This window comes from Squalius cephalus (assembly GCF_949319135.1).
Source record: "Squalius cephalus genome assembly, chromosome: 18".
NCBI classification, from domain to species: Eukaryota; Metazoa; Chordata; class Actinopteri; order Cypriniformes; family Leuciscidae; genus Squalius; species Squalius cephalus.
In genome coordinates this window covers 21,960,440-22,061,487 of record NC_137139.1, presented here as the reverse complement: position 1 = coordinate 22,061,487, position 101,048 = coordinate 21,960,440, and the positions used below count along the sequence as shown (strand labels likewise).

At 37.2% G+C, this 101,048-nt stretch overlaps 6 protein-coding genes across 10 annotated transcripts in view; 1 reads left to right on the top strand and 5 right to left on the bottom strand.

Moving 5' to 3' along the window:
• Positions 1-5,259, bottom strand: part of ccn5 (cellular communication network factor 5) — a 5,919-nt gene extending 660 nt beyond the window's left edge. The window contains exons 1-4 of the mRNA XM_079848403.1: positions 4,967-5,259; positions 3,853-4,069; positions 2,597-2,845; positions 1-129 (exon numbers count right to left, since the gene is read on the bottom strand). The exon at positions 1-129 is cut by the window's left edge and continues 92 nt beyond it. Of these exons, the coding sequence (XP_079704529.1) occupies positions 1-129; positions 2,597-2,845; positions 3,853-4,069; positions 4,967-5,035 (664 nt within the window). The 5' untranslated portion in view covers positions 5,036-5,259. The remainder of the gene's footprint in view (positions 130-2,596; positions 2,846-3,852; positions 4,070-4,966) is intronic.
• Positions 5,260-13,943: 8,684 nt separating this feature from the next.
• Positions 13,944-33,059, top strand: ada (adenosine deaminase). Its single transcript, XM_079849093.1, has 11 exons — positions 13,944-14,360; positions 18,220-18,281; positions 18,891-19,016; positions 23,761-23,904; positions 24,038-24,153; positions 25,315-25,436; positions 26,036-26,107; positions 26,467-26,568; positions 30,820-30,887; positions 31,824-31,953; positions 32,052-33,059. Exons 1-11 carry the CDS (start codon positions 14,319-14,321, stop codon positions 32,154-32,156), a joined length of 1,089 nt encoding a protein of 362 aa, XP_079705219.1. The 5' UTR covers positions 13,944-14,318; the 3' UTR covers positions 32,157-33,059.
• A 288-nt stretch (positions 33,060-33,347) lies between these two features.
• On the bottom strand, positions 33,348-54,486 carry pkig (protein kinase (cAMP-dependent, catalytic) inhibitor gamma). 3 transcript variants are annotated; one of them, XM_079849096.1, is made up of 4 exons: positions 54,041-54,486; positions 48,660-48,939; positions 35,370-35,548; positions 33,348-34,140 (listed from the first exon to the last, which is right to left on the bottom strand). In XM_079849096.1, the coding sequence occupies exons 3-4, from the start codon at positions 35,518-35,520 to the stop codon at positions 34,058-34,060; spliced, it is 234 nt and encodes a 77-aa protein (XP_079705222.1). In that variant the 5' UTR covers positions 35,521-35,548; positions 48,660-48,939; positions 54,041-54,486; the 3' UTR covers positions 33,348-34,057. The 3 variants fall into 3 exon arrangements, with proteins under 3 accessions (XP_079705222.1, XP_079705223.1, XP_079705221.1); XM_079849097.1 differs by lacking the exon at positions 48,660-48,939; XM_079849095.1 differs by lacking the exons at positions 48,660-48,939; positions 54,041-54,486 and adding an exon at positions 53,227-53,294.
• A 356-nt stretch (positions 54,487-54,842) lies between these two features.
• ttpal (tocopherol (alpha) transfer protein-like) lies at positions 54,843-60,015 on the bottom strand. The gene is made up of 5 exons (XM_079848959.1): positions 59,780-60,015; positions 58,570-59,014; positions 56,443-56,636; positions 56,251-56,361; positions 54,843-56,161 (listed from the first exon to the last, which is right to left on the bottom strand). Exons 1-5 carry the CDS (start codon positions 59,831-59,833, stop codon positions 55,883-55,885), a joined length of 1,083 nt encoding a protein of 360 aa, XP_079705085.1. The 5' UTR covers positions 59,834-60,015; the 3' UTR covers positions 54,843-55,882.
• A 476-nt stretch (positions 60,016-60,491) lies between these two features.
• On the bottom strand, positions 60,492-81,604 carry hnf4a (hepatocyte nuclear factor 4, alpha). 3 transcript variants are annotated; one of them, XM_079848402.1, is made up of 10 exons: positions 81,565-81,604; positions 65,544-65,718; positions 65,345-65,439; positions 64,741-64,847; positions 63,928-64,083; positions 63,401-63,488; positions 63,162-63,314; positions 62,827-63,063; positions 62,401-62,523; positions 60,492-62,045 (listed from the first exon to the last, which is right to left on the bottom strand). In XM_079848402.1, the coding sequence occupies exons 2-10, from the start codon at positions 65,690-65,692 to the stop codon at positions 61,903-61,905; spliced, it is 1,251 nt and encodes a 416-aa protein (XP_079704528.1). In that variant the 5' UTR covers positions 65,693-65,718; positions 81,565-81,604; the 3' UTR covers positions 60,492-61,902. The 3 variants fall into 3 exon arrangements, with proteins under 3 accessions (XP_079704528.1, XP_079704527.1, XP_079704526.1); XM_079848401.1 differs by lacking the exon at positions 81,565-81,604 and adding an exon at positions 75,122-75,313; XM_079848400.1 differs by lacking the exon at positions 81,565-81,604 and adding an exon at positions 67,235-67,456.
• An 868-nt stretch (positions 81,605-82,472) lies between these two features.
• r3hdml (R3H domain containing-like) lies at positions 82,473-86,115 on the bottom strand. Its single transcript, XM_079849536.1, has 6 exons — positions 85,907-86,115; positions 84,711-85,012; positions 83,976-84,094; positions 83,735-83,837; positions 83,507-83,622; positions 82,473-83,387 (listed from the first exon to the last, which is right to left on the bottom strand). Exons 2-6 carry the CDS (start codon positions 84,978-84,980, stop codon positions 83,246-83,248), a joined length of 750 nt encoding a protein of 249 aa, XP_079705662.1. The 5' UTR covers positions 84,981-85,012; positions 85,907-86,115; the 3' UTR covers positions 82,473-83,245.
• Positions 86,116-101,048: the final 14,933 nt, after the last annotated feature.

The window sequence follows — 101,048 nt, the reverse complement described above, 5'->3', positions numbered from 1 at the left end:
CCCGTGTGGATATTCCAGACCCGCAGGTGTGCGAACAAGCACTCCACTCTGAGCTCTGGTCTATGCAGTTTGAGCCAGGTCTGGTTTGGTATCCAGGGTCTGCAGGCAATGTCTGGTCACTTCTGGAAGCTGCCATCCGAAAAACAATTCAATTAAACTTCAGCTCTTACACTTCTTTTAATATGAAATGGGCAACCTTGTACAGTAATTGCCACATGTTGATTATTTCAGACACAGTGAACTAATGACTACATACTTTAGGACCGAATCACTTTTACAAAATGCCATATTTTTTTATATAATTAAAGAAACCTGGCTAATGATGAAAAAGGTTACATAATTGTATCATCAGGAATCTATTGCAATCGTAAGAAGTGCGTGCAATGTACAAGGCCCTATGCCATTGCAGAATACTATGTTTTATGGGTACTCTTTTACCCATAAATATAATGAGGCCTGGTTAGAAAAATTAGAAAAATCACATGGGGTGTAGATATTCTTAATCATGAAAATACATAACGCCGTTTAAATTACAGCTTCACAGTAAATAACAGAATCAAATAATGGAAACGTCATAAAATACGAGACAAATTCAAATTCTGCTGTTAAGCAGCTCTAAAAAAGATAGTACTGTCATTATTAAAAGGTTATCTCACCCAAAAAGGAAATTTCTGTCATTAATTACTCACTGTCATATCGTTCCAAACCTGTAAGGCCTTTGTTCATCTTCGGGAACACAAATGAAGATATTTTTGATGAAATCCGAGAGCTTTCTGACCCCCACACCCCCCACCCACCCATAGACTGCAACGTTATTACCAAGGCTTTCAAGGCCCAGAAAGGTAGCAAAGATATCGTTAAAATAGTCCATGTGACTGCAGTGGTTCAAACTTAATGTTATGAAGCGATGAGAATACTTTTTGTGCGCAAAAAATTAAATAAAAATAACGACTATTCAACAATTTCTTCTCTTCGTGTGAGTCTCCCAAGCTCTTCACAAATACTGAGCCGGCGTTCTGACGCAGAGCCCAGAAGTGCTGCACTGTGTTTACAACGTGAACAGCATCAAAGACTGACACGGAAGAGAAGAAATTGTTGAATAAAGTTGTTATTTTAGTTTTTTTGCGCACAAAAAGTATTCCCGTTGCCTCATAACATTAAGGTTGAACTACTGTATTTCAACTATGTCTTCACTATCTTTCTGGACCTTGAAAGTGGTTATGATGTTGAATGGGAACATGTTGCACAGAAAGCTCTCGGATTTAATAAAAAATATCTTCATTTGTGTTCCGAAGATGAACGAAGGTCTTACGGGTTTGGTACAAGAGAGTACTGCATTTTTGGGTGAACTAACCCTTTAATCTTAAATCAGTTTAGTGTTGATTCAGTTCAGTTCAATAACTGTAAAGTTCGTCAATTATGAAAAAAAAATCAATTCAGCTACAGTATATGCAGCTCTACAGAAGGCAATAGTGTTGTTATTCAGCTCAAGTTAGTTCAATGTTGATTAAATGTAGTTCAATAACAGTGTTGATGTTACAAATTTAATCAATTATTAAATGAATTCAATTCAGCTGTATAGCAGCTTTGCAGAATACAATAGTGTTATCATCCATCTCAATTCATTTCAAGTTTTGTTATTGTTAACATAAACATAGACATTGTATTAAAGTAATAAGAATATAATGAGTCTACTAGCTGATTAGCTCATACCGCAATCACATGCTCCGTTTTTGATCATGCACCAAACCAGACTAAATACAAGTTTGCTACAAAAAAGCCAAAATAGCTATTTAGCAATTTGTGAACATTATCCAATAACCCATGGAGCCTAAGTGACGTCAGTGGAAAAAAGTCATTTCAGAGGAATTTTACTGAAGCATTATGAAGACAAACTTTTTTTAAATAACACGCACAAATAAATAGTTCACAATAAGACATGTAATGTGCATTTAGAAAGTATTCATTTTGATATAATGTTGAATTCAAATATTCATTCTTATCTCATTAAACCTTAGAGCAGTATGGTAATCAACCCTTTCCATCTGACAATCATTGTTATAATCTGAGAATCTCAAAGAAGGAATACCTCCATCCCTAAGAGATTATAATCAACCATTTATTGGCACTGTTTTATACACATGGATCTGTAAACATCTTCTTTCTAAACACTCAGAACAAAATGTACCATTCCAGTCGATGTAACTTGGGTGACATTGCTTTTGAACACCCTCCTGACCAGTGTTCTACACTCTGTCTGGCTTTCTGGAGTTTAATTGTTGCGTTACAGAGACATGAGTCCTGTTATGAATCATGGAAAGTTGGCTTCAGGAAGAAGCCAGTATTTGTGCTTTTGGGTTCCATCTTGGCAAGACATTTTCAATTAAATGGTCAAAATCCCACAATGAAAACCTCAGTCTGGAATGTAATTGAGAGTGTTCTTAGATAGGGTTTTGAATAAGAAACATGTAAAAAGATTTATGCAAAATCCCCCAAAACAGGAAACAGTTTTCATTCCAGCTCATGAAATATAATTACATGAACAACAACAGCCTTTGATTTGTTTGCTGGACACAAAAAAATGTGAATAAAGTACCTATGTGAGCGTCCTGAAGCACTGTGTTGTCCATATTTTCACACACCCACTCTTTACAGCATTTTCCTGGTTGCTGAACCCTTCGAGGATGAGGGCAGTCTGGGGTGGGCAGGAGAACATCCTCACTGCACCGGGGCACACAGGTCACCCCTCCGCCCAAACAACGACACTGAAGAGCACAAGATGGCTGAAATACCTGGCCTTCCTGGTAAGAGACACCATTATGCTCACAGCCCAGCTCCTTCTGACCTAAAAACAAAGGTCCAAAAGATTACACTGATGACACTAGATGCAATGCCTAAAACTGGATAGGTCGGCCCTCTTTCACAATGATACTGGGATTACGAAGGTCTAAATGTTTTGGTGTTCTCATAAAGATTGTATAGGCTGTATAGCTATATAGGCTACTCTGATTCCTAGATACAGGCCTTACTTATTATAAATTCAGTACAACCCTATCATAATTCAGAATATAATGTAATAATCAAATGATAAATCAAATGTACTCATCTCATAGGATGAATCAAATGCTCAAACCAAAATTACAAATGATGAATCAAATGGCGTCCCAAATGATGATCAAAAGTTCAAACCGACGTTGATAATGATATTTAAAGGGATATTTCACCGCTGGAAAGATGAATGTGTATTTAAATTGGGTCATTTATATAGTAGAAATGTGAAATTATTTTAGAAGTTGGTACCTTCTAGACTGAGAAAGGCCAGAAAATGTATTTTTGGCTCATGTGGAAGAAAGACAACAACTCCCAGAATGCACTTGCTTCGCTGCCCTATGAGGCCACTCCCAAGCCACGCCTACTGGTTACAGAGGACAGTATCGGAAGAAATGATACAACTAGGCTACTAGCTGACTCGAAACTGAAAGGATGCTGTTTTATTGTGAGATCCCCTATCCCCCTATGGGCGGGTTGAAAACATGCAGAACTAGCTCCTACTACTGGCTGTAGTCTATAGCCTCTGGCCAAAAAAGCCCAATGACGCAAAATGACGATTTTTGTCATCGGTGGGTTTTTTCCTGACACACAATACAGAAATCTCTCATCTCAGGGGAACATGAGGGAGGGAAGCATGGTCATTCGAAAATACTACCGGGTTTCTACTGATACAAAGCTTAATGCTAATCGGTGAAGTATCTTTTTTAATAAGTTTCAACCAAGAGCTATGGGTGGACAGTGTAAAACAGAGTTGAGAGATTTGAGACAGAGCATTTGGTTGTTGAAGTAGTTTGCACTCACTGACACACTCTCCTGGGTCACCAGGGAAGCTGGCACTGTAGTCACATTGTAGCCCTCTCTGACTGTCACATTGAAACACCTCACTACAGGCTTCGCCCTGCTGCCGTGCGCACATCTGGCAGCACTGGCACCCATCGAGAATAAGAGGAACTCCTTCTGGGCAGACTGGCACAGAGCCTTGGCACTGACAAGGGCCACCACATTGCTGACAGCACACCTAAGGCAGAATACAGGAACAAGTGTTATGTAACGCATGCAACAAAGCATCAGAGTCATTGTTTCTGCCTTAAATTATTGCATTTTTAAATTAATATATTTTTAGCTAACTGTGTGATTTGTTATGATGTACATTTCTGAAAATGACCTCTGATAACAGATCACTCTAAATTGTAATGTGGACTCATTCTGTAAAGCTGCTTTGAAATGATGTGTATTGTGAAAAGCGCTATACAAATACATGTGAATTGAATTAAATTGAATCAGAGTCTGGGTAATTTAAAGATTTCTGATAGTTCACCAGATATTCCGTACAATCTGTGCAATAATACTATGTCAATGCATGCAGTTTCAATAATCAAACATTACTTTAATATAATGTATTTCTTTCAAGTTTCTCATTATATATATTTGACTATATTTGTCATGAATGAGTCTAACAATAGCACAGATTGTTTTTCAAAAAACATGCATTCATAATATGCATAGGGAGAAGCAAAAGGAAAAAATATCTCCCCTATTGTGAATCACTTACGGTAAGTATTTCCAGGCTCTAAATGCATAAAAACATGCTTTCAATTATGATCTAGTGCTAGAGCCAAAAAACAAACTTGAGACTATGAAAATCTTTCAATTTTATAGAACATTCATTCTTTAATTAAGAATTAATGCTACAGTGCATTCACTTTAAATTGGAAAACCCCTGTTTAATAATGTATGAGTTCTCAAAGACAAATCTTCCAACAAAAACTCTAACAATGCCAATTCACAATAGTATAACAGGATAAAATATCAAGCTGTTCCACATAGACTTGAACAGACAGAAACATGTTTCCACAGGCAAAACACATGCATGCATGCAGACATGTTTACTGGGAATGTGTGATTCCATTCTCACCTGTGAACCCAGGTAAAACAGCAGTGCCCATGCCATCATGGTGTTTCTGTCTCTCTGTAGCTTGTCCATTATGCTCTTCGATGTGTTGCACCACAATAAGATTTTCTACTTGTGTTACTGTTTGCTCACTGCCTGGCTCTGTGCACATGCACTTTTATAAAGTCCTCGCTCTGATGTCATAGCCGGACTGCAGGGTAAACAGTGGCTGGACCTGGATCAGAAATGTTTCAAATTCCACATCTCCGTTGCCCATTTCCACAACCAGGAATTATTTTCTCCCTCTGCTCGTCTGCTCTGGCGTGCAGAGGTGAAGCATGGACATTTGGAAGAGAAGACAGCACATTAGGCTTTCTCTTAACCACGTCCAAGTTTTCTGTTTACTTTTAGAGTCTAACAGCTTTTGTTTATTGAATTACATCAAATGTATTTGAATAAAAAAAAGGTTTGATAAGAAATTGGGAGCATGGTATTGCACAAAGGTTAAATAAAAAGGTTTATATTGCATACATTTTAGACACAATTGCTCGCCAACAGAAATAATTCAAAGCAGAACTCAATCAGTCATTGTGCTCCTGAATGAGTCAGTGGTTCTGAATGAACAGGTTGAGTAAACGATTCAATGACTCACTCATAGACAATGTACGCACTGCAAAGTTTCAGTATCAGGAGTGACAACCGCATTTAAATAAGGGACTGAATCCCCTAAATTATCGATCTGTGTGTGTTCGGAACACGACTCTCTCCTGAAAATGCGACACCATTGTACACCATTGTAACCACTGTGTCTCACTTAAGGTATTTTTGACTAAAGGAATATTACAGCGACTTATTAGTATTGCAATGTCTTCTTATCATAAGCATTTTTTGGGGTTTGTTATTTGGGCTTGGCTCATAATGCGATCAAGTTATGGAGTTGGTCAAATTGGAGAGGTCGCAATGTTTTGGTCTTTTTTAAATATAACTCAGTTGGATTTATTTCAGTTTTTGTTCTTGTTCACTGCAATATATGGCAACACAAATGAATTACTGTACTGTGTAGGCTCCAGAACAGGATTAAGCACTAAAAAGTGAAGTGACAACTGAATTTAGCTGCAGTGTGTAAGCTACGTGGCAATAAAGCTCTGAACTTTTTTTTTCACCTACTGGCGTAAATATGTAACTTGCAGAAAAAGTCATTGAAAATCCCCCAACACACTGACAATCTGTCTGGAAAGAGAGGCAAAAGACCCAGTGAACAGTATTTTTGGAACACTGCACGGTCATCAAATTTGAGGACCGGAACTAATTGTGGTTTAAATTTAAATTTGAAATTTAAAAAAAGAATTTGCACAGAATTAAACTGTGGGAGGCACTGAAAAAGATTTTTTAGCTTCTCAAAAAGACATTACATTTTTCACGTCGAGTGCTCAGACAAAACAATCTTGAAATGCAAGATGACCCACTGGGAACGACGGTTTAAAAATAGACCTAGACGGGAAATTCACTTTTACTAATACCACAGCTCTTGATAATTCAGCTGGAACACATGTGGCCTGCCAGATACAGCAAAAGTGGAGTGGATATTAGTTCTGTCTAAAAATTCTGTCCAGCCACTCTTATATTTATTTTGACATCCTTTCCAAAAATCACAAATGTTTGGAATAGCACCGTAAGTGGTCGTTTTGGGTACGAGGCATTCTTTACGCAAAACACAGTTATTCAGAAAGAAAAATATTGTGCAACTCTATCATGCATGCAAAGCTTTTTGATTGGTTTAAGAGTGGAGGAAAAACAAATCTAAATATTATTATCATATAAATGTTATTACAATAAACATTCACTAAAGTCCACTGGAAATATGTAAGTTGTCAGAAATGTCTAAATTTGTTCTGGAAGGATGATCTACAAAAATATTGTTTAAATGTTTGGAGATTAACTGGGCAAGACAAGCAGATGTGGGACAAAAACACCCTCTTTCATGTTTAAAATTCAGTCAGTTGTGACTAGTCCAATAATGTCTCAGGGAAAAGTTTTCACTTAAAGTGAAATCCATGCATTGAACTGTTTTCTACTCTAGCTGAGTGGCGGGGGAACTGACTTAAGTTAACCGAAATACTGGAAAGGCAGGCTCTGATTCATACTAAACCAGCTGTGGGCAGGAGTGATTTCACTTACAGCAGAGTAAAAACCAGAATACTAAATGACAGAGAGCAGTACAGTCATATGGCAGTTCTATTATGAATGTACATCCGCCATAGCAGGAAACCTCTCTCAGTGTGGTGTGATTGGCTTTTATTAAAGAAATATGCTGTGGTCTGTAAACCTCATTATGCTTTTGGTATTGGGAATAGGTAATCTTTGTGTTTACTCCATTCATCCCAATTCTTGTGCGCTGCACATGTGATCTTCAGGGCTATGGCTTAGGACCTTTCCAATTTCCAGATGTTACCACACACTCTGTAATAAAGAAGAATTACTTGATGAATCAACATGCTTGACCAGACAAAATGAACATAATTCTAACATTTCTTAGGATTCGCCAGACAATTCCTTATTGATTTAATGTTAAAAAGCCTATGATTTGCCTTTGAGGTTTGAAGAATTTGGCCTCAACTGTAACACAGTTAATCAGCTGGAGTCATAGTTAAAAATTTGGGAACTGGAAACGTTTTTTTTTTTTCTTCTTTATATCCCTTCATGACAGTTATTACATTTCAGTTCATATGAATCTTGGATCTCTAACCTGACAGTGAGACCAAAAATGTTTGCAAACAAAATACATTTCTGAATAGCAAAATAGGCTATATGTTCTAAGAACATTTTTTCAAAATTACATTTTGAAAGAAGTTTCAATTTTGCAAACATTATGGGAGTTTTTAATGTTCTCTGAACACTCCGAATGATACATTTAAAAAACATTAGACGACGGTCCAACATTAGCCTAAAGACCATATAACACTGATCGAACGTTCTATTAACGTTACTGGAAGAAAGTTTGCTCATAACTTTGAAAGAACCTTAGATCGTTAGCCAAAATTCTGAGAACGTTCCCTGATAGCCTACAGCCGTCATTGGTGAGGGGTCGCAAATATTTATAGCCTATTATTTGAAGATAATTTATAATTTACACCCATATTATCTTCACAATCAGAAGTATGATCTAAAATAAATACTTTACAATAATCTGCTTAGCCCCTACGAACGCTGCAACAATATTACAGTCAAATGAAATGGCGCCAATTGCGTTAGTAGCCATAAACAAGGAACGAGTCGCGGTGAGAGCCGTGCAAAAAATGATTAATGTCTCAGATCGGCTTATATCATTTTTATATTCTCTTGGTTGACGTCATTGTTGATTTGTTCACCATCAAAATCGCCGCATGCAAAGTAAAACATTAAAGCTTCCAGGTTCCTTTCTTGTCCCTTTCATTTGAACAGACCTTTTACACATTAATCGCAGCTGCAGCCCAGATGTGAAGCGATGTAGACAATTACCCTCTACAAGGAAGAACTTGAATCTGACTAACTGTTTTTGAGGAGAGGAAATGATACCTACGTTCCAAGCATTCTAACTAGATGTGTGAACCGCGAGAGTCGTAACAGGAAAGCCTCTGGTTTCTGATAAGAGCACTGTCCTAAACAAGGGTCAGGTAATGACGTTTGAGAGGAAGCAAACCTGACAGTCAGAGGAAAGATGTCAGACAACACACACACACATGCAGTAACAGCTTTATGGGAAGAGCCCAGTAACCGTCTGGAAGGGAATATTAAAATATTTCAACTGAATCTGTGAAATCTATCACTGTAAGCTTCGAGTCACATTGGAATTTACAGTAGAAAGAGATGCAGCATTCTGCAGAACATATAGGATATTTAAAAAAAAAAAAAAAAAAATTCTCTCTCAATATAATGAGTATCTAGTGTTGTTTTGGACCCCATTGACTTTCATTGTTTGAAAAAAATGAGTTGAAATAATCTACAAAAACTCAATTTGACATTCTTAAATAAAGGTTCTTTATTGGTATTTATAGTTTTATGGGGAAATTGTAACATCCATTGCTCAAAAAGTTCTTTATAATGGAAAAGGGTAATTTAGATTATTAAAATGTTCTTGAAATGTTTCTTTTAAGAAATGCACAGGGAAATGTTATTTGGAGAAACAAAAATGGTTCTTAGGCATTGTTGAGGAACAATGCCTAACAATGCCATCATTCAAGTTCTACACATTGCATATTCCTTGAATGTGAGTTGATACTGCATTTTAACCATATCCAAGTAAATTACACAAATTTCCCCCCAAAATTAGTTTGGAAAATATGAAAAAGTGTCCATGATCATGATCTGTGCTGCTAATGACTATCATGTTACCATTGCAGCTCATAAAAATGTACTTGTCATTATTTTGTTGTTTTATCAAATTTATGAACCATATAATATTCTGAAACAATACTAGATCAGAATCACTCAGTTGACAAGGTTACTGGAAACTGAAATCAAATATTTAAAATATCCTCTTGGTCTTAATAAGACTAAAATAGCAACAACCCTGTCCCATTACAGGAGTTCATGCCTTAAAATAAACGAGAACAAATAAATACAGGACAAGGGATAGAGTCACTGCAGCAGCTACTTCCTAACATGTGGCCAGCAGAGTCAATATTTTTAACGGATATTCTGCTCTTTAGCTAGCAGAGAAGATCTCCAAGACCTCCAACCCACTGAAAGCTTCTTTCACTTTCTAACAGAAGACAAAATGACTAATATTGAAAGAGGATATGTATAAGAAATGCTAAGGAAATGCTTGATCAAACAATACGTTAACCACATTTGGTTAGCATATGAATCATATTCGATGACAGTTTAGAGTGATAGCATAGGGGTGAATTCAGAAGACGTCACAGAGTCATGAACATCAAACAGTGGTGCTTTTTCCGTCAGACAAGGGGGCATGTAAGGAGCCACAAATGAAAGAAAACAGACGTAAATAAATGGAAAAAGGAACAAAGAATGTTTTTACATCTGCTCAAAAGCTTTACATCTCTAACATGTCTTAATAGCATAGAGCACACTGAGGGATTTATAGAAAGCGTGGTGCTACCACATTCTCAAGCACCGTTCCAGCAGACTGATGTATGACACATTTAATGGGATGTTTTTGCTGGTTGGGAAACCAGGCCCATGTGGCTTCATGTAGGGTTAGATTAGGCCAAGTTAAACAAGGGTTGTTGTTTAGGAACTACTCCGTGTTAAAATGTAATGCTTTAGGCATCTAGTAACTGCTATGTTGCATAACATGGCAATGTCTCTTATTTATCTTAAGTTTTTTGTACATGGTTTATGATGTACTCAATTTAAGGAAAACATGTGGCAAGAAAATTCTCAGCAGTGCGTTCAAATATGCCGTGTCATGAATAAAAGATTCTCAGTTTGATGAGAGATGAAATTACCATATGCTAAACATGATATACACTTGATGTGTCAGTTTTAGGCCCTTACCTTCTTGACTAATCATTCATATCTGATTTTAGGGTAGATTTAGGCATAGCACACTACCAGAGTGTGTGGTTCATCTCCACTTAAAGGGATAGTTGACCCCCAAAAAATAAAATTCTGTCATTATTTACTCGCCCTTAAGTTGTTCCAAACCTGTGAATTTCTTTGTTCTGCTGATATCAAAATATCTTCCTTTGTGTTCAGCAGAACAAAGAAATTCATACAGGTTTGGGACAACTTGAGGGTGAGAAAATGATGATAGAATTCCCTTTAACAAAGAAATAAATGCACCTCTTCACCTATGATGTTTTCCTGACATCTAGTGGCCAACTACTGTAAGCCATGCAGTTTACATGTCTTAACAGTAGTGTATTTTCAGCCCCTGCTGGTAAATAAATAATCTTTAACAACAAATTAAAATAATAGAAAATAATTAATAAATTAAATCCTGGTTCTGAATCCAAAATATCTCAAATAGTTTGTCTGTTTGAAGTATTGTGGGATACACTGACTGACTTGAGTGATTCAGTGCTGGTAGCCTATCCACACGAGGGGGCCCTTGTTTAACTTTTGGGTCGACTGTGAATTTTAGTGAACTCTTTACAGTTTTTTCTGAATGCTTAAACCCTAACCGTGATTCTTATATCACAATTTCTAAAACTATTAATACTTATAGCAAAACCACTCACTGAGTTTGCAAAACTAAAAGCACAAACACTGCTTTGCACTCAGTTTTTGTAACACACTTTGCAAAACTGTAGGTACAATCCACTGCACAGCACTCTTTTTGCGGAACTGTAAACACAACTCACTGCTTTACACTCAATTTCCAAATGATCAACACACTCCTAGCAAAACTATGCTATTATTTACACTATTCTGCCAACTGTCTGGCACACTGTCACATGTGAAAACTGTTTTAGATAATTAGCTCACTTTGCACTCAGCCTAAGCACTATAAATAAGCCACAGGTAAGCTGTCCGTGTGGAGTACAATTGAGGGAGCAGGAAGAGTGAGAAGAGTAAGAATTAGAGGAGGCCGAGGAAGAGGACGTGGAGGTGAAGAAGTAGGAAGAGGACGTGGAGGTGAAGAAGCGAAAGGGAGAGGACGACAAGGACAAGGAGGTGAAATTAGAGGAAGAGGACAAGGAGGAGCAAGAGGAGGATGAGGAGGGGGAAGAGGAAGGGTAAGAAGAGGAAGAAATAGAATTACTGATGACATCAGACAATAGTGGACCATGTAATCAACCATGGAATGACCCTGAGAGAAGCTGGACAACGGGTTCAGCCTAACTTCATAAGGACATTTCGAAATGAGAATCGGTTAGTACAGTCACTTTGCATTAAGTTTTGTAGCAACAACAATACCATACATGTAAAAATACTGAAATTGTTACTTTATAGAATTGCTAGACGTCCAGATGCTGGGGGCAGAGGAAGAATGTTCACTGCAGAACAAGAGACCCATATAGTCAATATGGTGATTGCAAATAATTCCATAAGGCTACGAGAAATACAGCAGCGCATAATTGAGGATGACACCACCTTCCAAAATGTGAGCATTTCTGTATTATGTCGTGCACAGAGTCCCTTTTGAAAGAAACAGTGAACGTGTAAAACAACTGCGATATGACTATGTGCAGGTAAGCTATAGTATCATTGGTACTGAATCTGCTGTGCATGGGCCTGTGTGCTGCATTTGTTTTGTCTTGTCCAGAGAGTGATGGAGCTAGAGGCAGATGCCATGGGTCATGAGCTGCTTTTTGTGGATGAGGCAGGTTTTAACCTCACTAAAACAAGGAGACGTGGCAGGAACATTATTGGACACCGTGCCATAATCAGTGTCCCAGGACAACGTGGTGGTAACATAACTATGTGTGCAGCTAGAAGTCAAAATGGTGTTGTTCACCATCATGCAACCCTAGGCCCATTATAACACTGCACACATTATTACATTCCTGGACACCTTACATGACATGCTCACTAATGTTCAGAGACCAGAGCAGACCAGATACGTCATCATATGGGACAATGTTAGTTTCCATAGGGCTGCTTTGGTCCGCAACTGGTTTACAGATCACCCACTCTTCACTGTACTCAACCTCCCCCCATACTCTCCATTCTTGAATCCAATTGAAGAGTTCTTCTCTGCCTGGCGTTGGAAGGTCTATGACCCTTTTACAGGCAATGGAGGAGGCATGTGGGGATACTGACCAGGCATCATGTCAGGCCTGGATACGGCATTCCAGAAGATATTTTCCCCGGTGCCTTGGACTAGAGGACATTGCATGTGATGTAGACGAAATTTTGTGGCCGGACCCAGAGAGACAGAAAGTCTCTCTCTTTTTTTTTTTTCTCAGTGAAATTACTATTTTGTCTTTTGACACTTGTGTTTGTTTTGATGTGTGTAAATAAACAACAATACTTGAAGTTTGGATCCCTTTATGTTTACAGAACTATGACAAAAGTATGACCTCAAACTGACATAGCCTACCTTGTGCACAGAGAAAGCAAAAGCCAAATGTGTTTGTTTTTTTTATTCATACCATCAGTGTGTAGGTGGCGCATTGTGTGCTTATTAATGTGATGGCTTGTGTTAACTGTTTGATACGAAAATACCATTTTTACGAAGGTTTGAAGAGTTAAGCAAGGTTTATTAGCTTTTGCAAGAGAACTACAATGTTTTGCTGATTTGGTGAAAGGTTTTCTTATTTGTGTGTAGAGTTTTGCAAAAAATAGCCAATAGTTACAAAAAATGTGCTTAAGCCATCAGAAAAAACTGTAAATAGGCCTGATACGTTCAAAAAAAAAAAAAAAAATATATATATATATATATATTATGATAGGGCTGGGCAACAGTTTGTTAGACTTAGTTCGTTGCATTTTAGTTTATTTCGAGACCTTTTCCGAATATTTGTCACTAAACTGCCATACAATCGAGTCTCAACAAATTTCACCTTTATTTGTAACAATACTGTTCTTGTTTTTACTTTTCAGTCCACCTGTCAAGGTTGACTCCAAATGTAGGCTATTCAGCTCATATGTTTTTAGGAAATTGCTAATCGGACATGCCCGAAAGAGATGTTTCTGCTCGGTGACCGCTCGATTCAGTCCGATTCGTGACCGAATTTGTGAACCGGTTCAACAGATTAATCGGAGAGATCGAATAACGGTTCGATCTTGAACACAACTGGGTAGGCCTGTTATAGTAGCCTACCTATCATTTTTTTATGGATTCTGGATTGGTAGGCTATTCTTTAGTAGGCTATTTAAATTCATACATTAAGAACGGATGCTGGGTTAAACAAGCTATTCGCCTAACTTCCTATTCTAGTCAGCCTTTATGCAACAGTAGACTAGTTAAGTTGTGAAAATGACTCTTTCTTATGTCACATAACTTAACTCGGATGTGTAAAGATGCCTACTGACATAAAATATAATTAAGCAAACCGTTAGTTTGGTAAACCTTTACCAAAACCACATCAAAGCGCAACGCGACGCAAATAGAACGCTTCCGACGCTTGCTTCAGCATTCTAGTGTGTCGCGTCGCGTCTATATCAGATGTGCCATTACTGTGTTTCTTAAAAGCTTCTAATAGGATTTCGGTTTAATCTCTTCGCAAGGCTTCGGGTGCGCTTGTCAGTTTGGGTTGGTCGGTTATTGTTGTAACCAGTTGAGCGTGTTTAGTTGGGTTATTGTACGATAATGTAGAGGCGGGTTCGTTGCTTTCATTATCTGTTCATAATAAGGCGTGTTCTTTGTCCGCGCGTGTATAATAGTAACGTGCATGGGCAAGCTGAACTTCATTGCTTGAGCTGACAGGTTCCGGTGTGTGTGTTCAAGTTATATCACGACAAACTTACTCTTCGAGTCAAGACAATGGCTGAAAAGAATGGGAAACCAGCATTTGACAAACCTAAGGTTAGTGTCATTACTGTTGTTGTTCTTAATATAGTCTTTATGCATTTAGGGTGAAATGCTGTTTTAAAAAAAATGTGTGTCCCATAAAGCCATAATCACCACACATTAAAATGCCAACATTTATGTCCTGATACCCTAACAACACCTAAAGTCATATTAAATCTGATGCTTAATAATAATAGGCTAATAAAAATGTAGAGACTTAATGGTAAAGGTATTTTAAGTGTTAAAATATAATTTATTTTAAGTAAAAAAGGAGAAAAAACATCATTATTCACACAAATAGTTAGAGATATATTTTTAAGAATAGGAGATAGTGATGCAAGTTGGTGCAGCAATATTCTAACAGTGATGTGTGTTAAGCACATAATGCATTGGCCACATACAGTAACACAGCAGTGATGAAGGAGAGAATGCTCCAGGATAATGTTCACACTTCTCGGCCTTCCAGGGAGTTCTGCCCTTTGGAGTTATTGCACTGACTCAGCAAGCAGAAGTCAGCCTGGAGAACTGATACCAAAAGCTTGCCGATAAGCAAATAATCTATGGAAGTGTCAATAACGTATGTGTAAGAGCTGACTGATAAGTTCTCTGTACTGTTCTTGTATTACAGTGACAATGTACAGGTGGATGACTGACAGCTGCATTACTGAAAGTAGAATTCAAGCCTATTCTTATGCAAATACTTTTTTGTGATTGTGCGCTATCCATTAAATCATTTTGAATGCATTGCACATATCTTAAAATTTATTTGAGAATTGCATGGTGTGAGAATCTGCCCTGTAATGCACAGCATTCTTTTGGGATGCCTCAGTGTAAACACATACTCAAAAGGTGTTAATTAGTTGTTTAATTTACATTCAAGAGGGCAATTAGATTGTAATTTGTAAAAGATCTAACAAAGAGCTGCAATCATTGTAGGTCTTAAATAAATGACCATTCCTTGGCTAAATCTCACCTTTCATAATACTCGCATTATGAGAAATTCAACAGATTAAGTGGCACTTGACAGGCAGTAATTTCCATAATTTATCAACCAAGAGTGTGTACATGATTATACAGTGAAACACTGAAAGGTCACACACCTCGATTGTTTTAATTGCCAACGAACAATAAGTGCTTTATCCAGTCTGAGTGACATATTAGCAACATTGTAAGAACAACATTGAATTACTCATCTATACACAAGAACGCCTTAACAACAAGACAGTATTTTGATAACATGTCTTACTTTTGATATTTGAGCACAGCAACATGGCTCGCAAAATAACTGTGGTAGAGCATGTGAGAAACTATATACATTATATTGTAGAATGCTTTGCAGCAGAAATGCACACTTTTGGGAGCTTTTATATTCAGCAAATTGTTTATTTTATGAATTAAACTGAATGCAGCCTAGTGAGGTTTTGAATAAATTATTGACTCTCTGTGGTCCCATTGGGCCTCGTGCTCTGTTAACCTGATCCGAGTAACTGAGCTGAAGACCAATGAAGTGAAAGCACTAGAGGTGACATCATCCTTGCTTAGTTCTGCCAAAGGCACACAGTGTCTTGCAGAAAATGATTTTAATAAACCTGAAAACGAATCACATTATCCTGGAATGTTTTGATTTAATATTGTTCGAGGGTGCAGTTCATCTTTTCTAACATTATAGACTCTAAAGCTTCACTTTAGGCTGAGCAGTTGACACTGTACTTTTGTACTGAAAAAGAATGTAAAGAATAGTTTTATTTCTTTGTATCAAGGCCAGTTTGCTTTGAGATTGTGTAGATTTATCAGGCATCTCAAGTAACAAAGCATGTGTTTTTCCGTCTTTGAGCTGCGCTGAAGGTGTTGATATCATTTCATGTAAAATGCAAATGCTACATGCAGTTGCACACCACCTTTTCCTCCTGGAGTGGGGGAAGGGTCTTAATACTCTGCTGCTTTCCTCTGTCTGGCTGGTCCCTGGAGATCACACTGCATAATCAGTGTTGATGTCTTTCAATATCTGGTTCCTATCATGCTCATGAGGGTCTGTTCTGTTTGAAAGTGGCCTCATCTTTTGTATATTATTGCATTGAGAAAATATGATCCACTTAACAGCCATTACTTAGGTTTTTTTGTAGAGCAGTTTGGTTAAAGATGTGGCGCAGCTGTTTGCATGTGCACAATGATCCTATCACCCCTCGTTACTTTTTAAAGGCACACTATGCAGTTTCCGTTTTTCTCAAACAGCGACCCCTAGAGTCACTGTGGAGTACTTGTATTTAACGTTATTGTCGTAAATACCACTCACGCAGAGCCATCTCTGCACTCTTCCGACCACGCTTTCTTCGTTTTCTTTGTCGACTCTGCCATGATTCCCGTCTGAAATGCGTGCTAGTGTCTTCCATAGAGGCTGCTTCATATGTTGTTGATGGATGTGACGTCGTGCCGCAAAGCAAGTCGTGATTCTCGCGAGATTTGTCGGGGCACCACCTCTCAAACTTGCATTGCTGGTTTTGCCAGCGGCAGTTGTGTTACTTTGTGTTACTTTTTATGGAAAGTTATGTTTTACGTTACTTTTGCATTACTTCTTCTCACCAGGGCTGGGCTCAGACACAAAAGTTCTATCTTTTGCAAATGTAAAGGCCCTTTCACACCAAAACTGTAATAAATAAGCCTCAGGCTGAAGGAATTGCAAATTCACGCCTGTACAGTAGAGGGCGGAGCTCAAACAAACCTTTCAGTTGTGCTGCCATTCTGGATCGCAGAAGAATAAGACGCATGAGAAGAAAGTTTAACACTCTTACTTTAGCAATTAAAAAAAAGGAAAGAAACACAAATGTGATGTTTATTTAAAGTAATTTTTGCTTATCGGTATGGTGAAATTCATCATTGAATGTCAGCAGCAAAGACATTGGTTAATAAAGTGAGATTAAATACATAAAGTATATTTGTGTTATTATGTTTCTGGAGTAAGTATATAGGCTATAATCTGTGTATTAAAAAATGGTGGGTGCTGGTGTTTCGCGTGCGTTCGGTCAATCAGCGTATACTAATGTTACTGGTAGTTCCGCCTATAGTGCTGGTTTAGACCCTACTCTGTAGTAGGAACTAAATTAGTTCCTCCAAAAGGAGTTCCTAGAACTAAAATCATTCCTAGTTCCTGCATGCCAAAAAAACTGATACTTCTGCCAATAGTTCTAGGAACTATGAAAATGTTCCTCCGGTGCGAAAGCCCCTAGTGTTTCTGATTAGTTCTCACATGTTCCTTGTCTTGTTAATCATCTAGGCCTATATATTTAAGCCCTTTGTTTTCATCTGTTCTTGTGTAAACATTTCTAGATTGTTCTGTGTGTTTATTAAAGGGATCATTAGAAGTCATAGTGTCTCGTGACACCATGAGAGCAGTTGATGCCACGTGGAGGGTTTTTCAATAGACAAGACTTTGTTTTTTTCTTTATGGTTTGCCTCTATTCTCCTTGCTGTTTATTTCACAGCTGCTGGTGAGTGGGGTCACAGTTTAATTTGTTCATCTGTCAGGACATCTCCCCCATGCTCTCAGTACATCTCAGCAGATTGGAGCCATTACATTCACTTCTCCCACAGCCGTCCCTGGCATCCCCAGCCTTTCCACTGAACTCATTTCACCCAGTCGTGCATTCCGCATTCTAGATGTGCTTCACGAGGAGCATTTCACAGCTGCGTGAGAAGGAAACTCCGCTAACTATTTGAATACGACATGCTGAAAGCTGAGCTCGGTTTTGACAATCGTGCTTCTGCTCTGTGGTATTAACAAGTGTCTCTATAATTCACTGTGACATGTTGTTCAGTGGTGTGAAAAAAGTCAATTGAAATACAGATGTATTTTATTGCTGCTCCTTTATCTTTGCAGGTTGAGCTACACGTGCATCTTGATGGTGCTATTCGAATTAAGACCATTATAGATGTAGCAAAGTAAGTGACATGCATTCCTATTACATACTGTGATAAATACACTAAGAACCATTCATATGTCAAGCCTTCTGGAGCCAAAAGGAAGAATTCCACATTTAAGTCAAATCTCTCAAATCAAATATGAACTACTTACAATGATTGTCTAGACTTATTTTTGAAGCCTGTCAGCCCATGGTCACTGTGAACTAAGAAGTTGTGACCTGCTTTAGTGTGTTTTTAGCCAAGAATGAAAGATTTGTGAATGCCAACAGGGTTTTTCCTTGGTCAGAATGATCTAGCAAACGAACACTGTCATCCACACACAGTACAAAGTACCCTATACCCATGTGAACTGCAAGCCCAGTACTGACAATAAATGCAAAGAAACAGCTTGGGATACTAACTTATCCTATTTATTCATGAAATAAAAAATATTCTGGATCGAGTGGTTTTCAAGTGGGAAAAAACCCTGACCTGGGCTATGGGATAAGCTTCAAATGAATTTTTATAATTATCTAAAAGCACCATATGTTCTTGGGTAAATGGATATTATGATACAGTAATTCTGTGGTCTTTCCATTAAAACTTTCAAAGCCCTAACTAGTGCCCTCTGTTGTAACTGTGTCTCAGGCGGCGGGGAATCACTCTACCTGTGAGCGGTGAGGATGAAATGAGAGACCTGTGCAAAGTTCACGAGCCGGTCAAAAAATTTGAAGAATTCCTTGATAAGTTCAAACACTACATGCCTGTCATTGCGTAAGTAGTTGTGTTGAGAAAATATCTGCTGATTTCAAATAATTTGTGTTGTGGATTTGCTTAAAGATCTTGCTTGTAATGGGATTTCATAGTATATTACATTACTCTCTTTAGATCAGTAAAAAATGTGGTTCCTCATGCATCAAATGATTCAAGGGTACCATATACTGTTGAGCCCCTTAGCTTAGGGAAGTCAATAATGAATTCCATGGATGTTAACTCAATTTTTCACACATATCTGAAGCATCGCTCAAGTAGTTAATAAGTGAGTGAGTGAGCCTGGTAGTGGATACACCCTCAAGGCCATAGTATCATTTCTGAGGTCCAACGTACATCTTTACATGCAGCTCATGTCACAGCTTCACCACGTGTCGCTATAGCAACAGACATATAACCTCGGCATAGGCTTTTCTGTTGTCCTTGCACACAATCCTCTCAACAAGAGTCAGATAATGTGACATTTTCTACTTGTTTCCACTCAGATTCATGAACATGAGAGATAAATGCTTTGACATGAAGACATGAAAAGCAGAGCCACCAGCAGTTTTGTAGGCCGGCAGCTGACAAGCTTCATTGAAAAGGAACCTCTAGTCCTTGGAAGCTTTAAAAGGGCCTTGTTTACAGCATGTGCGTCCCCCACAACACCACAGGGAACTCACTGGCTGTTTTTGGCTCCCACTAGACTCTTAATTGTCCTGTGCTTTAAACAGGCTCAATGCATGTCATGTGGTGTAAACCGGAAACATGCTTTGTTGCTCCAATCAAATGGCACTTTTATTTAGTACTTTCGAGCGTAATGTGACTAAGAGAAGGAAAAAACATCCGTGCCAGTGAGCTGATTAAAATAAGTATCATAGCGTTAGTGTTACTGAGTTGTAAAATTATTATGGCCTTTGCTATCTTGCAGTTGTGGGTGTTCTTAGAACATGTGGACATTGGAACATGGTTATGCAATTAAGAAACAATATTCAGTCAATTCAGCCATTTCTAACAGAATGTCTCTTTAAAGCATGTGTTATATTTGTCCATTGATAAAGAAGGAAAATCAATCAAATTACACATATTCACAACACTGAGTTCATAAGCAAAATAACCAGAGCTGTCATGTGTGTTTTTCCAATGATTTCATTACCTTTATAGTTATTCAATTAGCAGATGCTTTTATCAGAAGCAACTTACAAATGAGAAAACAGACAACATAAGCGATTCTAAGGCTGTGTGTTCACCAAAGCGTTTTTAGCCAGCTGAAAACGATACGCGCTCTGCCTATGGCCGCTTGAGAGCGTTTTTTTCAGTTGAGACACTTTGCTTGTTATGATACGGAACAGTGGCAGCTGATGCTAAACATATTTGGGGGTGGGGGGTGGGGGGCAAACAAACTGAATTATTAATGCAGGACTGGATGTAGTGATGATAATGTATCATTAGTCTACTGCTTAGCTAAAAATGGAAAAGTCACCATTTAAAGCATGCCATAAGGTAGGGTTGGGCAATAGCCAATTGCCAAAGAAATCTGAATTTTTGGGCTAAATGGCGATGTATGGTATAATCTCATTATTTACATTTTTTTCTATTTGAATTAAAAAAAATCTGTAGGCTATTTTATAAAACATTGTTTTATTTCATATCCTGATCAATATTGTGCTACAAAACAATGTTCATATTGAAGGCTATGAAAGCAAACACAGTGAATGTAACCTTGCTGTCTATCTACCTTGCAGTCTATCCAAAAAAGGGGTCAAATCACATTACATTCTAACATTGCGACATTACAATCTATAAACAAAATAATGCTTTTTAAAGAACTAGTTAAATTTACTAAACTTAAAATGAAAATAAATAAAAACAAAACTTATATCATAAAAATACATTCCTTTAGCATATTTACCAACAACAACAAATATTCAACAACAAATATTTTAGCAAAATATATTTATAATTTAGTGTATATTTTAGTCAGAATTATTGCGTTCCTATTCTATTGTGCATGCACGCGGCGGCGCTCGTTCATGGAAGTTTAGCTTTCAGAAGGCTCGTCCACTCATGACAGCAAAATGGAAAGATTTGCTTGACTTTCTAACATTTACAGATGGAGAATATGTCCGTGGAATGTAAGTTATGCACTGAGGAAATTACTGGATGTCACTTCAGCTTAAAGATTATTAATAGAGGTATATTTGTTTCCACCAATCGCTGCACAAGATAAGGATACGTCTGATGACGAAAGCACGTTAGTGCGAGCCCTCCCGAAACCCATAGAGAATGCATTGCAGTGCCTGCAGTTAACCACAAAAGTGTTACTTATATCTAATTTCACACATATTTTGTGTCTGTGTTGAATCTATATTAAAATGTCGATACAATGTAACATATTTTCTCTGGCTCTTGTTTTAAATTATTTTGTTCCGTTATTATGCTTGTTGTTGTCATCTGTTGACGTTGTACAAGCAGAATGTGGCGGTTGGTCGGTGCGGTATTAGTCCCGCCCCTCCTCCACTGTGATTGGACGGTTGGGTAAAAAGTGACAGTGATGAGCGCTGCGTTTTACCCAAAGTTGAACATTCTTCAACTCTCGGCAACCAGTAAAAAACGGCGGGCGATCAGCACTTCAGCGTAAAAAAAAACACACGCTCATGGCGTTTAAAAAACGCGGCGCTACCATTGAAAACAATTGAAAAAATATGGCAGCCGCGTGAAAAAACGCTTTGGTGGACACACGGCCTAAGGAGAAAGTAACATGAGAAATGTCACAATACAACATTTCTCAGAAAATATATACACACACACACACACAGGGCTTGACAAACGTTTTTGCTCACCAGCCACTGTGGCTAGTTGTTTTCCAAAGTTACTAGCCACTCAGCATTTTCACTGGCCACAATTTTGACATCGATACCATGGGGAAAAACTGCCATATACACTCACCTAAAGGATTATTAGGAACACCTGTTCAATTTCTCATTAATGCAATTATCTAATCAACCAATCACATGGCAGTTGCTTCAATGCATTTAGGGTTGTGGTCCTGGTCAAGACAATCTCCTGAACTCCAAACTGAATGTCAGAATGGGAAAGAAAGGTGATTTAAGCAATTTTGAGCGTGGCATGGTTGTTGGTGCCAGACGGGCCGGTCTGAGTATTTCACAATCTGCTCAGTTACTGGGATTTTCACGCACAACCATTTCTAGGGTTTACAAAGAATGGTGTGAAAAGGGAAAAACATCCAGTATGCGGCAGTCCTGTGGGCGAAAATGCCTTGTTGATGCTAGAGGTCAGAGGAGAATGGGCCAACTGATTCAAGCTGATAGAAGAGCAACTTTGACTGAAATAACCACTCGTTACAACCGAGGTATGCAGCAAAGCATTTGTGAAGCCACAACACGCACAACCTTGAGGCGGATGGGCTACAACAGCAGAAGACCCCACCGGGTACCACTCATCTCCACTACAAATAGGAAAAAGAGGCTACAATTTGCACGAGCTCACCAAAATTGGACAGTATGGATCCATCATGCCTTGTTACCACTGTGCAGGCTGCTGGTGGTGGTGTAATGGTGTGGGGGATGTTTTCTTGGCACACTTTAGGCCCCTTAGTGCCAATTGGGCATCGTTTAAATGCCACGGCCTACCTGAGCATTGTTTCTGACCATGTCCATCCCTTTATGACCACCATGTACCCATCCTCTGATGGCTACTTCCAGCAGGATAATGCACCATGTCACAAAGCTCGAATCATTTCAAATTGGTTTCTTGAACATGACAATGAGTTCACTGTACTAAAATGGCCCCCACAGTCACCAGATCTCAACCCAATAGAGCATCTTTGGGATGTGGTGGAACAGGAGCTTCGTGCCCTGGATGTGCATCCCACAAATCTCCATCAACTGCAAGATGCTATATTTCTAAAGATATAGATTATAGATATAGATATAGATATATTTTCTAAAGCTTTCAGCACCTTGTTGAATCAATGCCACGTAGAATTAAGGCAGTTCTGAAGGCGAAAGGGGGTCAAACACAGTATTAGTATGGTGTTCCTAATAATCCTTTAGGTGAGTGTAGATATCTTTAATATTATCTCATAATTTGGCAGCAGGTATATTAGGCTGCTGTCACTTTAAGCCCTGACACATGGGTTACACATGCGTTTTCTTTCTCAACTGTTTACTTCAAATTAAAACATAATATGTTTTAATCCATATATCTATTCTGCAGGAAATGAGTATTAAAAGCGTTTACGATTTTTCAGTGTTAATATATATCAGAAAATCGTTATTTTTGACAACACTACATTGCAGTTATGCCGGGGACACACTTAACGACTAGCTGAAACATTCTAATACTGAACTGAACACACTTACAGACTGTTTCCAACTACTGTAGCAGATTTTAAACCAACTGTGAACAGCGACTAAACGCAACTGTCTCTGACTCTGACTGAAATAAAGTTTGTTATTTCAGATGCCTTATTAAAAACACAACAACTGAAAAATGTATATATTATAAATAGAATTCAACCCGCCAAAGTGGCTAGTTACACACCACTGCTGAACTCCACCCCCATTTGGCGGGTGTTAATGTCAAGCCCTGGATATACATATATGCCAATTTGTTCGTTCAGCAATTTCTAACATCCTTGACATTCCTCAGAGGTATGGAGTGACTCTGTAGTCACAAGGCCCATTTGGGTAGTGGGTTTGTTTGTTTGTCTTGATGTGTTATCTGTTGCATGTTCCATCTGCAGTGGGGACCGAGAGGCCATCAAGAGAATAGCGTATGAGTTTGTAGAGACAAAGGCCAACGAGGGAGTGATTTATGTTGAAGCCAGATACAGCCCTCATCTACTGGCCAACAAGGGAGTGGATCCTATACAATGGGACCAAAAACCGTACGTGTACCAAATCTGCCGTTTTATTGCGTGCATTGTTTATTATCCTTATATGTTACAATAATCATGTTGGTTTGCATTTTCTCTTGCACAATAACACTGTTCTTGGCTTTGCTCTCTCTCTTCCTCCCAGAGGAGACATCACTCCAGATGATGTGGTGGACCTGGTGAACCAGGGATTTAAGGAGGGAGAGAAGGCCTTCAAAACTAAAGTCAGGTCCATTCTGTGCTGCATGCGTCATATGCCAAGTAATGCACTCTCACCTCTCACCTCTCCCCCTCAACCACCCCCACCCAGTGTGCTGTGTGTTTGAGAGGATACGCCTTACTGTAATCCTTCATTTAAAGCCCATTAATCCACAGCCGGATTGGCTCAGATTTTTTGTTCCCATCTTAAATTCAGATAAGATGGGCTGTTTGGAAATGCTGTTGTGAATTTGGAAGCCTTGGTGATTCATGTGCAATGTGTTTTGTAAATACATACACTATTCAAGTAACCCTTGAAACAACAGATTTGTCATGTACACTACCTTTCAAATGTTTGGGGTTGGTATGATCTTTACATTTTTTTATTTGAAAGAAGTATTTTTTGCTCACCAAGGCTGCATCTATTTGATCAAAACTAAAAACAGTAATATTGTGAAACATTTTTTATAATGTAAAATAACTGTGTTCTATTTAAATATATTTTAAAATGTAATTTCCCCGTGATGGCAAAGCTGAATTGTCAGTAGCCTTTACTCTAGTCTTCGGTGCCACATAATCCTTTAGAAATCATTCACACCAAGGACTATAACGATAACGATAAAGACATATTAAAAAAATCTTTCTAAAAAAAAAAAAGACAAAAGAATAGTAGAGTCCACACCACAACAATAACGAGAACAGCACAGAGAAACATAATCACAGAAATAATGATCCAGACATAGACTCTTTAAATCTTAAAGGGATAGTTCACCCAAAAATGAGAATTACCCCATGATTTACTCACCCTCAAGCCATCCTAGGTGTATATGACATTCTTCTTTCAGACGAATACAATCAGAGTTATATTAAAAAATGTCCTGGCTCTTCCAAGCTTTATAATGGCAGTGAATGGCCGTTTCTGTTTTGAAGTCCATCAAAGTGCATCTATCCATCATAAAAGTGCTCCGGTGGGTTAATAAAGGCCTTCTGAAGCGATTTGTCTTACACAAACTCATCGCTTCGCTTCAGAAGGCCTTTATTAACCCCCCAGAGCATTATCCCTTTAAGATTTAAATAGACATATACTTAAGAGTCAAAACAGAAATGACCATTCACTGCCATTAAAAAACATGCCAGGACATGGTAGTCAGGTAGCCAGGTAGTACCGGTATGTATGCACCCAAATCAATGACCTTTATAATCTATTGCTTATTGTCATTGTAGATTGGTCCATGGAAGTGGTCGAGCTTTGTAAGAAGTACTGTAAAGATGGAGTTGTGGCAATAGACCTAGCAGGAGATGAATCCCTAAGTTGTGAGAACACAGGACACAGGAGAGCATTTGAGGTAAGAACATATGCATACTTCATATAAGCTGCATTTGCAAACGGTTTCCAGCATGGAAAAACATAAAAATGTCACTGCTGCATTTTTCTCAGTAGATAATCTAGAGACAAACTCATCTTTATTACGCCTGTTAAAAAAAAAAATTGCCTGCACAGGATTCAATGAATTTGAAAGAACATAGATGATAATTGTATGTCTTAACAAATAGTTTTTCCTTGACTTCCCTGAAAAAATAATAAAAAAATAATACTTTTGGATATTTGAAGGACTAACATCATAGTAAAACTTTTTGATTAGTTGATGTATTTAAAACTTAAAGAGATTTAATTGTACTATGTTGATTTGGAACGTATTATCCATAATTTAGATAACAGACAGAGACATCTGTTTATACCATTAGCATGCTAAGAGCTGCAGCTGAGATGTTCAGGAAACAAAACACGCTTTTTTTGTCTAACTGAAGATTACAATCACGTGTTTGAAAGCCATATCTTTCACATCACATGCTACAGATACTGCAGTGCTATGTTTGGATACTACATCTGCAGAAAAGCAGGCAGTGTTCTAGCTGTGAGTTTACGGAGTTTTGTTTTTGGCAGGAAGCAGTCAGAAGCGAGGTGCACAGAACAGTGCATGCGGGAGAAGTGGGCCCTGCCAGTGTGGTGAAGGAGGTACATGTTTCCTCTTTTGCTCAGCATTTACATCGAATTCAGCAAGAACACGCTAACCACACAAAATGTGCTTTGCACGGCAACAGTGCTTGTCCATCTGCATTCTGTTGTGCAGATGGACAATTGTGTAACAATGCGGAGTCTGTTCTTAACTATCAGCTTTAGAGTGATTCTGAGGAAATTCTGTCTGTGAAGTACATTTCCTTCCTGAGTACTAAATCATATGGCAGACATTTTAGAAAATGCCACAACTGCTCAGCTCATTTTTCAAAATGTCACACCACAAAAAAAAAAAAAAACACGCCCTTGTATCTGAATATTTTTGCCAACCCTTCCCATAATGCATGTTCCCTTTGCAGGCTGTGGAAGTTCTGAAAGCAGAACGCATTGGACATGGATACAACACGCCTAAAGATCCAGCGCTGTACCAACAACTGCTCCAACAAAACATGCATTTTGAGGTAAGAGTAGATGGCAGCTTTCTGACAGTTGCAGAAATCACTGAGATACACACCCACATAAATGTACATCATTAGTCTGATAAAAATGCCATTAATGTGCATGACTTTACAATGTGTCATATAGATCTGCATGTTGCACTGGACTCCAGTCTTGGTCAAAGTGCTCATATACAATGGCCCAATGAGAAAGTAGCATTTGCAAACAATGACGATAAAGCTTTTCTCAGAACTAATTTCACTATAAAAAAAATGATACTTTTATTCAGCAAATATACATTAAATTGATCAAAAGTGACAGTATGTCATCACAAAAGATTTCTATTTTAAATAAATGCTGTACTTTTGAACATTCGATTTACCAAATTGAGCACCAAATCAGAACATTAGACTGATTTCTGAAGGATCATGTGACACTGAAGACTGGAGTAATGATGCTGAAAATTCAGCTTTACCATCACAGGAATACATTACATTTTAAAATACTAAACTATAATTTAAAAAATATAGTATTTTACAATATTATTGTTTTACTGTATTTTTTTATCAAATAAATGCAGTCTTGTTGAGCATAGTAGACTAATTTTTTAAAAATCTTACAGAATAAATGTAAACTTTTAAACAATAGTGTGAATAGAAATCCATTGCTAAATCATCCAGTGCAACAATACAAGGATAGACATCAAACTGCTGTTTTAATTCTTCCAAATAAATAATATAAAATTGCATTAATTATTCTTGAACTGACCAAAGTATTTAAACGGAAAAGATTACATTAAAAACATAAATTTTTAACAATAGTTGTTGAATACATATACATATATATATATATACACATACATACATATATACACACATATATTCATATACAGTCATGCTCAGAATTAATCATACCCCTGGTAAATATGATCAAAAATGGCTGTAAAAAATAAATCTGCACCTTTCATTTAAGTAAAAGAATTGAAAGTGGGGGGGAAATCACATTATAAAATAAATGTTTTTCTCCAAAACACGTTGGCCACAATTATTCATACCCTTTTATTAAATACCTTTTTGCAATCTCCTTATGCCAAGATAACAGCTCTGAGTCTTCTCCTATAATGCCTGATGAGTTTGGAGAACACCTGACAAGAGATCAGAGACCATTCCTCCTGACAGAATCTCTCCAGATCCTTCAGATTCCCAGATCCATGTTGGTGCTTCTTCTCTTCAGTTCACCCCACTCATCAGGTCAGGGGACTGAGACGGTCATGGCAGAAGCTTCATTTTGTGCTCCCTAACACATTTTTGTGTTGATTTTGATGTTTGTTTTGGAACGTTGTCCTGATGGAAGATCCAACCATGGCCCATTATAAGATTTCTAGCAGAAGGCGTCAGGTTTTGATTTTTTATCTGTTGATATTTGATAGAATCCACGATGCCATGTATCTGAACAAGAAGTCCAGGACCTCCAGCAGAAAAATAGGCCCACAACATTAAAGATCCAATAGTATATTAAATTGTACACATGGGGTACTTTTTATCCTTGTGTTCACCAAACCCATCTAGCGTGTTTGCTGCCAAAAAGCTCTTTTTTTAGTCTCATCTGACCACAGAACCCTGTGCCGTTTGAAGATCCAGTCGTGTCTGACAATTAAATTTGCTGGAGTTTGTTCTTGGATGAGCGAGGAGCATTTTTCTTGAAAACCTCCCAAACAACATGTGGGGATGTAGGGGTTGTTTGATTTTTTTTTAATAGGCTTTCTGACCCCAAGACTCAACTAATCTCTGCAATTCTCCATCTGTGGTCCTTGGAGAGTCTTTGGCCACTCAAACTTTCATCCTCACTGTCCATTAAGACAATATAGACACACATCCTCTTCCTGGCAGATTCGTAACATCTTTAGTTGATTATAACTTCTTAATTATTGCCCTTATGGTGGAAATGGGGATTTTCAATTCTTTAGCTATTTTCTTACAGTCACTCTCTATTTTGTGAAGCTCAACAATCTTTTGCTGCGCATCAGAACTATATTCTGTGGTTTTACTCATTGTGATTGATGATTCAGGGAATTTGGCCTTTGTGTTTCCTCATATTTAAACTCCTGTGAAACAAGAAGTCATAGCTGGACAATTTCATGTTCCTAGTCACCCTGGTGTGCTAAAAAAAGGTAAATATTAATGTGAATATACTTCAGAGATATTTTATTCATAAAAAATTCTAGGGGTATGAATAATTGTGGCCAGCGTGTTTTGGAGAAAAACATTTATTTCATAATGTGATTTCCCCCCCACTTTCAATTATTTTACTTCAATGAAAGGTTACATTTTTACCAGTTTTTTTAATGAAAGATCAAAAGGATAAACGATGCAGATTTATTTTTTTACAGCCATTTTTTATCATATTTACCAGGGGTATGATTAATTCTGAGCATGACTGTGTGTGTATATGTGTATATGTGTAATATATATATATATATATATATATATATATATATATATATATATATATATATACATTTGAAGTGGATCAAAACCTTTCATCAGTACATAAATTTTTAACAATACCCATTCTTGTTTGATGAACAACTTTGATGAACTTTTTCTATACACTTCAAATGTTAACTACTGTATATATACACATACATACAAACACACACACTTGCTAGTATATTGCACATTTTGATGTTTGTTATCTTTGAAAATATTTGACACAGATAACCAGATATTATTGCATTGGTTATGGCCACTTACCCTGATATCTTCGTTATGTAACATCTCGTTGTGTAATTAGCTGTGTGCTCCATGGCCTGAATCGGGTGTGTCAGATTAGTGAGACATTAAAGTTGCATGATGGGGCTCTGGACAGAAACTGAGAAACACCAAGTGGAATATTTCCTGAAATGTAAACCCATACCGCCCTCTAGTGGACAATTTAGTTAACATCTGTGTTTATACATGTGTCAGTGTACTAATATTTACATTTTTGCTACCAGAATATTTATGCAGGGTTCTCAAGTTTTATCAAAATCTTGGAGTGAGATCACATGCGGTTGGGGGAGGAGCCCTAATGGAGCCCCGCCCCCACCTGGCCCCGCCCCCCAATTTTACCCATTGTTCATAATTAACCAGCACAAACTGAAATTATAACAACTGGTAAATCTGATAAATGACAGAGCAATTAATCACATCAAATATACTCTTTAATGTTATATTTCAAAAATTAAGTTACAAAAAATTTACAAATTGCTCCAAACAGTTTGGAAAAACAAATATTTTTGCATTTTGAATGTGTCTAGTCGAAATGGTATAATGATTTATTGTGTGGTGGGACATTGAGAACAAATGACATATTAGAGTATTATTAAGGTATGTGTGTGTGTTTGTGTGTGTGTGTGTGTACACAAGAGTACACACTCCATCTTATGAAATGTGTTTTGTGTTGCAAGTGTTTGAAAAATACAAATGCAATGGCAATCAATGATTAATGTAACGTTATGTTTTGACAGGATATAAAATATTACCCAGAGCACTCTGCTTTAATACGTATGTAGCCTTAATGTAACTAGAAATACTATTAATACAGTATAATATATAATATAATTTAAAATAAAATAAATACATTTAAATGTATTTAAAATAAAATGAAGAAATACATCTTCATTCCTTCCCATACCCACTAACATTTCCCTTAGTTTCAGGTAACGTAAGCTAGCCAAACTGAGCCAAAGCTTCTGGCCTGGTTGCAAAGTAGTTGTAGAGTTTTTGACTGCATCAATAGTAATGTATACGATGGGCTATATATTAAATGTTCTAGCCTTAAAATGTTAGACGAGCTTTCTTACAACTTACTTTCTCCATCATCACGACGTGTGTTCGCGCGATGTTGTTGGTTACCTAGTAACGAACGTACGGTGGCCGAGAATGTTCCGTCAAGTTCCGTGTGTTCGCGCATCTGTGTTGCCTATTAACGAACGCAATCTGGCCGAGATACGTGCTGGCGGCAGGAAACTTCACTTTGTGTGCCCGCGCCTCGTATACAACGTTATATATAAAGCTTGTAGGACAACTCGGTTGGCATTGCCTTTTCAGCGTGAGAAATACACGGTGTGGCGTGTGAGCGTGTGAACTGGTTGAATTGCGTGTGTCTCACGGCCAATGCGTGAGACTTGAGAACCCTGATTTATGAGATGTTTAAAGGAGGTTAACGACATGCACACAATGTTCAACGTCACTGTGATCTTGATGGCGTTTATGTGTGTGTTCTTGTTTTAGACGTGCCCTGTCTCTAGCAGACTGACTGGAGCCTGTGACCCAGACTTCACTAAACATCCTCTCATCAAGTGAGAATAGGTTTAATTTACTTAATTTTTTTTTTTTAATGCATGTTCCTGGTCTTATTGTGAATTATTTATTGGTGCATGTTATTCCACTTTTCCATCAGTCAGGCCATTTGATGATGTCAACAAATAGCTATTTTAAAACAGTTTTAGCAAACTCCCATTAGGTCTGACTTCATTTCTGTTGCGTATAACGTCCTTTTTTTTTATCTAACCCATTCCCGAAAGATAAAATAAAATAGACCTACCGCTGTGCACTTTTAACACTTGACTACTGTGTTTCACTCAGAAATATGGCACATTTCAGAAGTAAATTGGGCAATTCATGTTAGAGCTTTTCACACTGTGCTTAACCACAGGTAATCTTCGTTCTAAACCCCGCTTTTAACCCCGTGTAAAGGAACGTTTCACACTTGTAATTTAGGGTGTGTTCACACTTGGCAGCTTTGCTTCGATTGGACAGAGCGCGCTGGAAAGATGAGTCTCACTCTCAGTCCACTTCCAAATGAACTCTGGTGCGGTTCGACTGAAATATGAACGCAACACGGACTAAAGAAATCTAAGCGAACCAAAAACAGGATGTGATGTCATAAGATATGACACTAAAAAGGACAGAATGCATAAGCATACCTGACATTTGTCCTTTCAAACGCTGAAAAATGTCTGTGACTGTCCAAAGCCAGTGGATACAAGCAACATGATTGGCTGTCTGTAGCTAAGCAACTCGCCGTAACATTCCAAAATTCATCCACTCCATTCTAAATTACAAGTGTGAAACATTCCTTATGGGGTTAAAAGCAGGGTTTAGAACGACGATAACCCGGGTTCAGCGCAGTGCGAAACGCCCTAAAGTAACCTAGGATTCTGTTTACCCGGGGTTTAGAATGACCCAGGGTTAACTATTTGGAAGTGTGAAAGGAATGCCCTGTTGTGTTTCAGATTCAAGAAGGACAAAGTCAACTACTCCTTAAACACAGATGATCCTACCATCTTTGACTCCACCTTGAACTCAGACTACCAGGTGGTGCAGGAATACATGGGCTTCACTGAAGAAGAATTCAAGAGACTGGTGAGATACAATTAGCCAAAAACACTCTAATGGAGTCCAAGATACAAATATCATGGAGAAAATGATTTTAATTATCCTGTCTGCTTCCCTTCCCACAGAATATAAATGCAGCTACGTCCTGCTTCCTTCCTGCAAATGAGAAAAATGAGCTTCTTAATCAACTCTATAAGGCCTATGGCATGGTGCAAAGCACCGGCTTTTGAGCGCAGCACTGTTGTAAACAAGTATGTCGCGAACAGAGCCTTTCAGGGTATTTGCCTTTTCACAAGTGAATGTGGGTCCTGATTCCTTGAAACCTGGAGAACTCATACATATTTCTCAATTTAATATTCAGGCTACACAAAAATAATAAAGACCATAAATACAACCCTCCATCAAAGATTTAACTTAAGACGTGCCATTCATCAAAAATGTTACATGTGTCTGTATATTTCATTAACCACTGTAAGCATACTGGTTGACCAAATGATTTTCATCTACATGGACATTTTTTCCTCAGGTTTTGTAATATCTGTAGCCTAAACATTAAATATTAGTCTTATTTCATATTTACTTAGTATAAACCACTATACTTTATGCTATTCTCAGTACAAGCACAGAATATTACCATAATGTAAAGAAGAAAAAAAACCATATGTTAAACATGTTAAGCTGTACAATGTATGAAAGTTTTTTTTTTTTTACAGTGGTAACAATGTATAAATCCAAAACATTAAACCAGAATATGATCTTATGTATGGTGCTTATCTTATGTATATTGTATAGTCTATGCATTATACAAACCTGTGGGTAAAATAATTAAATGACTATTAATATTATAGTTATTATTAGATGTGACTGGGTCTGATGATGAAATGCTGTGCAAAACCTTTTTAAATTTTGTCGTTGCTTTGTTCTAACACCAGAGGGCATTTACCAAAAGACGATTCATATAACTCAGGTTTGGAGTTTATCAGCTTAGTGAAAAATATTTGTGTCAGGTTTTACATTTTCTGTTGTATAATATGAACTGCATAGGCAAACAAGGACTATATGAATACTGTGGGAAGGAAGGGACTGAGAGCTTTCACTGTATAAACTATCAATACAAATAATTTTGCATTTTAATGCTTGTGTGATTCTTGACTTTGGTATGACAAAAATGTTGTAATGTTGTCATTAAGAGGGTCCTTAATTGGTCAATCGGGGCTTTCCGGCATCCCAAATGAATTGCCCCTTATTTTAGCCTACTATTTTTCTTTATTATTTTTGAAAAGTATAAGTATAATTTCAACTAAAATTTATGTCCAGATATTTATTTATTTGCTTAGAATAATGATAATCCATTACATATATCATAACTTTCCTACACAGTGACAATGTTTACTGTGAATTAAGACACTGAAAAAGCGAAATAATGTCATTCCTGTTTATTTTGAGGTACTTCCATTTATAGTCACTATATAAATGCAATGTGTTTCAACAAGTGTTTCTTGAGAGTTTGACAAAAACCACAAAACAGTGCCAGGAGCAGAAAGCAGTAAACTTAAGATACTACATAAATATTGTTAATTATGTTACATTTGTGTTACAGTATGTAATGAAGTATAGAAACAAATCTCTTCAGACCTCAGGCAATATTTGAGAATTCTGTTCAATAATCAGACCTCCTTCAACTGTAGTGGTCATTGTTTTAAAAAAAGAGAATTAAAATTGAGCCATCCATGTCAGGCAGTAACAAAAAGGCTACATTTGGTACTTTATAGTATACAGTAGCTCAACAAGAGATTGAACTATTTAGTTTAAGTTTAGGTTGGAAAAATATCAAAAAGCCTGTGCTTCTGTTCAACCTCTGTAAGAAAAACAACAACTTTCCCTCACTCAGCGCTGTGAATGAATACAGTCCTTAACAGATTCGTCCCATTTAGTGGTGTTTGCAAAGGCAGTGTCTTCTCCATCTGTCTCTTAGGCACTCAACAGCATGCAACGGGTGGACGTCCACCTTAATGGCAGTCTATGAGAGGAACTCTTCACTGTTGCCTGATGAGCAAAGATGAGGAGAACTTTGATGAGAAAAGGAGAGAACTCCTCAGCTTTTCTCTCTCCTCCGGGTCATTCTTGATATTTATGACGGTCCCTCTTTCCCCTGATTGTCCTGGCTCCCGGAGGCCTCTGCATCAGGGGCTGGAGATCCAGAAGCATCTACCTCTACAAGACACACATATGACAAAACGTACTGCCACAACATTACATGTGCACATCCCCAGCTACACATTCTTGACAGGGTCCTCATGGTCATGGGAAAGACTCAGGTTATTTCAGAGATAAAATGGTGCCAAGAATGTGAACTAAGGAAACTGGGTCAAATAGAGACAGATGCGGCTCTTATTTCAGTAGGAAAGAGTTGAAAAGTTCCCATGCGAATAGGAAACGGTCAAGGAAGCGGTTATTGTTGAGAGGGCAGATAATAAATCTTTGTCAATGGTGACAGCCTCCATTCAACCTCACCAAACCTATTTGTGTTTAATCTGGGCACCGTGACCTCACAGAGTCGTGTCCTGGATAAACTAAGGGACATTTCGAAAGAAAAGGCCAGTGAAAGACTTTGGTTCACATCCTTTTTTGTAAACTACACTTGTAATGTGTTCATGTATCACAGTCTTATCGAAAGTCATTACAGGGGCCATACGGATGCAGTGTTGCATAATAAACATGACCGAATAGACCACTGGCAGTCAAGAGACATTATCAGTTCTTTTATCACATGAGCAGCACTAGTTGTGCAGAATTACTAATACGAATTACTGTCAGAATATATTTTTTTAGTTATTCGTCTAGTTTTTCAGAGTGCGAACCATCTACAGTCTCTTCTACATTTCATTGGTTTTCACGCACCTGGACTTACAACTAGCCTTCATCTGAGCGCAACAATATTTCCTTGTCTTCAGAATATATTTTTTTTAAAGTACCGTGTTAAAAGTTTTAAGTATGGTTTAGCTTTCATAGCATCATAACCACTTTATAGTTTTCACTTATTTTCTTGTTTTCATAACATGACACATTTCAGTATAAAACTGTATACATGATCGAATAGACACAATAAAGAGGACCAATGACAACTCTTCATGCAAATAAATGCAAGACAGATGATAAGATTTCATTCTAACAAAAAAAAGTTTGAAATTGAGAATTGTGGAAAAGAAAAAGAAGAGGAAGGAGGATACAGAGTTGTTGGAGGAGGAAGAGGAAGAGGAGGAGAAGATGACGACGACGGCGACAAGGGAAAAGAGGGAGGAAAGGGAAGGAAAAAGAGGATGGAAAAGAAGGAAGAGACTAAGAAGATGATTGTGAAAAAGTAAGGAGGAGGAGAACTCTAAAGGAGAAGGAGAAATGCCAATACTGGCAAGATGAACTGTAAAGCTCTGTGTGTGACGTACCTGCAGCTTTCAGGTCCATCTGAGCCATGTCTTTGGTTAGTTCACTGGTCCCCACCACTGCTGTCTCTCCTTTAATGTCTGGCACTGCGTTCCTGCGACCTGTACGATCACAGTTTATGAACTCTGAATATGACGCCTCAACGTCCATCATCTGCTCACAAACTGCCCTCTCATTACACCTAAAAGAAACAAAAGACAGACAAAAATGTACAACATTTACGGTCCAGAAAGAGAGAAATCAACCAACAGTTTGACTAAAAAAACTCTTTTGAAGAACTCCATTTAATGAGCTTTGAAAAGAAATCCTGACAGAGAAAAGCTGTGAATCTCTCAGTTCAGTAATGCCCATGACAGAACACTCCATCTGATGAATTGGAGTAATTATTACTTCAGGGGCTCTATTTCAACGCTAAAGTTAATAGATTCAGCCACTGAACTCATTTCACGGCCTAATTATATAAGAGAGCTAAAAGCATTCATCCAACCCTGGACGCATTCGTCATTCTTTTCATGCTTGTTTACACTCCGGGTTTCTTGCGAGTATCAGTGCAAGCTTGCAAATGGAGCCTTATTGGCACGCAAACAAGAGATAAAACCCAAAGCGATCGATTAGACACTTTTTGGAGCTCATCAAAAAGCTTTCAGAAGGAGAGTCATGGGTGGGCATTATGCTGAGAGAGGAATCCTCCCGGAGAATGCATCCAAAAACACATTAGCTACTCAGTCAACATGAAATAAAAAAAAAACTACCACATTTACTTTTAACCAATGCTGCTGATAACATCTCAAAAGTAACACTCAAGGTGCTACTCAAAAATAGTCTTTCATCAAATCACATCAATTCATTTCATCTCTGAAATGTCTTTCCTTTTTTGGCTGAGATCGCCAACCACTTCGCCAACTTTTCAAGACCCAATCAATTCATGATGGATAAAATCAATTTCCGTCCTTGATTTTCATCTTATCGCATATCCTGTTTCACTCAAAGATGAGTCACATTGGGCTACAAATACTACTGTTGACTTTATGCAATTTATGACTCTAAATGCCACTCTGAATTTGTACAGCTGGTCAGTCTGAAGAGATGGGACAACAGAAGAAGGAATATTCCAGAGGAATGTGAGAGGGCGAGGGAAAGACAACAAATACAAATAAATGCGATGCTGTGTGTTGGAAGCAGAGGGGGAGGTGTGACGTGTGAGGGAGCAACAGGCAGAGAAAATTACAGGGTATAAATCTTTGTGCTGGTCTTCACTGCTCATCCCTCCTTCCCTTGAACCATCTCTCTCCATCCCTGTATTTCTCTTCATCCTTCAACCCTCCTCTTTTTTCTTTCTTTTTATAGTTCTCTCTTCCTTTCTATTATTCTCAAATGCTCCAGTAGTGCTGAGCAAATCAGGGGTGTAGGAACAGTCTGAAAAGTGGGAGGGACTTTAACTTGAAAAGTAATGATTATATCCCAAAATATGGGGAGCTGAACAGAGATTTCTGCAAAGAGCAAAGGATGCCCATGTCGGAATGTGTTGCAACAGAACAGAAGTTAACTTCTGGACACCAATTTTGTGGAACAAAGGGGTCAAAGTTCTGCTGGTTCAGTTCAGTCAGCCCCTGCAAGATGTTGTAACCACACTATCTATTGATGGTCATTTAAAGTAGCCATGTATTTAGCATAAACTCTACTACCCTAAGGAACTCAGAAATGTTCAAGGAAGCTCCACATGGTTATGGTTTACATAATTTAGCATCACAATGAAGAGGATCTGCAGTGTTTTCCTGAACTGTTTGCCACCATATCACAGTCTGTGCACATTCAACACTGGCCAATGTGTGTTTTAGGAGGCTGAGTCATCTCACATAACGTCTGCCAGCACCAGCATGTCAGTTACCTGATACTCCCAACCTCATTTTCGGCCAGGACCTTGAGAAGTGTGAGCCAATTTCACTTTCATGCAAACTTTGCTGGCGTGTTCTCCAAATATCAACCTGTTTATGCAGCATCTATAATTACAAGCACTCACATGTCCTAGGTAGGCTAATGCAGGCAGATTTTTATTGGTGTGACCCAAGTCAGCAAAGGTCAGGCTGGGGTCACAGCAGAAGAAGAAGAATTTGGAACAGTGGCCTGCAGAGAGCCCGACTCCCCAGACAAACTAAAGTAAGTGTCACACGAAGTGCATGAGGCTTTTAAAGAAAATCTTCCCCAACAAAACACAAGCTGTGCTCTATTGAAAAGTGCACATAATAATGTATTTGCACAAAAAGTTGATGTAACACCCCAAGCTGATGTCTGACAACAGTGTAAAATTGCTGTGCTACTGGGACACCAAAATGAATTGCAAAAGTAGGCCTATAGGAAAAAAAGTATCAAGGTTTCCACAAAAATATGAAGCAACGTAACAGTTTTCAACATTGATAAGAAATGTTTTTAAGCACTAAATCTGCATTTCTGAAGGATCATGTGACACTGAAGACTGAAAAAATATAGGAAAGTTACTTTAAATCGTAATAATTTATTACAAGAATTACAGTTTTTACAGTGTTTTGTGTTTTTTTTAAAAAAAAGTGCGTTTGAATGGTGTATAGATATGAATTTTTTCATTTAGTTATAATTATTTTTCATAGTATGGTTAGAATCTAGCCTATCTGATACCAAGTGCCCAATATATAGTATTCCAGCCTGGAAATCCTTATGTAAAAGTTTCTATATTTAGTGAGTTTATCTGGCAACAGGGGGCTGTTGCTTTGCTTGTCTCACATGTACAGTGTTCAGTTACTTTCCATTTACTCTCCCAAATTTCATTACAATAAAGTGACACTACGGCTCACTAAAGGTAATTTGATATATTTTCCCTTGCATGTGACCCAGCTTACTGAACCAAATCTTTCATTTGCAGATGGACAAGAGGGAGGAAACGGGAGTCAACTGCGGCTAGGCAGCGTCAGAGGACAAACGATGCAGGTGTGTGCACAAATCCCTGAATATCACAAAAACACCTCACATACCAGAGGGAAAACGGTTCAGCTCACCCTTAGCCTGCAGTTCTTGTGGGATCAAGAATGACAGGCTTACAAAACACCAACTTGAGCACTGACATGTTTATCATTTACATGAGTTCTGCGTCGCCAGCAGGCCTAAACAAATGACAAATTCATGTTTAACCTTTATTTAAATTAAATAAAACATCATCATCATCATCATCATCATCATCATCAACAACAACAACAGAAAAGCAGTGAAAGAGAGTCACGCTTTCACTCTCACTAGATGTTTGGATATGTCCAGTGTCTAAAACAGTCTGCACAGCCCACTGGGTACATAAACTCATTGCTCATTTCCATATTTGGACAAATCATGAGATATTAGGATCATGAGAATGAAATCCAGCCACTCAGTCTGCCAACTATATCTTCACTCAAAATCAGAGTCAATCACTGGTCGACTGACATTAGGAGCACATTTTTCATACTTCCATGCACAACTATTATTATAAGTCCAATTATAACAGAAATAATTTACATATACAAGTCTTAAAGGTACAGTAAAAAACACAGCCTGTGTAATTATAAAGCTCAGAGGGAGAGGAAAAGTATCAAATAATACTTGAAAGAGTAACAAATGTGAACTTCAGTGAATGTACATTTCACCACTGACAGCAATTCACTAAAGTTCACTGGTCTTTCAGAAATGATGTCACTTTCCTCAGTTAATGAAGCCTGCGTCACACCGCTGAGTTCCTAGAAACTCCATAAATGGCCCTTTGGCAAAATTATCTGTCTTAATTATCAACATTACGGCTGTGATGGAAAGACGTTCTAGACCACAAATAGCACAATTCACAAACCTCAGGAGGGAACGACACTTCCATGAAAAGCAAAGTGTTCAGACAGAGACTCAGGAATGCACTCTCAAAGGGAAATAAAATGACTCTGAGGTTAATATCATTACACCGGACCACAAGCAAATACATTTTATGGACAAATATGTCCATCTCCCATATTCATGTGGCTTTCAAGTGTAGAAACCAACAGGAATACTTAGCGAGTCTGCAGTGCTCTCTAGTCCATCAAACCGGTCACAGGGTGTGTCAATATATGCCTAAGCAATTACATGGATGGTTTAAATACTTTTTGCTCATAACTGCTTGAGTTCGTCCATCAGTCCCTGGCTTGAAAGTGCATGCGGCCACTCTCAGCAGACTGTTGACTTTATTCAGTCAATAAAGAGCCTCTTCCGTGTAGGCCGGAACTGGACAAGGAAGATGGGACCCTTGAGACAAGAAACTTACTCCTCAAAAGGCAGGAGATGAACCGTAAATGCAAGAGACTTCGCATTTACACTGCAGGTCTTAATGCCCAATTCCAATTTGTTAACTATATCCGATTTTTTTGACGACCAGCTTCTTTTAAAAGTGACCCATATCTGATATCTGCATTTACACTATACACTTAGCAAAACAGCCCAAGGTAGAGGTACTGATCTGGAAAAGCTTAGGCCGGAAAGGAAGTAAAAACAACGCGATTTGCAATGAAAGCAGACAAAATGATAATACAAGCTTTTGCTTTTCGCACCATCTTTAAAGTTCAGCAAACATTGGTCTCCTAAGGCGAAAAAAAAAAAGAAGAGAAATGTCCTTGTTGCAGCCTGAGCGAATGTAGCAATGATCGCTGCTGTAATCACTGCGGTTGGTACATCATTCGCCGACGTACGACTTTAATTGACGGGAATATTCGATCTGTCTGCTTACATGGCAGATGCAAAAGCACGCATCCGTTTCATTCATTCGATTTATTTCCACTTATGAACGAGGCCTAAACCGATCTGAGAATATCGGAATTCATGTACTTTTTTCCTTCTTACACATTCGTGGGTCATATCTGATCTGTGCCACATGGGAGGGAATATATAATAATAACATTTTTTTTTTGGAATTGGGTCACTTGAACAATGTAATGTAAATGTGACCTTCAATCAAGTTCACTCTAGACACTTGATCTCTACCCAGATCACCTCTGGACTGAAAGGCCGCAAACTAATCTCATTAACCCTGCTGTAACATGAGCACTGTCAATCACGGATGGAAAAGTTTCTTTGTTCTTGGTGTCACTGTAATGCTCGAATCATATAACGGCAGTACAGCAGTGGGAGCCCATTATTGGAGCCATGAATACAGTGTGAATCAGCACACCTGCAAATCAAATAGGTTTCATTTCTAGTCCTACATCCTTGCTGCTGTCAACCTAATGAATGGGGGATATTCTGAACAGTAACAGGAGCTCTTACTGATATTATCAACAAAGGCCAGAGCACCCAGCGGAGGATACAAGTCTACTGCTACAATTCTACATGGGACCTCTGTACCTCAGAGTAATAGCCTAAACGTCATATCTGGTGGTGGCAGTAGTATGCCCTTACAAACAGTGAATTTAATTAATTAAATTAACATTTCCTGAGGGAATAAACCTGCATTTTAAAAAAATACAGCTGAATCTGCCAATAACTTCCAACTTCAACTTTATTTATGTCCCCCAGGGGGCAATTAGTTTTACAGCAAGGCATACAGACAGACAACCATTAAAAAAGACAATACAATGACCGTGAGTAAACTCCTGACCCTACTAACCACCTCCATTGCCAAAGTTTAGAAGGGAAATGGCTGTGGGAATAAATTAGTATCTATTGCTCTTAACTAGAGGAAATCTAAATCGCAAAGCTGGAGGGTAGGGTTCTCAAACTCAGAGTAAAGGGGATGGGCATTAACTGACAGATTTAGCTTTCCGTACCACCTGTCTATCGTACAGGTCAGTAAAACAGACAAATCACAATCACATTTTTTGGTTATGGATGAACAAACAAATGAAATGAACAAATGACTCAACACATTTTCATTGTGATTAAGAGTGTTGAACCCTACATTTTGATTTTGGATGAACAAATTAATGAACGAATGAATAGTCTTCGTGTCCGTACCTTTTGGCTCGAGTAGGGTTTAATAATGATAAATTAAGTAAGTTTGTCAAATAACAGTTCAGACGCTTTTGACATGTTGCACTCATTCTCTCCTTATGTGGTGATCCTTTGGATCACCAATGAACCAAATCACCAAAAACCAATGAACAAATAAAAGCACAAAATAAATAAATAATTGACTGAATAAACCAATGATTGAACAAAGTAAAAAAATTTACAAAATAATAAAGCAACAAATTAATAGATGAACTATAGTATAATATATTACTGAATGAACAAATAAACAAACGAAAGCACAAATAAATGAACAAACAATTAAAGAAATAAACAACTGAACAAACCAATTATCAAACAAAGTGATTTAGCCTAAGTTTCAAAAGCCATTTTTTTGTACCCGGTTCAAATCACAAACCACCAGAAGACACACTCAATCTGTGATAGAAATATGGCAACCAGACTGACATATTGCTGCAAGCATTTGTTGGAGTACCGTATTATGGAAAAAAATGCCCAAGTAGAAACACCCAAATGGGACAAGCTTATACATAGAAATGACAACCTTCTTGTCTTATTTCCATTAGACAGACACTCTGCTGACTACAAGAATTTCAGCCCTTTTACAAAGGAATTTAAGATGGAGTCTGCTCTGCTGATAATATGTTTAAAGCTCCCGTTTTGGGCAAGAGAATGTTTATATAATATCTTCCAAGGAATAAAGTGAGCTTGATAAATGTCCCATATTCTGTCTTTATCAGGGAAGAGTTTCTGGACACCACAGAGCTGCATCTAATCAAGTTGAATAGACTCCAGCCTGTCTAAAGAAGCAAGCACATTTAGCTGCTCTTGAGATAAGTGCACCAGCTCCAGCACTCCCCTTTTTATGATGAGCCACAGCTCAACTGAACGAACACACACTTTGTGTTCACATGACGTAAGTGACTGCTCAGTCCAAGAAGGGGAAAAACACACCCTATAGCCACCATTGCACAGTCATTTTTTTTTTTTTTTTTGGCATTGGTTTCAAAAACAATAATAAAAAAAACTCACAATTCAAAGTTCGTTTGCTGTCGTCCTATGTATCCTTCCTCCTTTTGAAGGGCCTTGCTTTGTGTGTCCAAAACTATTTTTCTCAAGCAACATCAAAATTTCCATGCTGGTATTACTCAGGACCAGGAACGGTCACCTTCTTCCACCGACCAAGCATTTTGTGCTATAATCATGACTTTTTAAATGCCATCTTTACGGTCCCCAAGCACTTCAGCTGCACTTTCACAGCCTCTTATCAGCATACTGTAATATTTCCCGGCACATGTTCAGCATCTCCAGGAAAAGGTTATGAGAACACCGCAAGAGAACTTTGCTGGTGCATTACACATTCTCACTGCACCTAAAATGTAAGGGATCTTTGATCACATTTTACAAAAAAAGTTAATTACATTCAAATTGTCAAACAACTCTAAGCAAAATAATGCTTATGAATGACGCAAACAAACAGCAAAAATAAAAAGTAAAATAGCATATCATTTTAGCTTAAAAATATAAATATAAAAATATTGTCTGCCAAATATTCAGACTTATTCTCTCAAATAAGATAAACTCATGAAAATGACACACTATAATTGTAATACAATTAGGAAAAATGTCATGTATCGTTTCAGTTTAGCCAAAGTCCCTTTAAGACAAGTCATTTCACTCGGCGGACATCTTTGAAACTCCTCTCGAGCATACAAGTGCAGTTCCTATCTCTTTGAATGGGGAAACATCAAATTCTCAAACTGTTCGCCAAGCTTACGATTAAATTTCATATTTGAAATCACCAATGAAATCTGACAACAACTGTCTCATAAATTGTGTTTCTAAACGCTCGAATCGTAACAATTCATTTTTTATTTTTCAAGCTGTACCAAGCTAATGCGTCTCAGAACACTGAGTGTTTCTATAGAAACTGGAGCGTCTAACGGCAGCAGCTGGGACACAATTACTTTACCCATCGGCGATTGGCTTTTTTCTTTAGAAGGTGGGACTTATTCCGCCATATTGCGCATTGCACTTTATCCCATTAGTAATACGAGCGCACCGTCTTCTGTATATAAATTCTTTGGTTTAGCATGTCACACCACAGGACAATTTATTTTGACTTTTATAACAAGTTATTTATAACAATTCAGAAAACACAACGACAATTTAGAAAACAAAATAATTCAGAAAAAACAAAACGACAATTCAGAAAACACGACGACAATTCATACAAAACGGAAAAGGTGGGTATATTTTGAGAATGACATACTTATCACTGATTGGACGAGACACCTGTCAATCAAGAAATTTGTGATCAACTTTGTTTTGCTAAATGTGAAAATGGAACACATTAAACGTTACTTTGAAAAAGGACATTCATATGCCGTGATTGTGGACATGTGGACAGTTTCGGCAACCGGACATTGTGGTTAGTACTTCTGCAGAAACACAAGTTGCATGTTAAACGTTTTTTTAAACGTTTTAAAACCGAGATTTTTTTCCACATGAAATGCAGAAATTTGGAAGAACGCCATATAATCCACAGTAAGGACAATACATATTCACACGTTCAAAAACGTATCGATTTTCTACCCTCGGTACTTCCAGTATCGCTTGATTCCGGTTCTGGCTTGATTGACAGGTGTCTTGTCCATTCAGCGATAAGTATGTCATTCTCAAAATATACCTACCTTTTCCGGTTTGTATGAATTGTCGTTGTGTTTTCTGAATTGCCATTTTGTTTTTTCTGAATTATTTTGTTTTCCGAATTATTTTGTTTTCTAAATTGTTATTTTGTTTTCTAAATTATCGTTGTGTTTTCTGAATTGTTATTTTGTTTTCTGAATTGTTATTTTGATTTTAGACTTGCCATTGTGTTCATAATTTGTTGTTTTGTTTTTGGATTTGTTATTTTGTTTTTGTAATTGTGATTTGTTTTGCACGTCTCGGCCACCGTACATAACAGTTTGAATCGCATATGCAAATGTAAACATTTAACTTATTAAAGTTGAAAATATCTCTATTTTGTGGTGGCATCACACCGCATGACTCAACTAAACATGAACATGAAAGTAGTTCCACATTAAAATCATAAAACTGAAAAACAGCAGGAGGTAAACTCCCCTTTCCCAACTCACAACACTTCAAAATGTCTAATTTACTTCCTGTTGGGGTCTTGATTAGCAACATTTTCAAGGATCCACAAGAGACTGATCATTTTGAAATGGATTTTGAGAAGTCGATCCTCAAGACTCAAACTAGTGACTAATATATTTTTAGGACAATATGTAGGCTACATTTTGTTCCCATTTTTGAGTACACCCAATGAGATAATGACCTAAATATTTAAACTTAATTTACACATTATTGATTTTGATAAATTTCTGGGAATGTTCATTTAAAAAAAACTTTTTTTAAACCGTTCTTTGCTGTCTAGCAAAATCAAAATGTAAGAGAAAAAAAAATGTATACACCATGGAAAGTACCTATTTAATGCAAATATAATAGATATATGGGTCTTCCTTAAATTCTGTTTGCATATATCAGATGTCTAAATTCCTATAAGTGCCTATTTAATGCCAAACGCTGACAGATTGCATGTAAAACAAGATAGCTCTTAAATGTGTTATGGGCATATTGGCCATGGAGGTGGCATGAATACTGTGGAGAGAGAAAGAAAAGAGGCTGCCAGGCCTGCAGTCACAGTCATACTTGTGGATGAGACGGTGTTGTCACCCACACGTGACTCACTCTCATTCGTCTTCCTCTAATGCCTCAGGACCGCCGCCACTCCATCCATGAGGATTTTATAGAGGATCAAGACAAGAATTGCAAAGCTAATGCAGAAAGTTAGCGGTCAGGAAGTTTTTCCTCATGTCATCGAGACCCTTTCAGCTCCCTGGGGTGCTGAGCGAAGGGCTGCTACTTTACAAGCGAGAGATTTTCAAAGCCACTAAGAAGCAATTAACTGAAGATTTGGAAGCGATAGCCGTATCGAGATTAAAGCCATTTTCCTCGCACTGATGTCGGGAGGCTTTTAGCTCACAAGGCCCTTTAACAGAGCGAGTATTTGGTGTTTTTTCATAAAACAAAGTGTTAGCATTTAAAAAGGCTCAGGGAGATGAAGGTGTGAAACCATCGCCTCTTTACTAATGCAGGAGTTGATGGGCTTCATTTCCCTGTGTGGCCTATCAGCCCTTTTGATATCAGAGCAAATATTAAATCATAATGAGGATACTGCAGAGAGGCCGAGTCAAATGTTACAGCAGTTTGAGACAGCTGAACTTTAGAGCCGACACACAAAGACACAAATCCTTCTTTAATAATTGCACAGCACCCACATCCAACACGGTCACAACATTATTTGCCTAGCACAGGTGGACGCCTGGATGTATTTGCCTCATTATTTGAAAGAAACACACCAACCACGGCAGCTGACGCAGGCTTCATGAAGATAAAGGATAAAAAAGCTTGTGGCGTTTGTCTTCCTACCTACTTCATATTCAATTAATGTCTATAACAAGCAGGAATAAAAAGTAACAACTCAAACCCATCTGACAATGCAGGTTAAAAAGTCGATAGTCATTTTCCATAATGAAACCACAGTAGAAGAGTTACTTAAAAGTTCTGAGGGCAGAAAGGAAAAGGTCTCAATTAAGCAATGATTTTCCTGTCTGCTAAAGGGTTTCCTTTTAGACCACTTTAAAGGAAGTAAAACTCATGTGTCAATGAAAGATGGCATATGTTTTCCACCGTTATGATGATATGCACACGCACATGATGCAGTTTGCGGCCAGCCGTCAGTCAATCTCCCAGCCAGAAAATGAGCAGTGAGAAAATGGTTTGTTAAGAGAGAGAGTTCAATCTCCTTCTGACCCAAACAGTATCAGATGACTGAATCAATCCGCTGTTTGTTTGGAGGCATAACGACCACTTATTGTTTTTATGCGGCTTTCCCTATGAATCACACATCAGACTATGACAACAGTGACTGAAGGGAGGAATCTTTGCTGAGTCATGAACAGGTGTGGTTCTGTTCAGATGAAAACAGTGGGAGTTTATTTGACTGGAAATGTTGGAGAAGGATTACAATCTTAAATTGTTTCCCAAGAATTCTTTCATTATTTACTCATGTTCATGTCATTTCAATCTCTTTCTTCCATGGAACACAAACGGAGGAGAACTTTACTTTATTGAACTTTAGGGAATGTCAGGCTCCACAAATTGTGTGTGTGTGTGTGTGTGTGTGTGTGGAGGGGGGGGGGGGGGGGGCATCATAAAATTGAATCATGTGCTATATTTAATTCTATATTTAAATCTAATTCAATAGCTTTGTGCAATGAAAATACTGAAATTTAAGTGATTTATTTACTAATAATCAAGAGATTTTTGAAGTCAGTGATGCAAAACATTGGTTTTCATGCATCTCCTGACGAATCGTGATTTGAATATACACGCATTTTCAGATTGCAAAAATAAGATTTACTGTAAGTGTTACAACGGAGTTAGTGTTACTGCGCTACTGTTATGGGAAAGTAGAAAAAAACCTGTACAAGAGTAATGACTGTGAAATGGTCATTTGATGATTGGAGGTTTACAACACATATGCACATGAAAACTCTTTTCCTACAAACAGTCAAAAGGTCATACGCCTTCTGAAAATAATCACGCTGTTTTGAAAATGAATGGTTTGCACACAAATTACAGTACCTATCCAAACCAAATGCCACACACTGAAATATGCTCACCACCATCTGCACCCTGCTATTACAAAGAGCAGCATAGGGACAAACTATAAAGAAACAACAAATCATCATATTTAACAATAACAAAGTTGTGGAAAAGAACAATTCACACAAAAATAATGTTCTGTCATTATTTACTCATCCACATGTCATTTCAAACCCATATGACATTATTTTTTACAATAAAATTCTCATAATAATTAAGACAAAATTAAAGAATTTTCACATAGGTTTTCCATATACTGACCAGGGGCTTGTCAAACTCAAAAACCTATAAAAGCACCATAAAAAGTCTTCTGAAGCCAATGGATGCCTAGTTTGAGGAACAGACTGAAATATAAGTCACTGAAAATCTTCACTTCCACTGTAGCTCTGAATAAAAATAAATAGTTTGAAGGCGAGTTTGACGTCATGACGGTCACATTTAATTTGCAAGTTGCAGAAGTGGTTCTTAAGATTATCAGTATGAATTTTTATTGTAGTGAAAATATTCTATGACACACATAATATATACATATAATTGGGAAAAACTAATTCTGGAGTGGAATGACATGAGGGCGAATAAATAATGACAGAACGTTCATTTTTGGCTGAAATTTCCCTCTAAAGGGCAGGATATTGTCTCTTTGACAGGACCTCTGTACACACATCCAGTTCTGCTCTTGCATTAAACAACACATGGCCTTATAACAGGAAGCAGGTGGGACGTCTGTCCTTGTCGTTTATGTCCTTCTCCTGCACCCGAGGTCTTACCGCGAGAGAGAGAGCGTGGAGGATACACAGAACCAGAAACACTGAGCATCTGGTGTGCAGACAGACAAGAACAGAATACAGACATATTTATTAAGCTTAATGGGAAGGTTGACCCAAAAATGAAAATTCTGTCCTGGACCCAATTGACTTTAATAGCACGGACAAAAATGCTTCTTTTTGGAACAACATCAGAAGTAAATTATAACAGAATATTCATTTTTGGGTGAGCTGTTCCTTTAATATCCATCTATACAACTCTGCACAGTTATTGAATGAGAACTATACGCATAACTTAACAGTTCTTGAATCCAGAGGTATTCGCCGAATGGTCAACCTCAGGTTTGTGTAGATTTTGTCCTCATTGGCAGCCCAAACAACATAAATGGACCCAGAAAACACCCTTTAAACTAGGTACCGGTAAATTGCAAAACTGTATTTGCAGGCCCAACAAAACAAAATAGTAGCAGATAAACTTAAACGAGTATGCACAAGAAACACTGAACATCCTTTTGTTAAAACATCTCTAGCAGAAATGCATATTATTCTATGATACTTTTATGACATGCAAGGGACATCTTCCAGTCAGTGCTCACAGCCTCCAAACCCAGACAGCAATTAAAAAGAAACGTCCTGACCTGGACAAGCAAACGAAGCTGAACAGCTGTTAAATCTTAAAGACCACCTGTCACTGTACGTTTCCTCTTTTTGCTGCCCTGTCTTTAACCCCTTCTCACTTCCAATTACAAATACTTCAAGCTAACAACCGTTATCCAAACTTAGTCACAGCACACAGCTTCAATTACTTACCAAACGCACTCTGAACGCTAATGACATGGTGCTACAAAGCTCTCCAAGGACCTGAATAAAGGCAGTTTTATTTTAGTCCACACGAGAAACAGAAAGCGGTGTCCTCTGATCCTAGGGTTTATGAGGGAGCCTCCTCTCATTCTCTCTCTTTCTGTCTGCCTGTCTTTCTCCTTCCCGTCTCTCTCACTCTCTCTCCGCAGCGAACGGATCCCACACAGCTGCAGCACGCCTCTCTCCCACAGATCAGGGAGGATGTGGGCGTAAAGTGATTTGATTTGCTCTGAGTTGTGAAGAGAGGAAGACAAGCAAAACATATCCTGAGAGATGCTTTCAAATGTTGAATGACAGCTTGAATGAACGGCTTTGGCCATAGCCCACATAAGTGCATTAAAAGCACACTGACCATGCATACTTGCACATGAACATTCAGATTAATTTCGTAATTCGATTATATTTCAATGATGTAAGCGTGTTAACACTTTAACCTGATTACCATAACCTGATTAATATAGACGATATTCCTTCCTATGCAGTTTGAGCCAAGTGAAATGCAAATTCCCATACTTAATACATAAATAAACACAGACATACAATTAATTGTCTTATTATTATTAGGCTATTATTATCAGTGTCACGGTACCAAAATTTGAGTAGTCACTACCAATAAAATCACTAGTAAAATTCTACGGTTCTCAATACCAGAGCAAAAACTGTTGAATTAAGTACTTGGTCATCCATTGGTTTTCAGTGACAATAATCACAGTTTCTGATTCAATCGTGCATTCAAATACAGTTGTTAATCCAGAAACTTTGCAGTGTACTTAGCAGCATGAAAAACTAAACTTCAGATTGTGAATGGGGAATAAACAGAAAGCAAGAGAAGAGCCTCCCTTTATAATCACTAAGGCTGTCAATCTCTAAAGCACAAACTCACTGAATTCTGTACTCTCACAAAAACTCTTGTTATAATAATAAAAAAAGCTGTCTTAATGTAAATTAGAGATTCATTGTACAATTAGGTTTACACACTTTTTTGGTTATAATGAAAGGATTCGCAAGAATGCAGCTCGCGTTGAACAAAAAAAAAAAAAAAAAACCTTACGCGTTTTCAGCTGTGTTAAGCCCATTCTGACTAACAACTCTGATAAGCCATTGCATTTAGGCATTCAACACAGATGTGATTGGCTACAATGCCTGACGCTTCTAAAAAAAAAACAGTGGGCTGCAAAAAAACCAAAAAAAAAACAGTGTAAATAGAAACCTTTGCCGCTCAGAGAGCGCTCAAACAAACACAAACGAGAGCATTGGAAAAATGCAGAAATGCTGGTAGTCAACTTTTTTTTTTTAGTAGGCTACCGAAAGTACCGCTTGACAACCCTAATTATTATTAGGTGCATATTATTAATCAGAATCATTTACAGGCTGTGCACAGAATGTGCATGTCCAAATAAAAGCATTATGATTGTTATAAAACACACTGAAGAAGATATTTTAGGAGATTATTTTATACAAACATTAAAAAAAATAATTAAAAAAACAGATGGGCAATAGCTTTATAAGGGTCTCTTGACCTACATTTTGCAATTCAATGTGCTCTTGTGTGCTGCTGTCAAGGACATGAATAAAAATTGAGTTAATTAAATTATTTCAATTTATTTTTACTAATCTGCACAGTAAAAGGCCAGAGCAAGCAGCATAAACAGTGAGAAAAGAATACGCATGCTATTTATTCAGATTATGCTGATTACATGTATTCAGGGAACAGCTGTGAGGCATCTGTGACAAACTGTTTTTTTTTTTTTTTTTTTTCATGATAAAAGATAACCTAGGATATAGACCATGGTTATTATTGTTATCTAAAACTAAATCTATTAAAAACAGCAAAGCTGAAATATCAGATAAAAGATTAAAAATGTTACTTTGGCAAATAACTAAAATAAAGCATTACAATTATGGTAAATAAACTCAAACTGAAATAAAATAAATTAATTTTAATTTAATTAATTATTTAAAAAATTTATTAAAAAAAAATGAGTGCTGTCACTAACGATTATTTTGGTAATCAAGTAAGCGGTCGATTATTTTGACGATTAATCGGTTAATCAGATTTTTATGTAATAAAAATAAGTGAACAATAGCCTTTAAAATTACTTAAAATACATACAATGAGACAATAATAATAAATTGTATAAATTGTAAATAATAAATTATACAGTTTTATTGAACAACACTTAAAATACATAATGTAATATATAAAATATACATAATAAACGTACATTATGTATTTAGCAAATACCTGCAGAGGGTGCCAAAGGCCTGGTGATTGTTGTTGTTACACTGAACCTGTTATAGCAGATCAAATCCTAATTTAATAGCGGCCAAACAACATTTTATTCAAAGGTCCACTTAATCTTTAATATTTGGCCACTTTTTTTACGATAAAAATGCTACAGCGAGGGTTTAATTTTATTTTGAAATCGCAATGAACAACAATTTGCATATTTAGAAACATATTGATGTATTTTTCTGTACAAACTGATAAAACCTTTAGTATATAAATACTAAATTATTTCATGTGATGTATCAAGAGCACTGTGGATGAACAGTGAAAAAAACAAAGTTTCAAATGAGAAAGCGTCAACCCTGATTCATTCAGCGACAGCTGTGTCAATTCCTGAAATACATATATTAAGTTGTATAAATTCATTGTGTTGATTCTATAAGTTTCATGTGCAATTAAAATTATAATCGGAACGGCTCTCCCAGCAGGCTATAATTGAGCGGAGAATTGCCTCCCAGCAATAATGTTATAATATCAACAGCCTTGTTGATGAGGCCTTCAAGACATTGTAGTACTACAATTCAATCAAAGCACTTGTGCACACCAAATTATTTCAGGGTAACAAATAGGATTGCCAAGCTTAAAAGTTTACATCGGTTTCAATTCAAAGCTACTCTGAGTATATACTACTATAGCCTCTGCTTTGAGCGGAGTAGTTTATATATTTAAATTCATGCATCAACAAAATGCGAGACAGTTAAGTAGCCAATTCACTAGGCCAACTAGAAAAACATTTATAAAAATAGAGAGGAAAACAAATTGAAACAAACACAACCACAAAAGCCATCAACGGATACCGTGGCATGATAACGGCTCTCAAGTACTGATGCGAAACTCTTGCCATAGCCTGACCTGGACGTGTCATGTAAATTAACTTTTCACTTAAAGCAAAGAGCCAGAGAGCACTTACCAAACCGATTGCTGCCAGCAGAGGATAATGCTTCTGTTACATCACAATGATAAATGATAATAGTCACAACACATCTTTGAGTACCACTACCTGCCATTTCATCAGCCTACTCTGGCTGAAGAAGCCAAGTGGATGATGACTTGCTCGAATAACATCTTTTGACTCAGAGGTCCAAAAAAGCAGTTGCTATAGTGAAGTTGTTGGGCCATAGATAGAAAGTAGGACAACCAAGCTCATGAGAGCAAAAGACACCAACGATTTCTTGGTTGTATAGGACAAACTGACAGTTGAAGTTAAATATCATAAAGTTCATTACAGCACCAATCAATCTGTTCAATAGAGCATAAAGTCCATTGCAGCATCAAATATTAACATTCACACTACAGAATTAGTTTCAGACGAATTGTCCGCCGGATACATTTACACAGCTCACATGACTATGAAAAATTAAAAGGCTGATGACAATGAACTGACTGTTCCACTTCAGATTGTTCATTCATTGTTGATGTGCGATTCATCAAAACTCCTCAGTGAATCAAGTCCAAGATGTCTTTGAGTTCAAGGGACCCTCCGCCTGTTCTGGCAAGGGATCTCATGAATGTACTGACCTAAACAACTGATTCCTCACAAGTGAAAGAGCTAAAAACTGACCATCTTGCATAATAAATACACAGATCAAAGTAAACAGGTAATCCGCATGCACACACATACACTAAAAGAGATTACATTTGATTTGTATAATGTCTTTGGCACATCTTCACGAGTGTGCTGCCAGAGCACTCCATCATAATAAAAATGTCCATATATGATTGAACCACTGAAATGGCATGGCTGATCTCTTTGTTGTTACTACATTACTGCTGAACTGCCAAAGTGCTCTTAAAGGGATAGCTCGCCCAAAAATTTGGATTTTCAGTTTCAAACCATTCAGAAGACTTTTGTTCATCTTCAAAACAAAAGATATTTTTAATATTCCCTCAATACTTTTGCACACAAGCACAATTTGTATAGACACTGTAAAAGAAATCCATATGAATCAAGCGGTTTAATCCTTCTGAAAAGGCATGAATGCTTTATATAAAGGCTATTATTCTCATGTAAACAGTGATCAATGCACATAAATATACATCAAATATGGTAAAAGGAAGCTCAAACACACTTGCTTGATGCACATGGAAATTTTCGTTGGTTGGACTTTCAATGTACAGATAAAATAATGAGAGAATAATAAAAATAGCTTCATTTGAGTTCTGAAGATGAACGAAAGTCTCTCTCGAAACAATAAGAGTTGAACAGAGTGTTTAGATCCAACTTACCTCAACACACCTGGCTGGAAGTTTCTAGTATGCCTAGTGAGACCTTGATTAGCTGGTTCAGGTGTGTTTAACTGGGGTTAGAGCTAAACTTTGCATGACAGTGGTGGCCCTCCAGGAGCAGGATAGCACACCCCTGGCCTGAACTAACCTTTAATATATATGCATGTGTTCCTCATATGAGTCATGATAATACTTCCTCTTCTTGCAAGTATTATAGTATATAACGGCTTTTGCTAAAAAAAATGCAACTGGTTTTGCATAAGGAGTTACAAATATAAATTCTGTCATCACTCACTAATCTTCCTGTTGTCAGACAGACTGCCTTTCATTATGTGGAAAAGTCACTGGAAGAGTGAGGTTGTCAATCCTTCCATTCCTCCTTTCGTAAATTTTAATTTTAAGGTGAACTGTCCCTTTAAGATCACTGAATATATATTGGCAAATTTTGTCAAGAACACTTGAGAAACGCTACTGGAAAACAATGGCCAAGTAAAGAAAAAAAGAACCCAGACAATTTTATAAAACCAATATCAACTATACATTTGGACGAAGGAGCTTTTCAATTTCTTTTAAATATTTTGTCGACTTATGAATGTTAGATTTAAGCAAGATAAGTCCTTACATTACGACTCCTCCATACTTGAAAGTCTATAGGCTGCAAATAGGCGTCACAAATGACAGCAAAACGGCAATTTAACCACAATTTTTATGCATATGTTTAGCATAATCCATCAAGAAAGTAATGCGTCAATGCGTTTTGTTACATTTGCAACGCCTGTTGTTTCACTACAGAAACTATGTCGGCTGCACTAACCTTGATCCGCTTCACTTTCTTCCACTTGGTACTACGACATTCACTCTTTGTCGGGATTCCCCTTCATTTCCAAACGCTCATCCCTCATTCCACACAGATTCGATGGATTTCTATTGATCTATTCCGCGATTCCAAGTCAAATCCAACGCTCCTCTGACAGTCTATTGAACACAATGAGGAGCAAGAGGGATAGGGCTTTAAACAGCTGTTTCCAAAATGGAGTGGATCCCACAGCCAATCACACTCCGTGTGCTCTCTTACCAACAGCACTTCTCTTGTTCACGACTTCACGCGGAACTGCTTGCTTGATCAAATTGTGCGCTGAAGAGTGACTTTCAATAATTTGCATTTTGAAAATGTTTGGAGAGATTTATGAAAAGGAGCAAGTTTCCAAGCTTGGAGCAGGTGACTACGAGTGTTGAATACCCTTACAAAATTACCATGGTAACCACAGTTTCCGCCAAAATACCATACCACAGTGATTGTTCTATTACAATCTGTGGCAACGTATAGCCACCACTGTCAGCAAAATAAACAAATTAAGCTAATGTCTTCTGAAAGCTATACTTTTAAGAAGATGTTATCGTAGGGTGTTTTTACTGTAATAACTCTAATTATGTTTTTATAGTATTACTGGGCATCTGAAGACAAATGTATTCTATTCGCCAGCTATTGGGGGAAAAGGGAAGTGTGCCTGTGGAAAAAGTTTCTGTCAAATGGTGTATGGCTCCATCTTCTGTCAAACTCCATGCTACACACCACTTCGCCAGTCAACCGAAAATAACAGAATGAACTCTTAACTCCGAAAATTATCATGTTTATTGGCTGTTTCCACAAACATAAATAATAAAGTGTTTAGATAATAAGATATGGCTACAATACTGGCATCAAACATAAGGTTTGAAACTTAGGCATTAATGTGCTCAGTAAGACAAAAAAATAAATTACATTTTCTATTCAGATATCCATACAAGGTACACAACATTAAAGATTAATGTCCATTTAAACTATTTTGGCAAATAACAATATACAACCATACATTGTGAATTTTATATTGGCCACTCAACTTTAAAAATGTTATGTAGTCAGGATGTAAAGAAGTATACTAAGCAACCTCACATCAGCTTAATATATTGTAAACATACAACTAACTGATGTCTTACTAATAAAGCTTATCATGTAACTTATATAGACAAAGGTATTTTGTACAGAAAGTCAATTCAGTAAATTCAGTGATGCACACTTGCGAAAAGTAAAAGAAACAAATTTAGAGCAGTTCAATCCACAAATCAAAAAGAAACATGATAATTATTTTATTCTCTGTAGTATAGGATAAAATAATTCTCTGTACAGAGGTTTTTAAATTTAAAATTGTTTTTGCATTGTATTTCATTGACATGGGCGATTATCTCCAATGTACTAAATAATCTAAATAAATATAAATAATATTCCCTTCACCGTAAATTAAGGCAAGCATTATTTGAGATGTAATATAAAATTTGAGATGTACTGTAACATGAAATGATATAGTGCTGAAAACAACTATTTTAGACATTTCCGTACTCACTGTATAACTGAAAACATATACAGAGACTGATTATATATTAAAACCTAGGGCTCCTTCTCAAAAGGATATTGTTTGGATGTTTGAATCATGTTTTTAAAATGCAGGGTTACCAGGTTAAGCCAAAGCAATGAGTCTATATCCAGCATCTAAGTGGCTGTCTGTACCAGATCTTTTAAACGGTCAGACTGATGCGGTGACCTCATCACACTGTGAATACATAGTTGGTCATAGCTAAACAAATGTTTCAAAAGAACCAGTTGCACATTGCCAGGAGGTCAGTAACAATAATAAAGCTGGGAACGCAGATGTCTGAAGGTGTCCTCTCCATGTGCGCCAGCTTGCTCTCCCTCAAACAGCATGGAGTCTGGCAGAATGACTCCCTCCAGAGGATCCGGCTGACAGAACTCCACCACAAACTCTTCCTCAGCCTCCAGCAGCATTCTGGACCAGGCAGACATGTCAAGTCTTCCAGCTACTCCTCCATATTCCTGAGGCAGCACAGATTGAGGAATGACTCGATGGAGAGAGGCCAAGTCTGAGCCATGCAGGACATACTGTTGGAGAAAGAGAGGCCCTTGTTTCTAGTATTATTATGCTAGACATGTATGTGTGTAAATACCAGGATAAGTAGCTAGTTACTTACCCTCTCTGCCATTTTCTCTTTCAGAAATGGCTTAATTATCGCAAAAATACCCTTGAAGATGCGTGGCTCATTTATAATGTTTACAGCCTTTATTCTGATTGGGAAGCCATCCTGAAACACAAAAGCAGCCGATCAGTGCTCATGCCGAAATCAATGACTTCATCGTAATTAATCACTTTTGCAATGTCTTACTTGAAGGATACCAACAACTTTCTTTGCCAAAAGTGGACCTGGATTAGAGGCTTGAGAGAGGCCAACTCCCCCATAATCCACCAGGATAACAATACCATTCACTTGGGTTTCCTCAGGCTGAATCAGCTTCTCTAATGTCAAATAAATAGCTCGAATGTTGTCCACAAATGGGTAATCATTAGGCTTCCATTTACCTAGGAAAGTGAAAGACAAAAAATTTGTTTTTTTTTGCTAACAGCTACATATTTATCAAAGTCAGCATTAAAGGAAAATTGTAATAGCCTTTTCCTCTCTATTGTAACAAATATACTAGACAAACGGCTTCTCGAACAAGAAAAAAAGTAGGGAAGGACTTTATATTGTTCTTCTGATTGGATCAATGAATTGTTGTGATCTAGCACTGGTGCACAAATCAGAGAGGGAATGAGAGAAAAGACAAAAATTAAACATCCCTTAACATTTAAAATAAAACATATCAGTTACAGTATTAATGCAAGGTGTGCACAAAATTAAAGCTTAATGTCCATCTAAACTATTTTAGCAAATGACAAAATATTTAAAAACAGATTGTGAATTTTGTATCGGCCACACAACTTATGTACTCAAGACAAAGTATAATAAACATTGCAATATTCTATAAAAATAAAAATTGTCTTATATATTGTCTATATTGTTAAAACTACAGCATTGACTTTTTACATACATTTTGTGTTTAGCAAAGTTTGCTGCCTCAGTTGTTGTGGTGTTGATTCACAATGTTTCTAGATTATTGAGCAGAGTGATCAGAGGCATTTTAAACTGCAAAAAGCTTCTTTGGCCAAAAAGAAACCCAAATTTCACAGTTTTTTTGGCCCTGGCACAAAATGACCAGCTAACATCATTTCACTAATCATATCATCAGCACATGGGAAAGTGTGAATGAGTACAATTCAGTGTCATTCTGATTGGATTTAAGAACAGACTGATGCGCAGCCATCATCACTTTGCATCAAAATGGCCTCACATGCAAGGAAATTGCTGCAAAGAATATTGCACCTGAAAGAACCATTTACCGGATCAAGAACTTCAAGGAGAGAGGTTCAACTGCACTGAAGGCGGCTTCAGGACGTCCCAGAGTGTCCCAACAAGCGCCAGGACTGTCTCTTACTGAGGAATCAGCTACGGAATCATGTTACCATTAGTATTGAGCTGCTCAGTATTGGCAGCAGGTGGTGTGAGTGAATCTGCAAACACAGTGAGGCGAAGACTTTTGGACAACAGCCTGGTGTCATGAAGGGCAGCAAAGAAGCCACTTCTCTTCATGAAAAAGATCAAGGACAGACTGAAATTCTACAGGAAGTATAAGGAATGGACAGAAGAAGACTGGTGCAAAGTTATCCTCTCTGATGAAGCCCCCTTCTGACTATTTGGGACATCTGGAAAATCGATTGTCCGGAGAAGAAAAGGTGAACGCTACCATGAGTTCTGTGTTGTGCCAACAGCGAAGCATCCTGAGACCATCCATGAGTGGGGTATCTTTTCAAACAAGGGAGAGGGCTTTCTCAAAATTCTGCCCCAAAACACAGCCATGAATACAGAATGGTATAAAAACTTACTGCAAGAGCAACTTCTCCCTGCGATCCAGGAGCAATTTGATGATGATCTGTGCATTTTCCAGCATGATGGAGCACCATGTCATAAGGCAAGAGTAATAATGAAGTGACTTGAAGATCATTGCATTGAAATGTTGGATCCGTGGCCAGGCAACTCCCTGGACCTTAATCCCATAGAGAACCTGTGGTCAATCCTCAAAAGGCAAGTGGACAAGCAGAAGTCCACAAATTGGATCAACTCCGAGCACTAATAAGGCGAGAATGGATCGCCATCAGTTAGGATTTGGATCAGAAGCTGATATCCAGCATGCCCGAGCAAATTGCAGAGATTATGAAGAAGGGTCAACACTGTAAATATTGACTCTTTGCATAAACTTTAAAACTTATGAAATACTTATAATTGTTTTCCAGTATACCACCGAAACATGTGAAAAAAGAATCAACAAACAAATACTGAAGCAGCAAACACACAATTTGTCACATAATACTTTTGGCCATGGCTGTATACGCAGAAGCCTTCATCAGTTATTATTACCTGGCCGTAAACACAGTATGTAGCGTCCATGAGGGTCTGGTCTGGGAAGGACAGTGAGAAAACCCAGATCTAGGACGTGCTTGACGGTAGAGGGCTTCAGGTCCTGAAACACCTCAGGCCAGGCTTTCCGGTTGGCATGATAATTCATGAGAAGCTGAAGGGCCCGGTCATAATCAAACTTTCTGGCCCTGAGGAAGCGCAGCAGAAATGCATCGTCTAACCGTGTCCTCAGATTAGGGTGGTCTTTTAGTATCATATCTCGCAATGCCTGGACATCCCGGAGCCTCCATTCAGGCTTCTCCTGGAGCTCTTCCCGAGCCTTGGCCACCAGCTCAGGAGTAAGGGTGCAGGCGTAGATGGGTGGAGGAGGAGCTGGGAAGCCTACACCTGCCACTGTTTCCCTTGGAGGGCCAAGATCAATGTGACCATTTTGGTCTGCCATGGACTATTAAATATGGACACATGTAAATGACAGACATAGAGCAGATTATGGATAATTTTTCATTTAGAAAATACAATCAAGCACTATATATGGGTCATTCTTTAGAAGTAGAGCGAATTCAGGTTTGTATGAGGCGGACGTTTATCTTATCCTTCACCAAATGTATTCTATATTTGTATTGCATTGTATTTGAAACTTATAAATTTACTGTGGGTACGCTGGAATATTTTTTATGCATTTTCACAATTTTAGCTAAATTTAAACAATGTTGCAAAATTGGACAATACCAAAACAATAGAAAATGTACAATATTTTTTTAACCTGCATTAGATGTAAAGCTATTTAAGAATTATTTTCTATTCCCTATTATATTTCAATATAATATAATATATACATCTAGTGTAAATATCAATCTTTCTTTTTTGGGGTGACTATTAAAAAAAGTAATCATGGTATTATTTCCAATACATAGCAAGTCCTTTTATGAGAAACAGCTGTAGTTGGATTTATATGCTTAAACATAACTGTACTATCATATGCACAAGAAAAATACATTAATAATAATAACTGATGTCAGACCCATAGCTAAACACAATGAGATTCTTTCTAACGCTCATGAAGCACTGCAATTAAATATATGAAAGCCAGGAATAACACTTTAAAATTCTGAAAGGGGAAATTTGACGTGATAGTTTCATGTTTTTAAGCGTTGAAAATGTGATGCTCTTCACAAACAGAACAGTAATCAAAACAGTGAACATTACCAACCTGCCAAATAAATCCGCATTCAGTTCCGTGTAGAGGAAGAAGCCGTTCTACCATTGGTCACGCTCTATCATGTGATGCACGACGCCCTTTCCCCATTAAAGCCGAAGTGTGTCATTTATTCGATGTAAAACATTTAGATATCTCAGCTTAATATGCAGATTATAGGTAAGAAATCAGCAGTCTGAGTCAACCTAACATGTAAACAATGTGACTCTATCGCTATCAAAGCATTGCTCGGTTTGTTCTTGTTTGAGGATCCAGACATCGCTACACCGGCTCACCCAATGGCGTGAGATTGGGGGCGGGACTATGGACTTTTTTTGGTCAATGACAGCAGACAGAGCGAGTTTTTCGGCGTTCGGGCCCGTTTTTCAAACCCAATACAGAAGGGGATTTTTTGCACAAAGCTAAAATGACAACAATTCACACTTTCCTAGTTAGGTGGCATAATTGCAATTATGACTTGCTCTTTGTTATAAAACATCTACTATTTAGTTTTATCTTTCATATACAGTAGGCTACATTTTGTTACAATCTGTCACATTTTAGTAGGTGTTTGAAACAGTTACGAAAGATTTTTGAATTATATCTTAAACACTACTTGATACCAGGTTTATTGAATTATAGATGTGATTAACGTGGTTCATTCAGTAATTGGCATCTATCTTTCCCTGCAGAGATTTCTTAAGAGAAATTATCAGTAAAGGCGTCTGCTTTATGAATTGTTTTATTGTCTTTTATCAGTGTTGAGCAGCACACACCCCCAGCACTAAAAATCCTTGACCATGCTCTGCCACGTACACTCACTTTTATCATCTTGTTTTGAAGCAGGTTTTACAGCTGGAGATGATTATGAGCCTTAAAAGTTCCTCTGGAAATCTTTTGCTATTAAATATGGTTTGTCATTTGGAAAGAGATGGGCATGCATGATCACAATTCAACTGCCTGCTGAAAAAAAAAAACTTAAACCAGTCTACTGATTTTGCTGGTCAACCAGCTGGTCTATAAATCCAGGCAAGCAAACCATTTTAGAATGGTTTAAGTTGTTTTTTCCAGAAGGCTATGTCTTGCAAATGAAAAAGCTTATTGAAATGTTTTTTCAGACCACCCTCTGAAATTATGGTATGCTGTTTATCCATGTACGTTATTATAGCAGCTTCTGTAACCTAAAGATAAGAGCAAAAATGAACAGCAGCACACTTTTATGTAAAAATATAGCCTTGACATTTATTATCTGTTCACATTAAAAGTTTGTAATTACCCTTCTCACTGAAGGCAGTAATTGTAAATTGGTAGTAAATGACCAATTTTTAAAACAACAAATGAGTGTGACATTTTCTCCTGAAATGTACTGTATGCATACAGTACATACACATCACTAACTAGTCACAGTTAAGGGGTTGTTCAGGAGACAAAAATGTTTTTGTTTTTTTAAATCCTAAAATCATGACTTAGAATAGACTAAATCCATTTATGAAAAAAAGGAAATCATTATATTTACAATTTAAGTATGGCACATACAGAAAAATATGAAATGCACATACTCTTAGCATACATAAAATAATTACCAGCATTTTGGTAAATAACAATATTTCCAAGGCACAATATGTTATGTATTCTATCAGGCTACTGTAAAAGTACTATAAGAGCCAGTCATTTGTAGCAAGATGTTAAAATACTGTACAATAAAACAAACTCTGATCACATTTAGGCCTGCTGTAACATTTATGGAACTCAAACTCATTGAAAGGAGAAGAAAACTTGCATAGCCTTTGTATTATATGGTCCTTTCTGACTTTTCGAATGCTGTTGTGACCCCTTGGGTTGTATAAATATGCACCACTAGTTTGTTTTAAACATACATACAGCAAACAGATGAGATGGGATTAACACATACATTTAAAGTGTGATTGTTGCACACCGTCAAACTCAATTATTTTGGGAAAATCTGAAATATTTCAGTGTCTTTACTAAAAACCTTAAATTTAACAGTTTGTCAATATAAATCAGTTTTACTGTGTCCAAATGTTTAAGAGAATGAATTGTCACGCTTAGCACAGCCTACTAAAAGTACCATGTTTTTTTTGTTTTTTTTAAAAAAAAGCTTTGTTTCTCTAGAGCACTCAGATGGCCTCTTGTTTAGTGATGGTAGATTGAGGGATAGAGCTTGGCTGCTTGGGAACTGTGGCTATAACCCCAGGTGCCATTTTGTAGAGATCAGAACCTGAGGCTGTGGGGGGAGATGGGATTGGAGTTTCCGGAGTGGCTGTTTGGAAAAAGAGCAAGAGGATACATTAGCTCAGGGGTCCGCATGGGGGTATTATGGAACCTTAAATAGACATAATTTGCACAGCATGATAACATGTGAAAAAAAGAAACCACTGGTTGACACGAAATAAGCACGCTTATGAAATTTCTGAAGGCATTAGGGTTGGAAAGAATTACAGTAGCCTTCTTTGACAAAATAAGCCAGATTAGTTTCTACGATTCTGGCAGGGATTACTCCAACAAGCCTGTTTGTCCATACCTGATTCTCACATTTTAAGGACCTGTATTCTCTGTTAGATCTTTATTCATAACAAATGTTCATTAATTCACTTCAAGAAGATACAGTTACTTACACATCTGGCCATTGTGAATCGAAGTGGCCATGTTGGTGGTAACTATGACATTGCTACTGAGGTGCTCCTGCACCAGATGTGGGTGTAAAGAGTGATGGGAATGAGGAGCTTCATTAGCTGAACCTGACAGGAAAAGAGGGTCATTAAATCTCGGATCATTTTCAAGTCTGAATCAAAGAACTTGTTTTTTCAGTCAAAAGGATCTACATGTTAAAAATCCAGTATGTATATGCTGCCTTTTTTATCTCAGTTTTCAAGATTATAACAAGCTGTTCTTGTTGTTCCCAGATGTTTCATGATGCATCCCAGATATTGCAAAGTTAAAGGTCATTTACAGAACAAAAGTGCAGTGCCACAGTTGTCTGATAACCATGAATTTTCACTTCTACAACTACTTCTTTCTTTTCATTAACAGAAATCAGTTACCTCCTAGAAGCATCTCTTGTAGCAGGTTGTCTATCTTCGCCATCCCAAACAATTTAACAAACTGGATTTGCTCGATCATTTGCCAGGTGATACTCTGTAGCGTCGGCAACAGGAGAAGCAGCTCGCCGAACCGTCCCCGTGAGTCATACTGACGATCATTGATGTAGTCCTCCAAACTAACTTGAACTTGATATCGCATACGTTTGATCTTGCTTGGGTCGCTTAAACCTTTGGCATCTACATGATTAGAGAGAGACCATCACATTAGATGTGTTTGAAAACTCACTTGACAATCTGTTGTGCTTTGTCTCTTTTTAGGACAATTTGTTGTATACCTGGATCAAAAAATACAATGGCCTTCAAGCAGGCATATTCATTGTCATCGATCTGGAGATCTTGGAAGGGAAGGACTAATTCGTCAAGGATCCTTATAGCCACACGGCTCACCTCCAATTCGGGGCAGTTTCGAGGAACTATATAATCGTTACCTGCGAGAAACAAGGAAAATAGTGAGGTAAAATTCTGCTCTCCAGAAGACTGTCATATCCACAATGTGTTTTGATTTTTTACTTACCTAATAGTAAAATATCCTTATACAGCATGGAGCGTTTGGCAGCTCCTAGTAAGAGATGCTCACCAGCGTGAGCTCGCAGTAAAGCCACCTGAGACAAATGAACATGCATTTGTTTGGTTAGAGTCCTTTTTATGATCATAATAACATTATTTTCACTTGAGATTTAACGCATCTGGGGGCAAAATAAGGTCTTCGTGACCATAAATACATGTGTGTTTTCACGTGCGTGTTTGTGTGAGAAGATGCAGTTTGAGACGGTCTCACCCACAGCTAAAACACTGATCATTTACCATGCCTCAGTGCTCAGCATGTTAATGATTCTAAATGTCTCAAGAAGAGATGTAACTTTCAAACCAGCTCATCATATTCTAACCTGAGCCATCTGAATACATTAACCACCAACAATAAAGATCTCTGAACTTTTTTTCCAACTAAGTTAGAAAAATTTGAATCAATTCACACCATTATCCATGAAATATATATTGTGGGAGCATATTTTTTAGCTAAATAAGAGGTGTCTATCCTACCTGATCATCCAGGGGGAGGTCACAGAATGCAGGGATGTATTTGGCCCATTCCACCAGCACCAGCAGCTGCTGTTTCATTGACTCGCACACATCAGTTATAGTGGCTACCTTCTTCGTTCTGATGTCACCGTTCATGATAGGACCTGGTGATGAGATCTACATAATAGTTTTTAATTATTAATTTATACAATTATTATTTATTATTGTTTATTAAATACAATACTACATATAGTAATCATTTATATGTATAATTATGTTTTAAATATAAATCCCATTATAAATACAAAATATATAATAGCAACACCCAGTTGAACTGCAGAAATATTGACTGTTTCTGAACAGGTTTCCTAAACAATCCCCTGGTCTACTATTGGTCAGATAGTCCCCAAACTTATACCATTGGTTGAGCCAGTGTTGCTATGCTGTTCTGATTGGGATGCTCAAACAAACAAAGCAATGTTGTGCCCCACAGTCAGTGTTGCCAAATGCGTGGTTTTCCCACGAAATTGGGCCACTTTTACACTGTTGCTGCTGGTTGTTTTTTTAGTCTGCAGGTTCTCAAATTTTACCCTTTGGAATGTGATTTTTACCCGCCAGAATTCAATTTTTATCAGGGTTTTGGCCGTGATTCTGGGGGGGGTTTAGCATAGCAATTGGCCTGATTTACACTTTTCAGAAGAATCAACCTGCAGATGTCTCATTCCTAGTCTCTGCATATTAAACTGGGTTAAGAGAACATATTTTACACAATTAACCTTTAATATTTCTCAACATTTGCTAATAGAGTATTTCAATTTGAATTACACTACGTACCTGTCTAGAAAGGACATCGGCCTGAATGAGTGCGTTTATGGAGGGTAAGCTGCTGTCTTCATAGCTGGATCTTCTGGTGCTAATCCTGTCTCTTTCATTCTGCACAGCTGAAAGGAACACTTTCAATCAGCAAATTAAAGTTGCATTCATTAAAAAAAAAAAAAAAACACAGAGAAGGTTTATTTTTCCAATATGGATGTTATACAGACAAAAACAGCTCTTGGTAAACCACTGAAACATACTCTTTGGTTATCAGTTGCAGTGAATGCCACCCAGTTCCGACAACCAATCGAGATAGCAGAGATGAGGGATATTAGCTGACTTTGTGAGAGGGGGGAGTCCTCAAGGTTGCGCTTTTTTATCAGTGTGCGGTTATGATGGCTCTAAACTGTTTGTTCAGCATAAACCAGACATAGACCTCAGTGCATTTTTGAGTGAACATTAACAAAATGTCTCTCGCTAACTCTCTCCCTGCTGTTGCAACATCTCCCATTTGCGCCACCTCATTCCCTAACCTTCCAAACAGGGCAGGCGCGTTTAATCTCTGTTTTTTAATTTCTTTGGTAGCATTATGTGAATGTAATCTCACAGCATGAGCAAGTACCTTCCTTCTTCATCCCAGCTCGAAAACATTTCTTTAGTCTGCAGTACCGGCACTGATTTCTCTTGTCTTTGTCCACTATGCACTGTCTGTTGAACCTGTACAGAAGCATAAAAAGTCATTTGACACATTGGATGGAAACTTGCAGAATTCTGCAAATTATATATGCAAAATTTAGCCAAGGAGGTTGTTTTTTTCTAACCTGCAGGAGTACATGTGGTTTTTGCGTACACTGCGTCTGAAAAAACCCTTGCATCCGTCACAGCTGGAGGCTCCGTAGTGCTTTCCTGTGGCCCGGTCCCCACAGATGGCACATAGGGTGCCCACCCCTAAGTGGTTGGCAGCATTCATGCTGGCACTCTCAGCTGGTGAGGAGTCTGAAATCATGGGGGATATTGAATTTAGTGTCACAAGTATGCTTTTTTTTTTTCAAATCATGCAACAAAAACAGTGTGAGAAAGCAGAGCTGCTGAAAACCCCAGACTCAAAATAAATAAAATATATTGAATATATATTTTCTCTGAATGGGGCTTAAATATCTGGGTTACAGATTGAACCAGTCAGACTCCTGATTCCAGACCAATCAAAGTTAAAGTAAATAGGGAAAAGGTCATGGGGTGAAAAGCACTCCCAAAAAGACATTTTTACAGTTAAACCAACTGGCAGTGAATCATCATCAAGAACATGTGCTGGAAAGGACTGTTTGCTAAGTAATCCAGAAGTGATTAGAACTAAACCTGTACAAAAGCTACAACAAGATCATGTTATATTATATAAACTCTAATTAGTGTTCTTGATGACCTGCTAAACAAATTCAACAGAAAATGTCAATTGAACAGAAATTCTAGAAAACATTTTATATAATGTATGAATAATTTTATATATATATATATATGTTCCCCTCTCTCTTCTCCGCATTTCTTCTTGTCTCATTTACACTATCCTATAAAAGGCCAAAAATATAGCTTAAAAATTGATTATGAAGAAAATGATTGATGTAAAAGATGTGTGAGTTGTTAAGTGTTCATTTTTAGGTTAGAGGTAATCAGAGATAATTACATTAAAACCCCAGCAGTGATCAAAGGCAAAATGTGGTTAAATGACTCATCAGTGTGAGTGATTATGTGATGATTATCTAAATGGAAAACAATTTGAGAACTGCTTAAAAATAAATGGGATTAAAAATGTTACAATTAAAAAAGTATAATGTGTGATGAAAAAATGGCTATGTTTCATTATTTTAAAAAACATTTTAATAATTATTCAAATAATTTGATATACTCTATTGAATAAATAACCTCAACAATAAATGCCAATGTAACAGTCAAAAAATATATACATACTCAATGTAAACATTTTATAAATTAGACTCTTATACTTCATTAAAACTTTAGATATAACTTTACCATAGATATTAGATTACTTTGTCAGGTCATGTTGACAGTGGTTGAATATCAATTTGTTGCACAAAACCTAGACATGGGAGACTTCGCTGCAAAACATTTACATGACACCCCCTTTGCTCAGTAATCATTCATCCTGGTGTCAAACTTCTTCTTGAAATACTATCCAAACAAGTCATTTTATCCCAAGCCAACTGTATGAGAACAAGCAAGAGGAGATGAATGAACCTCTTCTCCTTATAGACTACCATGTCTGCAGGACAGAGCATGTTGTGCTTCTTATCTTCTCCTGAAAAATGCATTTCGAATGGGCTTTTATATCAGTATTGGGTGTTCTGTGCAAAAGGTTACGAACTTACCAATTGGCACTTAACTATAACCCTGTCAACCCTGTTAAACATCTGCCTCCCACGCTTGACCATATACTATAAAGTAGTCTAAGTCACTAAAGGTCTCAAAGTTCACTGCAGGGTCTGAGCAGATGACTCACCTGTGCTCATCGCAAGCACTTGCATGTTCTCAAACTCCAGGGTGGTGTAGGCTGGATCCAAGGCCTCGCTATAGTCTGCCATCTCCATGTCTACTAGTGGTTTGGACAAACGCATTCTCAACTACCTGATGCTGGGGGAAAGACTTGTCCTCTCTACAGCATTTGGACACCCCCTCATAGGCCAAGCCCCTCCTCTCGGAGGGGTAGACACCTCTGAGTGACAGGGGCCATGTCCTCAAGGGCAAAGATGAGGCTTGCTGTGATTGACAGTCCGGGCCTCCTCCCAGAGCACGGCCCCGCTCTGTAGTGGGATGGCCCTTGTGTTAATGATTGAAGTGCTAAATCAGAGTTGTTGTTTTTTTTCAGAGACGGAGACAAACAGGGGTTTTTACTGTCTTTTCAGTTGTCTCAAATTAATTACTAGACCAAATAGCCAGTCTCAGCACTTTACACTCTCAGAAAAAAAGGTACGAAAGCTGTCACTGTGGCGGTACCTTTTCAAAAGGTACACCTTTGTACCTAAAGAGTGCATATAAGTCCCTCAAAGGTACATATTGGTACCAAAAGTGTAAATATTAGTACCTAAATGGTACATATTAGAACCCTTTTGAAGGGTACTGTCCCAGTGACAGCTTTTGTACCTTTTTTTTCTGAGAGTGTACTTTCTATAGTTCTTGACACATTTTAGACAGTACGGAAAGATCACTCACATCACATTCAACTCAAATGTATAAGATTGAGAGTAATGGTCCACATTTCAACGAGCAAATTACGTGTTTGCTAAATCTCTGTTAATTCTAGCACAATAAACAACAGCTATAACTCGCACCGAGTAAAAATTGTGGCCTTTATGTAAAAGAGCTCATTGTTCTGTTGAACATTCTAAATGTGCACGTGATGCACAACTCAGTTCCAGTTGCATCAAACTATGCAAACTAGCATTTGGTATTGTGAAAAATAACTTGGTCAATTTGCAGTAAAACACTGGCACCAAATGCCAGAAGAAATGGTTAAACAAAAATGTGGTGACATTAATGTTGAATGCATTACTGTTTCATGCATTTTGGTGCAATAAACTCATCCACAATAATTGTATTATCACTTATAATCACTTTTTATTATTATTAATATACCTACTAAATGTTAAAATATCTAGTTAATAGTTAGATAATAAATATATTTTTATTTATTCATGTATTTATTTTGACTGTAAATTATATGGCAATTCATGTTTATTACCTTCAAGATTTTTATGGAACATTTTACAGTACAATTGCATGTATTGTCCTATTTAATATCAAATAATTTTTGAGGGTACACTCTCAGAAAAAAAAGGTACAAAAGCTGTCACTGTGGCGGTACCTTTTCAAAAGAGTGCATATAAGTCCCTCAAAGGTACATATTGGTACCAAACGTGTACATATTAGAACCTAAATGGTACATATTAGAACCCTTTTGAAGGGTACTGTCCCAGTGACAGCTTTTGTACCTTTTTTTCTGAGAGTGTATGTGGTAAGGTAACTCACAGTTAACCAATAAACAGGTTTATTGTACCATTTTACATTTACATTATATATATATATATATATATATATATTTATTTATTTTTTTAAGGTTTGGTGACACAAGATATCGTCTCCACACATTGTCATTCTAGACGTAAACTAGGCATTATTCTGCAAAGATTCTGACACAACAGTGTCCAAATCACCATGAGATAAGGAAAAAACTGAGGTGATCATCTATGTTGCAGTCTATGTTGTCCTAACCCTTCTTAGAGAGGATAAAACTATTTGTTACTCAAACAGGAAAGTTTGATGTTACAGTTGCGCAAAAGCAACTTCAAGTACATAAGTATCAGGGCCAATGCAAACAGAGGCAAGTGTAGTGTAGAAAGCTACATGACAAGCCATGGGTCATCGTCCTTCAGTTCAGACCAGTCTCATGTCCACCTGCCTGGAGAACAGCTAGCTAACATACTGTCAGAGTTAACTTTTTTTTCACTCTATTGGAAAACAGGAGTTCTGGTTTTAAGAATAGATAAAAGTTTTATGAGGTTTATTCTTAAAAACAAAAAAAATGCCAATGAGGTAAAAAAAAAAAATACTAATAATTCTATATATTTTTTTGGTGTAAATGAAAGCAAGTTTGTTTAAGATTCGTCATTACTAGTGTGGCACAGTAGCGTTTTGTGTTTTTTTTTTATATTTAAATTAAATTACTCCACTGCATGAAATTTAATGAGAATGTGGGGTTATGTGTTTTATGCTGAGCTTGCTAAAACAGCCCTGACATTGTTTATTATCAGAAAATAGCACATCCCACCTGACCCACTAAATACGCTGAGCTGGTTTTAAACAGGCTGGAAAACACCTAAACTTACAACTAGTTTGAATATATTTCAGGGACATTAGCCACTTGCATATTCATAAAGAATATAAAATAATTACATATAAATTCATAAGAAGAAATGTATGTTAGCAAATTTGACAAGGCCGTGCAGTGGTTGCTTGCTTTGATGCTTTACCTAAAGCTCTGACATGATGTTAAGCTTACATCTCAAAATAAATGTAACAAATTTGAACAAGAACTGCATGTTTTTAGCCTACAGATCAGAAATACTAGTCTTCCTTATTTCTGTATACAAGATGACTTCACTTCTCAGGCAATTAACCTGAGTAATGACAATCAGTGTACAGGAATGACTCACAATGAACAAATCTTATCTGAGTCACCATTAAATTCCTTATCACAGCGTACATCTCCGTGTTTCTGTTAACTAAGGCATGGCCTCTATAAAGAATAATCTGTAAAGTTATGGCCCTTTCTCACATGCACCTCAATGATCAGAGCAGGAAGGTGTAGATAACTACATTAGATCATTACCTCACATGGGCAAAAGCCTCTTGGTGAACAAACCAAAAGTTTTACATCTGCAGAATGTGCTGATGTGGATTAAGGTTGGTTTATGTATTCATTAACTGGCATTTGTGTGTCACTCAAGACTTTTATTAACGTGGCAGGCCACAGGTGTAAATTACGTATTCAATTTGAAAAAAAGGACATTTCGAATTTTGAGTAAATATGTATAGATAAATTATCTGTTGTATTATTTATTAACTGACAGACTGTTAGTTGTAAAACAGTTTAGACAACTTTTTACTCAACTATGCTAGTTATACACTTTCCCTAATACAATTGTATGAATTTAATCATTGTTAATAATTGCATTCAACATTTTTTATAATTTTGTTAATGATTAATTTTGCTGTCACGCGGACAGTGTTTTTATTCAATTACACCTCTAATGCTTTTGAATTGTTTTTAATTCAAAACCTTAAAGGGACAACTCACCCAAAAAATGAAAATTCTGTCATTCACTCACCCTCAAGTTGTTTCAAACCTGTATGAATTTCTTTCTTCTGCTGAACACAAAAGAAGATATTTTGAAGAATGTCGGTAACCAAACAGTTGATGGACACCATTGACTTCCAGAGTATGGGGATGGATTCTCTGGAAGTCAACGGGGCCCATCAACTGTTTGGTTACCGACATTCTTCAAAATATCTTCTTTTGTGTTCAGCAGAAGAAAGAAATTCTTACAGGTTTGGAACAACTTGAGGATGAGTAAATGATGACAGAATTTAAATTTTTTGGTGAACTATTCCTTTAAGTGTCTGTTCCTTACTGTATCAATGATGACACAGAAACCAAACCCTCAGACCACACTAGTACAACAAATTCAAAGCAACTCCCTCAAACTGAAAACATCCCTCATCAAACGGTCAGAATTTTCCTCCATTATCTGATCAATGTTGGAAGGCAGACGTTTGCATGCGCACTGCAGCGTGGTGCAATCGTACTTTGAGTCTCATCACAGAAGACAATATGACATGGCACATGTCCTGCCCTGATCGTCTACTCTGTGTGATATGAGGCAGCAATGTCATGTCCAATAATCAGTCACCCATACCGCCTGCCTGGGGCTAAAAGTCAGAGGGTTGATGTAACTCCTCTGCCTATTTTCCCCTTTGAAACTTCAAACTCCAGTTTGTGAACAAAGTCCTGTCTATCTCCACAATAAGGATCTCCGACCACTGACCAAACTCCATTTGCAACCACTGCCTATTTGTACTTTCTCTCCAATGACTCTTTTTCATTTCACCTGTCTGACCAAATGGGAATAACAAGTAGCACTACAAAGGTGGATATGCAATTCATATCTTGTGGGAACCGGTGGCCTAGATGGAATAACATCCTCTTGGAGTACTCGGGAACGTGTTTTACATGGGAATATGAATGACTTTCTTTTGATTTTGAACATTTGAGGCTTTGTGCCATTTATAAGAATGGGAGAAGACGGCAGCAATATGCTTACTAAAGCACAGTTGAGGCCAGTAGAAAAGCCTCTGTGGATTGACTGTGGTAGATGGCACAGATATGTGAGTATGGTGACATAGTGAACACATAGCAGATTGTCAACAGATTGGTTGGTTACCTGCGAACCACACAGCTCATGCCCTTTTGGGGCAAAATATTTACTTTTACTGAATGCTAATGCTATCTGAAACATGGCATTTAATGCTGCAGTGTTAATATCAACTAATGCAAGACTTCTGAAATGTATCTATCTATACTGAGCACGAAGGGGCCGTTACGATAAGCGTGGATAATGCCCCTCCCCTCGGTCTAAACTTTTTTTTTTTTACTTTCATCAGGCTGTTGGGCTTTTTAAAGGCCTGTCAAAATGTAAATCAATGGTCAGATGCTAAATATTACAAGCATTTCATTCATTCTGTTTTTTCTTTGATGGTTCATATTCGACTTTGATTGTATATTTCAGTCAGCAGATTCAAAAAAACTCATTTTGAGAATAAAGCAAGAACAGAAGAAAGAATTCAAAGTATTTGCTAATCAAACTGTTGTCAGCATCAAGAAATGGATAAACATGTCATGCGACCTATTGCTCTGACAAAGAGTAAGTTCAAGCAGTTAAGTTTTTAATACATAACCAGGTGCAAATGAAGAGGATTTACAAGCAAAATCTGTAATTCCTGCCAAGTAGTAATTCACAATGTTGTTAGAGACTTTATGATGGCCAGTTAATTTTTTTCCTGGGTTTCAACCCAAAAACCATACAAGCAAAGGACAGATTTTTATTCTAAAACAACACTTTCTTTCTTGTGCCAACTTTTTTCCTTTCCCACGTTGTTTGCATTTTTAAATGTAGAATTTCTGACTTTAGTTCCAATGCATGATACTGTAAAGTCAATCTTTTAGCAGTGTTTTCATTTTAAAATAGATCCTATGCAACTCAAAGCAAAGCCATTTTCTTAAGAGGCACCTGAGACAGAACCATCATCTTCCGTAACGATTAACAGAGACAGTTATCTATGAAGTTCCCATAGTCCTCACCCATCAGGGTATTTGTAGTCTAGGTAATCATAAACCCCTAGGGCCTAATATTGCACAGCCTCCATAAAGTATTAAAGTTTAAAACTCAAAATCATTGGGTAATAATATGTTTGGCAAAAAAAGGTCACATTTGGCCAACCTTTGCTGTTACTTTCTGCTTATCTCTGTCTATGTCATGCTTTTCATCAGAAACACGATAAGGCCACTGATAGGATTTTGTCTATCAATATCAAGTGATCAGTTTTATGGGATTAAATACTATTTGAGAACGTATGCTACTGCAATGATCAAGCTGCTTTGTTACTTTCATTACATTACAAAAGCTCAAGTAGTTCTGTGCACATCACGCAAGTAAACAATTGCATCTATAAACATTTAGAGCATGCTCTTTGTAAATCAATCACATTTTCTGATAAGGCTCTTTCAATGATTAACAGTTTTTCTGCTGAGAATCGGTTTGCCTGTTGACCCAATCATATTTGCAGGCTGAGTGATGCTGCGTGGACAGTTATCACTCACTTGTTATCATCAATCAATCACCTTTTCATCACAGTGTACAGCTCGAAGGAACATTTTGCCCAAACAAGTTTATCTTTACCCCAGTTTATCGAAGCTAAAGAGACCTACATGGTTATTAAATTGCTTTATAATCAGTAAACCTGTTGACGCTTGGTGTACTTTTATTCATTGGTGCTGTGTGGAGTCAGTTTCTTGTTTGAATATCGCAAGAGTACAAAGAAAATTACATAATTGTGTAATGAATATGATGTTTTACCGGTGTGATCACAGTTTAACCACTTCAAAAACGCTACGGAAACTCTGGAAGTCTTTTTTCCCTTCTGTTGTTCATTAGTCTTGGATGATGCCAGCATTTCTGTGATGATACATCAGTTTATCAGTCTTATAAACTATATTATTGTATAAAACATTTTTCATTGTTTTCATGGGCATGTACAGAATGTTATGTCTGAGACCATATAAATCTTGGATTTTAAATTTAATTCAAACCTGTAAATAAACAGAATATTTTAGAGATTTGGGAAAATTAAAACAAAGATAGATGCAGGACTGCCATTTTTGCCATGTCTTGTCTCTGACAGACTCTGTTCTCTGCAATGGTTTTTCACTGCGTGAGAAAATAGATGTGTGGCGTGAGAACAGTTTCAATTGCGTGAGTCTCATTTGTATGAAACGCATTCAGCGTTTATATACATATTTATACACATCATACATATACAATACAATTATACATGTACAATCTGTATAATATACATATTAATTCTATATTTACTCTTATATCATAAAAATATAACATTATTATGATTATAAAAAACACCTTATAGTAGGCTATACAAATCAGTTGTTAATATTGTATTATTTTTATACTATGTTAATAATATTATAATATAGTATTAATATCATAACATTATTAATAGCAATATTATATTCATGTAAATTAATATTATCATTATTGTAATATAATATTTATAGTAATGTACTTTAATAGTATAGTACTGTAGCCTACCAGCTGACAGGGTTCCCTTAGTTTACAGCATTAGGCTACTTGAGATTTTTTTTTGTTCTTGAGAGATAAAAATAAACATGTCTTGTACCTGATATTTATCGAATATTGAATCGAGATTCGAATCGAGTTCATGCAGCTTGTGTGCTGCTGTCATTAATGTAAAAGGACTCAAAGGAAGACAAACCAAATACTATAGGCATTCTAGAATTCATGTGAATTTCTTGATTCATCTTTTCTCTCAGATTGTTAAATTAATAATGTAGCCTAATCTGTAGGCTAATTGAACATTTTGTATTGAGCCTATATATTAGCAAATCCAAAACAGAAGCAACTGTAATGTTGAAACTGTATATATATAAATATAGACCTGTATGTTAATCTTGGATTGTGTGAACTATGGAAATAAAATTACATTTTAGGAAGCACATTTGAGAATGTACCAACATTTTTAATGTGCAGTTTCTGTGAAGTCCACTATTAAGCAGCTCCTCCATGTGGACAAAGCTTGCAATTACATCAGCAGGTTCCCTGCAGCCCCGGGCCTCACAGAGCAGAGCCACAAGGCTTTACCAGTGTGACATGAAATCCCCAAAACTGTCATGTCTGCTGTGATTTTAATAAGCACTGCATAACAGCCATTCTGACACAAAAGAACCAAACCAAAACAGGCTTTGCTTCACACTCTAACTATAAACCTCTAGAGATGAACAAGTCAAATATTCTTGTCATGATCACTTTGAAGACATTTGAACCACTTTCAGCTTTAAACTGTTCCGTTTTGCTCCAGTATGTCTCATTCTCATTATTGTAATTAGTGAAATTTCTGCCCAAATTGTTTGAAAACTCCTGTCTTGTATCAGAGGTAAACAAACTCTCATAAACGACCTCACGCACTCTTCAGCTTCGACTGTTCTAAAAGAGGCAATGGATCTATGTGGTCCTTGTACCTGGTGTGGTGTTGAAGTGGCCGGTGCCATGTCCTTCATACATCCTGCACTGGTTTATGGTCCTGAGAGCTGGCAGGGACCCCCCGCTCCTCAACCTCCTCCACACAATGATCTATCCATTCAGTGAGTGTGAGACCGTGTGTGGGAGCCGCCGTTCTCACTGCTGTACACACACTGACCGGCAGCTCGCCTAATCCCTTAATTCCTGTCACAATGAGATTTGATTGGGGGCTTGAGCGCACGGCCTAATATTGTCAAGCGTACAGAGCGCATAATTCATATCTGGCACTTCCCATTTCTGAGGCCCCTAGATTCTCCCACAAATGGATAGGAAACATTAAGTCGTCATTTTGATGAGTGCGACACCAGGGTTCAGTCAGTGATAATACTTCTTAATTGAATAATACGTTTTCTGGTACTGAGGAGAGAAAGTACTGTGAAAAGTAAACGTTTTTATGTCTTAGAAATCACTTGTCTGAACTATTGGAGAGTGTTAACCAGTTGCCAAATAGCAAGTAGGGCCTACTTGTTGCACTTTACAATAAGGTTCATTAGTTAACATTAGTTATTTGTTACAGTATTTATTCATCTTTGTTAATGTTAGTTAATAAATATCCAACTGTTCATTGTTTGTTCATGTTAGTTCAGTGTTTTAACTAATGTTAACAAATACAACCTTTTGATTTTAAAGCTGCAGTCTGTAGTTTTTCCTCTTTGTCGCCATCTCTGTTCGAAATCTGCAATTGCAGTTATTATCAACTTTACGTGGGTTGTGCCTCGGCACGGCACAGCCGCGGATGAAGCCCATGTTTTTAGGAGAATGTGCGGCTGTCAGTCACCGCGCCGGTGTGGCTTCTACTTTTTGGAAGTATGACCAACATAAGGATTTTCACCGGAAAATGTCGTCTGAACAAGTAAGTAACATCCACTTTTGTTCTGACCAACTAAGGGAAAAAACCCATTGCAGTAAATCGCACTGATTAAATCTAACTATCGCTTATCATATCACATCAAACCGTGCAAATTATACTTTGTTCTCAAATTGTTAATGTTAACAACACCAGCATTGTGTGACTACATTTAATGCCCTTCAGATATTATCCTTGTTTTCGCATGGGCCCGGTTGCAGTCTCTTTTTTTCTGTAGCCACTCCGAAGTCTGAAGTCTTGTGCATTTTACTGAATCTCCAGTTGTCACTGGTGATTGTCGTTTTAACCTTTCTGGACCCGCCATCAAATTGAAAAGTTTAATTATATCAAGTTCTGTGAGAAAAGGCTATAAATCTCCATAAAGACTCCTTCTTTATGTGTACAGATGTGACGTATAATGACGCAAAGAAATGCTCGAATTTGCCACAGAAATCAAAAAACATTATTAAAAGCTTACTGTTTTGAATCGAGCTAAGGCAAGCAGATAGTTTTGAACACTGGCTGGTTATGTACTTGCTAAAAAAAATATTTTGGATAATTTTAACCCAAAAAGTTACGGACTGCAGCTTTAACTAATGTGTTAGTAAATGATGAAATTGACATTAACTAAGATTATTGATCTAATGATTAATTAAATCATAATTTTAACCTTATTGTAAAATTATATGTTATTTAACCTAATTAACCATATTGTAAAGTGTTACTGTTTTAATAAACTTGTTCTGGTGCCAGGTTGATGCAAAAGTTTAGGGTCATAAGATGTTTTTGAAAAAAGTTTTTAATGCTCACCAAGGCTGCATTTATTTGATCAAAAATACAGTAAAAACAGTAATATTTTGAAATATTATTAAAATTTAGAACATTATTTACAATATTACTATAAATCATTTTAATGTGCTGATTTGGTGCTCAAGAAACATGTATTATTATTATTATTATTATGGACATTGAAAACAGTTGTGACGCTTAATATTTTTAAGGGAACTGATCCATTTCTTATGAATTGAAATTTAAATATTTTGTTTTTGTAACATTATAAATATCTTTACTTTCACTCTTTAACAATTTTATGCATCCTTGTTGAATAAAATAACAAGTTTCCTTCAAAAAATCATACTGGCCCCAAACTTTTGAAACTTTTAAATACTGTTAACTAAAACTATACATTAATAAATTTAGTTATGCATTGCATAATGCATCAAATGGGGATATATATTAGATTATATATGGATTAACATAGTTTTTGACACAATATGTATTTTATATCAACATCATGATTTATATGAATGTATGAGGGAATGTCATTATCTTTGTTTTTCATCATTTAAATGATATAATTTTAAATGCTTCTGCAGAGTTATTTTATTTTTCCTGCAGTATTAGGTACCTTTTCCCAAAAGTACAAATATTTCCATTTCAAATTTTAGTTTAAGCTTGAAATATTCCCTGTAGTCTCACAATTAATATGCTAAACATGCTTAAAAGTTACATGGATAATCAATATGGAATAATTGGCAAAATGCTGTTAAAATTGTGTATTTAAATTATGTATCACATGTCATACAGCAGAACATGTCAACTTACCAAAAGTATTTCATATAAACTAAAATAAAAAATATATAATATCTATAAAATGTAAAATAAACAAAATATTAATATAAAAAGGGACACATTTAAAGTATGTAACCTTAAATGTGGATGAAATTGCTTAATTCCAAGTTTGAATGCCTCTAAAAACATTGCTGCGTACTGAGGAGGGGTGAGATCTTCAGTGATCAGGAGAAAGAAATGCTTCTGAAGTGACTATTGATCAGGAACAAATATTTCCAGACATGGAAGAGTCTTTGTAGGAGTTCTACTTTTAGCAACATTCCACACACACACACACAGACGGTTGAAGCTTGTTGACTCTGTAAGCTGCTTGTTCTGGCCTTGAACAGTTTCTGAGCTGACAGCTGGAGCTGCTGGACCTCCAGCACTAAGTCATTCAGCATTTCAGGGCAACAGCACTATTGTGTTTAAAGTTACCATGAAATCAAATTCTTCTTTTTTTATGGAATATTGCAGTATTTACTATGAATGATTTATCCGTGCACATCTTTTTTTATTATTATTCTTCATGTGCACTCATAATATTTAATCAAAATAACTTCCACTCCCTCTTGCAAATACCTCTCTTCTCTAATGATGCGTTAACTGGCACGAGGGCGGGACAACCTGTCACTCACATGAGATCATAGCAATAACAAACCACAGCCATCCAATAAATTCCCAATGGACAAAATCAAGTCCCGCCCCACATTTTTTCTTGTTCAATAAGCCGTTTCACTCGGAAACACTATTGCAAAACCATTTCATGCCTACTTTAATTTTAGACAGTAGTCCTGCAAAATGTGCAAGTCAACTATTTTGCGCAAAAATGCTAGATTTCTACACCTGCAATGTAGCATTGTCTATAATTAAATATGAATTCATTTCAAATTTATGTTTCACATTTATATTTTTTATCAAATTTGTAAAATAGCCAATGAAGGTTGAAGAATTTGTTGTGGTTGCATGAAAAATTTTTTTTTATTTAATTTATCTTGCTTATAATGTTAATTATATATAAATATAGGGTACTATTGTTCATGCTAGTTCACAATGCTTTAAATCATGTTAATGTAAATAACGTTTACTGTTTAAAATGTATTAGTATATGTAAAAATGAACTTAGCTTATTGTTTACTTTTAGTTCATGTTAAGTATTAGCTAATGTATATGCTAATATGTTTGAGCCTTCTTACATGATGTTTGTCGGCAGCATTTCGCACTAGAATTTACACTGGCAGTGCTTTGTGCATTCTTTGTATTCATGAAAAACACATTATAGCAGCTCTGAAATGATCTAGGCCACAAAGCAGATTATTCACAGTTTCCACGGTTATGCAACAATAATGTAAATGTTCCACACACTAGAGCTCTACAAAGACAAATGTCTAGCCATAAATAAAACTCATTCAAGTGTTGACATATACAATTGTAAAGCTATAGGCCTACTTGTTTGACTAAATGTATTAGAAGATACTCTCTAAACATATTAGAGAGGTGCTGACTTTGTGACTGTTTGTTAGATATGAGCAAGCATATAGTGTATGGCTGATTGAAGCAGTCAATCCAGAACCAGTGCAGGTTTATGCCACTGTACAGAGGGATGCTAAAGTTAACATTCGCAAAGCATTGTGTTTACTATAAAAACTAAAGAGAACATGTTATATATCACATTATTATAGATAATATTACATAACTAATAATTACATCATAATTTATCATAATTGATTTATAATTGAATTAAAATAATAATAACATAGTGTAAAGTACACTACTGTTCAAAAGTTTGAACAAACTTTTACTCAGCAAAGATTCATTAAATTGACCAAAAGTGATGAAATCTATAATGCTACAAAAGTTATTTATTTCAAATAAATGTTCTTTTGAACTTTCTATTCATCAAAGAATCCTGATTTTTTTTTTATGGCTGATAAAAAATTCAGTTTGCCATCACAGGAATTAATTACACTTAAAAATATTAAAATAGAAAACTAAAAATTTTAATAATGTTTCACAATATTTCTGTTTTCACTGCATTTTTGATTCAATAAATGCAGGCTTGGTGAGCAAAGGAGACTTTTTTTCAAAAACATTAAACAATCTTATTGACCCCAAACATTTTGAGCTGTAGTGTATAACATTAAACTCGTTTTAATATCTAGGTCAAAACAGACAAAAATCAAGATGTCATAATTTTGCTATGTAATATTTCCATGCACATCATTTTGCTGTGGGCCTGTTTTAGTTGCAATGAACAACTGTATCCTTAAGACATCATGTTTAGATTGCACATCAAGTTTGGTCTGAAGATTAAAGCCTAGAGATCTTTTACAATGCTCACTTCGTTCCAGCACTAGTACTTTGAGTCATTACATCCCAGCAAGAAAAGAGGAACTTCAGCCATTCTGTCCACATTATTCATCTTCTCAAGCAAATAGGCCCTATTTACCAGTCATTATGGATTTGCCACACCTCCCGAATTGCAGCCGTGCACCACAAGCTCCCACGAATGGCGATGATAGCTACCATACTGGATGAAACGTCAACGAACAAAATGCCTATTCAACAACATGTTCCACCAAGATCATCAAAGCACCCACCATTTTTTTCCTGGAAGCTATTGAAAGAGACGGAGTACTTACCATACGGTGGATCCATATGGGTGCTAACCTGAGCGTTCACATTGACCATGATGTCTCTTCTGCTCCCCACCACTGTGTTTTAGTGATTTTTCTCTTTTAAGTGTAAAAGATGATGAGGAATAAACACATATAAGTTTTGCACAGTCCTCTGTTTCTGGTGAAGGTGTTGTTGGCGCAAGGTAAGGCCGGTACTCCTGTTATCTTATTGATTTTCCTAATCTGGGCAAATGTGGGTGGAGAGGTTAAACAGTAACCAGGCTTGTATAGAGACCAATCCATATGACAGCTGTAGCTATAGCAACAGGATGATAGAAACTCAAATAGACAGTTTGTTTTAATTTTTCTCAATTTCTCAAAGTCTTTTTAAGCTCATCCCATATTCAGGAATTAATCATTAAAGGTTACAAGAGTTTTGTGTAGCCAAGCATTAGGAGATGGAAGGAGTGTGAGAAAAGAAAGGAGTGGAGCGTTTACGCAGACTCATTTAGACATTCTGATTTGTCCGATTCCCATTACCTTTGACAAGAAATAGTCCAAATTCACTGTTTGGCAACATGCCTCATCAGCTTTCATTTCTGCCACTGTAATTATTTGCCTTTAGACAGACAGACTCAAGGGGTTTAGTTGTAACTGGTTCATCTCTACCTTTGTGTTAGCAGGTTAGATTCTTAGCCATTAGACCAATATCATCCCATTTCAATAGACCTTATGCGCCAGAGAAACAAGCGCAGCGCGCGCTTATGTTTGAACTTTCCGTTTTTGCGGTAGCTCTGAATGGGTGTTTACACGACAACGTTCTTACTAAAAGCAGATTTCAAAAGCTATCACCGTTCACACGGATCTGCAAATACGCCTAAAAACGCTGTATTAGTCATGCAGGGCAGTAGTTGGAGATGTCACTTTAAGAGAAACCCCAAACCTGTTGACTGAGCAAGTAATAGGCATGCATGACATCACCGTTTTCACAGATTAACGTTTTTGTTGTTTACATGGAGGTATAATTTTCAACTTGCACTTTGAAACCCGGTTTCAGGCACCCAAAACGCCGTTTTTGTGTAAATGAAAAACGCACAAAAAGTTTTCAGTTGAAAATGGTGTGTGAACATAGCCTATATTTCTAAGGCATCGTCGTGTAAAAGTAATTAGCTGGTGAAGTAGATTTACTTATGGCAGAGTTGACGAAAGTTACATGGGCATTGTTTAAGCGGATGTCATAACAAATGTCAGTAGACTGGGAAGATTTTAAAACGAGCGGTTCATTCATAAATCAGTAAGGTCTTACCTTCATTCTGTGGAAATACAAACCGGAAGACAGAACACAACGAGCGTAGCGCTGGAAAGGGGGCGGAGCTACATAAGGTCAATAGAACTTGAGCTGGCTTTTTTCGTAACGGATATAATGTTAGTTTCAACAGCTTTTCCCATGAATATAATGTGATGCTTTCAGACAGAAGTGTATAGCATTACACAAGTCTACAGTTGCTTTCACTTTTAAGCAGCTTCATGGGAAAGTGAATTTTCGATTTTCCCCAGATTTGTCACTCTGGTACAGAGACACGCTCTAAGTTCTTCAATATCTTTGTATCCATTTGCCTTATAATACTTGCGCTACCATTCAAATGTTTAGGGACGGTAAGATTTCTAAAAATGTCTTTGAAAGAAGTCAATTATGCAATAGTATATAATATTGTGAAATATCTTTACAATTTAAAATAGCTGTTTTCTGTTTTAATATATTTTAAAATATAATTATTCCAGTGATGTCAAAGCTGAATTTTCAGCATCATTACTCCAGTCTTCAGTGTCACATGATCCTTCAGAAATCATGCTGATTTGCTGCTCAAGAAACATTATTATTATTATCAACGCTGAATACGGTTGAGCTGCTTAATATTTTACTGTTTCAGGATTCTTTGATCAATAGAAAGTTCAATAGAACAGTATTTATTTAAATCTACTGTCACTTTTGATTCAATTAAGACGTCCCTGCTGAATAAAAAAAATATATATATATATATATTATAATGTGTTCTGATCCCAAACTTTTAAAAGGTACTTTCCAGGAGCCAGGAGCAAAAAAACAAAACAAAACAGTGATATATTCTTGTTTTGTTACAGATGAATGATCTCAATCACCGGTAAAGTATTCCCTATACACTGGATTGGAGACCAAGGCCCGGCGCTTTGTTTATGGCTTTAATAGCCTTTTAGTCATGGTTTACAGCAGATCTGCCTCTTGTAGATGGATTGAGCACATTAATGAGATGATAAAAGATGGTTTCGGTCTGCTACTCAAAACGATCCTGGGCCAGTTTCTCACATACGCCTTAATAATATGAGTAACTTCTAATATATTACTGAAATGAATAAATGATTCTTTGTTTTTTGTCTGCTAGGAAGGTGTTGGCAGCAGTCTGTCTGTGTTATAAGAGAAAATGTAAATAAAAGGTCTGTTTTTATGAGGACAAATGTGTTGACAATGCAGTCATGTCCTCTGTGTGACTTGAGTGCAATAGACATTTCAAAACGATAGTAACTTAGAAACCACGAACACACAACTTTTCCTAATCTAAAGAAAATGTATTACCTGTACAAAAAGAACAAAATAATAATAATAAAAGAAAGAAAGTGCTTAACACCCGATGTGAATTGTCACTGCGATGCAACTTAGTACAAACAAATTATAAGTAAAACAGTGCAAACAAAGCCTTGAAAAACAGCAAACAGTGAACATTAAACAACTTAATAAAGTAATAAAATAAACATTGACAACTATGGGATGATGATAAACACAACAACAGTTGATGCAATTTGACAATTACACATTTGATTAATTGGAGATTTTACAGCACTTCATTTTTATAAAATAACCACGGAATAATTTGCATTGTAAAAAATTTAGTGGTTACATTTTTAATAAAATTAAATATTTTTTTGAGATTTTAGGGATTTTTCCCCCCCGCTTAGCCTCTGAAACCATTCGTATTTCTTGTGGATTTTGATCTAGAGTCACACTGGTTTTTATGGCATGATCCTCCATAGCTTGAGGGACACGCAGAGCATGGTTTTCCAGTCTTATATGGAGCCTCTCCTACCCAGTTCCCCCTAGAACAGAAGAAGCAACATGTGCAAGTTCGATTACTTTCCCTTTTCTTTTTCTTGAAAAATCTTCCTTAACCATTATTTAAAATGACTGTATTGATACAGTAGAAAATGATTCTTACTTGATAGAATAGTTGCAAACCAGTAAGGTGGCCTGTTTCCACATACTCCCGAAAACATATATATTTGAACACCTTCTGACAGCACATCCAATCTTATTGCTGTTGGCCCACACCATCTGAAACAAAAAGTAAGGATCATGTGACACTGAAGACTGGACTAATGATGCTGAAATGCCATCAAAGGAATAAATCACATATAGGCCTATATATATCATTTTGGAGCCCCACCTGGGTGTAGTGTGTGCAGACAGAGCCACTGCATCCATTGGGGAAGGAGAAAGAGTGTCTCTCTCCATACCAGGATCTTACCAGATCAACGATCGATCTGTATCTGCAAAATGAAAGAAATAATAACAATCATACTCAGAGGCAGTGTAAATATAATCCAGAATTGATGGTTTTCAGATATTAATTCATGTCGATACCATTAGTGTACCCATTCTTGGTATGTTTTTGTAAGGGTCTGTACCTTCCAGAGATAATGGACAGATTCTGTCCAGTGGACCGCAAAACATGAGGAGGTCCATGGTCCCATATGCACTGAGAGGCCCAGGACTCTGCAGATTTAGCCAGTCTCTCGTCCCACACCTTTCCAAGAAGAGAGGGGATAGATAAACAAATAATTCAAAGAATAGGTCACCCAAAAAGACCATGCACAATAAATATGAACCGAGGATGTCAAGCAAAATGATCATAAACACTGTCCACACGACTATATTCTTTCAGAAGACTTCTGGAGCCATACATCATTAATTCTATTAGGAACAGACTGAAATTTAACTTATCAGATCTTTACTTTAGCCCTGGTGATGTCTGAATCGTGAGCAAGACTCGTTTAACTCAATTCATTTAAATTAATTCGCTGATCTGAATCTGATGCAGATCTAAATGACTGAATGATTCGGTAGCCGTTAACAAGCTCACTTGACTTGAAGATTTTTTTTTTAAATATAGCCTAATAAAATTATCATCTCTTTTATAATACATTTTATGAATGAGTTTGAGTCCTTTTTTGAATTTCTGTCACCATATACCTTGCATGAAAAAGAGCGTCCAGGGTGCCTTGAAATGTTGCATTAAGAAGAAGAAAAATAAAATAAAAATGATGTTGTGTGTTTGTTAATCCTAAAACAATAATAATGTAAAAAATAAAAATAAATTAAAAATAAATGAAAAAACAGTAGCCTACATAAAAATGCCTTACCATATATTCCATATTTGCTGCGGGTGGGAAGACCTGTGAGCGCACGCGGTTGTGATAGTCCAGTAATGCCGTCATATCTTTGCTGGAGATGAAGCGTTTCCGCCGCGCTCGAGCTGCGCTGGTGTCGCTGCTGTTCCTCAGTACATCCTCCATATAAACCTCATTGAGATGAAGCAGCTCTGTTGTGCCGTTCACCGCCACTGCTGCTGTCGTGCACGGCAGTGTCCACAAGGCGCCAGCAAAGAACAGCTGAACGCAGGCCAAATTCATCGCGCTGCCTTCTGTCTGGTTGGCTACAGGTGCTTTATTTGTGGAAAGAGAATACAATGTCAACAATCTCTCACTGTCTTAGACAGCAAAATAACACTTAAGCTCTGGAACGCTACAGTCCCTATTCAAGTGCAAGTAGCCTATCGTTTAATCCTGCACTTTCTGTTAGTAAGATAATAGCCAGAGCATTTTAACCATAGTAGGCCAACAGACAAACATGTCAACATAGTGATATAATTAGCAGATAACCCGGTATGTGCAATTTATAGTCCACCCAAAAATTGCCACACACACGCACACGCATACACACACACACACATATATATAGGTAGTTGTATAATTTAACCCTACAATTTGCTTGGTTAGTTAGGCTATATAGACAGATTTTTATATCTTGCTAAAATGTTTTAAAATAACGTATTTAATACACATTATATAATGTATAACTATAAAATAAGTTATAATATATATATTATATGGTTTAAACCTGTTATGTGGTTTTACATGGTCAAATTAATACATAGCCTATCTAGTGCTGTCAAAATGATTAATAATCACGATTATTGAATCTAACATAAAAGTTTGTATTTATATAATTTATGTACACACATATGCATATATATATATACAAACTTGTATGTTAGATTTGATATATACATTTTCTTATCAAAGTGGCATGGTTTGACATGAAGCAAATCATAGACATTGCAAAAGGGTTTAACCAAACTGACAAACATTACACCCAAATGTCCTCACTAGTCTTTGAAGGTATTATATATATGACCATCTCAACTGATGGAAAAGGAATGTATCAACAACAAAGATCTTTCAATAAACTCCTTTGATTTGTTTTTGTTGATTTTTTTTATCTAATCATAAAAAATTGAACACATAATGGCTATTTAAGAGAAAAGTGTGGCATATACTTATGTAGTCCTGCAGTGTGAAGAGAGCGGGGGTCCTCAGTGGTCTTCACAGCAGCACATGCCTTCAGGAGTGATTCCAGCACTTTAGCACAGCCTGGAGAAGAGCAGCTGAAAAGATCTCCACTTCAACTCTGGCCTTTGCAAACAACGTCTTTGACATGTGTGGCAGCGAACTTTAACTGGGCCAACTCTCTAAGGCCATCTGACGTAAAAGAAAAGCCCTTGTCTCTTTTTCTTCCCCCACAGGGATGTTCCCAAAGTTCAGGAAACAATTTAATGGAAGTCTTTGCTTTTTCAGCACACACTCAGTGGAATCTCCAAACAGCCATGCTCTCCAACAGGATTTTAAGATTGATGACTTTTCAACAGTCATAACTCTTCTTTCCATTACCTTTGTGATTTTTTTACAGCTTTCTGGGCAACTTTCACTTCTGATTTCACATCCTGTCTTACCAGTATAGCATCCATTGATTTGCAAATACTATGCTATATAGTAACTACAAAATAGCATACAGCGCATGCACAGTAATATTCCTCGCTTATATCGGACATGTGTGTTTTTTTGTGAGCTTTGTTTGGAGCTGCACTCAGCCTTCCTGGCAAAAAGTTTTAATAAAATAAGTTGAATAAGCGCATTGGCAAGGATTTTATAAAAGGGAGGGAGTTGTTCTATGAATTAAAGTCCAACTTTTAAAGTCATAGCCAAGTCAGCACATTGTTCCAGCCGTCTATTCAGGAAGGACATGCCATGTGTAATATCTCTAGTCTCTGGCCAGTGCCAATATACACTGCACAACTTTGACTGTTGCAACTACTGAACAGGGTCACCTAGAGCATTGAGTAGATTCTGACTTATTAATACTATGTGGCAATTAGCCAATGCAGTATATTTACCTCATACTGAGCAGAAAATATGCAATATCAATAATAGATTGTTGTTTAATTACAGTATGTGTCCACTGCGCCTATCATTTGCACTTACAGTATCTGCTTTTTGGGACTTTTCATTCTTTTAATAAAGTCAAAAGTAAAAGATATTAACACTTTTAAATAACAAGACTTCCAGTTTGTTTTTTGGGGCTAACAGCTAACGTAAGTATTGAATTCAATTTAGTACATCATTATAAGCAAAATATAGTGAAAATCTAAATATAATGAAGAAATAAAGCCTTTTTATTCAGCATGTAAGGCTTAGAGACCTCAAAGGAAACTTTTAAAGTTAGCAGTCATCCTCAAACTGTCAAGGTCGGCAGGGTCAAGGTTCAACTTGAGGCCTATTTGGAAGACTTTCTGTTGGCTTACTATATAGGCAAGAGAGCGTAACTTGTTCTCTAGACAAACATATGATGTCACTACTTAACATTCACAATGTTGCAACCTTATGGTTTTGACTTTGTAGACAAAATGCACAAGTTTAGTCATTCCATTGACGAGACGCATATGTAAACGTTCTTCCCCGGGTCAAATGTTTGACAGCTTTATGTGCTAATATGATGTAAACATAACGCTAAGCTACAATGAGCCCTTGTAGAGTGTAACGTTTAAAAATAGCCACAGACATGTCTCTGTCAATTCTCTCACATACTTAATAGTGTTGTCATCACACATCAAAGGAGGTGATGAATTTTGAGCAGAAATATAAAATGAATCACTCAGTGCATGTACAAGCAGTAGCTATAGCTCACATTAAGCTTAATTCATTCGCATAATGTTACCTTGACTGCACCTCATTCATGCTTCCCATCTGCTTAAAGGGGTGGTATAATGCCCCTTTTTACAATATGTAAAATAAGTCTATGTTGTCCCCAGAGTGTGTATGTGAAGTTTTAGCTCAAAATACCCAACAGATCATTTTTTTACAGCATGTTAATGTTGTCTCTTTTTGAGGGTCAGTAAAAACGCATTGTTTCGTGTGTGTCCCTTTAAATGTAAATGAGCTGCTGGTCCCGGCACAGAGGGCGGAGCTTCAAGAGTGTGTGTTGTTAGCACTGATCTATGTCATTCTATGTAGATCAGTGGTTGTTAGCAGCTCCGATTACCTCACACAGACAAGCACTAAAATGTCAAAAACTGTTCTGCCTTTTATGTTTAAACTGGAGTCGGACAATGATGGAGAGACTCAAGAAGAAGCGACAACATGTAGAATGCAACAGGACGTTTCTGAATGGTTAGTTGATGGATTTATGTTGGTGATGTGGAGTTAACTATGTTCAAGTCTTTGATTAGCATATTCTGTCACGATAATCTATAAAATCGCTCGTGTGGGAACTGTTGTAAGATGCCTACAGAGTGACTTGTGTGGTTTGTGTTATGTACTGTATTGCATGTGAAAATACGAATGCGACAGCTTGAGCAGACTCACAAATGTGCTCTATAGATCACACAGATTTGAAGCATATAATTTGTAAAATTATAAGTCTTGTATCTTCTGAAAGAATAAAATGATCAAAATCATTTTTTTTATTATAGCACAGACAACATATACTTTATCACATTCAGCAGTGTTTTATATAATTTCAAAGGGTTTTCTGTAAAATTACACTGGAATAATTGCATACCACTGGATATGGGTATGAGTTTAGATTTGGGTAGGTGGAAATTACATAAAAAAGGTAATATTCCTCCCTTCAGATTAATATGAACATCTTTTTCATTTTTTATTACAGAACAAATTCCAGTTCCATTTTTTTCCAGTGTTTGCTGACATCTAGAGGAAACCAAGCCATAACTGTCTGCATGGTGCTAGTGCCCACAGGGCCTGAGTTATACACTTTCAAAAATGAATTTAAAATCAAAAAATCAAAGAGCGCCTCTTTTTTGGGGGGGTTATTACAGCTCAGACAACATATACTTAAATGTTTATCACTTTTAGCACTGTTTTATAAAACTGCAAAGGGTTTCCTGTAAAATGACACCAAAATTGTCTATTTTGAAAAAAAATATGTGGAAATGGGAGGCTTTTCAATTTGGGTAGGCAAATCCAGGCGGAAATCATCAAAAATGTTCCGGAAGCTTAACAGGTTAAATAATCATTTTTGAAAGTTTTTGCCTTTTATTATGATAGGACAGTCTGGGATCAAGAAAAAATCCACGAGTCAGGACTTTAACTCGGGTCGTCCAAAACCCAAAAGTGCTAAATGTCAGTACACTGACCACTTGGCTACCAAGTACAAAACAGTTTGATGAATATTTGTACCTCACTGCTAAGAATAATGGGGGGAACAGAATCCGACGGCAAACAAACCAGCTGTCGGAATCCTTTCCCCCACTCCCATTATGAGAGGTGTTGATGTAGTGGCTTAAAAAAAGGCTGATTCAATTTTTTTGTGTGGATGAAGCTTAACTGCCATCAGTTTAAAGAATAATTTTGGGAGTTATTGCATTTTATTATGATAGGACAGTATGGGATCAAGAAAAATCTACAAGTAGGGACTTAAACTTGGGTCGTCCAAAGCCCAAAAGTGCTAAATGTCAGTACAGTGTCCACGTGGCTACCAGGGACAATTATTCAACAACAGTTTGATGAATATTTGAACCTCACTGCTAAGAACCATGGGGGGAACAGAATCCGACGGCAAACAAAGCAGCTGTCGGAATCCGTTCCCCCACTCCCATTATGAGAGGTGTTGATGTAATGGCTTAAAAAATGCTAATTTTTTTGTGTGTGTGGATGGAGCTTAACTTGCATCATTTTAAAGAATATATTTTTGCCTTTTATTATGATAGGACAGTATAGTATCAAGAAAGTTTGACGAAAAGGGACTTGAACTTGGGTCATAATAAGCTGAAAAACGTGAATGCCAGTGCAGAGGGTACTGACCACTAGGCTATTGGGTTTGGTAATTAGCTGAAATGTGATAAATATTAGAACCTCATTGTGTAAGAAACATAGGGGGAACAGATTCCAACGGCAAATAGTTCAGCTGTCGAAATCCGTTCCCCCACCCCAATGATGAGAGATGTTGATGTATCGGGTTAAAATATGCTTATTCTATTCTGTGTGTGGATGGAGCTTAAACAGCATCAATTTGATAAATATTAGAAACTCAGTGTGTGTCAGAAATATGGGGGGAACAGAATCCGACGGCGAAAAAACAGCTGTCGGAATCCGTTCCCCCACTCCCATTATGAGAGGCGTTGATGTAATGGCCTAAAAAATGCTGATTTTATTTTTGTGTGTGGATGGAACTTAACTTGCATCAGTTTAAAGAATATATTTTTTTGCCTTTTATTATGATAGGACAGTGAAGTATCAAAAAAGATTGACGACCCGGGACTTGAACTCGGGTCGTAATAAGCTGAAAAACAATGAATGCCAGTGCAGAATATATTGACCACTAGGCTATTGGGTTTGGCAACTATGTGAAATATGATAAATATTAGATCCTCATTGTGTAAGAAACAGGGGAGGAACAGAATCCGACGCCAAATAGTTCAGCTGTCGAAATCCGTTCCCCCACCCCAATGATGAGAGATGTTGATGTATCGGGTTAAATATGCTTATTCTATTCTGTGTGTGGATTGAGCTTAAACAACGACAATTTGATAAATATTAGAACCTCGGCTCAGTGTGTCAGAAATTTGGGGGGAACAGAATCCGAAGGCAAAAAAACAGCTGTCGGAATCCGTTCCCCCACTCCCATTATGAGAGGTGTTGATGTAATGGCTTAAAAAATGCTGATTTTATTTTTGTGTGTGGATGGAATTTAACTTGCATCAGTTTAAAGAATATATTTTTTGCCTTTTATTATGATAGGACAGTGAAGTATCAAAAAAGATTGACGACCCGGGACTTGAACTCGGGTCGTAATAAGCTGAAAAACAATGAATGCCAGTGCAGAGTATATTGACCACTAGGCTATTGGGTTTGGCAACTATGTGAAATATGATAAATATTAGATCCTCATTGTGTAAGAAACAGGGGAGGAACAGAATCCGACGCCAAATAGTTCAGCTGTCGAAATCCGTTCCCCCACCCCAATGATGAGAGATGTTGATGTATCGGGTTAAATATGCTTATTCTATTCTGTGTGTGGATGGAGCTTAAACAGCAACAATTTGATAAATATTAGAAACTCAGTGTGTGTCAGAAATATGGGGGGAACAGAATCCGACGGCGAAAAAACAGCTGTCGGAATCCGTTCCCCCACTCCCATTATGAGAGGTGTTGATGTAATGGCTTAAAAAATGCTGATTTTATTTTTGTGTGTGGATGGAGCTTAACTTGCATCAGTTTAAAGAATACATTTTTTGCCTTTAATTATGATAGGACAGTGAAGTATCAAGAAAGATTGATGAACCGGGACTTGAACTCGGGTCATAATAAGCTGAAAAACATGAATGTCAGTGTAGAGCATACTGACCACTAGGCTATCAGGGTTGATAAGAAGCTGAAATGTGATAAATATTAGATCCTCATTGTGTAAGAAACAGGGGAGGAACAGAATCCGACGGCAAATAGTTCAGCTGTCGAAATCCGTTCCCCCACCCCAATGATGAGAGATGTTGATGTATTGGCTTAAAATATGCTTATTCTATTCTGTGTGTGGATGGAGCTTAAACAACAACAATTTGATAAATATTAGAACCTCGGCTCAGTGTGTCAGAAATTTGGGGGGAACAGAATCCGAAGGCAAAAAAACAGCTGTCGGAATCCATTCCCCCACTCCCATTATGAGAGGTGTTGATGTAATGGCCTAAAAAATGCTGATTTTATTTTTGTGTGTGGATGGAACTTAACTTGCATCAGTTTAAAGAATATATATTTTCGCCTTTTATTATGATAGGACAGTGAAGTATCAAGAAAGATTGATGAACCGGGACTTGAACTCGGGTCATAATAAGCTGAAAAACATGAATGTCAGTGTAGAGCGTACTGACCACTAGGCTATTGGGTTTGGTAATAAGCTAAAATGTGATAAATATTAGAACCTCATTGTGTAAGAAACATAGGGGGAACAGAATCCGACGGCAAATAGTTCAGCTGTCGAAATCTGTTCCCCCATCCCAATGATGAGAGATGTTGATGTATCGGGTTAAAATATGCTTATTCTATTCTGTGTGTGGATGGAACTTAAACAGCATCAATTTGATAAATATTAGAAACTCAGTGTGTCAGAAATATGGGGGGAACAGAATCCGACGGCGAAAAAACAGCTGTCGGAATCCGTTCCCCCACTCCCATTATGAGAGGTGTTGATGTAATGGCTTAAAAAATGCTGATTTTATTTTTGTGTGTGGATGGAGCTTAACTTGCATCAGTTTAAAGAATATATTTTTTTGCCTTTAATTATGATAGGACAGTGAAGTATCAAGAAAGATTGATGAACCGGGACTTGAACTCGGGTCATAATAAGCTGAAAAACATGAATGTCAGTGTAGAGCATACAGACCACTAGGCTAAAGGGTTTGGTAAGACGCTGAAATGTGATAAATATTAGAACCTCATTGTGTAAGAAACATAGGGGGAACAGAATCCGACGGCAAATAGTTCAGCTGTCGAAATCCGTTCCCCCACCCCAATAATGAGAGATGTTGATGTATCGGCTTAAAATATGCTTATTCTATTCTGTGTGTGGATGGAGCTTAAACAACCACAATTTGATAAATATTAGAACCTCAGTGTGTCAGAAATATGGGGGGAACAGAATCCGACGGCAAAATGTAATGTAATGGCCTAAAAAATGCTGATTTTATTTTTGTGTGTGGATGGAACTTAACTTGCATCAGTTTAAAGAATTTTTTTTTTTTGCCTTTTATTATGATAGGACAGTGAAGTATCAAAAAAGATTGACGACCCGGGACTTGAACTCGGGTCGTAATAAGCTGAAAAACAATGAATGCAAGGGCAGAGTGTACTGACCACTAGGCTATTAGGTTTGGTAAGAAGCTGAAATGTGATAAATATTAGAACCTCATTGTGTAAGAAACATAGGGGGAACAGAATCCGACGGCAAATAGTTCAGCTGTCGAAATCTGTTCCCCCACCCCAATGATGAGAGATGTTGATATATCGGGTTAAAATATGCTTATTCTATTCTGTGTGTGGATGGAGCTTAAACAGCATCAATTTGATAAATATTAGAAACTCAGTGTGTGTCAGAAATATGGGGGGAACAGAATCCGACGGCTTAAAAACAGCTGTCGGAATCCGTTCCCCCACTCCCATTATGAGAGGTGTTGATGTAATGGCTTAAAAAATGCTGATTTTATTTTTGTGTGTGGATTGAACTTAACTTGCATCAGTTTAAAGAATATATTTTTTTGCCTTTTATTATGATAGGACAGTGAAGTATCAAAAAAGATTGACGACCCGGGACTTGAACTCTGGCCGTAATAACCTGAAAAACAATGAATGCAAGGGCAGAGTGTACTGACCACTAGGCTATTGGGTTTGGTAAGAAGTTGAAATGTGATAAATATTAGAACCTCATTGTGTAAGAAACATAGGGGGAACAGAATCCGACGGCAAATAGTTCAGCTGTCGAAATCTGTTTCCCCACCCCAATGATGAGAGATGTTGATGTATCGGGTTAAAATATGCTTATTCTATTCTGTGTGTGGATGGAGCTTAAACAGCATCAATTTGATAAATATTAGAACCTCAGTGTGTCAGAAATATGGGGGGAACAGAATCCGACGGCGAAAAAACAGCTGTCGGAATCCGTTCCCCCACTCCCATTATGAGAGGTGTTGATGTAATGGCTTAAAAAATGCTGATTTTATTTTTGTGTGTGGATGGAACTTAACTTGCATCAGTTTAAAGAATATATTTTTTTGCCTTTTATTATGATAGGACAGTGAAGTATCAAAAAAGATTGACGAAGTGGGACTTGAACTCTGGTCGTAATAAGCTGAAAAACAATGAATGCAAGGGCAGAGTGTACTGACCACTAGGCTATTGGGTTTGGTAAGAAGCCGAAATGTGATAAATATTAGAACCTCATTGTGTAAGAAACATAGGGGGAACAGAATCCGACGGCAAATAGTTCAGCTGTCGAAATCTGTTCCCCCACCCCAATGATGAGAGATGTTGATGTATCGGGTTAAAATATGCTTATTCTATTCTGTGTGTGGATGGAGCTTAAACAGCATCAATTTGATAAATATTAGAACCTCAGTGTGTCAGAAATATGGGGGGAACAGAATCCGACGGCGAAAAAACAGCTGTCGGAATCCGTTCCCCCACTCCCATTATGAGAGGTGTTGATGTAATGGCTTAAAAAATGCTGATTTTATTTTTGTGTGTGGATGGAGCTTAACTTGCATAAGTTTAAAGAATATATATTTTTTGCCTTTAATTATGATAGAACAGTGAAGTATCAAGAAAGATTGATGAACCGGGACTTGAACTCGGGTCATAATAAGCTGAAAAACATGAATGTCAGTGTAGAGCATACAGACCACTAGGCTAAAGGGTTTGGTAAGATGCTGAAATGTGATAAATATTAGAACCTCATTGTGTAAGAAACATAGGGGGAACAGAATCCGACGGCAAATAGTTCAGCTGTCGAAATCCGTTCCCCCACCCCAATAATGAGAGATGTTGATGTATCGGCTTAAAATATGCTTATTCTATTCTGTGTGTGGATGGAGCTTAAACAACCACAATTTGATAAATATTAGAACCTCAGTGTGTCAGAAATATGGGGGGAACAGAATCCGACGGCAAAATGTAATGTAATGGCCTAAAAAATGCTGATTTTATTTTTGTGTGTGGATGGAACTTAACTTGCATCAGTTTAAAGAATTTTTTTTTTTTGCCTTTTATTATGATAGGACAGTGAAGTATCAAAAAAGATTGACGACCCGGGACTTGAACTCGGGTCGTAATAAGCTGAAAAACAATGAATGCAAGGGCAGAGTGTACTGACCACTAGGCTATTAGGTTTGGTAAGAAGCTGAAATGTGATAAATATTAGAACCTCATTGTGTAAGAAACATAGGGGGAACAGAATCCGACGGCAAATAGTTCAGCTGTCGAAATCTGTTCCCCCACCCCAATGATGAGAGATGTTGATGTATTGGGTTAAAATATGCTTATTCTATTCTGTGTGTGGATGGAGCTTAAACAGCATCAATTTGATAAATATTAGAAACTCAGTGTGTGTCAGAAATATGGGGGGAACAGAATCCGACGGCTTAAAAACAGCTGTCGGAATCCGTTCCCCCACTCCCATTATGAGAGGTGTTGATGTAATGGCTTAAAAAATGCTGATTTTATTTTTGTGTGTGGATGGAGCTTAACTTGCATCAGTTTAAAGAATATATTTTTTTGCCTTTAATTATGATAGTGAAGTATCAAAAAAGATTGACGAACCGGGACTTGAACTCGGGTCGTAATAAGCTGAAAAACAATGAATGCCAGGGCAGAGTATACTGACCACTAGGCTATTGGGTTTGGTAAGAAGCTGAAATGTGATAAATATTAGAACCTCATTGTGTAAGAAACATAGGGGGAACAGAATCCGACGGCAAATAGTTCAGCTGTCGAAATCTGTTCCCCCACCCCAATGATGAGAGATGTTGATGTATCGGGTTAAAATATGCTTATTCTATTCTGTGTGTGGATGGAGCTTAAACAGCATCAATTTGATAAATATTAGAACCTCAGTGTGTCAGAAATATGGGGGGAACAGAATCCGACGGCGAAAAAACAGCTGTCGGAATCCGTTCCCCCACTCCCATTATGAGAGGTGTTGATGTAATGGCTTAAAAAAATGCTGATTTTATTTTTGTGTGTGGATGGAACTTAACTTGCATCAGTTTAAAGAATATATTTTTTTGCATTTTATTATGATAGGACAGTGAAGTATCAAAAAAGATTGACGACCCGGGACTTGAACTCGGGTCGTAATAAGCTGAAAAACAATGAATGCCAGTGCAGAGTATATTGACCACTAGGCTATTGGGTTTGGCAACTATGTGAAATATGATAAATATTAGAACCTCATTGTGTAAGAAACGTAGGGGGAACAGAATCCGACGGCAAATAGTTAAGCTGTCGAAATCCGTTCCCCCACCCCAATGATGAGAGATGTTGATGTAATGGCTTAAAAAATGCTGATTTTATTTTTGTGTGTGAATGGAGCTTAACTTGCATCAGTTTAAAGAATACATTTTTTTGCCTTTAATTATGATAGGACAGTGAAGTATCAAGAAAGATTGATGAACCGGGACTTGAACTCGGGTCGTAATAAGCTGAAAAACATGAATGTCAGTGTAAAGCATACTGACCACTAGGCTATTGGGTTTGGTAAGAAGCTGAAATGTGATAAATATTAGAACCTCATTGTGTAAGAAACAGGGGGGGAACAGAATCCGACGGCAAATAGTTCAGCTTTCGAAATCCGTTCCCCCACCCCAATGATGAGAGATGTGCATGTATCGGCTTAAAATATGCTTATTCTATTCTGTGTGTGGATGGAGCTTAACTTGCATCAGTTTAAAGAATACATTTTTTTGCCTTTAATTATGATAGCACAGTGAAGTATCAAGAAAGATTGATGAACCGGGACTTGAACTCGAGTCGTAATACGCTGAAAAAAAATGTATGCAAGTGCAGAGTGTACTGACGACTTGGCTATTGTGTTTGGTAATTAGTAGACATGTGATAAATATTAGAACCTCATTGTGTAAGAAACATAGGGGGAACAGAATCCGAAAGCAAATAGTTCAGCTGTCGAAATCCGTTCCCCCACCCCAGTGATGAGAGATGTTGATGTATCGGCTTAAAATATGCTTATTCTATTCTGTGTGTTGATGGAGCTTAAACAGCATCAATTTGATAAATATTAGAACCTCAGTGTGTCAGAAATGTGGGGGGAACAGAATCCGACGGCAAAAAAACCAGCTGTCGGAATCCGTTCCCCCACTCCCATTATGAGAGGTGTTGATGTAATGGCTTAAAAAATGCTGATTTTATTTTTGTGTGTGGATGGAACTTAACTTGCATCAGTTTAAAGAATATATTTTTTTGCCTTTTATTATGATAGGACAGTGAAGTATCAAAAAAGATTGACGAACCGGGACTTGAACTCGGGTCGTAATAAGCTGAAAAACAGTGACTGCAGGTGCAGAGTGTACTGCCCACTAGGCTATTGGGTGGTGTAATTAGCAGAAATGTGATAAATATTAGAACCTCATTGTGTAAGAAACATAGGGGGAACAGAATCCGACGGCAAATAGTTAAGCTGTCGAAATCCGTTCCCCCACCCCAATGATGAGAGATGTTGATGTATCGGCTTAAAATATGTTTATTCTATTCTGTGTGTGGATGGAGCTTAAACAACGACAATTTGATAAATATTAGAACCTCAGTGTGTCAGAAATATGGGGGGAACAGAATCCGACGGCAAAAAAACAGCTGTCGGAATCCGTTCCCTCACTCCCATTATGAGAGGTGTTGATGTAATGGCTTAAAAAATGCTGATTTTATTTTTGTGTGTGGATGGAGCTTAACTTGCATCAGTTTAAAGAATATAGTTTTTTGCGTTTTATTATGATAGGACAGTATAGTATCAAGAAAGTTTGACGAAAAGGGACTTGAACTCGGGTCATAATAAGCTGAAAAACATGAATGCTAGTGCAGAGCATACTGACCACTAGGCTATTGGGTTTTGTGATTAGCAGAAATGTGATAAATATTAGAACCTCATTGTGTAAGAAACATAGGGGGAACAGAATCCGACGGCAAATAGTTCAGCTGTCGAAATCCGTTCCCCCACCCCAATGATGAGAGATGTTGATGTATCGGCTTAAAATATGTTTATTCTATTCTGTGTGTGGATGGAGCTTAAACAATGACAATTTGATAAATATTAGAACCTCAGTGTGTCAGAAATATGGGGGGAACAGAATCCGACGGCAAAAAAACAGCTGTCGGAATCCGTTCCCCCACTCCCATTATGAGAGGTGTTGATGTAATGGCCGAAAAAATGCTGATTTTATTTTTGTGTGTGGATGGAACTTAACTTGCATCAGTTTAAAGGATATATATTTTTTCCTTTTATTATGATAGGACAGTGAAGTATCAAAAAAGATTGACGAACCGGGACTTGAACTCTGGTCGTAATAAGCTGAAAAACAATGAATGCTAGTGCAGAGTATACTGACCACTAGGCTATTGGGTTTGGTAATTAGCTGAAATGTGATAAACATTAGAACCTCATTGTGTAAGAAACAGGGGGGGAACAGAATCCGACGGCAAATAGTTCAGCTGTCGAAATCCGTTCCCCCACCCCAATGATGAGAGATGTTGATGTATCGGCTTAAAATATGCTTATTCTATTCTGTGTGTGGATGGAGCTTAAACAACGACAATTTGATAAATATTAGCCTAGGACCTCAGTGTGTCAGAAATCAAGCGTAGCATTAGTTCTGGCAGGTCACGTTAGTCAAGCTCGCATCAGCTGACCTTCAGCTGATCCACATCTACCTATAGGAATACGACGCCTATCACCATATACATATATAAGCTCCTTCAGTATTACAGTATCAGCAGCTATCGTGTTTCTCAGGAGCTAATTACCCTCCTCCATCCCCAGCTCCTCCTCTCGCCCAGTCAGGATTTGACATTCTGATTCCCCTTGAATCAGAATAATTATTGAATAATGTTGTACTTTAAAATCTTGAATTAAATATATTTGCAAATTTTCATGTTGGTTCTGTTCTGTTTACCCCAAGGGGGATTATTGCTGCTCTTCCTGCTCTTATCCATGCTATAGACTGCATGGATGCGCAGGGAGTTCTCGCCCAGAATAGAACCATACCGCCAATCCAAACTGTATGCTAATTGTCAATCATATTTGACGGTATGGTCCTGACAGAAATATGGGGGGAACAGAATCCGACGGCAAAAAAAACAGCTGTCGGAATCCGTTCCCCCACTCCCATTATGAGAGGTGTTGATGTAATGGCTTAAAAAATGCTGATTTTATTTGTGTGTGTGGATGGAGCTTAACTTGCATCAGTTTAAAGAATACATTTTTTTGCCTTTTATTATGATAGGACAGTATAGTATCAAGAAAGTTTGACGAACCAGGACTTGAACTCGGGTCGTAATAAGCTGAAAAAACAACAAATGCCAGTGCAGAGTGTACTGACCACTAGGCTATTGGATTTGGTATTCAAATTCAAATTGGTATCTTTAAAAGTGATCTAAATCATTATAATCAGCAATATACATGTGCCCAATGAAGAAATAAAAAATATGACACGATAAAAGTCCAAACACTAGTCCAACATTAGAAAAACAGAACCCTTAAGCCAGATCGCCATTCAGATCGACAATCTACTACATTTGTCTTTCCATTTGCTTCATTAGATGGGCTGAACTTTGAAGAAAATGGAGGGGTTGATTATAATATTATACAAAACGCCGCTTTTTACGCTGTCTTTGTCAGACAGAAGCGCCGCAAATTACGGCGCACTATGGATGGCCTGCGGCGTCAGAAACGGCGTTGTTGACTGGATAAAAAAAACGGCGATTTTGCTTTGCTAACGCCATAATTTGCGGCGTTTGTACCACAGAACGCCGTACTTTGCAGTGTCTTTTCGTCTTAAACGCCATAAACACCGGCGTTTTGAGAATGAAACGCATTTGGTTAGTGGCGAAATGTGACCCTTTTGGCGTTCTATACTCTGCTAACGCGTGCAGTGTGAAACCGGCATCAGAGATCTAGTTGGTCTAATGAAAACAGCTTAAATTATAGTAACAAGCCGCATTTTTTGGAAGTAATGGTAATGGCGTTATTAAGATGGGAAGAGTAATCAATTAGATTACTCGTTACTGAAAAAAGTAACGTCGTTAGTAACGCCGTTATTCCCTGGATCACTGGATACCAGCCGTTTGTTGTAGTCCTTAAAAAAATATTTCTTTAAAAACAAATATCTTCCTTTGCTTTGAACTTTGAGCGTTGTAACTTTGCAGATGTTGTTTATGCTCAAACAGAAACATTACACACTAAGTTAGAAAAGTGAAATCAACCACCCCTTTAATGATGAAGGATCTTTGTGCACTGTGGGAATGAAAGAGAGAGAAATGGTGACTTTAAAAGGTGCACAGCTGTGCCATTATCTCCTCCACAGCAATGAAAAGGACAGTCGGGTCTTTCTCTGTACGAACCACGTCATTTAGCAAAGAGCCAGGACTTCCCATTCCCTGCTGCTGCTCCATTTGTCATTTCAGCAGTCTAAACTTTGTTTTGGCAGCCCTGAAAACAAATTTGCTAAGTGATGTAGCTGTTCATGGTGATGGATAGTTTTGAAGAGAACAGAGACAATGGGTCTGTTCTGACCACCAGTTACTGGAATTAAAGGAATCACACACACATATTCTCATTACACATTGATTTAGCAGTTACACCTATAACGCATTGGAACTAACTATTCATATGTAGAAACAAACTTATAATTTATACAATTTGGCTGACACTTTTATCCAAAAGTAGATTGAAACCTTATTTTTTCAGTATTCCCATATCAATGACCTGGCATTGCTAGCAACATTTGCTACCAGTTTAGCTACTGGAAAGCCTGCATTTAATAAAAAATGTATTACTGTAACAATCATAGCAGAAAAAAAATATTCATGTAAAATCTGTGAACAAATAACATTGATAAAAGGAAAATATAAACTCTAAATTAACACATTATTCAACTGATTGAATATTACCAACAACTGTAATTCAGTTAATCAATCAAGTTATTTTGTCCTCAAATCATTAAAAAAGGATAATTCACCTAAAAATAAGAATTCTGTCATAATTCACTTTAGTTCTTCTATGGAACACAAAAGAAAATATTTTGAAGAATGTTTTGAAGAAAAAAAACAAGACCCTGGTGCTAAAGCACAATTTGCTACAGTTATTTTGCAGTTATTTGCTATTTGCTACAGCCTATAATAAAAAAAAAAAAATCATAACAGTAAAATATCATAACATGTAGGCCTACAACATGTGGAATAAAATTGATAAAATTAAAATTTAAGAATCTCTAAATTAACATTCATTTTAACTGACAATTACCAAAAACTAGTTATAGATCAAATCATTTTGTCCTCAAATAAAAGTCACAAAAACAAAAATTCTGTCATCATTTACTTTATTTCTTTGTGGAACACAAAAGAAGATATTCTGAAGAA

Excerpts from the sequence above, each read along its gene's own strand:
- r3hdml (XM_079849536.1), bottom strand. The coding sequence starts at position 84,980 with ATGAATTTGGCCTGCGTTCAGCTGTTCTTTGCTGGCGCCTTGTGGACA. Across the intron at positions 84,095-84,710 it reads CAGCAAATATGGAATATATG|GTGTGGGACGAGAGACTGGC; the intron begins GTAAGGCATTTT and ends CTTCTTGGAAAG. Across the intron at positions 83,388-83,506 it reads GTTTGCAACTATTCTATCAA|GGGGAACTGGGTAGGAGAGG; the intron begins GTAAGAATCATT and ends CTTCTGTTCTAG.
- ada (XM_079849093.1), top strand. The coding sequence starts at position 14,319 with ATGGCTGAAAAGAATGGGAAACCAGCATTTGACAAACCTAAG. Across the intron at positions 14,361-18,219 it reads CAGCATTTGACAAACCTAAG|GTTGAGCTACACGTGCATCT; the intron begins GTTAGTGTCATT and ends TTATCTTTGCAG. Across the intron at positions 18,282-18,890 it reads ACCATTATAGATGTAGCAAA|GCGGCGGGGAATCACTCTAC; the intron begins GTAAGTGACATG and ends ACTGTGTCTCAG.
- hnf4a (XM_079848400.1), bottom strand. The coding sequence starts at position 67,349 with ATGCGTTTGTCCAAACCACTAGTAGACATGGAGATGGCAGACTATAGC. Across the intron at positions 65,719-67,234 it reads AGTGCTTGCGATGAGCACAG|ACTCCTCACCAGCTGAGAGT; the intron begins GTGAGTCATCTG and ends CCATGATTTCAG. Across the intron at positions 63,315-63,400 it reads TAAGGATATTTTACTATTAG|GTAACGATTATATAGTTCCT; the intron begins GTAAGTAAAAAA and ends TGTTTCTCGCAG.
- pkig (XM_079849096.1), bottom strand. The coding sequence starts at position 35,520 with ATGATGGACGTTGAGGCGTCATATTCAGAGTTCATAAACTGTGATCGT. Across the intron at positions 34,141-35,369 it reads GATGGACCTGAAAGCTGCAG|AGGTAGATGCTTCTGGATCT; the intron begins GTACGTCACACA and ends TGTGTCTTGTAG.
- ttpal (XM_079848959.1), bottom strand. The coding sequence starts at position 59,833 with ATGGTAGAACGGCTTCTTCCTCTACACGGAACTGAATGCGGATTTATT. Across the intron at positions 56,637-58,569 it reads CATACTGTGTTTACGGCCAG|GTAAATGGAAGCCTAATGAT; the intron begins GTAATAATAACT and ends TCACTTTCCTAG. Across the intron at positions 56,162-56,250 it reads AAGAGAAAATGGCAGAGAGG|TATGTCCTGCATGGCTCAGA; the intron begins GTAAGTAACTAG and ends TTTCTCCAACAG.